Source organism: Saccopteryx bilineata, chromosome 1, assembly GCF_036850765.1.
Source record: "Saccopteryx bilineata isolate mSacBil1 chromosome 1, mSacBil1_pri_phased_curated, whole genome shotgun sequence".
NCBI lineage: Eukaryota > Metazoa > Chordata > Mammalia > Chiroptera > Emballonuridae > Saccopteryx > Saccopteryx bilineata.
In genome coordinates, this window is record NC_089490.1 from 288082978 (window position 1) to 288227156 (window position 144179).

Genomic DNA, 144179 nt, shown 5'->3' on the forward strand with positions numbered 1-144179 from the left:
CAGCCAGGGCAACACATTTTTCATATGCAACAATTCCTTCTTTTAATGACAGAAACAGAGAGATGGACAAGTAGGGACAGATAGTCAGGAAAGGAGAGAGATGAGAAGCATCAATCATCACTGTGGCACCTTAGTTGTTCAGAGATTGCTTTCTCATATGTGCCTTGACTGGGGGCTACAGTAGAGTGAGTGACCCATTGCTCAAGCCAGTGACATTAGGCTCAAGCTGATGAGCCTTGCTCAAACCAGATAAGCCCACGCTCAAGCTGGAGACCTTGGGGTTCCAAAACTTAGTCATCCTCCGCATCACAGTCTGACAGTTGATCCACTGTGCCACCTCCTGGTCAGGCTCATACGAAACAATGCTGTAAAAATATGGCACTATATTACTCAAGTGACTTCACATATGTCATTTTCACTATCTAGATTACTTCAGCATGATTTGGGCAGTTTGGTTTTGTAAACTTTTTCTTAAATTTAAACTCAAACATCAATCACCTTTTTATGAGTTCTTCCTTGACATCACCCTCTTTTTAGGATTCACTAAGTATATTTAGCTTTTACATCACCTATTCTACTTGTCTAAATTGTGTCCTTTTATCTGATAAATTTTTTTTTCTTTTTATTTTTTTATTATTATTATTTTTTAATAAATTTTTATTAATGGTAATGGGATGACATTAATAAATCAGGGTACATATATTCAAAAAAAACATGTCTAGGTTATTTTGTCATCAAATTATGTTGCAAACCCCTCGCCCAAAGTCAGATTGTCCTCCGTCACCCTCTATCTAGTTCTCTGTGCCCCTCCCCCTCCCCCTAACTCTCTCCCTCCCTCCCTCCCATGTCCTCCCTCCCCCCCCACCCTTGGTAACCACCACACTCTTGTCCATGTCTCTTAGTCTCATTTTTATGTTCCACCAAGGTATGGAATCATGTAGTTCTTGTTTTTTTCTGATTTACTTATTTCACTCCTTATAATGTTATCAAGATCCCACCATTTTGCTGTAAATGATCTGATGTCATCATTTCTTATGGCTGAGTAGTATTCCATAGTGTATATGTGCCACATCTTCTTTATCCAGTCTTCTATTGAAGGGCTTTTTGGTTGTTTCCATGTCTTGGCCACTGTGAACAGTGCTGCAATGAACATGGGGCTACATGTGTCTTCACGTATCAATGTTTCTGAGGTTTTGGGGTATATACCCAGTAGAGGGATTGCTGGGTCATAAGGTAGTTCTATTTGCAGTTTTTTGAGGAACCACCATACTTTCCTCCATAATGGTTGTACTACTTTACACTCCCACCAACAGTGAATGAGGGTTCCTTTTTCTCCACAGCCTCTCCAACATTTGCTATTACCCGTCTTGTTGATAATAGCTAATCTAACAGGAGTGAGGTGGTATCTCATTGTAGTTTTGATTTGCATTTCTCTAATAACTAATGAAGATGAGCATCTTTTCATATATCTGTTGGCCATTTGTATCTCTTCCTGGGAGAAGTGTCTGTTCATGTCCTCTTCCCATTTTTTTATTGGATTGCTTGTTTGTTTGTTGTTGAGTTTTATGAGTTCTTTGTAAATTTTGGATATTAGGCCCTTATCTGAGCTGTCGTTTGAAAATATCAGTTCCCATATAGTTGGCTGTCTGTTTATTTTGATATCAGTTTCTCTTGCTGAGCAAAAACTTTTAATTCTGATGTAGTCCCATTCATTTATCTTTGTCTTCACTTCTCTTGCCATTGGAGTCAAGTTCATAAAATGTTCTTTAAAACCCAGGTCCATGATTTTAGTACCTATGTCTTCTTCTATGTACTTTATTGTTTCAGGTCTTATATTTAGGTCTTTGATCCATTTTGAATTAATTTTAGTACACGGGGACAGGCTGTAGTCGAGTTTCATTCTTTTGCATGTGGCTTTCCAGTTTTCCCAACACCATTTGTTGAAGAGGCTTTCTTTTCTCCATTGTGTGTTGTTGGCCCCTTTATCAAAGATTATTTGACCATATATATGTGGTTTTATTTCTGGGCTTTCTATTCTGTTCCATTGGTCTGAGTGTCTATTTTTCTGCCAATACCATGCTGTTTTGATTATCGTGGCCCTATAATATAGTTTAAAGTCAGGTATTGTAATGCCCCCAGCTTCATTCCTTTTCCTTAGGATTGTTTTGGCTATTCGGGGTTTTTTATAGTTCCATATAAATCTGATGATTTTTTGTTCCATTTCTTTAAAAAATCTCATAGGGATTTTGATGGGAATTGCATTAAATTTGTATATTGCTTTGGGTAATATGGCCATTTTGATTATATTTATTCTTCCTATCCAAGAACAAGGAATATTTTTCCATCTCATTGTATCTTTTTCGATTTCCCTTAACAATGCTTTGTAATTTTCATTATATAGGTCCTTTGCGTTCTTTGTTATGTTTATTCCTAGGTATTTTATTTTTTTTGTTGCAATCGTGAAGGGGATTATTTTTTTGAGTTCGTTTTCTAATATTTCATTGTTGGCATAGAGAAAGGCTATGGACTTTTGTATGTTAATTTTGTATCCTGCGACCTTACTGTATTGGTTTATTGTTTCTAATAATCTTTTTGTGGAGTCCTTCGGGTTTTCGATGTATACGATCATATCATCAGCAAAAAGTGATAGCTTTACTTCTTCTTTTCCGATATGGATGCCTTTTATTTCTTTGTCTTGTCTGATTTCTCTGGCCAGAACTTCTAGCACCACGTTGAATAAGAGTGGAGAGAGTGGACAACCTTGTCTTGTTCCTGATTTAAGGTAGAAAGTCCTCAGTTTTATGCCGTTTAATAGGATGTTGGCTGATGGTTTATCATATATGGCCTTTATCATGTTGAGATATTTTCCTTCTATACCCATTTTGTTGAGAGTCTTAAACATAAAATTGTGTTGTATTTTATCAAAAGCCTTTTCTGCATCTATTGATAAGATCATGTGGTTTTTGTTCTTTGTTTTGTTGATATGGTGTATTACATTAACCGTTTTGCGTATGTTGAACCATCCTTGAGATTCTGGGATGAATCCCACTTGATCATGATGTATTATTTTTTTAATATGTTGTTGTATTCGGTTTGCCAGTATTTTGTTTAGTATTTTAGCATCTGTATTCATTAGAGATATTAGTCTGTAGTTTTCTTTCTTTGTGCCATCCTTGCCAGGTTTTGGTATGAGGGTTATGTTGGCCTCATAAAATGTGTTTGGAAGTATTGCTTCTTCTTCAATTTTTTGGAAGACTTTGAGTAGAATAGGAACCAAGTCTTCTTTGAATGTTTGATGGAATTCACTAGTATAACCGTCTGGGCCTGGACTTTTATTTTTGGGGAGATTTTTAATAGTTTTTTTCTATTTCCTCCCTGCTGATTGGTCTGTTTAGGCTTTCTGCTTCTTCATGACTCAGTCTAGGAAGGTTGTATTGTTCTAGGAATTTATCCATTTCTTCTAGATTGTTGTATTTGGTGGCATATAATTTTTCATAGTATTCTACAATAATTCTTTGTATATCTATGATGTCTGTGGTGATCTCTCCTCTTTCATTTTGGATTTTATTTATTTGAGTCCTTTGTCTTTTTTCCTTGGTGAGTCTTGCCAAGGGTTGTCAATTTTGTTGATCTTTTCAAAGAACCAGCTCCTTGTTTTATTGATTTTTTCTATAGTTTTTCTGTTCTCTATTTCATTTATTTCTGCTCTGATTTTTATTATCTCCTTTCTTCGGCTGGTTTTGGGTTGTCTTTGTTCCTCTTTTTCTAGTTCCTTAAGGTGTGAAGTTAAGTGGTTTACTTCGGCTCTCTCTTGTTTGTTCATATAGGCCTGAAGTGATATGAACTTTCCTCTTATTACTGCTTTTGCTGCATCCCAGAGATTCTGATATGTCGTATTTTCATTTTCATTTGTCTGTATATATCTTTTGATTTCTGCGCTTATTTCTTCTTTGACCCATTCATTTTTTAGAAGTATGTTGTTTAGTTTCCACATTTTTGTGGGTTTTTCCCCCTCTTTTTTGCAGTTGAATTCTAGTTTCAAGGCTTTATGATCAGAAAATATGCTTGGTACAATTTCAATTTTTCTAAATTTGCTGATATTGTCTTTGTGGCCCAACATATGGTCAATTCTTGAGAATGTTCCATGTACACTAGAGAAAAATGTATACTCTGTCGCTTTGGGATGAAGTGTCCTGTAGATGTCTATCATATCCAGGTGTTCTAGTATTTCGTTTAAGGCCACTATATCTTTATTGATTCTCTGTTTGGATGACCGATCTAGAGCCGTCAGCGGTGTATTGAGGTCTCCAAGTATGATTGTATTTTTGTTAGTTTTTGTTTTAAGGTCAATAAGTAGCTGTCTTATATATTTTGGTGCTCCTTGGTTTGGTGCATATATATTAAGGATTGTTATGTCTTCTTGATTCAACTTTCCCTTAATCATTATGAAATGACCATTTTTGTCTCTGAGTACTTTTTCTGTCTTGTAGTCAGCAGTATTCGATATGAGTATTGCTACGCCTGCTTTTTTTTGGGTGTTGTTTGCTTGGAGTATTGTTTTCCAGCCTTTCACTTTGAATTTGTTTTTATCCTTGTTGCTTAGATGTGTTTCTTGTAGGCAGCATATAGTTGGATTTTCTTTTTTAATCCATTCTGCTACTCTGTGTCTTTTTATTGGTAAGTTTAATCCATTTACATTTAGTGTAATTATTGACACTTGTGGGTTCCCTACTGCCATTTTATAAATTGCTTTCTGTTAGTTTTGTATCTAGTTTGATTCTTCTCTTTTGTTTTTCTATCATTTGTTTTTGTTTGTTTGTGTTCCATACTTCTTTCCTCTGTTGCTACCTTTTTTAAGTCAAGTGTTTTTGTGGTGGTTTTTTTAAGGGTGGTTACCATTAAGTAATGAAAAGGGTACCTACCATATTCATTGTAGTACCCTATCTTATAAGTATTTCTGCACTTCATCATCCTTTGCTACTGTTAATCTCCATCCTCTCCCCCCTTTTTTCCTTTGTTGTCACAGTTTAAGTTTGGTTTTATTGTGTTCTTGGTGGAGCTGTTACTTGTGGTGTTGTTTTCTTTTGTTCTTTGAATCTGGTTGGAAAACCCCCCTTAGTATTTCCTGAAATGGGGGCTTTCTGTTGATAAATTCTCTCATCTTTTCTGTATTTGTGAATGTTTTTATATCTCCTTCATACTTGAAGGATAGCTTTGATGGGTATAGTATTCTTGGCTGAAAGTTCCTCTCTTTCAGGGCTTTAAATATTGGGGTCCACTCTCTTCTAGCTTGTAGAGTTTCTACTGAGAAATCTGATGATAATCTAATAGGTCTTCCTTTATATGTTGTACTCTTCTTTTCCCTGGCTGCCTTGAGAATTTTTTCTTTGTCATTGGTTTGTGTCATCTTTCTTATGATGTGCCTTGGAGTGGGTTTGTTGAGGTTAAGAAAACTTGGTGTTCTGTTTGCTTCTTGAATTTGAGGCTTTAGTTCCTTCCACAGGCTTGGGAAGTTCTCGTCTATTATTTGTTTGAGTATATTCTCCATTCCATTTTCTTTCTCTTCTCCCTCTGATATACCTATTATTCTTATGTTATTCTTTCTGATGGAGTCAGACAATTCCTGTAGGGCTTTCTCATTTTTTATTATTTTTGAGTCTCTTTCTTCTTCTCTCTGTTGTGCCTCAAGTTGTTTGTCTTCTATTTCACTAATCCTATCTTCAATCTGGGCTGTTCTGTTAGCTAAGCTTGTTACCTCGTTTTTCAGCTCGTGAATTGAGTTTTTCATTTCTGTTTGATTTGTTTTTATAGTTTCAATTTCCTTGGTAATATATTCTTTGTGTTCATTGAGTTGTTTTCTGATTTCCCTATATTGCCTTTCTGTGTTTTCTTGTATATCTCTGAGTATTTTTAAGATTTCTAATTTAAATTCTCTGTCATTTAGCTCCAAGGCTTCCAATATGTTAAGTCTTTTCTCCATAGATTTTTCCACATCTATTTGTGTTACCTCTCTTTCTTTTGTATCCATAATATTCGATTTCCTCTTTCTTATCGGCATCTGAGGGTGGTCTTATTGATAGCACGCAGGCGCACTCCCTCGCGGCTTGAATGAGCGTCGCTGCGGTAGCTTACTCCACACCCTCATCTCTCAGATTCAAGTGATAACAGTCCTTTTGCTTTCAGTTTGTGTGAAACTCCGGAATGCTCCGAGGATAAATTTTTCTGTTTCTAGTTGATAAATTTGTTGTGATTTAGGGGAGAGCTGTCGGACGCGCTTCTCACGGCGCCATTTTCGTCTTATCTGATAAAATTTTATAACTGAAACCATGTATCTCTGTGTCAGCATTACCTAGAAAAGCAAAATATGTTCTTACTAACAGAAAATATTTGTGCATAAAAAAATGGGAGCAAAATAAACGTGGTTTACTTTGGGGTGCTGCTGTTTGAGTAGTGTTTTATTTTATAATAAATAACCAGGAGCAGTTGATTAAATAACAAAGATACAAGTATCCTTCCACATAAGACAGGGCTACATCATGGTAAACCCATCATAAATTGCAAATATTACAAATTGAAAATTTATTGAATACAACTAATTTAACAAATATCATAGCTTAGACTAGAATAAACATGTTCAGTACACTTACATGAGCCTAGAGATGGGTATAGTCCTTTAACAATAAATACAGGGTTGAAAATTGGCCATTTACCCAAGTGATCACATGAGTCATCATATGGCTGATGCCAGCTTATCTCAAAAGATGCTTTGCTTGGCATCAGGAGAGAGTATCATATTGCATATTGCTAGCCCTAGTAAAAGATCAAAATTCAAAATATGTAGTATAGTTTCTACTAAACATGTATGTTGAAATATCACAAGTTGAATGATCATAAATTGGGCATTCTGTGCATACAAAATAAATTTAAACTTCAGTTAGGAGTCTTTCTCTAAGATAACGATGATAGATAGATGATAGATAGATAGATAGATAGATAGATAGATAGATAGATAGATAGATGATAGATAGATGATAGGTAGATAGATAGGAAGGTAGGTAGCTACATAGATACAGAGGTAGATAGATAGATATAGAGGATAAATATAGATATGCATGTGTGCACATCTTTGCTATTTTTTGTGGGAATAGGGTTGTAAAATAAACCTATTTATTATCATTTGTAAAATATTTCTTAAATATAAAATCAAGCAACATGAACTTATTTTTTCAGTGTTTAATTTCCTTGGATTAAAAAATATTATTGTTTTCCTCAGATCCTGTTAAAAATGAGCTCATGCAGTCATATAGACAAAACTTGCAACATATTTTTTTAATCCTGGAAAATAGATATGGACTTTGGAATATATTATTGCCTCACTTCAGATGAAGAAGTAGAATTTCTGGCAGATAAATACATTTCAGTCCAAAAAAAAAAAAAGCAGTAGTGAGTTTAACAGATGGCAAGTTGCTCACATATGGAAAAATATGGAACTATACAAATATCTGGAAAAAATGTTAATATATTGCTTTTAATTCTTTAGAGAGAAAGATAAGATTCAAGTAACAATTCATTTTTTATTTGCCAATTTGTAATTATAAAACTCTAGTAATTTATTTCTAGTTTTCTTTATCTAAGCAGTTTTACCTGAAGCTTTAGAGAACTCTATGAAGAATATATGATTATGGGTATTTTACTTACTTTCACAAGAACAGAAGGAAATTTTTAAGTTTTTGGTTTGTTTGTTTTTTACCCTAAAGAATTAACTCTTTTCTGTAAATGACATATGGTAGAGAATCTTTTTGAAAATAAATGCTCTTTTTATGCTGAACAAGTTTTTTTTTAATCTAAATTTATGACATGTCAAAACTCTGTCGTAAAAATACAGAAAAGCCAATTAAAGTAATATAAGATTCAGTAATAAAAGATGTAAACAATTTCATAGTTCTCCCATTCATTTTAAGTAGAAATTTGAGAGAAGATATTTGAAATGCACTGACAGAATACATACACATACATCCACAGATACATGACTAACTGAGAGAAGTGACCACAACAACAACTATTTTATTGAAGTTCAGAAGTTAATTTTTTTTGAAGATTTTTATTGGAGGCTCATAATAAGTATAAGTAATATTATCTCTGCTGAACATTTTAATCGGCAGTACACAAAATCCCTAGACTATATCGATTTATATTGCCTAATTTTCAGAACTAAAACACAGAAGTCATCTGTGTCAACATGATTTAAAAATTTATTTCAGAAAATTGTTTTTAGAAAGGTAGGTCTGGAAGCCAATAAATAACTTCATTGTTTGCTTCAGGAAGTTCTTGCAAACCAATTTGTGTGTGTAAACAACTCTTTTCTCAGACAATAGATTGCTCATCTGGGCAGAGCATTGTTTATTAAATAGTAGTTTACTTATAAAGACTCATTTCAAAGCTCTCAACTCACAGTGTTCCTCAGTTCTATGTGAAAAACTTGACCTATTCTATTCAGTTACTGGTCTTAAAAGGCCCACCTTAACCATTTCAATAGTGTACAAGTTTATATCAACTTACTACATATTCTTCAAAAGCACCACCAGTTGAGGTGGTGTTTCCTATTTTAGGCATTCTTCTGTTTCATTTAGCTTTGATTAATCAATGTTTTAGTTGGTCTTTGGGGAGTCAATACAAAAACCAACTGTGGAGTTTCCACAAGAACCAACCAACACCTATTACCATTATGTGTCAAAATCATGAGGCCCCTTGAATCACCTGCTTGGGAGACTCCATGATCATAGTGATAAAATAAGTTTTCTGATGGATCTGAAATAAAATTTCTATTCACAAGGTCCTCAAATTTTATGTTTATTTTTATACTTAAAAATAATAGCTGCTTTTGAGGAATCTTTTGATCATTTGATCATATTTGATTCTTGACAACAACATGCCTTGACAACAACAATAGTACTTCTATTGTTGATTTTCTTCATGTATTTTCTCATTGTATTTTATATGCTTATAAAATAAAATTTAACAGAAAAAGAATAGGCTTAAGTCCAAGAAATTTGTCTCTCAATATCAACCTAAAGACTGGTGAGATCGGAAGATCTTGAAATCAACATCTTCACAGAATGCAGTTTATTTTGAGTCACCTATCAGAATTTCACTGGAAATTTCTTATTTTTGTTATGTTTTGCCTGGGAAGATTTATTTTTAAAAGAGACCTCAAAAACAAACATTTTTTTATTTGAAATTTCAGATTTATTAGGTTTTAATTAAAGAGATCCAAACAATGGTTTAATGTCCCAAGATAAATTTCAAAAGTAACTTCTGCAACCATCCATCACCAGTACTCTTGGTTCATTTTAGTTTAGATCCACAAATCCTATAGACCGACTGGTTTTATATATGTTCACACAATAATTCTGTTCCATGTGCTTATAATTCTAAAGGATATAGTTTATCTTTTTTATATATAATTTATTAAACATCATTTAAAACTACAGTAACCTCTTTGGAAATGTTTGATAAATTTCTTAGAATAATAATGGGACAAAAAAGCATCAAACTCCAATGTCCTGAAAATTTTTACTTTTTTTTTTTTTTTTAAACCAAGCTCTGGTCAGTTTTATTAAAGAAAAATTTTGCATGATTTACTTTTCAACTCTCTGTTCTGGCATGCTTCTAATGATATCAATAATAGCCAAGTTGCATACTCTATAGTACTTTCCACACGCTGTGCCCAATTCAATATTATTGCCACTGTAGTGATGGACACAAGTCTTGGCCAATATGGCATAGCATTCTATTTCAGATTTCCTCAAGGCTGGAAAATTATTGGCAAGGATGATCAGTTTCACTTTGCCTTGTCTGATCATCTTCAGAGTCTGCTTGTATCCCAGCATGTACTTCCCACTTTTTTATAACAAGTTGAAGCCTAGAGTTGATGGACTCCAGCGACGTTTTTGTCTTCTTTGCAGCTACCGTCTTTCTGCCTTAGGTGTAGGACAGCCCCCAAACTAGAGCAGCCACCAATATCAAATTTTTTTTAATTCATTTTAGAAAGGAGAGAGAAAGGGAGAGAGAGAGAGAGAGAGAGAGAGAGAGAGAAGGTGAGGAGGAGCTGGAAGCATCAACTCCCATATGTGCCTTGACCAGGCAATCCCAGGGTTTCAAACCGGCGACCTCAGCATTTCCAGGTCGACGCATTGAAATTAACAAAGGCCACCACAGGTCAGGCCAAGATCAAATTTTTACTTGTGACATGGAATCTCTCAAAATAAATTCAGATTCCAAAATTGTTTTTTGGGTTTTTTTTTAATTTTTTTTCTGAAGCTGGAAATGGGGAGAGACAGTCAGACAGACTCCCGCATGCGCCCAACCGGGATCCACCCAGCTCGCCCACCAGGGGGCGATGCTCTGCCCCTCCGGGGCGTCGCTCTGTTGCGACCAGAGCCACTCCAGCGCCTGGGGCAGAGGCCAAGGAGCCATCCCCAGCGCCCGGGCCATCTTTGCTTCAATGGAGCCTCGGCTGCCGGAGGGGAAGAGAGAGACAGAGAGGAAGAAGAGGGGGAGGGATGGAGAAGCAGATGGGCACTTCTCCTGTGTGCCCCGGCTGGGAATTGAACTTGGGACTTCTGCACGCCAGGCCGATGCTCTACCACTGAGCCAACCGGCCAGGGCCCAAAATTGTTTTTTTATCATCATCATCATCTATGACATGACAAAAGGAAAATGCAGTAAAAATTCCAAAACTTGCTCAATTTTACTTCCCGTTCTTCCAAAATCTTGACTTGACATGTCTGGGCCTTATATCACAATTCTTGTCTCCTTTCATATTATTTAACATTCTTTCTGGTATTTTTCTTTTCAAAAATATCAAAAACTTGATTATGTCCTAAAATTAAAAAATTTTATTATAGAGAAAGACCATTGTCGTTACATTTTAGCCTTGGTATTGACCTTAGCTAAGATTTATTTTCCAGAACTATACAAAACTTAGATAAGATGTTCAGAAATACATAAAAGAATTTAAAATTGTTCTAAAAAATATAAAGCAGAGGTTCACAGATCTACATGAAATAGTTTATATAAAATAACACAAAAACAAAGAAACAAAAAGAAACATAAGATACCTTGACTTGCATAACAAAAGAGGTGAATTTAGAAATCTGTATTTATTGTGGAAATCTACTGTTTTATATATAAATATATATTATTTATATATAAGTATTTATGTATAATATGTATTAGACATTAATCCAGTTTTAGAAATAAATAAAAGGTTTTTCTACTGGAAATATTTTTGTTAGATCCTAAAACACATTTACAGAAAATTTAGAAATGAATCCTTATACAAATGTGATCTCACTGTTCTGTGTACTTTTTATGAATAACCTTAGACAATGAAAAAGAAATTAAATATGCAATTAAAACTGGAATGGGAACTAGCCATATTGCCATATCTCAACTTGCTTTGAAGTATTTTAAAACTTCTTCTTTTTTTTTTTTTGTATTTTTCTGAAGCTGGAAACGGGGAAAGACAGACAGACTCCCGCATGCGCCCGACCGAGATCCACCCGGCACGCCCACGAGGGGCAACACTCTGTCCACCAGGGGGCGTTGTTCTGCCGCGACCAGAGCCACTCTAGCGCCTGGGGCAGAGGCCAAGGAGCCATCCCCAGCACCTGGGCCATCTTTGCTCCAATGGAGCCTTGGCTGCAGGAGAGGAAGAGAGGGACAGAGAGGAAGGAGGGGGGTGGAGAAGCAAATGGGCGCTTCTCCTATGTGCCCTGGCAGGGAATCCTACCCGGGGCCTCCGCACGCCAGGCCGACGCTCTACCGCTGAGCCAACCGGCCAGGGTTAAAACTTCTTTAAAAAAAAGAATCAACAGTATAAAACCAAGTATAGACTGATAGTTCTGCAAAGCCTCTGATTAATGAGAGTGTTACAGGAGAGCATTAAAAATGAAATTTATCATTTTATCCTAAAGTCATAAAGGTTAATTTTTTTTTCTGAATATTAAATAACTTTGCAAATGTTTAATTGATGAAGTTGCTATAATATTAATCTTAAACTCTTCTATTCTTATAGATTTCATCCTTGGAATCAACAAATTACTTAGATGGTGGATGTCTCCAATAATTTTCAATCATTCTTGATGTCTGACACAATGAGTTACAGCCTCAGATCTTTTACCAACATTTCTTTCTTCTTTTGTGACATTATATCCACTGATTTAGTAGTGAAAAATATGCATTGTAAATAAAATTGCTAGATTGAATGTTATTTTTCAAATCTTGAAGTATCTATTCTTTCTTCCCCATTCATAATTAATTCTGAGCTAATATGAACCTTGACTAAATAGAGGCTAAATTGAAGACATCCACAAGGTGCCAGACTCTCTTAACCCAGAACTCCAACTGGGTTAGCTATACCCTTCAAAATTGCACAGAAGCTTTGGAAACCAGAGGCTGATGAAGGTTTAAAATTTAGAGTTGGAAACTTAATAGCGAAAATATTAAGCATACCTTTTACCAGTCAACTTCTGGTTAATAACTCCAAAGCATGAGAACAAAGACTTGTTTAGGATATCAAAGCTGAAATGAAAAGTTAGTTTCCATGACCTGTATTACTGAGTCCCAGGACTATGGTATTTTCTTTGTCATATTAAAAAGTGTAGATCTGGGTTCTGCTTTCTTTAGTGAGCAGTAGATAAAACAGTTCACCAGCAGCATGATAATGATGATTCTGTTTTTGAGATCTCTGTATTTAGTGACAATTAAATAATTTTGCCACAGAATTTAAATAAATTGCTTGATATTATCAATTAAAACATTTTATAATATCTATGTACCAACAATTCTGTTATGGAACATTATTTTGCAATGTGGTATTACATGTTAATCAATTTAATTATTTAATATTACAGATAAATTCACAGATTTAAATGTTCACAAATATTTGTACTGTGTTTTGCTAGACACATAGATAACAGTTGTCAACTTTATTTGCATTCTATTAGGCCTTGAGAATGCAATTTCAATGAATAATGAAAAATGAATAGAAATAATGTATTCTACACTCAAGCTTAGTATCAAAATTCTCCACACACAATCTTTTGACCATTATATAAAATTCTGACAGATTAGAATGGCCAATTTGAAGTACAAAGCACCATGTTGTAGATGTAAAAAGCTTAATATCCTAGATCCTTGGATGAAGACATGATGAGGTATCCCTTGCCTATTTAAAGACACACCATACTGCTGTTGTGTATACGGTATTATATGTTGACGGGTCTAGTTGACAAAGCAATTAACATTATTTCAAGTATTGATAATACAGAACTCAGTAGCTTGAATAAGCCTTGTCATAACAAACCCTAAAATATTTTCACTAAATCAGCATTACATTATCTAGTAAACTAACCTCAGGATTGAAAGATAGAATATTATTACAGTCACTTAAAATATATATTTGTTAAAACTGTCATTTGAAATTAATTGGACTTCAACCAAGTGCCACTAGATTGTCACATTTGGAAAAGCCAGAAGGTGAATATGCATCTGTTTGTACTTCAGTTACAAGAAAGGAATTAGCTTAGGCAAAAATGAGGCACATTTTATTTTTTTATTCTATTTATTTTGTGTGTGTGTGTGTGTGACCTTCACCCAAAGTCAGATCATTTTCTGTCACCGTATATTTGTTCCTTTTTATTCCTCTCTCCCAACCACCTCACCCTGGTAACGACTTTACTTTTATCTATATCCATAAGTCTATTTTATTATGGGTGGAACATATAGTACATAGTTTTTTCTGATTTACTTATTTTACTTAGTATAATGTTCTCAAGGTCCATCCATGCTGTCATAAATGGCAATATGTCATCACTCATCATGGTGAGTAGTATTCCACTGTATATATGTACCACATTTTCTTATCCAATCCTCTGTGAAGGGACACTTTGGTTTTTTCATGTCTTGGCTGCTGTTAATAATGCTCGGATGAACATGGGGGGTATATGAGTCTTTGTGAATTAATATTGTTAAGTTTTTCAAGTAGATACCAAGTAGGGGGATTCTTGGTTCTAGTCCTACATTTCTGAGGAACCAACAAACTGTGTTTCATCACAGCTGTACCAGTTTACATTTCCACCAGCTTGAATGAGCATTCCTTTTTTTCCATAACCTCTCCAACACTTGTTCTTATCTGTTTTAATAACAGCCATTCTAACAAACGTGAGGTGATATTTCATTGTAGTTTTGATTTACATTGCTCTAATAGCTAGCAAAGACGAGTATCTTTTTAACATATCTATTTATTGTTTGTATGTTTTTTGTTTTGTATTTTTCTGAAGTGAGAAGCATGGAGGCAGAGAGACAGATTCCCAACTACACCCAACTGGGATTCACCTGGCATGCCCACTAGGGAGTGATGCTCTGTCCATCTAGGGCATTGCTCCATTGCCACCAGAGCCATTCTAGCATCTGAGGTGGAGACCATGGAGCCATTCTCAGCACCCAGGCCAACTTTGCTCCAATGAAACCTTGGCTGCAGAAGGGGGAGAGAGAAACAGAGAGGAAGGAGAGGGGAAAGGGTGAAGAAGCAGATGGGCACTTCTGTGTGCCTTGGCTGGGAATTGAATCTATGACTTCCACATACCAGGCCGATGCTCTACTGCTGAGCCAACTGGCCAGGATGTTTGTATGTCTTCATGAGAGAACTGTCTGTTTAGGTCCTTTCCATTTTTGAATCGGATGGTTTGCTTGTTTCTTGAGCTTTGTGAGTTCTTTATGTATTTTGAATATTAATCCCTGTCCTGTTGTTGTTTGTGAATATCAATTCTCATTTGGTTGGAAAAGAGGCACATTTTAAAACAGGAAAAAAAGATAAACAGTTGAGTTTTCAACATTAGCACTATTGGTGTTTTTTGCCACATAAGTGTTGTTGGGTGCTATCCTTTGCATAGTAGGGTGTTTCACAATATCTCTGGCCACTTCAGTATATATGATTAGTTTTCCTCTCCAATCATTATAACCAAAAATGTGATAAGTATTCTATGGGAAGAAAAACATCGTTCTTGATGGAAAATTACTGGTGAGAACCCCCCAAAAGAAGACATCTACTGAGAAGGACTCCTGGTGAGCAACTCATCTACACAGTGGTCTCTCACACAAACTATATTTCAAGGATAAGCTTATGCTGAACTCACACCTCTGCATTGAACTGCCTGAATGCACTGTGTTTCTGCCATCTAAGCCAGACTTATAAAGGAGTTTCTGGAATCTTATTTCAACCAATAGAACTGAGGCTTTCTCTATTTAATTGGAGCTGCAACCAAATCGCTATTCTGACCAATGAGGACAGTGCCTTTTGGAACAATAATACTGTGATTAGGAATCCTCATTTGTATGAATACAGATAAATCTAATACCAGTGATGGGATTTTTGTCTATATAAGCCAGCACCCCTCTGGTTCTGAGAGAGCAGACCAGTGCAGGTTGGAGCTAACTGGCACAGAATGAAACAGACCACCAGACCAGAGCAAAACTGCCTATCCAGAGAGGTGTCTGGCCCCAAATCACTTGGCCCCAAGGCTACCACATGGCCATGTGGTTTTCACAGTTGTGCTATATCACAAACGAGTTGTTTTGCACTAAATTTCGATCTTCACTGCACCCTAAGCAGGGGATCCCTTTTGGCATGAATTGCACCAATGACCACCAGCTGACTCTGGTATAGTGAAAGTCTGGAAAAGTGGGACCACACAGGTCAGAAAGCTGAATGTTTCCAGATTATGTTGAAAAACATTATTTTAGAATTTAAACTCTACTGTATTCTTAAACAAAGAAGTTCAAGCCTGAAACAACTGATTGGAAAAGGTTTTTCTTTTCCTTTCTCAAGCCTACTATGACAAATAACCTAAATGTTGTCACCACTAAGATGAGAGAAGCTGATGTGTCCTAGAGAAGGGAAAAACAAGGAAATGAAATAGACTTGTCTAGGAAAGTTTTCTGGTTTGGTTATTGTCCACAAAATTAACTAGGAATGACTAGCTAAAAAATGTTTTCCAGATAATTAATTATCCAAGGTAGCATACTTTTATTATAAAAAATTCATTTTAAAACTTAAAATACCCTCAAGCATTACAAATTTCACACATCAGAAGTCATACAGAGAAAAGCCCTCATTTTTCACATATTAAGATGGTGGCATAGAAGATAACGGAAAACTAGTAGAACATCTAGGAAGGTAAATCTATAAGTCTCAAGGATAATGGATAATAATGTTACTTTGGAATAACATATTCATGGCTTTATCAAAAATTTTTTTCTTCTACTCTGAAAGATTTTGTCAGAGCTATTCAGACTCTGTTTTCTGAATGGAAGTTCCATCACTGAAATTGGATATAGATTGTACAGAAAATGTCTTTTGACTTCATAACATACTAGACCTTGACAAACCATACCCAAGCTTAATGGAATGGATGGCACATCATAATAAATACTGGATGAAGTAATCACCTGGATGAAATTTAATATTGTTCCTCTTGAAGAGGAAGTCAATATGCAGAAAGAAGTATAAAAATGTATGTTTCATGACTAGTTCTCTTTTTTCTTCTGGAATGGTGATATATCAGGGTAATCTTGCAAACTACAAGTTGGTAATAATGAGACCTGTCTTAACATTATATATAGTGTTTGAAGAAGAAATGTTTTGTTAGTCAAAAATACTTACCTTGAAGTTTTATGTAAGCAAGAAATCACCCTCTGTTTAGTTTAAGTCACTCATTATAATTTCTAGATCTGTTTCACAAAAAAAGGCATTATAATACAATAAACCATCTAGTTATTTATATTAATTTTGACTACATTTTAGAAATAGTAATAGGTATTTGGTGTTTTTGTTTACTATGCACATGATACTGCAACAAGTACTTAATATATTATCTTATTTGATTCTGAAATAATCTTTTAATGTGGGTTGTAAGAAAAAGAATTGAGAAAACTTAAAACATTTCTATAAGAAACTATATTATTATTTTTCTTCTCTAGTTGCATAATAAATTTTCCATATTTAGTTAAAAATCTTAATATGAATTAAGCCACAAACAGTAATTGTTGAGTGATTCAATATTTACTCAGCATCACCTCTCTCAATTTGAAATTAATTCATCTATTCAAAAAATGCCTATAGTGATTAAGACTATGGTGAGAAGAGTAATGGCCCCAAGATACTCATGTTCTAAGGTCTGTGACAAAGATACTTTACAGTGCAAAAGGGACATGGAGGTGTGATTATGTTAAGGACATAGAGATAAAGGATTATCTTGGGTGTTTTTTATGAAAAAAAAAACCTAATCATATAAGTTAGAAATACAGAATCTTCTCTGACTAGAATAAGAGGAAAATATGACTCAGAAAAACTGTCAAAAATTCAACATTTGGTGGCTTTGAGGACTAGAGGGAGAAGACCATGATCCAAGGACTGAAACCAGAAGATATAAAAGACAACAAAATGAATTCTTCTCTAGAACTTCTAGAACAGAACATTGCACTAGTCACACCCGATCATATCCTAGTGCACCAATTTTCAACTTTTTTCATTTCATGCCACACATAAACTAATTACTAGAACTCTGTAGAACACCAAAAAATTTATTATATTTTTGGCCAATATGACAAAAAATAAGTATAATTTTAATTCATTCACACCACATGGTTACTGTTGTGTTGACTGTTGTCATCTTTTTATTTGATAATATAAAAGAGAGAGGTCAGTGTTCTTGACTAAATAGGTAATGTATGCTCTAAAATTACTGTGGCACACAGTTGGTCTGACCTAGTGAGACCACTTAAAACATGAGTGTTTTAAACACCAGTCTTGTACTAATTCGTTACATCAACAATAACAAAAAATAAAGAGTGTCTTGATAGTGAAGAAAAAAATATAGGCATGAGAGTAGAATTTTTCTTCACAGAACTTACAATAGGAAAAAATAAAAGTATTAAATACACAATGTCTTACAAATTCTTAAACTTTAATTATAGCTGGTATTATGGAAAAAAATGGGAATTCTGCACATTTCATATTCATAGAGAACATGAATTTAACTTTTTCTTACAAGGCAGGAAATGCTTATTATTGTGTATTATTTTGTTGTAAACAACATAGTTATATAAAGTCAAAAGTGAAAGGTTGCTCTAAAGAATTGAGACATTGAAAAACAATGGAAGTCAAGATGGCTTTAGGTATTAACTTTAAACTGAAAATAAATATATTGATTTATAAGTAGTCTGACCTTTAGTAATAATTATTTTTAAACTTTTTAATGTAATTTTTTAAAATCACAAATGTTCTCTAAAATTACTAAACTAATAAATGCCCATCCTGATTCAAGAGCTGAAGTAAAATAGACTTTAAATTATTTGGTCACAAACTGTATCTAAATTGAAATTAATTTAAACATCACCATGTTCTCCTGCCATCTTTTACACAATCATGGGGAGACTTAATTTTCTTTCAGTGTCATGGAACACAGCATGGGATTAAGTTGAAGAAGTTGCAAACTGAATGAATGATGATGAGTTTTAAGAAAAAAATCATCGCTTAGTAAAGAAAGTTACTCTTATTTTATACTTTCTTGGCAGCTGAAATAATATCCAGAACACTTGTCTGTTCTTTCCCAGATTAGCATATGTTTGATTGTGTCAGCTGAGTTGTTAAAGTGATTTTCTCTCTGAAGTGTCAGGTACATTCATCTCCCATTTCATTTTTCCAAGTACATTTCAGAGTGGCAAAGACTCTTAACCGTAAGTGAAAAGAATGTCTGTGTTGTTTGATTTTCTGTGCGATTACTGTTTGTGATTGTTCTTTTCCCAAGATGACATGCAATTTTCCAGCACAGATCAGATTATTTTTTTTAAAAATTACATTCTCAGGCTTTGCAGAAACAGAGGCCCATCTTTGAAATGTAAACTTTAATTTCTGGAGAAAAAAAACCCATCAAATTCTCACATACCAATAAGGAAAGTAGCTATATATTGTTATTTTTCAGAGTGAGACTGCTCTCCAAGTGGTTAATTTTGATGCATAATAAAAACAATATTTTATTCCTTCTATTACAATGAGCAGAATATAATAGACTGTGTGTGTGTGTGTGTGTGTGTGTGTGAGTAAAATGGGATATACTATTACAACCAAGGAAAGAACTCAGTTGACCAAATATATATATTTATATTATTGAGTTTTTTTAATTAAAAAATAAGACATCCAGTTATTGCTAGCTGTTTCACTGAACACACACAGACACAAAGAAATGCACTCCACAAATTAAGATATGTGATTTTGTATTGTAAAGAAAAAATGCTCACTAAAAGTTACTTGTTGCCATGATATTGATTAGTATATGAGCAAGTTCCCTATTTAGCATAATATAAAATGAAGTTATGCATGTAGCATTCTGCTAAAATATACATTCAATGAGTATATGTTTTTATTTAATATTTTCTATGCATGTTAGCATCTGTAGTCTTGTATGTGCTCAAAAGTGTCTGTTAATTATAGTGTAGATTTTAAAGTAATAAGCGCTGTCCAATGTATACACCACAATCATAACCTTGTAAAAGATTACTTTAGTATTATTTTGTATTTTTACCAATGTAACTTTCTCAAATGTTATCAGAGAGCTTGCTCTTAAAGCACAACAAAGGTTATTAGAGCACTATAAAAAGGAAATATGACACCTAATAGATTCTTTGCAGTATCTCAAGAGGGAGAACTCAGAGCAGAATTTTTCGTGGTTGTAGAGTAAAGTTCAGGTGTGTTAAGTGAACATTGAAATATAATTAAGATTGAAATTCATCAAAATTTAGAATATAATAGTGCAGGATTGGTGGTCACAGCAAGGTGATAATCATAAAGCAAGTTTTGTTAAATAAACTATTGTCAAATAGGTTAAGTATTTGCCCCAGTGAGTAACTTTATTGCTGTAGCTAAATTGTCTTCAATAATTTCCTGAGGCAAACAGTAAATTTATTTAATATTTGATACTTTTTTCTTTCTTGAAAAAAGCTTACAGGAAATAAATTTTAAAGACTAGGTTATATTGGTATAGGTTATTTCACATCTCATATCCCCCCTTGTTATTCTTTTTTACCCTTAGTTGGAGAGAGACCATTATTATCTGAGGATATGATCATTCCAGATACATAATACTAATTGAAGAGACATATTATATAATAATTTTCTGTTGGGAATTATTCTAACTATCCTTAGCTCTTCTTTACATGTATCTCTCCAGACAGTTATATGAGGTTCTCTCCACATGATGGTAGGCTTCTCAAAGAGTGAGTGACCCAAGTGTCAAAATGAAAACCACCATGCTATTTATGGTTTAGCCTCAGATGTCATACACTGTCACCTCCACCATACTTAATAAGTCACTTGAGCCAGTCTTAGTTTAATGTGGGAAGAGATTACATAAGTGCATAAATACCAAAAGGTGAAGATGATTAGAGATGTATGTGGTGGTTGACGACCACAAAAGAATTTTCCAAATTATCTAATAATATGATTATATATCTGTGCCTATGTCTTCTTAGTATAATTAAAGGTCTCATAAAATTCTCTAAATATCCATCATTCTTCCCCTAAATAGTCACTGTACCCTCTGGAAAGGACAATATTAGAGTCTAGATGTCACAGCAAAGCTTTTCAGAATTCCTTGTGTGTGGTTAAGATTTCAAATCTTGACTAGAGAGAGTGACATCAGAGAAATGGCATCATGAGGAGTGTTACTGATAAATCTCCCCCAAAATTTAACAAGATCTTCAACCAGAGACAGAAAAATCTATCCTTGGAGCCTCCAGAAGTTCCACACTAAACGCGAAGGTATGATCGAGCGAAAAATTGACTAAATATATAATCAACCCCAAAGAAAATAAGGAGGAAAAAACACTCTACCTTCCTCACTAACCTAAGTATGGCTGCTTTCACTTGGAACTGAGAGTATAGGAACTAAGGTGGGCATAGGGTGTGAATAGAACCAGACTGTGGCACAAACGTCCGAACCAGGCTGTGGCATGGACATCCAAGCCAAGGAAAAACTGTGCTTGTGACAACCCAGTCAACACAAGCTAATGCTTGGGCCAAATCCAGACAAAGAAAGGCACTTGGGACAGCCATCCGCCCCGATCTCCTGGTCGGCACGAGTACATAGTGGGCGAGAGATTCCTCCTGACCTAGAGCCCCAGGAGTGGGCGTCCGTGTTACCGGACAGAAGGGCAGGGTCAGAGGCCTTTGTGTGGGCTGAAAGTGGAATCTCAGGGTCGTTCCTGCACCCTGAAAAGCAGTGCACGGGGAGTGAACAGGAGCGAAATATTCTATACTAGAACTTTTCCGTGTGAGTGGGACGCCTCACTCAGAGTGAGAGGCTGCTGGCCTGATCTCCTGTTCGGCGAGCACAGAGAGTGGGTGAGAGATTCCACCAGGACTGGGCACCCGTGTTTCCAGACAGAGGGGCAGAGTCAGAGGTCTTTGTGTGGGCTGAAGCCCGGCCTGATTATGCTAGGGGCTCTGACTGATTGAGCCTTACCCAGAGCCCTGTGCTGAGTGGGAATAGAGTGGGGATTTGCCAGCTCTTTGAGCCTCTTACTCTCCAGGCAGAGGCAGCAGCAACCCCATAGCTGGATCATCAGGCTACTAATTCAGGAAGGAAAGACCAGGAGATAGGTTCTGGGAACATGGACTCTCTCATTGGCAGAGCCTGCCAATGCTAATGAGCATCGACTGCCAATGAGACTGAAGCCCAATATATGACATCGCCATAGAGACTTATTAACTGCAAACTTCTACCTAAACATGCCACAGGGGCAGAACTCGGGGTACAGAGTCACCAACCAGGAAGCGGGAGAGAAAAGAAAAAGCAAGAAGATAACCTCAAAATCAAGAATAATCCACAGACTTTATAACCTATCCCATTTTATTATATTTGTTCGTTTGTTTCTCTTATCTTCTTGTCTTGATTATTTTCTTCCTCTTCCAATTTATTCATTTAATTCTCTGCTGGTCTTACTCTCTCCTCTCCTTGAACTACACTACCCATAAGTGTTACATCTCCCTTTATCTTTTATTTCTTCTTCCTTTCTCTCTATGAGGGTTGCACTCCAAAACCCTTAACTCTCTCTCTCTCTCTCTCTTCTTCTTTTTGTGTTTTCCTCTTTCTTTTTTTTTCTCCCTCTATATTAGTTTCTTCTTTTCTTCTTTACTTTTCCTCTCATTCAATCCTCAATCATGAACAGATTATTTTATCTGGGACTCAAATTTTTCTTTGTGGCACTTTGGGTTTTCTTAACTCACTAGCAGTGCTCCCAACCCTGGCTCTCCATTTTATCTAGTTCTTGCTCCACTAAATACAATAGTAATTTTTTCATTTTTTCCCCTTTTGCCTGTTTTCCTCTTATTCCTCTCATCATATCTCTTAGTCAACCATCACTTAAAAGCAAATCATTTTATTCTTGACACAATTTTTTCCTTTTTAGCATTTTGTGGGTCCATACCTCCTTTTATACCCCTTTATCACTTCTCTCCAACACAGGCCCTTCATTATAGGCAGTTTTTCTTCTATTTAGCACAATATAATTCACATTTCACCACAAGATTTTCCCAAGAAGGAAGGAAGAGGAGAAGAGAGGAAAAGAAAGGGGGAGGGAAATTTTTTAAAATTCTTTTTTATTTTTATCTTTTTAACTTTTTATTCTTTATTAATTCTCATTAATATTATCAACAAAACCACACTCAGATGCGTTTAAAAAAAAGGAAATCAAATATCATGGATACAAAAGACAGAGAGGTAGCACAGATAGATGAGGAAAAAATTTATGAAGAAAAAATTTAATATATTGGAAACCTTAGAGCTAAATTTCAAAGAATTTAAAATAGAAATCGTAAAAATACTCAGAGATATACAAGAAAACACAGAAAGGCAATTTAGGGAGCTTAGAAAACAACTCAATGAACACAAAGAATATATTACCAAGGAAACTGAAACTATAAAACCAAATCAAACAGAGATGAAAAACTCAATTCATGAGCTGAAAAATGAGGTAATAAGCTTAGCTAATTGAACAGGCCAGATAGAAGGTAGGATTAGTGAAACAGAAGACAAGCAACTTGAGGCACAACAAAGAGAAGAAAAGAGACTCAAAAATTATTAAAAATGAGGAAGCACTACAGGAATTGTCTTACTCCATCAAAAAGATTAACATAAGAATAATAGATATATCAGAGGGAGAAGAGAAAGAAAATGAAATGGATAACGTATTCAAACAAATAATGGATGAGAACTTCCCAAGCCTGTAGAAAGAACTAAAACCTCAAATTCAAGAAGCAAACAGAACTCTGAGTTTTCTTAACCCCAACAAACCTACTCCAAGGCACATCATAATGAAATTGGCACAAACCAATGACAAGAAAAAAAATTCTCAAGGCAGCCAGGGAAAAGAAGAATACAACATGTAAAGGAAGGCCCATTAGATTATCATCAGATTTTTCAACAGAAACTCTACAAGCTAGAAGAGAGTGGACCCCAATATCTAACGTCCTGAAAGAGAGGAACTCTCAGACAAAAACACTACACCCATCAAAGCTATCCTTCAAATATGAAGGAGAAATAAAAACATTCACAGATATAGAAAAGATGAGGGAATTTATCCTCAGAAAACCCCCACTCCAGGAATTACTAAAGGGGATTTTCCAACGAGATAAAAAGAACAAAACAAAACAAAACCACAAGTAAAAGCTCCATCAAGAACACAATAAAACCAAATTTACACTGTGACAACAACAAAAAGAAGGGAGAGGACGGAGATGAACAGTAGCAAAGGACAATGGAATGCAAAAGTACTCACAAGATAGTGCACTACAATGAAAAGGTAGGAACCCTTTTCATTACTTAATGGTAACCACCATTGAAAAAACTACCACAGAAGCTCATGATTTAAAAAAGATAGCAACAGAGGAAAGATGTATGGAATACAACCAAACAAAAACAAAAGATAGAAAACAAAAGAGAAGAATCAAACAAGACACAAAACTAACAGAAAGTAATGTATAAAATGGCAATAGGGAACTCACAAGTGTCAATAATTATACTAAATGTAAATGGATTAAACTCATCAATAAAAAGGCGCAGAGTAGCAGAATAGATTAAAAAGAAAATCGAACTGTATGCTGCCTACAAGAAACTCATCTAAGCAACAAGGATAAAAACAAATTCAAAGTGAAAGGCTGGAAAACAATACTCCAAGCAAATAACATCCAAAAAAAAGCAGGCGTCGCAATACTTATATCTGATAATGCTGATTACAAGACAGCAAAAGTACTCAGAGACAAAAATGGTCATTTCATAATGATTAAGGGGATGCTGAATTAAGAAGACATAGCAATTCTTAATATATATGCACCAAACCAAGGAGCACCAAAATATATAAGACAGCTACTTATTGACCTTAAAACAAAAACTGACAAAAATACAATCATACTTTGAGACCTCAGTACACCGCTGACAGCTCTAGATTGGTCATCCAAACAGAATCAATAAAGATATATTGGCCTTAAACAAAACACTAGAGCACCTGGATATGATAGACATCTACAGGACATTTATTTTATCCCAAAGTGACAGAGTACACATTTTTCTCCAGTGTACATGGATCATTCTCAAGAATTGACCATATGTTGGGCCACAAAAACAACATCAGCAAATTCAGAAAAATCGAAGTTGTAACATGCATATTTTCTGATCATAAAGTCTTGAAACTAGAATTCAACTGCAAAAAAGAGGAAAAAAATCCCAGAAAAATGTGGAAACTAAACAACATACTTCTAAAAAATGAATGGGTCAAAGAAGAAATAAGTGCAGAGATCAAAAGATATATACAGACAAATGAAAATGACAATACAACATATTAGAATCTATGGGATGCAGCAAAAGCAGTGATAAGAGGGAAGTTCATATCACTTCAAACCTATATGAACAAACAAGAGAGAGCCCAAGTAAACCACTTAACTTCACACCTTAAGGAACTAAAAAAAGAAGAACAAAGACAACCCAAAACCAGCCAAAGAAAGGAGAAAATAAAAATCAGAACAGAAATAAATGAAATAGAGAACAGAAAAACTATAGAAAAAATTAATAGAACAAGGAGCTGGTTCTTTGAAAAGATCAACAAAATTGACAAACCCTTGGCAAGACTTACAAAGGAAAAAAGAGAAAGGACTCATATAAACAAAATCCAAAATGAAAGAGGAGAATCACCATGGACATCATAGATATACAAAGAATTATTATACAATACTATGAAAAACTTTATGTCACTAAATTCAACAATCTAGAAGAAATGGATAAATTCCTAGAACAATACAACCTTCCTAGACTGAGTCAAGAAGAAGCAGAAAGCCAAAACACACCAATTAGTAGGGAAGAAATAGAAAAAACTATTAAAAACCTCCCCCCAAATAAAAGTCCAGGCCCAGACAGTTATACTAGAGAATTCTATCAAACATTCAAAGACTTGGTTCCTATTCTACTCAAAGTCTTCCAAAAAAATTGAAGAAGAAGCAATACTTCCAAACACAATTTATGTTGCCAACATAACCCTCATACCGAAACTGGGCAAGGGCAGCACAAAAAAAGAAAACTACAGACCAATATCTCTAATGAATACAGATGCTAAAATACTAAACAAAATACTAGCAAATTGAATACAACAACATATTAAAAAAATAATACATCATGGTCAAGTGGGATCATCCCAGAATCTCAAGGATGGTTCAACATACGTAAAACGGTTAACATAATACACCATATCAACAAAATAAAGAACAAAAACCACATGATTATATCAATAGATGCAGAAAAGGCATTCGATGAAATACAACACAATTTTATGTTTAAGACTCTCAAAAAAAATGGGTATAGAAGGAAAATATCTCAACATGATAAAGGCCATATATGATAAACCATCAGTTAACATCATATTAAATGGCACAAAACTGAAGGCTTTCCCCCTTAAATCAGGAACAAGACAGGGTTGTCCACTCTCTCCACTCTTATTTAATGTGGTGCTAGAGGTTCTAGCCGGAGCAATCAGACAAGACAAAGAAATAAAAGGCATCCATATCAAAAAAAAAGTAGTAACGGTATCACTTTTTGCAGATGATATGATCCTCTACATTGAAAACCGCAAAGAATCTACAAAAAGACTACTAGAAACAATAAGCCAATACAGTAAGGTCGCAGCATACAAAATTTACATACAAAAGTCCATAGCCTTTCTATATGCCAACAATGAAACATTTGAGAACGAACTCAAAAAAATAATCCCCTTCACGATTGCAACAAAAAAAATAAAATACCTAGGAATAAACATAACAAAGAATATAAAGGACTTAGATAATGAAAACTACATACCATTGTTAAGGGAAATCGAAAAAGATACAATGAGATGGAAGAATATTCCTTGCTCTTAGATAGGAAGAATAAATATAATCAAAATGGCCATATTACCCAAAGCAATATACAAATGTAATGCAATTCTCATCAAAATTCAAATGACATTTTTTAAAGAAATGGAACAAAAAATCATCAGATTTTTATGGAACTATTAAAAACCCTGAATAGCCAAACCAATCCTAAAGAAAAAGAACGAAGCTGGGGGCATTACAATACCTGACTTCAAACTATATTATAGAGCCACGACAATCAAAACAGCATGGTATTGGCAGAAAAATAGACACACCATGGAACAGAATAGAAAGTTCAGAAATAAAACCACATATATATGGTCAAATAATTTTTGAAAAAGGGGCCAACAACACACAATGGAGAAAAGAAAGCGTCTTCAACAAATGGTGCTGGGAAAACTGGAAAGCCACATGCAAAAAAATGAAACTCGACTACAGTTTGTCCCCTTGTACTAAAATTAATTCAAAATGGATCAAAGACCTAAATATAAGACCTGAAACAATAAAGCACATAGAAGAAGACATAGGTTCTAAACTCATGGACATTGGTTGTAAAAAGCATTTTATAAATTTGACTCCAAAGTCAAGGGAAGTGAAGGCAAAAATAATAATAATGAAATGAAATAAATGAAAAAGACTACATCAGACTAAGAAGTTTTTGTTCAGCAAGAGAAACTGACAACAAAATAAACAGATACAAACTAAAGGGGAAATGATATTTTCAAACAACAGCTCAGATAAGGGCCTAATATCCAAAATATACAAAGAACTCATAAAGCTCAACAACAAACAAACAAACAATCCAATAAAAAAAAATGGGAAGAAGACATGAACAGACACTTCTCCCAGGAAGAAATACAAATGGCCAACAGGTATATGAAAAGATGCTCATCTTCATTAGTTATTAGAGAAATGCAAATCAAAACGGCAATGAGATACCACCTCACACCTGTTATATTAGCTATTATTAACAAGACAGTTACTAGCAAATATTGGAGAGGCTGTGGAGAAAAAGGAACCCTCATTCACTGTTGGTGGGAATGTAAAGTAGTATAACCATTATTGAAGAAATTATGGTGGTTCTTCAAAAAACTGAAAATAGAACTACCTTCTGACCCAGCAATCCCTCTACTGGGTATATACCTCCAAAATTCAGAAACATTGATACGTAAACACATGCAGCCCCATGTTCATTGCAGCATTGTTCACAGTGGCCAAGACATGGAAACAACCAAAAAGCCCTTCAATAGAAGACTGGATAAAGAAGATGTGGCACATATACACTATGGAATACTACTCAGCCATAAGAAATGATGACATTGGATCATTTACAACAAAATGATGGGATCTTGATAACATTATACAGAATGAAATAAGTAAATCAGAAAAAAAACAGAAACTGTATTATTCCATACGTAGGTGGTACATAAAAATGAGACTAAGAGACATTGATAAGAGTGTGGTGGTTACGGTGGGGGGAGGAGTGAGCGGAAAAGGGGGAAAAGGAGGGGCAGAAAAAAAACTAGATAGAAGGTGACGGAGGACAATCTGACTTTGGGTGATGGGTATGCAACATAATTGATTGACAAGATAACCAGGAAATGTTTTCTTTGAACATATGTACCCTGATTTATTGATGTCACCCTAGTAAAATTAGTAAAAAAAAAAAAAAAACAATTAAAAAAATGGGACTATATCAAACTAAAAAGCTTTTGCAAAGCTAAAGACAATAAGAACAGAACAAAAAGACAAACTACACAATGGCCTAATATATTTGACAATATGTCTGATAAGGGGTTAATAACCAAAATTTATAAAGAACTTGTAAAACTCAATACCAGGAAGACAAACAATCCAATAAAAAAATGGGCGAAAGAAATGAATAGACACTTCGCCAAAGAGGACAAACGGATGGCCAATAGCCAGATGGAAAAATGCTCAACATCACTAATGATTAGAGAAAATGCAAAATAAAACCACAATGAGATATCACCTCACACCAGTCAGAATGGCGCTCATCAACAAAACAACACAGAATAAGTGCTGGTGAGGATGTGGAGAAAGGGAACCCTCCTGCACTGCTGGTGGGAATGCAGACTGGTGCAGCCACTGTGGAAAACAGTATGGAGATTCCTCAAAAAATTAAAAATCGAACTGTCTTTTGACCCAGCTATACCACTTTTAGAAATATACTCCAAGAACATCATAGCACTGTTTGAAAAGAAGAAATGCACCCCAATGTTTATGGCAGCATTGTTCACAATAGCAAAGATCTGGAAACAGCCCAAGTGACCATCAGTGGACACAAGTGGATTAAAAAGCTTTGGTACATATATACTATGGAATACTACTCAGCCATAAGAAATGATGACATCAGATCATTTACAACAATATGGATGTACCTTGATAACATTATACTGAGTGAAATAAGTAAATCAGAAAAAACTAAGAACTATATGATTCCATACATAGGTGGGACATAAAAATGAGACTCAGAGACATGGAAAAGTGTGTGAGGGTTACGGGGAGGGGAGGAGGAGAGGGAGGTCTTGGTGGAGGAGAGGGGCACAAAGAAAACCAGTTAGAAGGTGTCGGAAGACAATTGGACTTTGGGTGATGGGAATGCAGCATAATCAAATGTCAAAATAACCTAGAGATGTTTTCTCTGAACATATGTACCCTGATTTATCAATGTCAGCCCATTAAAATTAATTTAAAAATAAATAAAAATAAATCATGTTGACTGAAGTTGTCATAACATCAGGAGGAAAGAGCCCATTAGGAAAACCTGAGCTTTTGGGGGATCAGCTGACTTTATGAAACCCTATGGTTTCATGCTGATTTTATAACCTTTCCAAGAACTCTATCATATTGAATGTAACCTCACTTGAACCTCGCAATCCAGTGAATCAAGGAGCAGGAGTATAACTTCAATTTACTAAAGAAATGAGACACGGAGAAGGTAAAAGACTTGGCTAAATGAACATAATTTAGGAATAAGACCTTGGGTCTTCTGGACTAGACTAGGGGTCTCTCTACTGATTACTTCTTTTAAACTGGCTTGAATTTATTTGCAGCTTCCATTATTAAAAATAAAATAAGACTGATTGTTGTGATGTGATGTTTTCTTTATTTACCCCTGGAACTTTGTACTGGAATGGTATATCAAAACATATTTAATTTTTTGTTTTTCTCTACTTCTCCCACAATTATTAAAAGTTTCTCAAAAGGTCAAAAAAAATATTGACTAGACACTCAGGTTTTTCTCCTTCAAAATATCAAGTTATTTAGTAACATTGTGTTTGGACTTTTTGTTGATTTATTTTTGAATGATATCTTGAACCATCATGAAACATGTATTTGTTTACCAAATATATTACTTTCTATGGTGAGTGCAAAAGTTGGCACACATTTAGTGGCTTAAAAGAACCATGTCTAAGGTATTAGCAAGATTGCATTGCTTCTTTAGACTCCATGGGAGAACCCATGTTGTTGCCTTTCCCAGCTTCTGGATGCCAACTGCATTTTATGGCTCATGATTCCTGTGTTAGTCAGCTTGGGCTGCTATATCAAAACATTATTACTGGATGACGTAAACAACAGACATTTATTTTCACAGTTCTGAAACCTTTGAAGTCGAAGATCAAGTTGTTGACAGAGTCACTTCCTGAAGAGAGTTTTTTCCTGGCCTTTACACAGCTAACTTCTCACTTTCTGCCCCATGGCTTTTTATCAATGTGTACTTATGAAGGGAGAAAGATATCTCATTTGTGTATTCCTCTACTTAAAGAGATGCTAATTCCATTATAAGGGCACAGTTTTTTTTTTGTTTTGTTTTGTTTTTTGTATTTTTCTGAAGCTGGAAACGGGGAGAGACAGTCAGACAGACTCCGGCATGCGCTCGACTGGGATCCACCTGGCACGCCCACCAGGGGCTACGCTCTGCCCACCAGGGGGCGATGCTCTGCCCCTCCGGGGGTCGCTCTGCCGTGACCAGAACCACTCTAGCGCCTGGGGCAGAGGCCAAGGAGCCATCCCCAGCACCCGGGCCATCTTTGCTCCAATGGAGCCTTGGCTGCAGGAGGGGAAGAGAGAGACAGAGAGGAAGGAGGGGGGTGGAGAAGCAAATGGGCGCTTCTCCTATGTGCCCTGGCCAGGAATCGAACCGGGTCCCCTGCACGCCAGGCCGACGCTCTACCGCTGAGCCAACCAGCCAGGGCCAGGGCACAGTTTTCATGATATCATCTAAACTGATCACTTCCCAAAGACCACAGAACCAAATACCATCATATTGGAAGGTAGAGCTTCAACATATGAATTTAGGAGGGACACAAACATTCTTTCCAGTTAGTCACCTTTCTGCCTTTTCAAAGCTATCAATAATGAGTCAAGTCTTTCTCACATTATGTGCCTCTGGTCTCCTTTTCTCACTTCCTCTTATACTTGAAAAAAGCCTTTGGACATTCCAAAATCTTGGATCATCTTCTTATTTCAAGGTCCTCACCCTTAATCACATCTATAAAGTCTCTTCTGCCATGTAAGCTAACATACTCATTAGTCCTGGTGATTTAGATCTGAACATCTCTGAGAGCTCATTCTTTTTACCTGCCACACTAATATGGTTAGTTTCTGTCAAGTTTTCTTTTAATAGTCAGTGCCATTTTGTGCTAATCAGGTAAGGAGATACATAAAGAAGAGACCTTATCACTCAGAAGACTGGTAGATCTGATAGTAGCTTAAAGTATAATAAAATTTTTTAAAAGCCTGAAAATATGAGCAATATACTAAATATATGCCATTTTATTTATTCTTTTTTCAATACTTATCTTTCTGAAATTTTAGTGACAAGGCTTCCTTCTATAAGTGACCCGTGATTATTTTGCTATTGTTGGCATAAGCTTCCCTTCTTAGCTGTGACATTATTAGGATTTTAGATTTTTAGTTGGCTAATACTCTGCTGTCTGCAAAATAAATTATCAACAAGAAATTAAGTCCAAATATTGATAAGCCTAAATATTTTATTTTAAGAGGTAAGTTTTAAAAGAAATTAGTTGGTACCTAAAGAAAAATGTGTGTAAACCCAGCATTGCTTCAAAGATATGTTTTAGTCAAATTATGAACAAATAAAAGCCACTATTGAACTTCTCTAAGGAGTAAGTGAGGTTGACAAGAGCAATATTAAGAATCACAGGTTTATATGTAACATGATTAAGTGTAATGTTAAAGCATAAAAAGATAACCAAAAAAGATCTTTATGAAAATAATCAAAGCATACAAATTAAGTATGACAAACTGAATCTTTTTTTTTTTTTTTGAGCCATGATTGGTAGGTTTTTACTTCACACGAATTAATTTCTTTTATCTGGTGGTCTCTAATGGAGGCGATCTTATCCCAAAGACTATTGCCTTTCTTTTTTTTTTTTTTTAATTTTATTTATTCATTTTTAGAGAGGAGAGAGACAGAGAGGGAGAAAGGAGAGAGAGACAGAGAGAGAGAAGGGGGGAGGAACTGGAAGCATTAACTCCCATATGTGCCTTGACTAGGCAAGCCCAGGGTTTCGAACCGGCGACCTCAGCATTTCCAGGTCAACGCTTTATCCACTGCACTACCACAGGTCAGGCCGACTATTGCCTTTCAAAGAATCCTAAGACTTCTCATTTTTTTTTGGTTCTAGTTAGAGAAGCCTTCCAATGACTAAAAATGACCTATGCCTCTTTATTTCACATATAAAAATTTAAGGATCAATCTCTTAAAGATTTCTGCATTGCTAGCAGCAAAACTGCCTGATACTTACCTTCCACTGGAATCTTTATTCTCAGATCTCTTTCAGAAGACCAGGTAGGTAGATTTGAGAAACAACTCTTCAAGCATGATTGGAGAGAGTATTAAGGAAAGTCTTCATCTATTGATGATAAGAATGGGTGTTATGAGTCCCTTACAACATTGACTTAAATATAGATTTTAGAATCAGAAGTAATATTAGTAATATTCCTAGACACTGGTGTTGCCTTCTGCTAACTCATAAACCACAGCTGAACCATAGAAGTGAGAAATTCCTCAGACTCTTTAAGATCAGATGTCTTTGTAAACTTCACCAGTTTTAGTGTCAGAACTCAATCTGTTCTTTTAACCTTTACTGATAGTTAAAGTTGACGTGAACAGTGATATCTGATTAAATAAATTTTTGCAAAATTATTATATAAAAATTCTAGTAAAATGGTTTTCTCTGTTACTCAAGAGATAGGTTTGAATTTCTCAGGCTGGAAGGAAAATTTCTTCCATGCCAAGAAGCAAATAATGATAAACTCATATTCAAAATCCATTCCCAGCATTAGTTGCATGAAACCTTTTCAATCTTTTGCAAAGAAGAATTTATAGTTTTAACCTAATGATGGTTGAAACAAGCAATAAATATACACTTACAAACTTTAGCAAAACTTCTGCAAAACTTTTGATTGAACATAATGGTCAACTTTCCATACTGTGCTAATAAAGCTAAACAGCTCTAACTTAAGTTTTGTGTTAATTCACATCAGTAGAACACAAGAGTGTGAAATTCTCTCTTGAGTTTCATTAAAATTTAGAAGAATGGAGTTATGATGTCCTTGAGGGGAAAAAACATATTACAGAGGATCTTGACAAACTCCAGGTCCATTAACACCATCAACATTGATTGTTTCAACTAGATGAAAGAATTAAAACCTAGAAACAAAAGAATTTTGTACACAATTTTATATCAGCCTTATTCTTGAACATAAGTATATTTCTTGTAAACATAAAACTACATCTTGATTTTAAAAGGTTTATATTAATATATTTTATTTATAACAAAACCTAGAAATATGAACTTTTCTTTGATTTATAAGTTTAGCAAATAAATGAACCCTTTAATATTTTTGAGCTGATTACCATTCAGAGCATACTGAGAAAAAAGTTATTGCTATTATCTTTTCTTAAGGTGAATTAACAACACTGTGTTATTTATTATTTTTAGGTTTTTCTTTAATATCTCAATCATCTTAGTATCATTTAATTTAATAATTGGAAAAACCAGTATTACCAAATGATTGTCATTATCAAAAGTTAGTATCTCTGATAATGACTGTACTTTGACTCAGGATGAATTAGAATCAGCACAGAAAATAGCTCTAGAACTTTTTATTCTTCTGAACATGTTCTGTGTTAATAGTACTGTTTTTTCTCAGTCTTTCAGAGAGGTTCTCCTCTTGAGCATGAAATCAGGGGAGCTGAGAACATGACCCGGATCATTTTTTTAAGAGAGAAAGATAGAGAGAAAGAAGGAGGGAAGGACAGACAGGAACAGACATACAGGAAGGGAGAGAGATGAGAAACATCAACTTATGGTTGCAGCATTTTAGTTGATCATGGATTGCTTTCTCATATGTACCTTGATGACGGCAGGGGTTACTTTAGCTGGGCCAGTGACCCCTTGCTCAAGCCAGTGACCTTGGACTTAAACCAGCAACCTTTGGCTTCAAGCCAGCAACCTCTGAGCTCAAGCCAGCAACCACGTGGTCATGTCCCAAGTTCATGACAGTGACCCCCCTACTGGTGAGTCCGAGCTTAAGTCCTCAACCTTGGGGTTTCAATCTTGGGTCCTCAGTGTGCAAGGCCAATGCTCTATCTACTGTGCCAGTACTTGGTCAGACAAGCCAGGTCATTTTTGAAAGCACTCTTATACTTCTAATTGCCAAGTTCTGCCATTAATTTAAATAATAAATGATGGAAAAGATTTTAGAATCCAGTGCGATATGATAAGTCATAAAACTGAAGCATTGTCCCTCAGGACTAAAGACTATGAAAATCATATTATTAAAATACTAGCTTTGAAACTATCTTTCTGAATGATTTTTTTTCTACTCTTTATTTATTTATTTATTTTTTTTTTTACAGAGGCAGAGATAGACAGGGACAGACAGACAGGAACGGAGAGAGACGAGAAGCATCAATCATTCGTTTTTCGTTGCGCGTTGCGACTTCCTAGTTGTTCATTGATTGCTTTCTCACACGTGCCCTGACCGTGGGCCTTCAGCAGACCGAGCAACCCCTTGCTGGAACCAGCGACCTTGAATCCAAGCTGGTGAGCCTTTTTGCTCAAGCCAGATGAACCCGCGCTCAAGCTGGCGACCTCGGGGTCTCAAACCTGGGTCCTTCCGCATCCCAGTCCGACGCTCTATCCACTGCGCCACCACCCGGTCAGGCTCTTTCTGAATGATTTTAACCTTTGAAATAAGTGTTTGGCTTTACAAGATAAACAACAGCCTTTTCTCTTCATGGTTCTTCAATTGTGTTTATGTAAAGTACTTTCTTAAGAGAACACACACTATCTGAATGCTGCTACATGTAACATTGACCCACAGTCTTGAGAATGAAAAACAGTCAATAAATCATTCAGAGATGTGAGTCATTTGATGGAACTTTAAAAATGTTCTTTATCTTATGCACAAAATGTATTTTAATATAAAATATTTTTTTTCATTTAAACCTATATATCAACCTGAATATTGGAATATGAAATACAGCTATTGATTTGGCAACAACCCTGTCAATACAAACTTACTGCAATAAGCATTTATAGGACAGTTTTGGTATTTAAGCAAAGCAAGTTGTTTTTCTCAAAGCCATGCTTAGTCCTGATTTGTATAGAGAGGACTTTATGAAAATGCATAAATAGAAACTGCCTGGATTTATTCCATCTTGGTATTATTGATTTAGAAGAAAGTGTTAAATACAGTGTGTCCATAAAGTCATGGTGCACTTTTGACTGGTCACAGGAAAGCAAAAAAAGATAGAACTGTGAAATCTGCACCAAATAAAAAGAAAACTCTCCCAGTTTCTGTAGGATGATGTGGCAGCATGTGCGCATGCGCAGATGATGCTGTAACACTGTGTATACAGCGGAGCAGCCCCCTGCCATGGCAGTCGAGATGTGGATGGTACAGAGGAAAGTTCAGTGTGCTCTGTGGCTTGCTAAATTCGAATCCGTGACCAAAGTGCAACGTGAATATCGGCGCATTTATAACGAAGCGCCACCACATAGGAATAACATTACTCAGTGGGATAAAAAGTTGAAGGAAACCGGCAGTTTGGTGGAGAAATCCCATTCTGGTAGGCCATCAGTCAGTGATGAGTCCATAGAGGCTATACAGGATAGCTACCTAAGGAGACCTAAAAAAATCTGTGTGAGCCCACATCAAACTGTACTGAATAGGTATGAAACTAGGAGAGTTTTCCTTTTATTTGGTGCAGATTTCACATTTCTATCGTCTTTTGTTGCTTTCCCCTGACCGGTCAAAAGTGCCTCATGACTTTACGGACACACTGTATATTAAGAAGTACATGATTCAGGTTTTATGACTTTTAAAAGGCAAACTTTGTGATGGACACAATTTCACTTCAAGGAGGTATTTTTGTCTCAGCTACTGGGAGCAATATCATAGGACAGTCTTCAGTTGCCAACTCAACCTAGACTGGCCTCAGTCATAACACTTATCTGACCCATTTGGGTGCACATGGTATCCAAACACTAACGGAGACAGGTCTATAAAAGCCCAACCATTTTGACCCAAACTGGGAAAATCTGTAAAAACCCTTCACCTCCAGAAAAACACATCACTCACAATCTTTCTCTCCCTATACTGAGGCTACAGCTGGTGTTCACATAGGTGCTAATTTAACATGTGTCAAATACCAAATCCTCAGAGTCTCCAACAAACACTTTAATAGTGTAAAAAATAGAGGCAGCCTTGTAAATTTTGTTTCTGGGAAATATTTCAGAAACTCTCATGAAGGTAATATATAACTTTATTGATTGATTAAGTGGATTTCTGAAGAGAGGAAAACGATAATGTAAAATGAAAGGGTGTATGAGATACTGCCTAATCAATAGTTTCCCTATATTTAGCAAACACTTAAGTTGCATGTGCAGTAGGCTCCTTTTCTAGAATACAGTATTTCAGTGCTATATATGTTTGTGTGTGTGTTTATTGAAATCATAGATTGTACTAGATCTCATATATGTAGAGAGTCCAAAGAGTATGTCTGGAACTGGTTGGAACAGTAGGTTACAATGGACATAAGAAGTCCATTTCTTTGTCCTTTGATCAGTGACATGATTGCATCAGTTGGACATCTTCAAAATCTAAAATATACTTTTACTTTTCACATTCTTTTTAAATTATTTATGAGAAAATAATAACTCTACTTATTACCTTAGATACAAAGAACCTATAACCTATATTGACTTAAACTTATTGTATCTTTGTGAAGTCATTTAAAAATTAAATTGCGACGGAAGGGAATGAACACATATAACCTGCAGCCTTAGTTTGTGGATCTGGTTAACTTCAGCACTGTTGCTCCATTGGAAGCAGGTAGAACTAAATTATTCAATTAGAACATTTCTCAGTCCAACAAAACTGAAAGTGACTTTTGTCATTAAGCCCCCTTCTTTAAGCGCGGGCCAGTCTTTCATTGATCTTAACATTTATAACTAACACACTATTTAGATTTTCTTCCTCTCTGTCTACACAAATATAAGTAAAGTTCCATGAGGGGAGATTTCATGTCAGTTAATTTATTCTTGTTCATAAGTATGTCTTTTGTGTCTATAACCATTCAACTACTCAAATATTACACTCTTGCAAAGAGAAGCCAAAATGTTAACCTGAGTGGAGGGAACACATGTCTATATCTGGTCCTGATTATATTTTTTATGATACTTTTTCTACCAAAACGATGGCTTAACATTAGGAAAGACAATTTAAAGTAATTTTGTGTTCTTTCTATTGAATTTTACAAATAGTGATAGTAATTTTGACGCATTTTAATCCAACACTGGACATGTAAATGCTGGTATTTACAAATATGTAGCATGTAAGTGTAGGGAGAAGAGTAATGGAATTCTATATCTTTTTCTCTATAATATAATTTAGTACATAGATGTTTTTACTCATGATTCCCCAAGTAAAATTTTTCATTGAGCATTTTAAAAACTTTGGATATAAGAAAGATAATTTAATATTTTACACTGAGACAAGAGGTGACTTCATTTTGATTTTCATTAAAGTTTATAGCCTAATAAAAGAAAATAAACATATATCTAGAGATAATCATGGATAATAAACATATAATTACCAATATCAGTTGATATTACAACAACTGTAGCACAAAAAGGAATAAAAAGAACTGTCAGCATTATGTAAGTGCATCTTCTCTTTAAGAATGTATTATAGTGAAAGTGTTCAAAATAATTCATAAATTCAGAGCTTATACACTCTGCAATTATCTTTAAAATGTATTCAAAAATATTTCTGTGTGCAAAGTATTTTTATAATGATCTTGTTTAAATGAAAGTATTTAGAATAATACTTTGCAGAACACAATTATTTTCCTCTCTAGAACATACATAATAAAATGTAATTATTTGTGTTTTTCATAAATATGATTTTTATTGGTGCTACTTGATCCTGCATAATGAGAGAATTTTTTTCTTAAGGTAAACATAGTATAGTAATTCTTCTTTAGGAGAGTGTTGTTTCAGTTGTAGGTGAACCAAGCTTTTTCTTTCTTCTATTTTAAGTTCTTAGTCTAACAATTTAAGTGACATAAAACAGAGTAATAGGAGAAAAATAAATTATGTATATATGGGGTTCCATAAAAATATGATGCTTTTGGACAATCAGGTAATTGAGGCTTAGATACCACTTTGAACTAAGGAGAAGGGGGTAGGGGTCTGGCCTGTGACAGAAAAGAAGACAATTCACAGGAAGAATGGTAAACCAATGCTTGCCATGCCTTATAGATAAGACATCTAATATAAAATGGTGTCTCTGGTACAGGTTCTCTCTCAGTTCTTTCTGGTAATTAAGAAGAGAAAAGCTTTCCCTGAGTCTGCTGGGCCCAAGATTGTCTTCAATTCCAAATCATCCGTGTGCCAAAGTGGCATTATCTAGGGTGTTATACTCTGCTCCTCTACACAGTTCAAGCAAAAAGGATCTAAGAAGGTCATGTGGCAGGGCAGCAAATTATCTCAATCCCTTATGAAACCAGAAAAATTGATGGCATTTGTGCTGCCTGTCACTTCCCAGCCAAATAAGTAGAGACAAGGTTTGAATCTTTATGGGTGCTTTACTCATATGGCCAGTGATCTGAAATGATGGCAGATTATGTATAATACTTTAAAATCCATTTTAACATCGAATTTCAAGACAATCTTTTTTTATAATGAGGAGAAAAGTTTTGGTCAGGGGTTTAGAATTCAGGGGAAAATGCTAATTAGATAAAAGTTGTATTCCCGAGATTTTTCTGTCTTGCTAATAATTTTTTATTTGTATCACGGTCAGTGGGGATTCTGTTCCTGGAGCACAAAGGCTTCGCTTGCAGATACCTGGGGCACAAAAGGTGGATTGCTGCAACCATTGATTCAGGTAGGCCTGATCGTGTATTCCAGTCCTGGAACAAAGCTTTTTACATGCGTTCATCATTTAGCTTATTTACTATAGCAATTAAAGCTAAAATTGTTACAAGAACCAGCTGAGGTTCCTGTAATCTGTTATCCTTCTTTTCCAATTTTATAAGAGAAAGGGATCAAGTAGGTATAAAAATGTCCTTAATTCAAATTGCAGCAACTTGTAAAGGCAGGGGACTCCAGTGCAAAAGAACTACTTAACACTGTCTTGGTGCTGGTGATTTTTATAGGGTTCAGGGGCTATTAATAGTGGTACAAGGGGCAAAAAGGTCCCTGCAGCTTTTATTACAGTGTGTGTGTGGGGGGGTTCGGTTGCAGGAATATCTCCTACGCTAGTTCTTCTGATGTAACACAGGCCTTAATTGGTCCTATCTAGTAAATTTTCTTTTTTTTTTTTTCTTTTTTTTTTAAATTATTTATTTATTTATTTATTTTTTTATTATTTATTCATTTTAGAGAGGAGAGGGAGAGACAGACAGAGAGAGAGAGAGAGAAGGGGGGAGAAGCTGGAAGCATCAACTCCCATATGTGCTTTGACCAGGCAAGCCCAGGGTTTCGAACCGGCAACCTCAGCATTTCCAGGTCGATGCTTTATCCACTGCACCACCACAGGTCAGCATCTAGTAAATTTTCAAGGTTGCTGCAGGCAGGTATCTCCCAAGAATAGTCAGTACCTGAATCTTTTGGGACAATCTGCCTCTGGGAATTGTCTACGAAAAGACTCCCTGTTTTCTGAGGATACAAAATAAAGATTTATGATTGGTGAACTAAGTTTCTAATTAATTTATAAGCCTTAATGTTTCACAGTAAATCCTGAGGCTAGATTTTTACAAACAACTATTTAAAAACCCCTAATTGCCAGGTCCCTCTCCATATGCTTTCCCTGTGACATTCCTGCATTTCTATAAGAACCATGATCACTCTCCCAAAATGGCCTCCTAGCTCCACCTTTTAAAACTTTTTGGTGCAAAAGCCCTCCTCCAACATACATTAACATAACCAGTTCCTTCCCAAGCAAGAAGGCAATCAGCCACCCCACATGGGCAGCAGCCATCTTTAACAGGGTGAACAAAATATATCTTATCTGCTCAGCAATAGTCTTATTCTTAGTTTAAAAAGAGAAAAAAAAGGAAAGAAAAAAAATAAAATCCCAAGTTTACCTGAGTAAAATGACACATTTCTCATTCTTCCTTTTGTCTGGGTACAACTATGCTAACACAAGTTATGTGCCGTTTCTGAGCTGGTTCATTAAATAACATTTAAAAAATATCTTTCTACACTTTTTGTTGCTAGCCTGGAATGCAGATCTGATGGCTGGAAGTGTGAGATTTAAGATGGAAATCAAGTGCTAAAGTTACAGAAAGTTTAACATAATCACTTAAGTTCCTGATGGAATAAAGCTTACATATGAGTAATAGACTGTCAGTTTGCAAACTTCTTAAATATAAAAGATTTTTTAAAAAGCCTAAATTTTAAAATTTCTGTAGTTGGACTTCCAAATGCTATTTTTAGTTGACAGATATGTCTAAAAATAAAAGTTATAGAAATTTACTGATCAATGGAATAATCATAATTTATTAGAATAGTACTTTAAAAAGCTAATCCATGATAGCTTGGCAATCTAATCATGAAAACACTTCTAAAGCAAACTATTATGACAGACTGTGTCTACATAATACCTCATTCTTATTGGCAAGAATACTATTTACACAAACACAAAGATCTTAAAAAAGTTTTGTATGTATAAATGAGCAGTGTCTGATAACAGTGATTGAAGATGACTGCATCATCAATTTTTCCTTTTATTATAGGTATCTAAAAATGTTTGTGATTACATTTTACAAATACACATTACTTTAATGAAGCTTTATTATCCCCAATGCATTTGTTAGTTTGATTAACAAAGCAGACCATAATTAAAATAGCAATGCACTACCTCTGCAGGAGAGCTTTTGGAATAGTAGTCTATTTAATTCTGTCTCTTACTGCATAGACATCTCTAAGCATTTTCTAAGCAGTTCATTGATAGTGATTTTATGTTCTGTCTTTTTTGACTGCTTCTAAACTCTTAAAGTTATTTTATTTATAACTAATTACATAATTTTTGAATCAATTGGCCTGGTAGGATTCCTGAAATGGTTGTCAGCTCTCAGAAGGTAGAAGCCTGATAGCTTCCTCTGCGAAGTGAATGTCCCTGAAATTATAGTGCATTGACAATTTCAGTATTTCTAAGGACCTTTTCAATAAGAAAAGCATCACATAATGATGGTTTTAAGAGAGAGATTAATAACACGTGCTTAGTGTGACATTTATTTGCAATCGATATTATTGAATTTAAAGATAAAAAATAGGTGGTCGATACACCATACTGATTAAAGATAATTTATATTTTATTTTACATAGATGCTTTCAATAATATTGAAAGACATGCCACTTGGAAAAAGTCATAACAATACATAGTTAATTTATTTAAAAATGATAAAACATCAATAAAATATCAGTTATACATTTAAAAATATTTTTAAATGGTAACACATCTTCCTAAAATTATTTCTGTCATTATTTTTTGTTTTTCTTTTGTAAAATATTAAAACAAAAATTTTAATGGATATTTAAAATAATTCAGTAATTTTTTTTTTTTTAATAAATTTTTATTAATGGTAATGGGATGACATTAATAAATCAGGGTACATATATTCAAAGAAAACATGTCTAGGTTATTTTGTCATCAAATTATGTTGCACACCCCTCGCCCAAAGTCAGATTGTCCTCCGTCACCCTCTATCTAGTTCTCTGTGCCCCTCCCCCTCCCCCTAACTCTCTCCCTCCCTCCCTCCCATGTCCTCCCTCCCCCCCCACCCTTGGTAACCACCACACTCTTGTCCATGTCTCTTAGTCTCATTTTTATGTTCCACCAATGTATGGAATCATGTAGTTCTTGTTTTTTTCTGATTTGCTTATTTCACTCCTTATAATGTTATCAAGATCCCACCATTTTGCTGTAAATGATCTGATGTCATCATTTCTTATGGCTGAGTAGTATTCCATAGTGTATATGTGCCACATCTTCTTTATCCAGTCTTCTATTGAAGGGCTTTTTGGTTGTTTCCATGTCTTGGCCACTGTGAACAGTGCTGCAATGAACATGGGGCTACATGTGTCTTCACGTATCAATGTTTCTGAGGTTTTGGGGTATATACCCAGTAGAGGGATTGCTGGGTCATAAGGTAGTTCTATTTGCAGTTTTTTGAGGAACCACCATACTTTCCTCCATAATGGTTGTACTACTTTACACTCCCACCAACAGTGAATGAGGGTTCCTTTTTCTCCACAGCCTCTCCAACATTTGCTATTACCCGTCTTGTTGATAATAGCTAATCTAACAGGAGTGAGGTGGTATCTCATTGTAGTTTTGATTTGCATTTCTCTAATAACTAATGAAGCTGAGCATCTTTTCATATATCTGTTGGCCATTTGTATCTCTTCCTGGGAGAAGTGTCTGTTCATGTCCTCTTCCCATTTTTTTATTGGATTGTTTGTTTGTTTGTTGTTGAGTTTTATGAGTTCTTTGTAAATTTTGGATATTAGGCCCTTATCTGAGCTGTCGTTTGAAAATATCAGTTCCCATATAGTTGGCTGTCTGTTTATTTTGATATCAGTTTCTCTTGCTGAGCAAAAACTTTTAATTCTGATGTAGTCCCATTCATTTATCTTTGCCTTCACTTCTCTTGCCTTTGGAGTCAAGTTCATAAAATGTTCTTTAAAACCCAGGTCCATGATTTTAGTACCTATGTCTTCTTCTATGTACTTTATTGTTTCAGGTCTTATATTTAGGTCTTTGATCCATTTTGAATTAATTTTAGTACACGGGGACAGGCTGTAGTCGAGTTTCATTCTTTTGCATGTGGCTTTCCAGTTTTCCCAACACCATTTGTTGAAGAGGCTTTCTTTTCTCCATTGTGTGTTGTTGGCCCCTTTATCAAAGATTATTTGACCATATATATGTGGTTTTATTTCTGGGCTTTCTATTCTGTTCCATTGGTCTGAGTGTCTATTTTTCTGCCAATACCATGCTGTTTTGATTATCGTGGCCCTATAATATAGTTTAAAGTCAGGTATTGTAATGCCCCCAGCTTCATTCTTTTTCCTTAGGATTGTTTTGGCTATTCGGGGTTTTTTATAGTTCCATATAAATCTGATGATTTTTTGTTCCATTTCTTTAAAAAATCTCATAGGGATTTTGATGGGAATTGCATTAAATTTGTATATTGCTTTGGGTAATATGGCCATTTTGATTATATTTATTCTTCCTATCCAGGAACAAGGAATATTTTTCCATCTCATTGTATCTTTTTCGATTTCCCTTAACAATGCTTTGTAATTTTCATTATATAGGTCCTTTACGTTCTTTGTTATGTTTATTCCTAGGTATTTTATTTTTTTTGTTGCAATCGTGAAGGGGATTATTTTTTTGAGTTCGTTTTCTAATATTTCATTGTTGGCATATAGAAAGGCTATGGACTTTTGTATGTTAATTTTGTATCCTGCGACCTTACTGTATTGGTTTATTGTTTCTAAGAATCTTTTTGTGGAGTCCTTCGGGTTTTCGATGTATAGGATCATATCATCAGCAAAAAGTGATAGCTTTACTTCTTCTTTTCCGATATGGATGCCTTTTATTTCTTTGTCTTGTCTGATTGCTCTGGCCAGAACTTCTAGCACCACGTTGAATAAGAGTGGAGAGAGTGGACAACCCTGTCTTGTTCCTGATTTAAGGTAGAAAGTCCTCAGTTTTATGCCATTTAATAGGATGTTGGCTGATGGTTTATCATATATGGCCTTTATCATGTTGAGATATTTTCCTTCTATACCCATTTTGTTGAGAGTCTTAAACATAAAATTGTGTTGTATTTTATCAAAAGCCTTTTCTGCATCTATTGATAAGATCATGTGGTTTTTGTTCTTTGTTTTGTTGATATGGTGTATTACATTAACCGTTTTGCGTATGTTGAACCATCCTTGAGATTCTGGGATGAATCCCACTTGATCATGATGTATTATTTTTTTAATATGTTGTTGTATTCGGTTTGCCAGTATTTTGTTTAGTATTTTAGCATCTGTATTCATTAGAGATATTGGTCTGTAGTTTTCTTTCTTTGTGCCATCCTTGCCAGGTTTTGGTATGAGGGTTATGTTGGCTTCATAAAATGTGTTTGGAAGTATTGCTTCTTCTTCAATTTTTTGGAAGACTTTGAGTAGAATAGGAACCAAGTCTTCTTTGAATGTTTGATAGAATTCACTAGTATAACCGTCTGGGCCTGGACTTTTATTTTTGGGGAGGTTTTTAATAGTTTTTTCTATTTCCTCCCTGCTGATTGGTCTGTTTAGGCTTTCTGCTTCTTCATGACTCAGTCTAGGAAGGTTGTATTGTTCTAGGAATTTATCCATTTCTTCTAGATTGTTGTATTTGGTGGCATATAATTTTTCATAGTATTCTACAATAATTCTTTGTATTTCTATGATGTCTGTGGTGATCTCTCCTCTTTCATTTTGGATTTTATTTATTTGAGTCCTGTGTCTTTTTTCCTTGGTGAGTCTTGCTAAGGGTTTGTCAATTTTGTTGATCTTTTCAAAGAACCAGCTCCTTGTTTTATTGATTTTTTCTATAGTTTTTCTGTTCTCTATTTCATTTATTTCTGCTCTGATTTTTATTATCTCCTTTCTTCGGCTGGTTTTGGGTTGTCTTTGTTCTTCTTTTTCTAGTTCCTTAAGGTGTGAAGTTAAGTGGTTTACTTCGGCTCTCTCTTGTTTGTTCATATAGGCCTGAAGTGATATGAACTTTCCTCTTATTACTGCTTTTGCTGCGTCCCAGAGATTCTGATATGTCGTATTTTCATTTTCATTTGTCTGTATATATCTTTTGATTTCTGCACTTATTTCTTCTTTGACCCATTCATTTTTTAGAAGTATGTTGTTTAGTTTCCACATTTTTGTGGGTTTTTCCCCCTCTTTTTTGCAGTTGAATTCTAGTTTCAAGGCTTTATGATCAGAAAATATGCTTGGTACAATTTCAATTTTTCTAAATTTGCTGATATTGTCTTTGTGGCCCAACATATGGTCAATTCTTGAGAATGTTCCATGTACACTAGAGAAAAATGTATACTCTGTCGCTTTGGGATGAAGTGTCCTGTAGATGTCTATCATATCCAGGTGTTCTAGTATTTCGTTTAAGGCCACTATATCTTTATTGATTCTCTGTTTGGATGACCGATCTAGAGCCGTCAGCGGTGTATTGAGGTCTCCAAGTATGATTGTATTTTTGTTAGTTTTTGTTTTAAGGTCAATAAGTAGCTGTCTTATATATTTTGGTGCTCCTTGGTTTGGTGCATATATATTAAGGATTGTTATGTCTTCTTGATTCAACTTCCCCTTAATCATTATGAAATGACCATTTTTGTCTCTGAGTACTTTTTCTGTCTTGTAGTCAGCATTATTAGATATGAGTATTGCTACACCTGCTTTTTTTTGGGTGTTGTTTGCTTGGAGTATTGTTTTCCAGCCATTCACTTTGAATTTGTTTTTATCCTTGTTGCTTAGATGTGTTTCTTGTAGGCAGCATATAGTTGGATTTTCTTTTTTAATCCATTCTGCTATTCTGTGTCTTTTTATTGGTAAGTTTAATCCATTTACATTTAGTGTAATTATTGATACTTGTGGGTTCCCTACTGCCATTTTATAAATTGCTTTCTGTTAGTTTTGTATCTAGTTTGATTCTTCTCTTTTGTTTTTCTATCATTTGTTTTTGTTTGTTTGTGTTCCATACTTCTTTCCTCTGTTGCTACCTTTTTTAAGTCAAGTGTTTTTGTGGTGGTTTTTTTAAGGGTGGTTACCATTAAGTAATGAAAAGGGTACCTACCATATTCATTGTAGTACCCTATCTTATAAGTATTTCTGCACTTCATCATCCTTTGCTACTGTTAATCTCCATCCTCTCCCCCCTTTTTTTCCTTTGTTGTCACAGTTTAAGTTTGGTTTTATTGTGTTCTTGGTGGAGCTGTTACTTGTGGTGTTGTTTTCTTTTGTTCTTTGAATCTGGTTGGAAAACCCCCCTTAGTATTTCCTGGAGTGGGGGCTTTCTGTTGATAAATTCTCTCATCTTTTCTGTATTTGTGAATGTTTTTATATCTCCTTCATACTTGAAGGATAGCTTTGATGGGTATAGTATTCTTGGCTGAAAGTTCCTCTCTTTCAGGGCTTTAAATATTGGGGTCCACTCTCTTCTAGCTTGTAGAGTTTCTGCTGAGAAATCTGATGATAATCTAATAGGCCTTCCTTTATATGTTGTACTCTTCTTTTCCCTGGCTGCCTTGAGAATTTTTTCTTTGTCATTGGTTTGTGTCATCTTTATTATGATGTGCCTTGGAGTGGGTTTGTTGGGGTTAAGAAAACTTGGTGTTCTGTTTGCTTCTTGAATTTGAGGCTTTAGTTCCTTCCACAGGCTTGGGAAGTTCTTGTCTATTATTTGTTTGAGTATATTCTCCATTCCATTTTCTTTCTCTTCTCCCTCTGATATACCTATTATTCTTATGTTATTCTTTCTGATGGAGTCAGACAATTCCTGTAGGGCTTTCTCATTTTTTATTATTTTTGAGTCTCTTTCTTCTTCTCTCTGTTGTGCCTCAAGTTGCTTGTCTTCTATTTCACTAATCCTATCTTCAATCTGGGCTGTTCTGTTAGCTAAGCTTGTTACCTCGTTTTTCAGCTCGTGAATTGAGTTTTTCATTTCTGTTTGATTTGTTTTTATAGTTTCAATTTCCTTGGTAATATATTCTTTGTGTTCATTGAGTTGTTTTCTGAGCTCCCTATATTGCCTTTCTGTGTTTTCTTGTATATCTCTGAGTATTTTTAACATTTCTATTTTAAATTCTCTGTCATTTAGCTCCAAGGCTTCCAATATGTTAAGTCTTTTCTCCATAGATTTTTCCACATCTATTTGTGTTACCTCTCTTTCTTTTGTATTCATAATATTCAATTTCCTCTTTCTTATCGGCATCTGAGGGTAGTCTTATTGATAGCACGCAGGCGCACTCCCTGGCGGCTTGAATGAGCGTCGCTGTGGTAGCTTCCTCCACACCCTCGTCTCTCAGATTCAAGTGATAACAGTCCTTTTGCTTTCAGTTTGTGTGGAACTCCGGAATGCTCCGAGGATAAATTTTTCTGTTTCTAGTTGATAAATTTGTTGTGATTTAGGGGAGAGCTGTCGGACACGCTTCTCACGGCGCCATTTCCGTGACGTCACTACAATTCAGTAATTTTAAGACCACTTTTCTTCTCTAAATTTATTTGTTAAGATTGTAACTCTGTTTATTTTACATCTAGATAACTAACTTCTATATCCAAATTTACATATTCATGATTTACCTTGGCTTTCAACTGATTGTACTTTTTATTACGTTTTTCAATGCCTTACTTCTTAATTACAAATTACATGTTGCCAAAGTTATTATTAACTTTGATTTTAAATGTTAAAGGATTCTATAAGGCTTATAAAAAAAGCAAAAATTTTTACCTTAACTCTGTATTAATAAATCTTCACATCTAAACCATATTCAATCTTAATAGAGATAGTACATCTTACAGTTTTGAATAATATTCTGCTAGTAACTGCCTGCTGATCCACTCTATAGGGTTTTGCTTAAACAAATTGGGATGATCAATCTCTCCTTCATGATATAACCCAATTGCAGCATATAAACCTCAATGAGAAGATTTATCATGGAGGATGTACTCAGTAACTTATTATTCATCTTTTTTTTATCCAGGTACTTTATATGGTACTGGAAATGCAGACTAATGTCAATACATATTTGTGTAATAAGTAAATAAAATATAAAAATAACTTTAGTCATTTTATTATTTATTCCCTGTGGTTGATTTTTGAAATATAAAATTACTCTTAGAATATACATAATACCAAACCTTAAAAAAAAGAAAAAGTAAAATCCAAAAGTGTCAATATATTTTATTTTAAATATAGGCAAAATTGACAGGGCACAATGATAGTTATGCATTGAAAGCAACTTGTTTTGTTCTTAAACTTGATTATTTCAATACTTCCTAAGGATTAGCTATGTTGCACCTCTGGAGTAGGGATTAAAAATCCCATAGCCATGGCAGTGTCTGAGATGAGACACTGCCATGCACCCATTAAGTAAGTGTGACAATAATATTGTTGCTTGAAGATGTTCATAAACCTTCAAAATTCTTGAAAATAAGTTCCTGAACATAATAAAGGCAAATTATTTATTCCTGCTTCTACTTCTCCTTTCTTTCCTAGGCAGTTAATCCTTTAAGTACCAGAAATCTCCTTACAGAAGTAAAATAGGAGAGTAAAGTTTATTGTTCAGTCTAAAGTTCTGCTGGCAATGAAGATTATGTACAGAGCCAAAATAGTTGTTCAAGAATTTGATCTGTTGGGCCTGACCAGGAGGTGGCGCAGTGGATAGTGTCAGACTGGGATGCCGAGGACCCAGGTTCGAGATCCCAAGGTCGCCAGTTTGAGCGCAGGCTCATCTGGTTTGAGCAAATCTCACCAGCTTGGACCCAAGGTCGTTGACTTGAGCAAGGGATTACTCAGTCTGCTAAAGGCCCATGGTCAAGGCACATATGAGAAAGCAAGCAATGAACAACTAAGGTGTCACAACAAAAAACGGATAATTGATGCTTCTCATCTCTCTCTGTTCCTGTCTGTTTGTCCCAATCTAACCCCCTCTCTGTCTCTGTAAAAAAAAAAAAAAAAAAAGAATTGGATCTGTTGGAACAACATTTTATTTAACTAGTAAGAAAAGTTGCATTCTGTGTCCAGAAGTAATTTTCTTCCTTTCTCATCTACTATCTACCTATATATCTGTCCATACATACATACATACATCTATCCATCTTCTGATTTTAGTTTTAATCTAGGTTTATTCAAAAAATTTGAAAGAAAACATTTATATGGAATCTCATTATATTTTCTATAAATATAGTTAAAATATATTTTAATTTTAAATCTATTAGAATCACCATGTTCAAATAAACTCTAAGCCTGACCTGTGGTGACACAATGGATAAGGAACACTGAGATTGCCAGTTTGAGACTCTGGGTTTACCTGGTCAAGACACATACGGAAGTTGATGCTTCCTGTTCCTCCCCCCTTCTCTCTTCTCTCTTTCTCTCTCTGCTCTCTAAAATGAATAATTAAATAAAAATAAATACACCCTGAAAGTATTTATTGGCTCTCATTAAAATACACTGGGGAACAATTTTATTTTCATTTTCTGTTGCATGAGGTTTTAGAGCTATTTCTATATATGCCTGTATTGCTGATTCCAAATCTGAAATTCATTTATTGGCACATGCTCTAGTTTTTATGCAATTTTAATTTCTTTTTGTTACAGTTAATGGCATGCATTGGTTTTTAAATTGGAGTTAAAGGGCAAAGACTCTTGGATTGAACATAACCACAAAGCAATTAATGTTTTACAAACATCACTTTCACATAATTGTAGTTGTTTTTAAATATAAAAAATTATTATCTGATAAAAAACACCCTCTTATTTTGTTTTAAGATTGAATCATGGCTTCTTCGAGTAGGCATAAATGTAAGAATAGTCCTGACACCTTCTGTTATATATGTGGCTGTTACACAATTCAAAGTCAAAGGCGCAATATTTCATCATTTGTGACACGTGCATATATTGCCTATTTTCAAGTTCCCCTTGGCGATCAAGACAAGAATTGGGCTCCTCATACTGTGTGTCATAATTATAAGAAAATGTTTCATGACTTGACAAAAGAAAAATGCAAAGGAATGCCTTTTGGTATTCCCATGGTTTGGCGTGAACCTAAGGACCACAGCAGTAACTGTTATTTCTGTCTGATCCATACAAAGGGCATCGGCAAGAAAAAACAGCATATGATTGCATATCCTAATATTCCTTCAACAATACGACCTATCCCACACTCTGAGACACTCCTGACTCCAGATTTCAATAGTTTTGTTTCTTCTAAGGACAAAGAAAGTGAGCATGGTGATCAAGTGTATTTTGATAAGATGCATGAGGAAATGGTTGTAGAATCTGAAGGGTTTTTTTCTGATGCCAAGCAGTCAATAACCCCTCAGCAGTTTAGCCAACCTGAATTGAATGACTTAGTAAAAGATTTGGGCCTATCAAAGAAAGCAGCTGAGTTATTAGCCTCCAGGCTTTAAGAAAAGAATATACTTCACCAGTCAGCTAAATTGTTCCATTTCAGGAAGCATGAAAAAATTTTTCTGGACTTTTTTTCCGAAGACAAACACTTTGTTTACTGTCATGGTATCAGTAGTCTTCTCAGCCAGCTAGGTGTTACCACTTACAGTTCAAAAGAATGGCGGCTGTTTCTTGACAGCTCTAAACAGAGTCTGAAATGTGTTCTCCTACACAATGCTAATGTTTATGCAGTGGTTCCAATTGGTTATTCAACTCATCTGTGAGAAGATTATAATGACATGAAAATTGTCCTTGACTTTCTGAAGTATGGGGAACATAACTGGATCATTTGTGTGGATCTTAAATTTCCTGCTAGCACAACAGAGAGGTTTCAAGAAGTATCCTTGCTTTCTGTGTTTGTGGGACAGCTGAGCTGGGGAGAAGGACACTGGACACAGAAGGAGTGGCCGAAACCTGCAGCTCTGGAAGTAGGGATGCAAAATATCGTGAATGAACCTGTAGTTAATCAAGACAGGATCATTTTCCCCCCACTTCACATCAGATTTGGCTTAATGAAGCAGTTTGTTCAGGCTTTGAATAGAGAAAGTGAATGCTTTCAACAAATTATTTCTGATTCTCCTGCCTTGTCTTTCGAGAAGATAAAATCAGGTGCATTTAATGGACTTCAAATTCGATTCCTCATACATGATGAAGAATTTGCCAGGAAGATGAATAAGGAGGAGAAAGCAGCATGGCAGTCCTTTGTGGCAGTTACAAAGAACTTCTCTGGCAACAAAATAGCAGAAAACTATGAACTTCTGTTTAAAGGATGCTTTTGGCTTTTCGAGACATTGGACGTAACATGAGTGTTAAGATTCACTTCCTAAACAGTCACCTTATAAGTTTCCTGAAAGTCTTGGAGCTGTTAGTGATGAGCAGACTACTGCTGGAGCATCAAACGAGATTGTCCTCAACAAGTACAAAAACAGAAGAGCTACAAATGCAAATTTTTTCCTGAATAGAATTTACATAAGTTTTGCACAAGTTTTATGATTAAAATAAGTGTTTAAATATATTCTATTTCAAAGTTGTAGACCAATTCTGATGCAATCATATATTTTAGTGTATTAGTGAATTTACTGCATTATATAAAGTATTAAATTTTCACAAAGATGATGCCCAAGAAGACATTCTACTTCATTATGTTAAATTAAATGTTGAAAATTTTACAATAAGATAAAAAACCTAAAATCTTGAATTGCAAAAAAACTGTTGCTTACACAGAAAAACTAATGTCAGATTTGAGATAGCACACTCGAATTAGGTAAGAACAAGTGTTTTTGTGGATGCAACAAAAATTTTGTTCCCCAGTTATATTATCCCTATCATTGATCAAACATACAAGATTGAAGCATTGCATAGTTACATTTTGTCACAATATTAATGTTTAAAACTATACAAAGCAGTATACAAATTTTCATACATACTCATAATAATTACAAAATATAAATACACATATATTGATAAAATATTTGAATTAAACATAATTTTTCACTGTGTGAGTAGCTTTATGTCCTAATATAATGTACAAATATACTAAATATATTTTGAACTATGATTAATGGAGAATGCTTAGAAGTTTTAATAGATTTCTATTGACTGATCCATGGTATGACCTAGTTAATTATTTTAAGCATCAATAACTTGTATATATCTAATATATCAAATCTATTACATAGTATTTTGATTTCACCACTGGCTTCTGCAAAGAGCAAATTATCCACGAAAAAAAATCAGATATATTTTTAATCATATGCTATCTTTATTTTAGTTCATAAAATTTGATTGTGCTTCATTTTAAAAAATTAGATTATTTTAAGATAAAATCTCAAATCTCTTTCTGATTCACTGCCCCAAAAAATGGCAAGTAAACTAATATCTAAGCCAAAACTTTCAAAGATAAAATGCTGAACCAAACCTGATTAGAATTCTCATTCAACGGGAAAGGATGGGAAGGAGCAGAGCAACCGGAAGCGTGGCATGTGGCACTCCACTGCATTCCAAATATTCACCTGAAAACGATTGGGTGTCTTAGCACAGTAGGGTAGATGTAACATGAGAAGAGGTCAAACTACAGAAAAATAATTATCATTATAGAAAATTATATTTCTACCTTGATGTATTATTCTAGGTAACTTTAACTTCATGCTTAAGAAGACTTTAAAGATTTGGCTTAAAAGAAGAAAACTAATATATATGTTTTGTAATATAAAATGTGCATAAGCACCAGTAAAATTTGATGGATAATACATTCATTTTATACATAGCAAAAGTACCTCTTTATACATTTTAATCAAAAGATTTCAGGAGATTGCTCTTGGATATTTCGGTTCCTTTAATTGTATTATAAATTCAGCCCACATATTCATTTCTGGAATTGAAGCCATGGCTAGATAGTAAAGTTGGCCAGATGGCTTTTACATGTTGCATTGTAAAAACACAGACTTTGAAACTAGATTTATTTGTGATCAAGCTGATTTCTGCTCATTATTAAAGACCAGATCACAGTTGTTAAACTTTTTTAAGGGTTTATATTCTTATCTTTATCACATGAAGAATAATAACTCATTATCAAGTTGCTAAGTAATAAAGATATAATTAAATAATATATCTAAAACATTTAGTACAGTGCCAGACATGTAGTAGGGACAAAAAATGTCCTATCATTTTTATCACTTGTAACGGATTATATTTCTTCACTATGATTTGTAACAATGGTATGGTTTTGTATTTACTAACATACAGATGTAACAATTTTTTTTTTGTACTCACCAGGCACTATTCTGGTACTAGAACTGTTCCAAAAAAGAAGGTCCAAACTCCCAGGAAATACCTCCCCCAAATTGTAAGGAACTATGATTTTCTTCAGAAGTGTCAGTTTAGTAACAGATTTGTACAAGGAGAAAAAGGAAGACTAAGAAATATTAAAATCAATTCATTCTTCTGTATATTCATACTGTCATTGTAGTTTAACTTTTAATCTAATATCAGATTGCATGCAGGAGTCTCTATCTAATTACTCTAGCAGATGTGCTTTAGAAAATGCAAAAATAAAATGTGAAGATTCATATTGGCAGATTTACTACTGGGATCAAGTACTTTATTAAATAAAATGTTTTGTTTTAAAATTTGTTTTGTTTAAAATTCTTAGCCTAGCACAATTTGATAGAGTATCTAGAATATCAGAGCATTTATAGTAGAGTCTTATTTTAATCTTGGTATATTTCTTATACCATGTAATTTTATTGCATTGAGCATGTCTCTCCATAAAACTATAAATATGATCAGAAGAGACTCAAAGTAAATTATGTTTAAGCAATCCTCAATTCATTCTGAAGTGACATTGACGTGAAAAATGACTTAGTGCGGTTTATAAATCTTATTCTGTTAGCTATTGCTAAAGATAGTCTAAAAGTTTTTTTTTCTCAGAATATGAAGTTCAAAACAAAGTTCTTTTATTAGTAATGTTATTCAAAATATTATTTTTCCATTAAATGTATAAATATAAAATTATTAAGTTATTTTCTACATTATCTTCCATCTCTAAACTTATTTTATTTCTAAATAAATTTCATTACTTTAAATATGTAAATTAGTTAGTTGAATTTTATCTAAATTTTTAGTTCCTAGATAAATAAGAATAAAGCAAGGACATTTGAGACTACTGCTAAACTATGTGATCCGGCACAGATGTGAGATACTCATAATAAATGCAATTTTTCTTTTCTATTTTTTTGTTTGTTTAGCAAGAGAGAGGGACAGAGAGAGACAGAAAGAAATGGAGAGAAATGAGAAACATCAACTTGTTAAGTTACCTTAGTTGCTCATAGATTGCTTTCTCATATGTGCTTTGACTGACTCCAGCTGAACCAGCAACCTTGGATTCAAGCTGGTGACCTTGGGCTCTAACTACTGACCATGGGGATCCGACGTTTAAGCTGTGACCCGATGCTTAAACTAGTGAGTCAGAGCTCCAATCGGTGACTTCAGGGTTTTGAAACGGAGTCTTAAACATCCCAGACTGACACTCTATCTGCTGCACCACTGCCTGGCCAGGCAGATGCACTTTCTCTAATTCAGCTTCTCATAAAAAGAACCATTTGCAATCACACAGTGATGCTTTAATGTACAAGAAGATGCACAGGTAAGAACACATTCCTGAAATCATTGAGAACATGAAGAGATATAACATAAATAACAGAAACACATAATAAAATTTTAAGTTCAGATGTTCTCCTTAAATTTGAATAATATGTAATTTAAATTTTAGAAGTACCTCATGATTTCTATTTAATTATGTTGTTCTATTGGATTATTTGTTTGATAAAGATATTAAACAGAATCTTTAAATCTAAAATAGTATTTTTGAAACAAAAAACAGCAATGGTATTCAGGCTAAAGTTATAGCCTGAAGAAAATATTATTGGCATCAGTTATTCTGTTGTTACTCAGTAAAGATTAAAATTCTTGTTTTTACCTTTTGAGAAACTAAATAGATATCATTTTTAAAACATTAAGAAACATTCACTGCTCCCATATTTTCCCTTTCTTCTCCAGGGATTAGTTACTATAAAATTACAAAATAAAGGGATATAAGAGAAAATAAGTATGTCTTACTTATATTTGAATAAAATTTAGAAAAAAATTATAGAAAGTTAATTTTGAATTAAAATAATCATAATATAGTGAGTGCATTAGGAAACGATTAAAAAGTATGACACAAGTGTAATATAGTCATTTAATTTTTTAAAAAAATTCAGTGAGTGGAGGGGTGGCAGAGACAGACTCCCACATGTGCTCTGACTGGGATCCACCTGGCAAGCTCACTAGGGGGTGATACTCTGCCCATCTTGGGTGTTACTTTGTTCCTCAGCAATCGAACTCTTTTCAGCACTTGAGGCTGAGGTCATGATACTATATTGTTCAATATATTGTAATCAGAATAACAATAGAGAGGTATCAAAAATGTTTTCTGGAAAAAAAAATGAAGTTACAAAAGAGCCATATTCTCATCTACAAGGTAAGATACTCATGAGCATATGGGGATGTAGGTGGTTAAATAAAGTAAGCTGGAGTTTTTAAGATAGATACGGCCTGGAGATACACATTTTGGAGTATCTGAATATAAATGGGATTTAAAACCATTGGAAAGAATGCATTCTCCTAGTAAGAAAGTTTAGCATAAGAAGACATAAGATTAAATGCATAAAAAATTTAAATTTCATTAATAGTTGTAAGAAGAGGAGGAGATAGTGCTAGAGACTGAAAATAGGTAGTCAAAGAGAGAAGTACCAGTAGAATGTAATAGACAGCAAGGAATTGGACTTTGGACTGCCTCGAGAGAAAAACTCAGTAATAAGCAGAGGGTATGACCATGTGGAGGTATTCAGCTCAGATTAGGTTTGGTTGCTTATCATGTTCAAATGAAAATTGTTCTCAGGGAATAATAAGACTGAGAAGCAACATTAGCGGAAGAGCATAATGCTTAGACAAAAATATTTAGGAAATGAAGAGTAAGTGTTTAAAGATGATGATCTCTCCTCAATGCACAATCTGTTTCTTTTTATTATTTTAAAAATTTTCAGATTTAAAAGTAATAGTCATCACTTTTCTAAGTTGTTTTATTATCGTTATATAGGGGAATGTACTCAGTTTTAGAGGCCCTGAATAAGAACATGGAACAGAGACACAGTTCAGTGACCTGAGCCAAAGGTCATTGACAAGAGTACTGCACACAGACAAAAGTACTGAACATAGCACACAATAGAAACAGAATTAGCAATTCTGATCCATCAATAGGCAGGGTAAGTATTTCAAAAGTGAGCTATTTCCCTTGCCATTTGTCTGCTCTAAATAAATTTCCTTTCCTGACTTTCTCATTCTTGTTCTTGCTTCAATTTGTGTGATCAATAGATACCCTTAGGGACTGGGGGTCGGCGTTCTCATGAAACCTGTATAGAGGATGGAGAGACAGCCTCCCCTAGGACCCTCGGTGCACTCCGTCTGGTTTCCGAGTAGTTATCATCTCCATGACACTCAGTATTCAAGCTACAGTTAATAATTTAGGTTATGACTGTTAAAAAAAATTGCTATAATTACTGGAAATATTAATCCAATAGCCTGAAAGTTTGAACTTACTTTCCTATCCATCCTGACTATCATCAGTGAAAAGAAAGAGTCTGTTCAATAACTACTTAAGGGGAATGGTTTTTTTTTTCACATTTACATACACACAACTATATGATTAACTTGATGAGGGAACCAAACAAACAAACAAAACCCCATCAATATATAATATAAAAAGCAAAACTCGTAGTGATATAGAAAAATGCACACCTTTACAATTTTGGACATTTGTGCTGTTATAGTCTCTTAATTTATTTTTTTATACAGCAGTCTCTTAGAATTAAACCATTATCTAAATAAAGTATTATAAAGTAATATATGACTAGATTTAAAAACATGATTAATTTATTTAAAATTGATCCACTTCAATAGTGTCAGAGAGCTGCAGACTGAAGTGATTTCTTCTAGAACAACACCTGACCATTGCCTGAGATCATCTCTCCCAGTCACAAGTCAATAGTGCTCTTTCATTCATCAGTGATCATAAAGCTTTTCAATAATTCTAATTTTAAAGAACGATTACAACAAATATATAGTCATTGATTGCTTAAAGGTTGCAGCTAAAATGAACACAAAGGCAATTTTCTTTTTAATGAATGAGACTTTTTGAAAGTCAAGCATTTTTCCTCTTATCAAACTGTATGCATTATGGTTATGTGTCTGTTATGTGTGGGTGTACACACTGTGTGTGTGCGTGTGTGTGTGTGTGTGGCTTTAGCAATAAACTCCTGGTTTGTTCCACAGCTCTGAAATGATTCTGCTTAACTGAAAATTCAGTTTAACTAAAAAGTAGTTATTATTTTAGTTTAAAATGGGTGTAAGATAGTTTAATGATCTGTGGTGATATTAAATATATGTTCATAAATTCTGTGGTATTCCTCACATCAAGTAGTGAAAATTAACACTCCTCCCTTTGAGTTTGAGATGAGCTAAGTGACTCAATTCTAAAAGAAAATACCACAGATGGATTGAAAGGTAACTTCCAAAGTAAGATTATAAATAACTAGAAATTTAGCCTTGCATGCATTCTCTTCCTCCTCACAGGTTGAAGTACTTTCTCCTTTTCCTTCTTCCTTTCTCTTCTTCCTTCTTTCCCCTCTTCCTTTCTACTCCCGCCCCCCCTTCCTCTGTCCATAGCTCCTGCCCTCTCCCTCTGCCTCCCTCCTTTCTCTCCAATCATTGTCTCTGAGCCCAGCCATCACGTGAGGCATCCCAGTGCATATTATTAGCGATGCCCTGTGGAGAAAAGAATGTCTAAACGAAGAGAAGCACTTGCAAAGAGCAGAGGCCTCCTAGGTCACAGTGAGCATCAACTCCTGGATTCTTGCAAGTAGACTCTCCAGCAAGACTCAAGCCTTCAGAGTATGCAACCTGAACTGAGAAATTGTACCTTTGACTCACGAGGGCTTTGAGTCAGAACCACCAACCTAATTAATTTCATTTTTCGTGACTTTTATAAAACTATGAAATACATATTTGTTGTTTTGAACAACTAAATGGGGTAATTTCTTTTATGGCAATAAACAATACATGATTATAAAAAAAATTTTAACTCAAAGAAAATGTCATTGCAATATAATTTATCATTGGTTGACTGTGAAAGCTCTACTAAAGTGATTTTTCATCATCTTCTTTGACTCGAGAGATACTCTGGGAGGAATGAGTCTCTACAGAGAACTGTTAGAAGCTTCAATGATCAGTGATTATTACTCCAAAATATGCCTTTACATTTCACTCTTTGAGTCCTGAATATACCAAGTATATGAATAGGTATACTCTACTTAGGACATTACATTATCTTCATAAATATTCTAAAAAGCTCTAAAATATGGAAGATAGAATTAATTTGCATGATTTTGAAAGATATTAACTCAACATTTTTATTTCATTTTTTCCTAGCAAGAGAGAGAGAGAGAGAGAGAGAGAGAGAGAAAGAAGTGGAGACAGGGATATACAGACAGGAAGGGAGAAAGATGAAAAGCAGCAACTTGTAATTGTGGCACTTTAGCTCTTTATTTATTACTTTCTTATATGTGCCTTGACTGGGAGGCTCCAGCTGGTCCAGTGACCCCGTGCTCAAGCCAGCAACCTTGTACTTAAGCCGGCAATGATGGAGTTACGTCTATGACCCCATGCTCAAGCCAGCGAATCTGCGTTCAACTGGTGAGCCCTTGCCCAAGCCAGTGACCACAGGGTTTTAGCCTGGGTTCTCAGCATCCCAGGTTGACACTCCCACCACTGCACCACCACTTGATCAGGCAACATTTTTATTTTTAAAAATTATGTCAATTATGTCTGCTTTATTCCTTTTTTATTTTTTAAATTTAAGTTTTAAAATTTTTTATTAATTTTAATTTATTGTACTTACATGGATCCAAGTGCCCCACTGAATATAACTCCCTCACACACACCCCAGTGTCCCTATTTACATGACTTTGCCCTCCCCAACTCCCAGCCCACTTCCCTCTGGGATTTGCTGTTCTGTTATCTGTATCTCGGTGTTATGTATATATAGTTTCACTAATCCCTTCACCTTCTCTGATCCCAACCCCTCATCTCCCTTCCCTCTGACAGCAGTCCCTCTGCTCCCTGTGACTCTGCCTCTGACTCTATTCTGTTCCTCAGTTCACTTTGTTCATTAGATTTCACATATAAGTGAGATAATATGATGTTTGTCTTTCTTATCATGTTTCTAAAAGCTTGCTGTTCAGATACTTAAAAATGGGAGAATACATGTTATAGTGTCAGTTTCTTGCATAAAGTTAAAGGAAGCAAATAATTTTTGGATAAAGATACTGAAGTGAGGAGATGATACAATTACTTTTCTTCCTTATAGATAAAAAACTTAAAGTGGGAGAAAAGAAATCAACAAACAAGCAATATGGAAAACAAAGTTTATGTTTTCTTTCTCTTCTAGGATGTATTGGAGGAACTAATCATAAATATTTCCCTAAAACTGCACAGAACAGAATTATTTATATCATGAGGTTAGATAACTTAGCCCTAGTTTAAAAGAGGCTAGGAAAGTAGGTTTTAGTTAATTGACTTTATCCAAGGGACAAAATAAACCTCTCTTAGCTCTACAACAAGAGATATTTCTACAACTTAGACCATGGTGCTCTGCAGAAGTTGGGTTTGTATCCTCCTGCAGAAGTTGGAAGATATGGGCACTACTTTCCTTGATATTTACATTTCAATTAGAGGGTTCCCAGGTGTTTGAGAAAGACATTCCTAGGTCTTTACACTGGCAGGAGGCTTATTTAGCCTTTAAAAATGTTTGCTTATGTCTTAAAGAGACAAAAAGACAACTCATAATTATACAATTTTTTTTTTTTTTTGCATTTTTCTGAAGCTGGAAACAGGGAGAGACAGACAGACTCTCGCATGCGCCCGACCGGGATCCACCCGGCACGCCCACCATGGGGCGACGATCTGCCCACCAGGGAGCGATGCTCTGCCCATCCTGGGCGTCGCCATGTTGCGACCAGAGCCACTCTAGCGCCTGAGGCAGAGGCCACAGAGCCATCCCCAGCGCCCAGGCCATCTTTGCTCCAATGGAGCCTTGGCTGTGGGAGGGGAAGAGAGAGACAGAGAGGAAGGCACGGCGGAGGGGTGGAGAAGCAAATGGGCGCTTCTCCTGTGTGCCCTGGCCGGGAATCGAACCCGGGTCCTCCGCACACTAGGCCGACGCTCTACCGCTGAGCCAACCGGCCAGGGCCTATACATTTTCTAAAGTGAATGCTCTAAGAAAAGGGAGAGAAAATTAGCCTCTTGATTTTAGTATGTATTTGCCCTTACAGTGTGTATATTCTGCACTCACTAAATAAATGAGCAGCCAAAAATTATATTTTTGACTTCTGTCCAACATCTATTTTACCAGGAACATGTAAATAGCCTGAGTCCACTCAGTTATGGCCCTTCTATAGCAGACACCCTGGACCTTAATGCTGCTCCTCATTTTCTGTCAGCACTTTAGCCCACAGGTCTTTGCAGGATTCCTCCCCCTCCCCTCCCATGGCCAATATTTTGCTCCTGGCTTCAGGGCCTTCTCTCTTAGAGCTGGAGTCCATTTCAACCTCATTCAAGCAAACTTAGAAGCAGGTAAGTTATGACCTCCAGAAATAGCCCTCGGTGAGATGCTGGAACTGAGAGGTAAGTGTTTCAACCTTCATCTTTCAAACACAATTTATAGTGTCCGTAACTCAGCTGTTTTGGGAAGTTTTTGGTGGAATTGAGTTTCTATTTCCCGCAACAAGTCCCAATAACACAACTTATAATGGCTTTGCATATTTTCCTCTCTCATTTCTGCCAGTTCCTTTCTTTAAGCACAACCTTAAAAGAGCCTTCTGTTTTGAAGCCTCAAATGCATACATTGGCCCCAAATAGAGAATCTAGTAAGATCTTTGCATCTCACATTTAGAGGTCTATAACATTGATAACATCTGCAAAGTCCCTTTTGTCATTAAGGCAACATATTCACAGGTTATGGAAATTAGAGATAAATATCATTGAGAGACTATTATTATAATTATAATACTCACAGGTAGTAACTACATTTTTCTGGCTGTTTCCTGTGAATAGCAAAAGTGATGCATAGAGTAGGGTTTCATAATATTTGTTGTTTTAAAGATGAATAAAGAAGGCAATAACATTTAATTTTTCTAAGACACAAAAGGAATAAAACAAGGTACTTGTAGAAGATTTTAAATGGATTAAGAAACAACTCATCAGTCAAGAAGTTGTAAGCACCTGAAACTTACACAAAAGAAATAGTAAAAGGTCCTAGGTCTAAATAATCAAAATATTTTCTTAACTACCCAGATATTAACAATTGACTTAGCTACAGGCTATCCACAAAAATATATCATTACCATGATAGGAGCTAAAACATCACCTAGAGCTTTTGATTAAGAGATTTAGAAACCTGACCACATTATACAATCTAAAGTTCCTCATATCTAATCAAATTTTCTATAAGGAATATCTTTAAAATACAGAAAAGTGTATTTGGAAAGAAAAAATGGGCAGTGATGGAAGTGGAATTTAGAAAAACTATTGTTTCAAAACATTCAGTTATTCTGAAACATTTTCAGTCCCTACTATGTGTCAGGTTTTTCTGTTTGTTTGTTTGTTTTGTATTTTTCTGAAGTTGGAAACGGGGAGTCAGTCAGACAGACTTCCACATGCACCCGACTGGGATTCACCCGGCATGCCCACCAGGGGGCGATGCTCTGCCCATCCGGGGCGTCGCTCTGTTGCAACCAGAGCCACTCTAGCACCTGAGGCAGAGGCCACAGAGCCATCCTCAGCGCCTGGGCCAACTTTGCTCTAATGGAGCCTTGGCTGCAGGAGGGGAAGAGAGAGACAGAGAGGAAGAAGAAGAGGAGGGGTGGAGAAGCAGATGGGTGCTTCTCCTGTGTGTCCTGGCTGGGAATCAAACCCGGGACTCCCGCACACCAGGCCAATGCTCTACCACTGAGCCAAACCGGCCAAGGCCCAGTTTTTGAAATATATTGTAAGTGGTGGTATTTTTTCATTCTTTTGTTCAAGTTATCTCTTAGGGTTTCCTGTTATTTGAACAACCTGGTCCCCAAATCATTTAGTTTTACCTTCAAAAGTGTTTCAATTAAATAAATATACAATGAATGAAGGGAATGCAATTTTTATAATTTTTATGTGTTTCAACTTTAGAAATTGAGAAATGTGAGAATAAGTTTGTCATCAGAGAATAGATTCAGAAAGTAATCATCACGGAATCACAGTGCCACTTCCGTTCCCTCCACTAACCCCTGTAGTAAGTTCAGGACTTAGTATTGACCCCCCCCCTTCCCCAATGCCGGCTCTGCCACCACTGTGTTTTTTGATTTCTAATAAACCTTAATAATATTCTCAATCTTGTCTTGTAAACTTCCCTTTGCTTGTGTATTTCCAGAGTCAGATTGGTTTTGAGAAAGTGCTTTAATTTGTGAGCAAATGTTTGTTTTGGCATCTGCAGCCACCCTGAGAGTCACAGAACACCAGAGCACTTTTACTGTCCTGACAGTGACAATCCTGCCTCCATTAATGAGAGAGAAAACGCTATTTCTGCTAAAGGTCCCCAGATTAACTCCTCCCCCGTTGGAGCTGTGACCTTTGGATAATGAATGTGTCACTAACATAAATATTTCACCAGCTTTTAAAACAATATTTTTTGTCAAAGCTTGAAACTAGCTGTTTCATGTAATATATGACATGGATTTATAATATTAAAATATGACAAGTGAGAATGGTGAAAAATAATAAACTTTAAGGAGACTGAGCTTTCAAACCTGGAAACTCATGCCCATCAGGAAACTGCAATTGAACAGTTTAAATCTCATAAATCAGAGCTTTAAAACCTTGCAGTTGGCAGAATGACATCATAAACTTTTAAAACTATAGATTATCAAATTCACCCAAATGTTTAAGAACAGTAATCAGGAATTTTCATGTTTAACATTTTACCCTACATGGGTCCACTGATAGGTAATAAAGAGAAGTGATTAAGAGGTTGGTCTCCACAGTCAGAATATAAGCACTTAAATCCCCATTCCACCTTTTACTAACCATCCAATATTGATAATTTCCTTAAATTATAAGCATCATTTCCCATAGCTGTAGAATGTAAGAAATAATTGTACCTATTGCATGGGATTAAATATGGTAATACATACACAATAGCATATTGTCAGTCCTCACAAACATTATCTGTTGTCATTATTGTTCATTGCCTGCAGAATTAAAATAAAGTAAACCAATCTCTTCAAAACACACCATCTGTACATAGGCAAGTTAGTTCCAAGTAGTTGTTTTCTAAATATTAAGTTAGCTGTCTCTAAATATTTTAAGAAGTCTTTATGCAGTGTCTAGTGGATCCTCAACAGGAACATGCTTATCTTGTAGTATGGTTTAAGGGTGACAATAATTTCTGGGACTCATAAAAATCTACAGTGTAAAACAAATATTCTACAGAATATATGACAAAGTGAACTCTTGTTCTTTTGTAAATTAACGGTTTAAAAAAATGTCAGCCTTTAGTCTGATTTACCTACTGACATTAGACAGTCTTCACAACTCAGTATGAGGCATAAGGAAAAGAAAAACTCGCACTCCCCTCACAAGAAGAGGTCATACTTGTGATAAAAATTCCTATTAAAGTACTGGGTCTGAGGCTGTGTGATTCATGTTATTTGATCAGCTAGAGGAGAAAGGTCAAACACAATCAGAAGCCCATGTAGGGAGAATGTCGGCATGATGTTTTGTAACAGAGAAGGGAGTTAGCAGTTACAGAGCCCATGTTCTGGGCACTTTAGATCTTCTAAGCTACTAAATAACAAAGCATAATAGCCTGAGGCTCTCCACTACCAAATTATACTCCAATTTGTAGAGCACAGGCCAAGATCTGGCAATAAGATAAAACCCAGGGGGTTCAAATCAAATAATAAAGTCAAAACCTTTATGAACAGAAGTACAATAGAGGTAGTGCTGTCTTCCCATTCAGTGTTGTTCAAAATGCATTGTTTTTACTCACTCTCAGATGGGGAGAATATTGAACAAATAAGCTACTAATATCTGACAAAATTAAGAATTTAATGAGAATTAGGTACCAGATTATCTGACACTCTATGAGGTGATACATCTTAGCCTCAAATAAATGCAAGTTGGGCCTGACAAGGAGGTGATTCAGTGGACTGGGACACAGAGAACCCAGGTTCAAAACCCTAAGGTCACTGGCTTGAGTGCAGGCTCATCCAGCTTAAGCACAGGCTCACCAGTTTGAGTGCAGGGTGACTGGTTTGAGCATGGGATCATAGACATGACCCCAAGATCGATGACTTGAGCCCAAGGTCACTGGCTTGAGCAAGGGGTCACTTGATCTGCTAGAACCCCCCAGTCAAGGCACATATGAGAAAACAATGAACAACTAAAGTGCCACAATGAAAAATCGATGCTTCTCATCTCTCTCCCTTCCTGTCTGTCCCATCTGTCCTTCTTTCTGTTGCTCTCTCTGTCTCTGTCGCAAAATAAATAAATAAATAATAAATAAATAAATACAAGTTAGAAAGTATATCTGAGTCAACAATAAAAATAATGGCTTCTCAGTGTGGACCAGAAGAGCAGGGATTGATGGTATTTAGGGAAGTATGTGTCTGCACTGTGTTAGGTACTGACCTAAATTATCTGTTTGATCTATGGCCATCATCTCTGAGAGGTGGTGAATAAGAGTTTGTGTCAGCAATTGAAGAGAATTAGTAGACCATGCAGGTTGAAAAGTTGGCCAAGGTGAGTGAGCTGCTCTGGCTCAGTGTGAGTGTCTTCACGGGCAAGTGCCCCATGTGCATGAGGCCAGTGACCGCAGTGGTTTCAATTATGCTCCCCTCACAGGTTGAAACCCCAATCCTCACTGTGATGGTTTTTGGACATGGGGCCTTTGGGAGCAAATAAAGCTCAGACCAGCTCATGAAGATGAGGTCCTCATGATAGAATTAGTGTGTGTTTTAGAAAAGACACCAAAGAACTTGATCTCTCTGATAATTAGCAGGCCAGGAAGTAGGTTGTCACCAGAATCTGACCATGCTGACTCCTTGGACTCTTTAGCCTCCAAAACACTGAGAAATCAATTTCTATTGTTTAGTACACATAGTCTATGTTATTTATTATTCCACCCTGAGCAAGCCAAGACCAAGACAAAATGATCCTATGTGAAATAAAGAAGGGAACAGCTCCAAGACCATACTGGGCTTCAAAATGGAGGTCACTACAATGCGTGCGAGTCATTCCCATAATGTCTTACAATTTAGTCTTTAACATGTGTAGCGTTTTGGGCAATGGGCAGCAAAATTAAATGATGTCTAAAAGGGAATCATTAGAATTCTTGTATTTTCAATTATAAGCACAATTGGTATTTCTCTTCTGTGAATAGCTTATTCATACCAGTTCCAATTTTTCTAATAACTTATTGGGTTTTTAAAAAATCTTTGTGTGTTCTTTTTATAGTTTGTAATCTAATAAGAGTTAATTAAATAAGGTTAAAGCAAGATCTAACATATGATTAAGTTATGTTGTAGTAGAAAAAAATAAAACCAAAAATAAACATGTTTATATAAAATTCATGATGTAGATTCATGGTGAGTTAGCTTCTTTGTTTCAGTCACTCCTGAGATCCACTGCCTGGAACTGCTCTCTGTTCAGGACATATCTGTACTGCAGGGCAAAGAAAAAAGAAAGGAAACAAATGGAGAATTGGCTTTTAAAGCTCTGACCCAGAAGTAACATTGTTGCACATGTCACTTTGATTCAGATTTCATTGATCAAAGAAAATCAATGACCACACAAGTTCTGAGCTGGCAGTAGCCAAGTAAAATCATTCTTGTCTCATGTCTGGCAAAAGAAATGAAATGGTTACTATATAGAACAGTATAAATATAATCATAGTTACTTGGCAAATATATTTTTCCACCTTTTGCTTTATCACTTTTGTTGGGGTAAGTTCTGGAAAACAGATTTTAATAATAAAATCATCAAATTTATTCAAGTTTCTTGTTAGGTCTTTCTTGAATGTTTTTTAAAAAATATTTTTCAACAGGACACTTTTAACTTATCTGGGATCATTTTGCTAGTCATTAATACTATACCTAATTTTTCACTTACATAATATTTTTATTGAAATATATTTTATATACAACATGTGTAAATTTAAAATGTACACCATATTGATTTGATACATTTATATGTTGCCATTGATACATTTATATGATAGCCATTGAAGCATTAGCTACACCTCTAACATATCACATAGTTATCATGTCTTTATTTTAGTTTTGTTCTTTCTCTTTCTGTTACTTCTCCTGGGTTTCCCTTTGTTTTCCTACTTCTCTGTTTCCCACTCTCTTTCTCCTTTTCCTTTCTTCCATCCTCATCTTGCAACTTATGCTTACTGATCACCCCTGACTGTCTATTCATCCCGTACAAAGACAAAAACTTAGGCACCTACCTTCGATCTGTCAAGACACTGACCTTCAAATAAACATTTGCAGCATGATGTGAAGTGTCCTATTAAATTTACACACTTCATTTATTGTTTTTATCCATTAGCTTTCCTTTGACTACGAAGGTTTGTGATTTCAGCTTTGTAAATTTTAATGACATAGCATTTATATCTAGAAATGGATAGAACATTTATTCTAAGCCATGTGCTTCACTTTATTATTAAACCTAAACTAAAGCATTTTTTTCCTTGAATTTCTTCCATCTTAAAAAAATATTAGGGTGAATTTATATCTTTATTATAAACAACCCATAAAACACAAATAAAAGCTTGCTATAGTAGGCAATAAATATGTCAAAGTACATTTGGCTTCATTTTATGATGAAACGCCACCTTCCCATTAAAAACCAAATCCTGTATTTCAAAAGGTTAAATAGGATGCTATTTAAATAGAATTCTGGCAGGTTATATTTGGAATGCAGAGTATGGTCAATACAAGACCAATCTTTGGCCTTGTTGAATTGTATTTAAAGAGAACATGGACACATTTTCAGTCACTTTCAGTTTCTAAACTGCTGTGCCATTGTAATCTGTGATTTTACTTAGAACTCTTTCATAAAAAAATGGCTTTTAAAAAGACACGGTGATAATGAATTCTACACAGGCATTAAAAATGAAGTTATATGGTATATTGGCATGGAAAATTATAAATTAAAAATATGTTTTGTAATAGTAACTCTAGTATAAATAATATACATACACTCCTCAGTTTGCAGAGGAAAAAATTACAGTAAAAGAAATATTCAATTTCATTGGTAGAACTAAAACAACATACAACCTGTATCATACTCTTTTAAACTCTCTTAATACGTTATAAAACATTTCATAGAAGCAACTATGTCCATCCCTGAAATAGTGACTCATCTTCCATGCTAATAAATATTTATAATTTTAAGTGCAAAAGAAAATTTATTTACATATAAGTCTACAAATAATTATTTTTGAGTACTAATATCATGATGTATTTCTTACTATTTTATTTATTTTCTATAATGATTTTATATATTGTTTTTTAAAGAAAAGCATTGTTATATATATAACCAATTCAAAATTTTAAGGCATATAAAAATCAGCATGACTGACAATAAAAAGGTACACTTTTTAGTTTCCTGAATTTAGCAAAAGACCTACCACATGCTCAAATTCTAACCCTATTAAGAGGCAAAAAAAAAAAAAAGTCTAGATACAATCAGTCATTTCTTTTCATTTATTTATTTATTGTTATTACTACTAGTAGTAGTATTTTTCTAAAGTGAGAAGCAGGGAGGCGGAGAGACAGACTCCCACATGTGCCTGACTGCGATTCACTTGGAAAATCAACTAGGGTTCGATGCTCTGCCTATCTGGGGCATTGCTCCATTGCAACCAGAGCCATTCTAACACCTGATGCGGAGGCCATGGAGCCATTCTCAGTGCCCAGAGCCAACTTTGTTCTAATAGAGCCTTTATTGTGGGAGGGAGAGAGATAGAAAGGAGAGGAGGAAGGAAGGAGAAGCAGATGGGTGCTTTTCCTGTGTGCCCTGACTAGGAATTGAACCTGGGACTTCCACATGCCAGGCTGACACTCGACAACTGAGCCAACCTGCCAGGGTCATCAATCATTTATTTTTTAAGTAAAGTGTTTAAATGTTGGATTACACTGGGGAACAAAATTTTTGTTGCATCCACAAAAACACTTGTTTGTACCTAATTCGAGTGTGCTGATCTCAAATCTGACATTAGTTTTTCTCTGTAAGCTACAGTTTTTTTGCAATTAAAGATCTTAGGTTTTCATCTTATTATAAACTTTTCAACATTTAGTTTAACATAATGAACTAGAATGTCTTCTTCGACATCATCTTTGTGAAAATATAATAATTTATATAATGCAGTTAATACACTAATACACTAAAAGATGATTGCATCAGAATTTGTCTACAATTTCAAAATAGAACATATTAAAACATTTACTTTAATCATAAAATTTGCTCAAAATTTATTTAAATTCTATTCAGGCAAAAATTTGCATTTGTAGCTCTTGCGTTTGTGTACTTGTTGAGGACAATCTTGTTGGATGCTCCAGCAGTAGTCTGCTCATTACTAACAGCTCCAAGATTTTCAGTAAACTTATCAAGGTGACTATTCAGGAAGTGAATTTTAATGCTCATGTTACATCCAGTGTTGCGGAAAGCCAATAGTATCCTTTAAACCAGAACTTCATAGTTTTCTGCTTTTTTGTTGTCAAGGAAGTTCTTTGTAACTGCCACAAAAGACGGCCATGCTATTTTCTCCTCCTTATTTATCTCCCTGGAAAATACTTTATCATGTATGAGGGTTTGAATTTGAGGTCCATTGAATACACCTGCTTTTATCTTCTCAAAAGACAAGGCAGGAAAAGCAGACATAATATGTTGAAAGCATTCACTTTTTCTTTATTCAAAGCCTGAACAAACTGCTTCATTAAGCCAAGTCTGATGTGAAGTGGGGGGGGGGGTGATCCTGTCTCAATTAACTACAGGTTCATTCACAAGATTTTGCATCCCTACTTCCAGAGCTTCAAGTTTCGGCCACTCCTTCTGTGTCCAGTGTTTCTCCCGAGCTCGGATGTCACACAAACACAGAAAGCAAGGATACTTCGTGAAATCTTTTTGTTACCCTAGCAGGAAATTTACCATTTTAAGATACACACAAATGATCCAGTTATGCTCCTCATACTTCAGAAAGTCGAGGACAATTTTTATGTCATTCTTACTAAGTCATTCAATTTGGGTTGGCTAAACTACTGAGGGGTTAATGACTGCTTGGCATCAGAAGAAGACCCCTCAGATTCTACAGCTATTTCCTCATGCATCTTATCAAAATACACTTGAGCACCATGTTCACTTTACTCGTCCTTAGAAGAAATAAAACCATTGGAAACTGGAACCAGGAGTGTCTCAGAGTATAGGATAGGTCATATTGCTAAAGGAATATTAGGATATGCGATCATATGCCATTTTTTCTTGCCAATGCCCTTTGTATGGATCAGACAGAAATAACAGTCACTGCTGTGGTCCTTAAGTTCATGCCAAATCATGGGAATACCGAAAGGTATCCCTTTGCATTTTCCTTTTGTCCAATCACAAGGTATTTCCTCACAAATCCTGATATGTCCTGATATGACACACAGGAGCCCAATTCTTGTCTTGATCTCCAAGGAGAACTTGAAAATAGGCAATATTTGCACGTGTCACAAATGATGAAATATTGTGCCTTTGACGTTGAAGTGTGTAACAGCTACATATATATCAGAAGGTTTCTAGACTATTCTTACATTTATGCCTACTCAAAGAAGCCATGATTCAATCTTAAAACAAAATAAGAGGGTGTTTTTATCAGATAATAATTTTTTACATTTAAAAACAACTACAATTATGTAAAAGTGATGTTTGTAAAACATTAATTGCTTTGTGGTTATGTTCAATCCAAGAGTCATTGCCCTTTAACTCCAATTTTAAAACCAATGCATGCTATTAACTGTAACAAAAAGAAATTAAAATTGCATAAAAACTAGAGCATGCACCAATAAATGAATTTCAGATTTGAAATCATATATGCAGAGATATTTAGAAGTAGTTCTAAAACCACATGCAACAGAAAATGAAAAAAAATTTTGTTCTTCAGTGATTCACTTAATTCACTAATTCTGCTATTTGACATTACATAAGTCTACTATTCTAAAGCATATCTTGTTATGAAAATTTAAATTATTCAGGTCTTTGATATTAATAAAAAATAATTGTTAAATTCTGTTTCATGCAGATGAAGGAGTCAGAAACATATTACTAAAGACAAAAATATCATAAAGTATAATAAATGTTATAATTGATTAATATTAAGGGAACATAAAAGCAAGACCTAATTAGTTTAGTGGTGTAGGAGGGTCTCTCATGAAAATATATTTTAAACCAAAATCTAAAATTTATAAAGGATTTAATGTGAATGAAAGAGAAGAGGAATAATTTAGAAAGAAAACTGAAACTATGATATTAGCCCTGAAAAAAAAAAAACTACAAGAAGTGGAAAATATTCTTTTCATCAGCGCATGTACATATGAAACCCACTGGCTAAAACAGAAGGCTAAAGGAAAATCCTGAAAAGAAAATATATACTATTCTCTCATTAATTTTATGCATTTAATATTCAATAATTTATATGTACCATATGCCTTTACGAAGTGGTGTAATAGCACTATTGTTGATAGTAAATAATATTATATTACGTTTCTCTTGCCATCAAATCTGTACTTTATGCTTCTAACTCTAAAGGGTTTCTTGTGTGTGTGCGTCTGTTTGTATGTCTATGGTATAAGTGAGAGGACTTATTTCTTCACTTCTTATTTCTTAAGGTCCTTATTGTGTGAATAAATGTTTCTTACCAGAAAAGGTATATTAGCTGTACCTAGTATGTGCTTTATTTCTTTATATATGTAACAAGGTAAAATAGTGTTCAGTTCAAGGCAAAGTGATACTAATTTTAATTCTGTTTCTAATTGGGCACAATTATTTGAATGTAACCAAAAATATATATACTTACTACCATCTATTAATTCCTGTTAATTGACAAAGTATAGACCAATAGAAACTATGTGTGTTTGTGGGGGCTTCAGGACAGAGGTGGTATTGGGGGAAAGCTAACCATTCACCATTAATCCTGCATTCCCTGGAAAAAGTGTAAGTTAGTCTTAGTTTTGTGCTCACCTGAAATCACAACTGCTGGATGCAGTTATTTCCAAAGAGGGAAACAGAGAAGGGGTGTAATATTTGTAAAAAGTTAATCTATGAATGATAGAGCAAACATGAATCATCCATTTCACTTTCTGAACAAACCTTTATTTTCATTGTCAAAGAACCCTACAAATCCAAAGAAATGAGACTATATGTTGATAAGAAGAGCACTACTTGACTGGACAAAAAAAATAGTATGTTGCTAATTGTTTTAAAATTCACAGGGTACTTTTACAATGTAGAATGTATTAACTCTTTAAAACACTAGGGATGCATTTAATATACTGAAGAACTTAATTTAATAGGACCCTTGGAACCTGAAAGTAACAAACCCAGTGGGAGAATCTGGCTCATTAAGTTCAGTGATGCTGTACCCTAAGGTATTAAATCTTAAATGAACTCACAACCTAATAAATTATCCTAGCTGTCAAGTGAAATATAATTTGTGAAAAATTTATTACCCATGATTATCATGTATTAAACATAAGGTTTAAAATCTTAACCAATGTTATACTGCTAGTTGGATAATTATTCTAGATTGCAAGAAGTCATTAATGCATTCTGACATCAAGTTGGCCATGGCAGAGCTTTTATTTCTAATGAATATCATCTCAGGCTTTGATAGCTCATCTTTCTCTTGTCATTCAGAGTACTAAACCCATCTCAAATCATGTTACATATATTCTTGTGCTTTGATTTCTAAATCCATTCATTCATCTCTTCCTGAATGCCCATATACAGTGTGTCCGTAATGTCATGGTGCACTTTTGACTGGTCACAGGAAAGCAACAAAAGACGATAGAAATGTGAAATCTGCACCAAATAAAAGGAAAACCCTCCCATTTTCTGTAGGATGATATGGCAGCATGTGTGCATACGAGGATGATAATGTAACACCGTGTATACAGCGGAGCAGCCCACAGCCGTGCCAGTCGAGATGTGGACGGTACAGAGGAAAGTTCTGTGTGCTCTGTGGCTTGCTAAATTCAAATCCGTGACCAAAGTGCGATGTGAATATCGGTGCGTTTATAACGAAGCGCCACCACATAGGAATAACATTACTCGGTGGGATAAGCAGTTGAAGGAAACCAGCAGTTTGGTGGAGAAACCCTGTTCTGGTAGGCCATCAGTCAGTGACGAGTCTGTAGAGGCTATATGGGATAGCTACCTAAGGAGCCCTAAAAAATCTGTGCGTGAGCCCACATCGAACTGCACTGAATAGATATAGAACTGGGAGAGTTTTCCTTTTATTTGGTGCAGATTTCACATTTCTATCATCTTTTGTTGCTTTCCTTTGACCGGTCAAAAGTGCACCATGACTTTACGGACACACTGTATTTCTCATGCTTGATTCAATGTCCTCAGTGTCCTTTTGGAGGTGATCACAAATAGTACATTTTCTGTAGGAATATGTTGTGACCACAAATAACCTCTAAATTCAGCTTTGTGGTTTATGTCTGCCTTTCATTGTAGCTAAACAATTTAAGGAAACATTATGTTTTTAGTTTTGGTGCTGTGAAAGCAGACCTTACCTATATCTTCATTCTTTTTTTTTTTCTTTGCAAAAGATGTCAAAACTCACAAAAAATTCACTCTAATTCTGTGGCCTTATTGTCAATTCAATGGCCTGACGGAATTCATCAAACAATTATTCTTCCTAGTGAAATTTGTACTTTATCAAAACAAAAGTTGATAAACATTTATTCTACAGTACTCTATAATACTGTAGTAAATGTAATTCACATCTTGGAGTAGCAAATCAGAAAGCAGGGAACCATATTCATATTCAAACACCCATAACTAAAAATTTTTGAAAACTTTTATCATCTGTTCATGGTGCAATTTTTAACAATCCCCATATAATTGTTTAAATCTATTTAAACTATTAAAACATAATTTCTGAAATGATTAAGGCTGTTTGTAAAATTTATTGTGGAGAAACATTAAGCCGTTCTTTAGGGAAAATGTGAAACAGCACTTACATCATAAATGATAAATGCATAAACATATAGTAGTTATACAATTACACAAAGAATTATACAGTTTAGACAGTATATACATATGTTATAAAAAGGTTTTTTTTTAGTTCTATAATTTATGTTAATGATAAACATATTCAATATGTACTTTAAGTTCCAACTATGTGTACTATATTTATAGCAATGAAGAAGCAGACAGCCTTTCTTGGGATTCTTACAATTCATTATAAATATTTACATTTTAGGAGGCAATAAATTTCATGAAAACAAACAAACAAAAACATGGTTAAGGATTAGGAAGTGTAATAGTATGTGGAAAGAGAGCTTTTTAAACAGGGGGAAAATCACATGGAATGGCCCAGGAATGGGAATGTCCTCAGAACATTCAAGAATATCAAGGACTGACATTTAGGAGCAAGACAAGTAAGACAGTCTGAGGAGACAGGACCTAAGTGAGATGTGGTTGGGTGGGGTTAGAGGAGCCTTAAGTGGGGCTTGTTAAGGAGTTGAGCTTTTTATTCAGAGTGAAATGTGAAACCATGTAAAGATACACGACAAGTGCTAACATCTAGTTTACCATTTTTGAAGACTGAACTGTAGAAAATACACAAACAGGAGGGGAAAGCAAATGTGATCCATTTGGTGGTTGTTTCAATAATCTTTGTCAACAATTTTTTTACATGATTATAAGACACAGGAAAGCAGGGTTTTGGTATGTTTTCTACTGCTGTATCCACAACAGAAAAGTGTCAGAGATGTAGGCACTCAATAACCATTTGATACAGAATGAATAGTAAATTGGATGAAGGCTACAATGCATGGTGAGATGATGAAGTTCAGAATTAGGTTTGCAGGTGGAGGTAACAGATTAACTGATAGAATCTTCATAGGTTGTGATACGAAACTGATAAATCTTTTGGCTTATCTGAAACAATGTAGTTGCCATTTACTGAGATAGGAAAAAAATGTGGAAAATTAGTTTAAGAGAAATGGGTGTTGGAACTAATACATTTTAAATGTTTATGAGTTTTACAGACTCTTTTTTTTCAACTAGGAAGTCAGATATACAAAAATGAATACATGTGAGATTCTATTTTTTTAATGGATTACAACAATTTTACATTGACCTCAGTTTTTATGATGACTTTTGGATTTTATTTTCCATAGTAATCTAACAAAAAGTGATGATTAAAACCTGTTTAAATGCCACATATGGTTTCGTTATAACGTTTTATCATCAGTATTCACTGGAAGCCTCAAGCAGTTTATGAATGGTTTTTGAGAGAAAAGCACATTTTTTTTGAACACCAAGGGATAAAAGCCTAGAAGATATATGTACAGACTAGGCCCTGATGACAGTTTATGATCAAGAAAGCCTATATTTTGAAGAATAAACTAATTGTTTCATATATTATTTTATTTTTCAACTATAGTTTACATCCAACACTACTTTGTGTTGGTTTCAGGTGTATAGCATAATGTTTAGGCAATATATATATATTATATATATATATATAATATATATATAATTTACAAAGTGGACCTTCTATATTTCAAGTATCAACTGGTACCCTATATAGTTATTACAATATTATTAACTACATTCCCTATGCTGTTTTTTATATCCCTATGACTATTTTGTGACTACCAACCAGTACTCCTTAATCCTTTCACTTTTTTTAGTGATCTCCCAAACTCCCTTCCCTCAAAAATGTTTTAAGAGTGATCAAACTTTCTCAAACTTTTAGCATAATAGAGCAAGTGTGTGACTGAAGAACAATGCTTTAGTCAAACTACTACTTAATTTATTTTTGATGATTCATTTCAAAAGTCCCATAACATAAAATCCAAGCAATTAGAATTTATTAAACTTTAGTTAATCATCCAATATGTATAACAATATTCTACAAAAATGTTGGTTAGCTCTGTATACTGGAGACCTTTAATTATTGTATGTACTTATGAAGAAGATCTCCCTTATGCAAGGTCTAAAGAAATCCTGGTGAGAGGTGGGAGGGCTGTTACTAATCCCATCCTAACATACCAAAAACTTCTGCTGTTGACTGTATTTTAATGGAAGCATGGTATCTGGCAGTATTTAAGATCCAAAACTATTTCAATGATATAGAACAACTAGTATAAGTAAATCTCTATTTAGTAAAATGTTAGCTTCCCATATCAAGATAAATGCCTCAATGCAGATAACACCTAAATTCTCCAATCTAGAAAAATATACTGGTGAGTACCCTGATTTACAGTTTTATTGCTTCTCCTTTACATATTTGTTTTCAAAATAAATGTAAATTACTAGGAAACATAAACTATAAAGGAAAAGAATGGGAAAGACTTCCAGAATTGTTTGATTATGACCTCCGTTAACAATTTAATATATTACTTCTGTATATAAATACTACATCCATTTAACCATGCTTAATATTAAGGTCACCAATCATCCTCCTTTAGGAAGGACAGTAATTCTTCTGTAAGTTCCATCCTCTCTCGAGAAGTGTCCTCCTACATATCCTCCTTTTTGATATTGGAACACTACTCTGTAAATGTCCATATTCGATCAATGCATAGTCAATCCATTGCGTGTGATGTGACGTATAGGTATCTAAATGAGTACTTTTTTCTTACAATTATTATTAAAAATTAATAGACATGTAAGCATAATTACAATATAAAGTATTATAAATGTTTTTATTGTGCATTTTTCATATTATAGTGTATTATTGTTGTAATGAATAAAATGTTTCTTTTATTTATGATAGTATTTTCTTCAATTTATTTTTGTCCTCCTTTTCATGGTAAAAAAGTTGGTCACCTTATTAATATACCTTAAGGTCATTATAATTAGCACTACTTATGATATTTGACATTTGGAATGATTTTTAAAGTCACACATATAAAATGGCTCTATAAATGTTTGTTTCCTGCTCTCTTTTTTAAAGCAACACAGGTATTTGTAACTGTCTTTATTTGCAAAGACTACTATAAAATAAAACTAAATTTATAGGATAGATTCTGCCTAAAACAGCATGTTATTATAGAATAATAATTTATTCTATATTAACAACAATTAAAATTACCTTTCTAGTTTAACTATATTCTTATATTAACAATGTTATCTATTTTAGAATTCATTGTAGATTTTCATAAATATTTTAAAAACTTGAATTAATAATTTAATACTCGTTTGTGATGATAATTTCATAAAATGTTAGAGACATGTAGTATGTTTTTCACTGGATTTGTCTAATGCATTTTAAAAACTAACATTTGCCTATTTAAGAACAATGGATTAGATGTCATATGAAGAACCATCCAAAATCCAGAAAAACATTAATAATAAGGAGCAGTTTGTTAGCTAATAGTAATCTATTCATTTTCTCTGCTTAGCATATAAATGATATAAAATAGATTAAAATGATTAGTATAAATTGATTAGATCTCTATGTAGTATTAGTGGTACTTGGCTAGGCTGTATATTAGCATCTATTACACAAAACTGTTTCATAAAATTTAAATATTTATTTAAAGTCATTTTAGTTGAATTTTTGAACTCCATTTATATTTTAGTTGTTTCAAATAATACTAAGAGCAAAAGTAAAATGTCATCTGAGATATTCATTAAGCAAGTTATACTTATAGGTATTTTATATAATCTAATTAAAAACATATTTGAAATGCGCATCCTTAATACAAATCCCTAAACCTCAGAAAGACAGTAAACCGCATAACTAACTATTGTGCTATGAAATACATCGCTGTTTGTGATTTTTTAAACTTAAATAACTATTAATAATAAAAACTTTAAATATAGACATCTTTGTGCAGATTTTCTGAGGATGTAAGTTTTCCACACCTTTGGGTAACTACCAAATCAAATAGTAAGAGTATGTTTAGCTTTATAAAATTAACAACTCTCTTCCAAAGTGCCTGTACCATTTTGTATTTTCCACAGTAAGAGATGAGAGTTCCTGTTCCTCTGCGTTCTTGTCAGCATTTCATGTTGTCAGTGTCCTGGATTTTGGCCATTGTCATAGGTGTATAGTGGTAATCTCACTATTGTTTTAATTTGCATTTCTCTGATAACATGTAATGTGGAACATATTTGCATATGTGTATTTGTAACCTGCATATCTTCTTTGATGAAGTGTTTATTAAAAACTTTTTGACCCATTTTTTATATGTTGTTTTCTTATTGTTGAGTTTTAAGAGGTCTTTTTATATTTTAGACAGCCATATATTAACTGATGCATCTTTTGCAAATACTTTCTTTTAGACTATGGCTTGTCTACTCAAATTCTTGACATGTCTTTCCAGAGCAGTTTTGTTTTATTGTTAAATTTTGATTAAGTTCAACATCAATTATTTTTCATGGATCATTTATTTGTTGCTGTACCTAAATAAAAAGACATTGCCATACTCATGATTATCTAGGTTTTCCCTCATGTTGTCTTCTGGAATATTTAAAGTTTGCATTTTACATATAGGTATATGGCAGTTTTTAGTTAATTTTTGGAAAGGATGTAATGTCTGTGGCAAGGTTCATTTGTTTGTATATGGTATCCAGTTTTCTCAGCACCGTTTGTTGTAGAGATGATCTTTGCTCCATTGTACTGACTTTGCTCCTTTGTCAACAAATAGGTGACTATATTTATGCAGGTTTATTTCTGAGTTAATTTGTTTGCACTGATCTATTTGTCTATTCTTTTGTCAATACCACACTGTCTTGATTACTGTAGTTTTATAGTAAGCCTTTAATTTGGGCAGTAGAAATTCTCAATTTGTTCTTCAATATTCTGTTTGCTGTTCTGGGTCATTATTCCTCCATATAATCTTTAAAATTAGTTGGTTGTTATCCATAAAATAATTTGCTGAGATAGTTCACTTTTTTAAAAAAAAATTAACTCTATAGATTTCTTCTCCTATCTTCTTTGAAGAATTTGGAATATATGACTTGTAGATTTTTCTATAGGTTTGATTTTTTTTTGTTTTTTTTTTTTGTTTTTGTTTTTGAGTGCATAGTCATGGGAAAATCCAATATACTGTATTGCTCTGCCCTCAATATTTCCTGCTTTTGACAGCTGGAGTTAAAGTCCTGATCTGAATTATGTTCAATTTATTTGGTAAAACTATACATATAGTGTTGTGTTATTTTATTAGAAAAGAAATCATATCTACTTTTCCTTTTCTTTTTATTTTTTGGTATATTATAAAAGTTAATACTTACTGATTGCATTAACTTGTTCATTAAGGACTTCAAAATGTTGCCATTCAAAATACATTTTCTTTCTAATTATGAGTTAAATAATTGTTTTTTTAATATGAATACTGGCACTTAAAAAATTCTTCTCCTTTGGCTCAGTTGGTAAGAGTGTCATCCTAGCTTGATACACCAAGGTTATGGGTTTATCTCTATTCAGGGCATGTACAAGAATCAACAAATGAATCCATAAATAAGTAGAAAAACAAATTGATGTCTCTTTCTCTCTCTCATCTTATCTCTGTCTCTAAAAATCAATCAATAAAAATTTTAAAAGATTATTTAAGCAAATATTTTTATTACTTTTGTTATAGTGCCTAATTGCTGGTTATTGCAAGGGTAAATTCTAACTGAAGATTTATTACCACTGTCCATGTATTTAATTGAAAAACTCTAACCTCCTTAAGAGCAGTTTGTTTTTGTCTCCACAGTGGCTATAAAGTTGGTTTGCACAAAGGGTTAGTAATCTTTTTATAAATGAATGAATGAATCATGGCATTTTTTATGTATCAGTAGAAATTTCTGAATGAGAGAGCAAAAAGCCAGATAATATTAAAACTGTATTCACAAGATGGAATACTAGTTAAATGGGTCTATGAGAAACCAAACCAAAAAAAAAATCATTTTTTTTTTCTAATTGAAAGTTTAAAAGTCTATGGGAAAGCATTGTCTTATGAATTTAGCTAAAGTATTCTTTTCAGGCAGAAATAATTTCAATTTGGCATGCTCAGTAATGTTTTATTTATCTGCCCCAGTAGAGTCCTTTGATCAAAACTTGAAGTGTGTAATTTCCTCAACAGCTCTATCTGCTGTGCTGCTCCCCAAAAGGTCAACACAGTGACACTGCAGACCCCGGACATATACTCGTGACTATTACCATAAACATCTCACTTGCAGTTGAAGGAGGTAATTAAAAAGTTTTTATGATGAAGATGTGCATGTTTGAAAATGAGGTCTGAGACTGCACTGCTGAAGGATTCATGAATTAAATCTGCCTGCTGAGCTGCAGCAAAGGTGACAGCATCTGCAGTTTACAACAGTGTTTTTAATTTAGACATGTTGTGTGTGGCCAGAAACAACAGTCATTTCCTTTCTACAAGCCTTATTACTTATAAATCATGACAGCAGCCTAGCTGCACTAATTTGATGGGATGAGTAGATAACAATATCAAAACCACTTAATATTTAAAATATCCTTATTCCCAAAGAAGCAAAAGTAAATGAAATAGAATTTTCTATGTTTTCACATATAGAAAATATATAGTGAAGTTCAAATATTTTGGAAGAAATATATTGATGCTGCAATTGGTTTTCAGTGATATCCGAAACATAGAAGTGATGTTTAAAAGGTAGAAGGATGACAAAAATGACTAGACAAACAGATACAGTACAATGTTGATGCTAGTATCAAGGTGGTAGGTTGAGATGTTCCCTGTGAAATTCTAGGCAATTTTCTGTATGTTTGAAAAATAGCCTAATAAAGTGTTGGAAAATCTAGGCTGAAGTAGATAAATACAATTTTAAGAGATATATAAAAAGAATACAAAGATGTGTTTTACTGTTGCCAACTATCCTTTGAAATCTGAAAGCAATTTTGGCTAAATTGCCAATATGTTCTCTTTATGCTGCTAAGTATTTGTAAATTGGAACACCAATGCATGTGAGTAATGCTCTGAAAACTGCTCTTTGTAGTGGTAACCAATTCTACCACAGATAGATAGTTGAATGCCTCAGGTAGCATGATTGACCCACTTATTAAACGATCTTCCATGTTAACGACTCAATACCAGTCTAGTCTATTGTATGCTAATAAATCCAATGGCAATTAATATTAAAACTGCTTTTGAGAATTAGTGGGTTACTACAAGTTACCAAGGGCCATAAGCTGTCTTGCATTTTGCTTTTGCATGTTCACTCTTTTGTAATAGATCTGATTAGTCTCTATTAGAGAATATAGCTACAGGCTTTTCAACAAATTCTAGTCAGTGTAACATAGTGAAAGGTATGAATCAAATATCTGGAGATAGTATGAATTTCCATTAACAGACATTACATGAAAACTACTGCCATGTTACGTTGTTTAGGACTAAGAAATACTGAATAATTGTGCTCTGGAAGCCCAGAGATCTGTACAAACACATGCTTCAGGCAAGCTCGACACTTTTATTAAGACAAAGTGATGATTTGAAAAGATAGTGTCTGCCACGTTTTTCAGAAAACAATGTGAAGCTTGCAGAATTTGAAGCAATATGGTGTAATATTTAAGCACACGCATCTTGGGTCAGAAAGCCCAGACTTAGAGCCTGCCAATGTAGCTCAGGGGCTCCATGGCCGTGGGAAGGCCCTGTAGTACTAAACCTCAGTTTTCTCATCTACAGAACTGAGATAATAGTATTTTTATATGTCTTTGGTTTCTTATAATTTTGTCAGATAAAATTATACACATTTACTTAATATTTAACCAAGACAGTTATTGTCCTGGAAATGATTTACATGAACTACAGAAGTGAATATTTTAAGTAGCAAATATGCATCTTATATGTTTGCAATTATTTTGTGATACTATATTCAAATATAGTATCAGTAGGCAGTAAACTGTACTATAATTTCACAAATTATCATTTACTAAAGCACTGGTATTGATACAATTTTTCTTAATCTTAAATTATTCCTAAGGATATTTTTAATGAGTAATGATTATTTTATTATTATTTTATTAACCAAAATACAATAAATACTAGGAAAATATTTTTAAATACAAATAATTTAAATTATAATTAATTAAAGTACACATTGACATCTGGTAATATTAATAAGTAAATTTTTTTTGGTAAGATGAAGTGTGTCTATTTAATCACCAATGTTAATGTTAAATTTTCTTAAAATACATGTAGACAGTAAAGAGTAATATTTTTAAAGTTTTATATATATATATATATATATATATATATATATATATATATTTTTTTTTTTTTTTTTTTTTTTTTTTTTTTTTTTTGGTATTTTTCCGAAGCTGGAAACAGGGAGGCAGTCAGACAGACTCCTGCATGCGCCTGACCGGGATCCACCCGGCATGTCCACCAGGGGGCGATGCTCTGCCCCTCCAGGGCATCGCTCTGTTGCATCTAGAGCCACTCTAGCGCCTGAGGCAGAGGCCACAGAGCCATCCCCAGCGCCCGGGCCATCTTTGCTCCAATGGAGCCTTGGCTGCAGGAGGGGAAGAGAGAGACCGAGAGGAAGGAGAGGGGGAGGGGTGGAGAAGCAGATGGGCGCTTCTCCTGTGTGCCCTGGCCGGGAATCGAACCCGGGATTCCTGCATGCCAGGCCGACGCTCTACCACTGAGCCAACCAGCCAGGGCCATAAAGTTTTTTTGAGTTATTAATATTTCCAACAAATTCAGTTTCTTCAACTTCATATTAAAGATACATTTTAAACATGAACCTAGGTAATATATATCCTCGTGATTATTGAATTTTTATCTTCTCTAAGTTTTATATTTTAGTCCATTGGCCCACTTTTCCCAGTTGATAGCAAAAGCTTTAACAATTTCAAATCATATCTTTAAAAATGTTTACCTCAAATATATGTTGACATTCATCTATCTGTATCTATCTTTCTATATAAATATATATTATTATATTATGTATTATTATATAAAATATATTAACATTTGAGGTGTTATAAGATCATCAAAGGATTGTTATTAGGTCTTAAAATGTAAGAAAATACACTCTTTGAATTTTGGGAAATGAATGATCAAATCACAACATGAATTTTGCATTGTAATATAGATTAAATTGCAATTTAAACAATGTAAAAGTGTGCAATTTTCAATGTGTGCAATTGCTGGACAATGTCTTTGACCATGCTAATAGAAAACCAATCAAGTGTTAGAATTTACCATCGGCATGAATTGCACCAGATATGTCATCTATGCCACTGAGCTAAACAGATTTTGTTTTGATAAGATATAATGTACAATATACAACCAACTTGTAAATATATATTATTTTCTGGTTACATTTTATTTTAAATAAGTTGGAAAATATTTATTTTCCCAGAAACATCATGCAGAACTCTGTTTTATTTTGTTTATTTAGGCTAAATCAGTTTAAAGTTGCTGTTATTGCATGTTTATCTCACGGCTGGGCTTTTAAACAACTGATCTCTGAAGTTTCACATGGCTAATATGTTTATCTTTTGGTGTGTCTTTTATTCCTGTAACATTGAATGGGGTTGTTCTGCCTAAATTTATAACAACCCTCTATTATGCTTTTGAGGTCTTTTTTCAAAACTTTTATAATCTTTTAAAAATGTGATGTGAGCATTCCACAATATGCTAGGCTGGTCCAACTTTGATAAAAATGTTGTATTTTTATTTTAAAGTATGCTCACTGCCATACTTTATTACACATGCAATAGAGATTAGTCGTCAAAGTGGGGTGGGGAGGAGGTAGGAGAGGTTAAAGCAAGGATAAGTGGTGATGGAAGGTGACTTGACTTGCAGTGCTGACCACACAATACAATATACAATTTATGCATCATAGAATTGTACACTTGAAACCTATATAATTTTATCATCCAAGATTACCCCAATAAATTCAATCCAAAATTTAAAATTTTCTATGTATAAAAAGAGATTTGCCAGCATAAATATGATAATCAACTTAACAATGAAAACTATTCAGTTTTATTAACTTTACAGTTGTATCACAACCAAATTCATTGACAGAATCTTTAATATTTGTTAAGGAACTCCAATGTTACAGAATATTATGTGGCATTTTAACATCTTCAAGAAGTAGTTATTGTATAGAAACCACCATCTGAGTTAGGATTGTAAGATTTAACAAATGAAAACACAGATTTCCCTATATTAAACCACAAGTCATTGTTTGGAATAGCAGGTCTCATGCAATATTTAGAATATATTTATATTAAAAAACATTTGTTGTTTATCAGAAATTCAAATTTAACTGAGCATCATATACTTTATCTGTCCAACTTCATCTGAGAAATGATGTTGAATGATTTGAATCTTTTAATTTTTTATATTAGCTTCCTTTTTCTCCAAACCGGTAGGAGATATATCTTTAAATTATATAGATAGGCTTTCTAATCTGTATTAATATTTATGTCTCTATCTGTCTGTTATTTATCAATTCTATGGATTTCTATAAGTATATGACATATGTGTCCACCATTTCAGTGTCATAGAGAATAGTTTCACTGCCCTAAAAGTTCCCTGTGCTTCTGCTATTTATCCCACCTTCCTTCCCTTCAGAACTCCTAGCAACCAATAATCATTGTACTGTCTCATCCAGAAAGTCATATACTTGGATTCATAAAGAATATAGCTTTTTCAGGTTGATTTTCACTTAGCAATATGCAATTAACATTTTTCTACCTTTATTCATGGCTTCAGCACTGTTGTCTTTTTTTTTCCTGAGTAATATTCCATTGCATGAATTACTTAAATTTATTTCTTCATTCAACTATTGAAAGAAATTTTGATTGCTCCCAGGTTTTGAAAATCATAAATAAAGTTGCTATAAATATTTGTGTGCAGTGTTTTGTGTAACATAAATTGTAAAATCGTATACTAATACTATAGACCATAGGTACAGACCATTATGTTAAGGGTATGTTTAGTTTTATAAAAAATTGGTGAATTATCTATCAAAGTAATTATATCATTTTCCAATCAGAAATAAGGACTAAATCTTAGATTTATTTCAAACATTTAATGAGAACAAAAGACCACAATAACTTGAGATTTTACAAACCTATATAATATTTTGGTAACTCACTTTCTTGAACATGTAAAAAATCTTTAGTTTTTATACATGGCATTAATCTGCAACCTATTAAGATATGTGAATCCATAATGTTTGCTAACCACATGTTGAATGTAGCATTGTTCATTTTAAAGTAATTTTAATGTTTCTAAATGTAGACATCCTTTAGCTCTTTAAATATTATATAAAATAAAGTATTTTTAAAACAAAGAATTTCAGAAAATTTAGCAAGTTTATATTATAACTCTAACAGAAGCTGCTTAGAGTTTACAAAAGGTAATTTTAAGAGCACAGGCCAGTCACCATTTGTAAAGAAACCAGCTTGTGATGTGGCCACATTCCAATAAATCAATTCATATGACTTCCCCTCACTTTCTTTTACACTACTTTGGAACTTGTTCTTTTTTCTTCTCTTTTCTTTCAAACAGGTTCTATTACATCAAAATTGCAAGTTCTGGGAATCTTTGGGTAAGAAAGTTGAGTCCATAAAATTGGTAATTTTCAGCCATGCAATCTTTGGACATATAAGGGGAGGAAAATATTTCATTTTATTTTTAGTTCTAGCTGTATAAATAACACAATTGCTCTTCTCTGCTTTTCCCGATGGTGAAATCTTACAGTGTCATCAAACTTTGCAAAGTTTGAAACTTCAATAGACTCACAAAAAATGCGAAAATACATTCCATCAGTTCGGCAGCAAACTTTGTTTTATTTTTTACTCTTTATTTCTAACTGTACAGATTCTGGTTGATGTTTTATGATAACTTTCAAGGACTGCATAGGTGAAAATTTGGAGCATAATACCTGCATGATTTCATAGTACTTTTGATATATAAAGTGATATTGGACTTCAGAACTCATTAATCAACATATATTAATTAAATATCCAATATGTATTATTAACAGACTTATTGAATGAATGAATAATTTTAAATCTTTAATGGACAAAACAGCAAATTAAGTAAATGACAGTTATCTTTTATAAACCACTATTAATAATTTTTAATTATGTATACTTATATAAAATTATATTTTGAATGCTTTTACCTAATTTTGTTGTAATCAAGCCTCACAATTCATAAAGATATATGGTATAAGAGGCATAGAAGGAAAATTACATTTTAAAAAATATTTTCTTCTCTGACCAGATTTAAATTGAATTCACTGAAACTGATAAGTTTCAAGGCACTGCTGGCTATTAGAATTGGTTTATGTAAAGGCAATATATATTTTTTAAATTATCTTTAGAGTGAACATTTATGAACCTGCTATAGAAATTTTTCTAATTGATTTTTTCCTCTCTACACCACTTATAAAGACATCCTATACTTAATATGAGATGATATATTGTATGACTACACATAATCTGGTAGGTCAAAAATTGTTCCTTACTCATTATATCAGAATAATTTTAGATGTTAATAGAAAACAGCAAGTTCCCACCTCAAATGGTACCCCAAAAAGAGAATTATTCTTTTTTTTTTTTTTTTTTTTTTACAGTGTGGGATAGACAGGGACAGACAGACAGGAACGGAGAGATGAGAAGTATCAACCATTAGTTTTTCGTTGCGCGTTGCAACACCTTAGTTGTTCATTGATTGTTTTTTCATATGTGCCTTGACCATAGGCCTTCAGCAGACTGAGTAACCCCTTGCTTGAGCCAGTGACCTTGGGTCCAAGCTGGTGAGCTTTTGCTCAAACCAGATGAGCCCGCACTCAAGCTGGCAACCTCGAGGTCTCACACCTGAATCTTCTGCATCCCAGTCCGACCACTGCCTGGTCAAATTTTTTAAGTTTGAGATTTTATTTCTATTAACCCAATTTAACTTCATCAGATATGGCTCCCAAATACTGTCAATAGGCCCTTGGGGCAGAGATGTCAAATTGAATATAATGTATATAAATCTAGAGCACCAAAGAACTGTGTATGGTAGGTATAGTTTTGGACACATTTGAATACTTTAGACTTTATTGTCAGTTGGTTTCATCTATATTGTGCAAATATCCAGGGAGAGATATCTTAGTGTGAAAAGAGATTAATTTCAAGATTAAATTCTAGTAAATACCCACTTGTACAAGCAGACACAGGGAGAAAAATTAGAAACTTAGAAGAAAAACAGTGAAGTCAGAAAATTTAAGGGAGCAGAAAGCTCTCAAGAAGAAATAGTTAATTTCTAAAGAATGCAGACATTTTGGTTAGTAAAAGATTTGTTTAATTGGATCTGGCAAATAATAACTAATATTTTCCAGAGTACTTGCAATAGTGTGTTATCCTATAACTTTATAACTCCACATTTAGAGAAGAAGGAGGCTGAAAAAAGTACTTCCTTATGGTCATAGTTTTCTCCATGATTTGCGAAGAAGCTTTTTTTAAAGCTGGGTATGAAGAGAAAGCTGGAGAGGGAGGGAGATTCATGCCAAATGTCTGGATTAGCCACAAGGGCCTCAAAAAGAAGCTTATCAAGGATTTGACAACATTTAACCACTATATCTAAATTTGGAAACTACTTTGTATTACATATAGATTGTTTGTTTTTGTATCTCGAATACTCATTGTGAGACTGTTCCTTATATCTGAAATTAAATTTTACTTATTTCGAACTCTTGAATGCTATCTACAAATGTATATTTGTTTTTCTCCAAAAACCTTTCTGATTTCCTCCCATTAAGATTAGATACCACCTTCCTTTGAACTATAGTAACAGTAATTTCTATGTTATTTTTGGCTCTGTTTATACCCTTGAAAAACTTCAAGTAGAAACACAATTGGATTTTTCTCCCCATGCTCTAGGTGTTGAAAGCAACCACATCTTGCTTATGTATAGATATGTGTATATATATATACTTATTTTATATTTATTTATACTATATATATAAATTTTTCATTTTTTAACAATGCCATGCGGTACTTGGATATATATTGCTTAAAATTTTAATACATATAAAATATACTGAAAAAATATAATTCTACAACTTTTACAGTTTATTTAATTGACAAATTGGTAGGACAGAATACAAATCCTATGATTTAGAAGGACTCCTTAATTGACTTGTGCAAAATGTAAGTAGAGGTCACAAGAAGAAAACTAAATGGCTTTGTGTTGGTTGATTAAATATGTAAAGTAAGTGGAAGGTCAGGTTCAGTACCTGAGGAGAAAGACAAATGCATTTATCTAGTACACATTTCAAGTTGTAGAACGGCTGGAGTGTTCTCAGGAATGATGACATCTAATATGTCCATAAAGGTGTTCCCTACTCTATATGGCATGGCTGTCTGGATACTTTCTACAGAATCTTAAGTAAAAGTCTGTAAAACACAGCCTTCTGCAATATTTCAGAAATTTAGAATTGACAGGGCAGTAAAGGTAAAAGAAGTCATCACAGCACATACCTCCACTGGGCACACATAAGATTATCAGGAAAAGGGAATATAGTTCTGAGTCCAAAAAAACAAGCAGCAACTCAGCAGCCCACACCCATGGACCAGCAGAGACAAACACGTGGGAGACAGGCTGAGGAACACAGCAGCCACACACACCACACACACACAGCTTATTATAAATTCAAAGTGTTCTTAAAAGAAGTGGCAAAATATAGGTTATACAAGAGCAAAGAGTGATATTAACAGGCCCTTTAGAAGCCATATATACATACATTGCCACACTTAGTGGCTTAAAACAACAAAAGTTTATTACCTTATAGTTGTCGCAGTCAGAAGTCTGACTAGTTCTCACTGGTTAAAATAAGAATGTGGGCAAGGATGTAGTTCTTTCTGGAGGATTGGTTTTCTTGCCTGGAACATTCATTCCTCTAATTATTTACAAATGAATGGGTGCTAAATTCTGAAACAGAACATACATACCTTTGTATGTCCAAAGAAATTTAAACTTATTTTTAATTAGTAGTAGATGCATAATATTACATTTATTTTACTGTTGGGGACATAAAATTTCACTTGTATTTCTCTATAATGCATACATTTTTTTATTGAAAACTTTGGATGATATTTTTAATTATCCTATAAAAAACAACCTCTTTTTATCTTATTTTCCATGAGAGATCCACTAAGCTTATACTGGGTTCATGAGTAGCCAGCTACTGACAAGCATCCTCAGTGAGCATGTAATTGGTCAAAATTATTATAAACTATAAACTAAAGTGGATCCATAGCTGTAGTTACATACACTTTATTAAAGCAATCAACCCACTGTCTCTAACACGTGGTTGAATTCAGTGTTACCATATGAACTTTAAATTTTGCAATTTCTCATAAGATACCAATATATTTCTTCTTGTTGGTCTCCACTCTGCTAGTCATGGGAGATATTTGGGTTGGGTAAATTTATCAATTAAATCTTGAGAATTAGCAGCAACCTACTTGAAACACAGGATTTAAATTGTAAATGAAAAGACCAACTATATGCTTCTAAATATTTATATAATTTGACTCATTTTTCCAACACTGTAGATGCCTATAAATGTGTGGGTTCTAGCATCTTAACCAACTATGGACCTGTACAAGATGACTGTAGTTTTGTTGCCATCTTTTATAGTCCTTTAGGGTTCTGTCTATTGTTAAATGTATGCATTTTTAAATTGAATTTCAAAGATACTGGACAGAAGTTCTTCTTCCAAGCACTCCAAGCACAATCTATTGATACACACCTTGAACTGTGTTTGAGGTTTGGCTGCTTATATAAAGTTTTAGGCCTTCTGAGAGTATCAACAAATATTTATTTAATACAAAGTTTTCCAGAGACTTCATGAGAATCTACATTGGAAACAAAGGTGTCCATTTTTATAATTTTGTCAAGTGAGCCTACGAAATGTTGTTTACAGAAATTTGGGTTTATCATTCTAATTATTGAGAAGCCAATCACCTGAATAATAGAGCAATCCATTAGCCACAGTCCAGGGCTATATGTATCAATAAATATTATTAAGGAGTACTTTAGAATATGTATACATGTTATAAAACTATTTTTAATTCTACCAGCCAGCCCTGAAAAGAAAGATTCATCATCTCCTAAAATCTGGGGAGCACTGCTAGCAAAGCAGTCCATAAACTTGACAACGCAAGGTTTTTAGATTATCACAAGGTAGTGATCGACCCATGACCCCTGCTGATGTTGTACTGGGAGACTAGCCAATGCCAGAAGGAGTGATGCCAGGCAGTGAACCTACATTGTCTATTCTGGTGTGTGTTGTGTCCAGTAATTTCGGAGTTCTCATTTTCTGATCAGCCGTTCTCTTCAACCTAACCTCTTTGCCTACTGTAACATCTCTGCTTAAACATTACCTTGTCAACGCAGCTATACTACAAAGCAAAGTCTCTTTCTTATGACTCCCTAATTAATGACTCTGCTTAATTTTTCTGTATAACATGTAACATCTGACACATAATAATTTTTTTAAATGTGTTGTCTGTCTTCAATTAGAATATACAGTAATTTCAAGGATATTGTTTTAATTGTTCATGATTTTGGTCTTAGTTTCTAGAACAGCACTTGGAATATAGCAAGTGTTTCATATCTTTAGAATGAGGAAATAAATAAGGCCAGAAGATAAGAGACATGCTTAGGCTTTAAGGTGCCACATGTTCAAGACTCAGATTTATTTTGACATATTTTATTAATATGATGAGGTGAAAAAATCCTACTAAATGTGAAATTTCCAGAAATAAATAAGATTTTTCTAAGTATTATTTTTGGTGCTTGAAATAGGAGATTGAAAAATAAATGGTTTTAACTGATATTGAGCATATTTATAACAGATTACTGGGGCTCTAGCTTCAAACTTATTTTCCACTTAATATCTCATTTTTTTTCTGCAATAAAAATCAATAAAGACAGAGCTCCAAATACAATTATTTCACAATTACTTTCAGCTAATATGGCATCAATATAATGAGTAGCTCTAGCATTTGAATTAGGTTTAAGCCACCTGTTTAAAGTCCACCTTATTGAATTATGATATCATGCCAGTTAATTTAAATACCCAGGTGGTTGGGAAAACAGTAAATCACACTTATGGCCCTACAAGAAAAAAGCAAATTGCTTTTGATAACCAGCATTAGCAGTGACTCATAAGATCACATAAGCCAAATCAATGACTGCATAGCAATCAAGAGTAATTAACAATCATCTCTCGATGTAGAAATATGGTTAGCCACATTTCTCTTCTAATTGCAGCAACCTTTTTTAAATCTATAAATAATTCTAATTATAATCTATAAATAATGGCCAATAGTCATCTGATTTTTGTACCAGACAAATAGAATTTTGAGTTAATTGGAATAGTGTTGCCATTGGATATAACCTACCACTCTAATTTTTATATTAAAAGTAAAACTTTACTTATCTTTCCTAAAATATGGGAAATATGATTTCAATTTATAATTTTCCTGTAGCAAGAAGACTTTGGGAACTGCCATTTTGATATGCAAAAAAGTCTTCCCTGTTTTTCTTTATATTTTCAAGCAAGAACTTCTTTTTTCCCCCTAGAAATCACAATAAACCAACCCCAGTATTCTTTTATAGATTAGGGAAAGCCTCTGCAGAAAATCACCTGGGTTCTCTATGTCCTAAAATTCTGCTTTAAATTCTTTTTTCTTAGTATTCCTGATTGCTAATAGAATCCCTGTTTTTTAAAACTTCTCCACTTTTTTGAATACTAGTGTTTGTCAAAAACATTTTAATTTGATTCCACAGCTAAGTGAGATCATATGATATTTGTCTTTCTCTGCCTGGCTTGAATCTAATGAACAAAGTGAACTGAGGAACAGAATAGAGACAGAGGCAGGGTCACAGGGAGCAGAGGGACAGATGTCAGAGGGAAAGGGGGATGAGGGGATGAGATCAGAGAAGGTGAAGGGATTAGTGAAATTATATATACATAACACATAGATGCAGAAAACAGGACAGCAAAGCCCAGAGGGAAGGGGGGCAATGAGGGACAAGAAGGTGAGGTGAGGGAGTTATATTGAGCGGGACACTTGAATTCATGTTAACATGATAAATTAAATGAATAAAAAATAAAAAATAAAACATTTGAATTTAAACATAGAATTTAAAATCTCCACAGAGAGATTTTTGTAAATCAGCTATATTGAGAAGTAGACACAGGAATAAATCCAAGGAGGAGTGTTGTTGTCATTGCAGGTCTTGAAATGTAGAGTGTGGGGGAGGGGTGTAAAGCCAGTGGCCGCAGCCACCATCACAGCAGCCTGGCCCATGCAGGTTCGCATTGGATTCGGACAGTCGGTAAAGAAACAATGGAGCCAAAAACTGATGGGCCATCATCTTTAATCTTAGTTTGCACCCAGCGAGCAAGTAAAAACATACACTGGGCTCCAAAACCCACTTATTCAGTGCTCACAAAGCTATTGACTTATCCAAGTTTCTTAGAATCAAAGATTTCTAGTTCACCAGACTTATTCACCTCAGTTCCCCATCTCCTTCCTTCTCCCTGCATAAACTCTGCACAAACTGGCTTCTCACTCAGTACTCTACCATCTTGGCTGCTTCTCCTGGCCTCCTCCATGTGGCCTTTCTCTGCTCTGCTCTCTAATGCTAATCTCAGGAACCAAGAGAGAGCAAGCTCCCAGTCTGCCTCACTTTATAGTGTAGAAACCAAAACCTTTAATCCAATATACAAACAAGGAAGTCTCTAATACAAAGTTACTTATTTGAGGCATGATGGGATTGTACCACCCCACATCAAAAAGGGTGGGAAAGGCTTAGTCCTAAAACCGAGCCCCAGGCTGCCCACAGCCTACCCCCAACACACATTAATATCACCTGGGCGACAGCTTCCATGTGGGCAGCGCCATCTTTAACAAAGTGAGCATAATATATTTTATCTGCCCAACAGTGTGTGTGCTTTGCTGTTGTTGACAGGCAAGGAATGACTTTGTGCTAGTTTCCTAGGGCTGCAGCAACAAGGTGTCATAAACTAGGTAACTTAAAACAACAAGAAATATATTGTGTCACAGTTGGGAGACTGGAAGTTTGAAATCATGGTGTCAACAGGGCCATACTTCTTCTGAAAACAGAATCCTTCCCTGCCTTTTACTGACTTCTGATTGTTTGCCACCAATCGTTTATGTTCTTCAGTTTGTAGAGATACATCATCCCAATCCTCAGTCTTCACAAGACCCTCTTGTGTTTCTAGCTTCATATGACCATCTTCTTTCAAGGATGACAGTGTTACAGGATTAAGAGTCCACCCTACTGCAGTCTATGATCTCTTTAATTTAACTATGTCTAAAATGAATGACCTTATTTACAAATTATGTCACAGTCTGAAGTATTAGAAAGTAGAACTTCAATATATCTTTTTTTTGAAGGATATAATTCAACCCATAAAAAAGTATTTTCTTTATTTCCCTCAATCTGGTCTCTTGTTTTTAGAAGAGACACTGGTCAGTGTGTCTCTGGCTGCCATTACGAGAAACTCCAGTACAGCGATTGCTGCAAGTGGAAAGATCACGTGTGCTAGTCAAGACCTTGAACTCCTGGAGTTCCAGAATTAATGTCCCCTGAGCAGACACTTGTTTCCATCAGGAGCGGGTAATTGTGACATTGGCTGAGCAAAATCTTCATTACCCAAATCCAAAAACTTTTTCAAGTTTTAACTCCTATTCTGTTAAAAGCTTGCCAGTAAAATAGAGTAAATTCAAAATAACAAATTTATTTTAATTTCAATGAAAAGAATATTTTCTTGATATTTAATTACACTGGGGAACAAATTTTTTTTTTCATTTTCTATTGCATGAGGTTTTAGAACTGTTTTTATATATTTCTGCATCGCTGATTCCAAATCTAAAATCTGTTTTTTGGTACATGCTCTAGTTTTTATGCAATTTTAATTTCTTTTTGTTACAGTTAATGGCATGCATTGATTTTTAAATTGGAGTTAAAGGGCAACGACTCTTGTATTGAACATAACCACAAGGCAATTAATGTTTTACAAACATCACTTTTACATAACTGTAGTTGTATTTAAATGTAAAAAAATTATTATCTGATTAAAACACCTCTTATTTTGTTTTAAGATTGAATCATGGCTTCTTCAAGTAGGCATAAACGTAATAATAGTCCTGACACCTTCTGTTATATATGTGGCTGTTACAAACTTTAACATCAATATTTCATCATTTGTGACACGTGCCTATATTGCCTATTTTCAAGTTCCCCTTGGCAATCAAGACAAGAATTGGACTCCTCATATAGTGTGTCATAATTGTGAAGAAATGCTTTCTGACTAGACAAAAGGGAAAAATGCAAAGAAATGCCTTTTGGTATTCCCATGGTTTGGCGTGGACCTAAGGACCACAGCAGTGACTGTTAGTTCTGTCTGATTCATACCAAGGACATCGGCAAGAAAAACAACATATGATCACATATCCTAATATTCCTTCAGCAATATAATCTATTCCACACTCTGAGACACTCCAGGTTCCAATTTTCAATGGTTTCATTGCCTCTAAGGACGAAGAAAGTGAACATGGTGATGAAGTATATTTTGATAAGATGCATGAGGAAATGGTTGTAGAATCTGAAGGGTCTTCTGATGTCAAGCAGTCATTAACGCCCCAGCAGTTAAGCCAACCCAAATTGAATGACTTAGTAAGAATTTGGGCCTATCAAAGGAAGCAGCTGAGTTATTAGACTCCAGGCTTCAAGAAAAGAATGTACTGCTCAGCTAAAGTATCCCATTACAGGAAGCATGAACAAGTTTTTGTGGACTTTTCTTCCGAAGGCAAACACTTTGTTTACTGTCATGATATCAGTAGTCTTCTCAGCCAGCTAGGTGTTACCACTTACAGTCCAACAGAATGGCGGCTATTTCTTGACAGCTCTAAACAAAGTTTAAAACATGTTCTTATACATAACAGTAATGTTTATGCAGCAGTTCCAATTGGTTATTCAATTCATCTTTGAGAAGATTATAAAGACATAAAAATTGTCCTCGACTTTATGAAGTATGAGGAACATAACTGGATCATTTGTGTGGATCTTAAAATGGTAAATTTCCTGCTAGCACAACAGAAAGGTTTCATGAAGTATCCTTGCTTTTTGTGTTTGTGGGACGGCTGAGCTGGGGAGAAATACTGGACACAGAGGAAGTGGCCAAAACCTGAAGTTCTGGAAGTAGGGATGAAAAATATTGTGAATGAACCTGTAGTTAATCAAGACAGGATCATTTTCCCCCCACTTCACATCAGATTTGGCTTAATGAAGCAGTTTGTTCAGGCTTTGAATAGAGAAAGTGAATGCTTTCAACGAATTATTTCTGATTCTCCTGCCTTGTCTTTCGAGAAGATAAAATCAGGTGCATTTAATGGACTTTAAATTCGATTCCTCATATGTGATGAAGAATTTGCCAGGAAGATGAATAAGGAGGAGAAAGCAGCATGGCAGTCTTTTGTGGCAGTTACAAAGAACTTCTCTGGCAACAAAATAGCAGAAAATTATGAACTTTTTTTTTTTTTTTTTTTTTTGTATTTTTCTGAACTGGAGAGACAGTCAGACAGACTCCCACATGCGCCCGACCGGGATCCACCCTGCACGCCCACCAGGGGCGACGCTCTGCCCACCAGGGGGCGATGCTCTGCCCCTCTGGGGCGTCGCTCTGCCGCAACCAGAGCCACTCTAGCGCCTGGGGCAGAGGCCAAGGAACCATCCCCAGCGACCGGGCCATCTTTGCTCCAATGGAGCCTTGGCTGCGGGAGAAGAGAGAGACAGAGAGGAAGGGGGGGTGGAGAAGCAAATGGGCGCCTCTCTTATGTGCCCTGGCCGGAAATCGAACCCGGTCCCCCACACACCAGGCCAACGCTCTACCGCTGAGCCAACCAGCCAGGGCTATGAACTTCTGTTTAAAGGATGCTTTTGGCTTTCCGTGACATTGGATGTAACATGAGTGTTAAGATTCACTTCCTGAACAGTCACTTTATAAGTTTCCTGAAAGTCTTGGAGCTGTTAGTGATGAGCAGACTACTGCTGGATCATCAAACGAGATTGTCCTCAACAAGTACACAAACGTAAGAGCTACAAATGCAAATTTTTTCCTGAATAAGTTTTGCACAAATTTTATGATTAAAATAAGTGTTTCAATATGTTCTATTTTGAAATTTTAGACAAATTCTGATGCAATAATATCTTTTAGTATATTAGTGTATTTACTGAATTATAGAAATTATTCTATTTTCACAAAGATGATGCCCAAGAAGACATTCTACTTTATTATGTTAAACTAAATTTTGAAAAGTTTACAATAAGATGAAAACCTAAAATCTTGAATTGCAAAAAATTGTAGCTTACAGAGAAAAACTAATGTCAGATTTCAGATCAGCACACTCGAAGTAGATAAGAACAATTGCTTTTGTGGATGCAACAAAAATTTTGTTCCTCAGTGTTATCTGATCAAATTGAAATCTTTAAAAATGTAGTTTTTTCTTCACTAACATCCTGGTCATTTATCTTAAACTTGTTCTACAGGTAGAATATTGTTCACAAATTGGAGCATTAGAATCTACTTGTTTTGCTAGCTATTATTACCATTCTTGGATATCTGAACTCTTAAATAGTTATATTGCTATGATGAAGGCATCTTCATCAAGGATCCTCCAAACTGTCTGCTTTAGCACTGATTCATCTCATCTGTGTATCTGGTTTTCTTTTTCAATCTTTAGGTTAGCATGACACCTGTCATATCTGCAAGAAACTAGACATGTATTTTAATTAACTACTGCTGTTACAGGTGAGTAATAGAAATTGCTGCAAGATACTGATGCATTTATCTAAGATGCTTAAGTAATGTCTGCTTAAGAAAAAAGTTTCTTGAGGAATAAAGAAAAATGTGTGTCTGAACTGTGAGAAGTATGCCGGATTTTCCTGGCTCACTCACATATCTAGGAAATAGGAAAACACAAGTTTAAGCATAATTTTTAAGCTACTGTTTTAGTCAATTGTTTCTACTTAACAAACTAACATAAAATATTAACTTATTTTTCATGATTCTGTGAATTTTGGGGGCATTTCTGGTCTCACTTGGAGTGTCTTACAAAGCTGCATTCAACTGAAAGATTGTGTGAGAAATGGTTTTTCATTCTCCAAAACACTCTCCATGAAGTCTTTAATCATTCAGTAGTCCAACCTGGCTTATATACCTCATGACTATGGGGTTCGAAAATAGTAAATCTCCCCCACCACATTTTCTCTTTCCAAACAAGACACAGGCTGGTCTAAAATCAAGAGGAATATAAATAGACTCATCTTTAATGTGAGGAGTGGTATGTGCATACATATTGAAAGTAATTGCTAGCAGTCATACTTGGAGACAATTTACCATGGTGTCAAATACTTGTGATTCAATATTATTACTAATTATATTTCTTACTTTCAATAAATTGTGATAGTCTACTTTATTGAAAAAAAGGTTTAGGGAAGACAAGATGGCGCTGGACTAGGTGGACATACCAACATCTACCTCCCAGAACCAAAGTGGATTACAAACTAATTTTAAGAATTATCATCTGGAAAAACCAATTTTGGATTAAACTAAGAGGACTCTTCAACCAAGGAACACTGAAAAAGCCACACCGAGACTGGTAGGAAAAGCTGAAACATGGAGAGGGTGCCCAGCTCCCTGGAGCTACAGCAGCTGGGAGAGACTCGCGTGGCAGGAAATGAGTTTAGCAGAGAGGGGAGGGTCCTGAGCCCCAGGAACAAAGCCCCAGCCTGCAGTCCCAGAGCCCAGAAGAGATGTAAGGACAGTATTTAGCTAGAAACAAGTCAGAATATTGTTTGTGAGAGAGTCTGATTTCTCAGACACAGGATTCTTCTTAAAGGGACCGCGCAGAACACCTCTCTCACAACCACTCACCCAGGGCTCTGGAGGATGGGGAGAGAGGAGAATACTAGAGTAACAAGGAGAGAGTGTAATCTAGGAGGCACAGGGAGAAACATTTTGGGAGATAGCCACCCTAACCCCTGGGACGAGTCACTCCCCAAATCTGAAGTGAATATTTTCCCCAGAAACAGCAATACCAGGAAAGGGAAGCAGGACACCAGCCAAACAAGCTCCCCCCTCGGCAATCAGAGCAGAGTTGCTTAGAAGGAGGGAACTTTCGGGTCTACAGTAGTGAGTGTTAGGGTCTGAGCTGCAGTCTCGTCAGAGGGCGGGCGGCAGCGAGAGACAGAAGCGCGGTTCTGTTGGCAGGGGCGGAAGCTGGCTGGCCACCACTGGGCTCAGGTGTGAGCTCAGTCTTGCCCGGTTGGGGAGGAGGGGGCGTACAAAAGCGGTCAAGCCCAGCTGCTGGCAGCCTGTAATCCAGCCTGTGGGAGGAAGGCAGGGACCCCAGAAAGGGGGGAGACCAGCCTCTGAGCAAGGGCACAGAAGCACAGCCTTGCCCTGCCTGTGCAACCCAGGCTTGTGGTCTGACTTGGGAGCCGGCTCCTCCTGCAAGGGTGGAGCCAAAAGCCCAGAACAGGTGGAGTTCCGCTACTGAGCTGAGCATGGGCATGCAGTCCTACCCAGCCAGTAGAGCCAAGACTAGCAGCCATTTCACGAGTGGGCTCCTCCTGCAAGGAGGGGGGGGGCAAAAACCCAGAAACAGGCGGAGACCCGCAGTTGAGCAAAGGTGCTCACCAGTGCCCTCAAGACTGAGTGTAACGTCATCCACGGGGGTGGGGCAAAGGCCAAGGCCACCAAGGCTTGTGCACCTGAGCACGTGATCACAGCCACTCCCGTGAGGAGAAAATGTGGAGGCAGAGAAATGCAACACAAATGAACCAAGAGAAATCCCCTGAAAAGGACCTAAACGAATCAGATATAACCAAATTACCAGATGCAGAGTTTAAAATAACGATTGTTAGGATGCTCAAAGATATTAGAACAATAGTAGATGGTTATTATAAACACCTAAATAAAGAGATAGCAAATATAAAAAAGGACATTGAAATAATAAAAAAGAATCAGTCAGAAATGACAAATATAATATCTGAAATAAAGAATACAATGGAAGGAATTAAAAGCAGATGGATGAAGCAGAAAATCAAATCAGGGAGTAAAAGGACATGATAAATAAAGGCATGGAGCAGAGCAGAAAAAAGAAAAGAGACTCAAAAAGTCTGAGGAAACTCTTAGAGAGCTCTGTGACAACATGAAGAGAAATAACATCCACATCATAGGGTTCCTGAAGAAGATGAGAAAGAACAAGGAATAGAGACTTTGTTCAAACATATCATAGCTGAAAACTTCCCTCAATTAAGGCAGGAAAACATCTCACATGTTCAGGAAGCACAGAGAACTCCATTAAGGAGAAACCCAAAGAAATCAACACCAAGACACATAACTAAAATACCAAAGCTAAGTGATAAAGAGAAAATATTAAAAGCTGCTAGAGAAAAAAAGACTATCACCTACAAAGGAGGCCCCTTAAGGATGACTTCTGACTTCTCAACAGAAACACTTGAGGCCAGAAGGGAATGGCAAGAAATATTCAAAGTAATGAAGAACAAGAGCCTACAACCAAGACTACTTTATCCATCAAGGCTATCATTTAAAATTGAAGGAGAAATAAAAAGCTTTACAGACAAAAAAAAAAAAAAACTCAATGAATTTATTTCAACCAAACCAAGGCTGCAAGAAATGCTAAGGGACCTGTTGTAAACAGATCAAAGGAGAAAAAGAATATAAAAAAGAGGAATACAGTTTTAAAGAATAAAATGGCAATAAACAATTACATATCAATAATAACCTTAAATGTAAATGGGTTAAATTATTCGATCAAAAGACATAGGGTAGCTGCTTGGATAAGAAAACAAGACACATACATATGCTGTCTACAAGAGACACACCTTAAATCAAAAGATGCACACAGACTGAAGATAAAAGGATGAAAAAAAATATTTCACGCAAATAGAAATGAAAAAAAAAAGCTGGGGTAGCAATACTTAGACAAAATGGACTTTAAAAACAAAGACCATAGTTAGAGATAAAGAAAGTCACTACATAATGATAAAGGGAGCAATCCAAAAGGAAGATATAACCATTATAAATATCTACACATATAATATAGGAGCACCTAAATATATAAAGCAGACTTTGATGGACTTAAATGGTGAGATCAACAGCAATACTATAATAGTAGGAGATTTCAATACCCCATTAATATCATTAGATACATCCTCAAGAAAGAAAATTAACAAAGAAACAGGAGACTTAAAATACATATTAGATCAACTTGATTTAATAGATATCTTCAGAACCTTTCACCCTAAAACAGCAGAATATACATTCTTTTCAAGCTCTCATGGTACATTCTCGAGAACAGACCACATGTTAGGGAACAAAAATGGTCTCAACAAATTTAAGAAGATTGAAATCATATCGAGCACTTTCTCCGATCACAATGGCATTAAACTAGAAATCAACCACAACAGAAAAACTGAAAAACATTCAAACACTTGGAAACTAAATAGCATGTTATTAAATAACAAATGGGTTAACAATGAGATCAAAGAAGAAATTAAAAAATTCCTAGAAACAAACGATAATGAGCATACATCAATTCAAAATTTATGGGACACAGCAAAAGCAGTCCTGAGAGGGAGGTTTATAGCATTACAGGCATACCTCAAGAAGCTAAAAAAAGCTCAAATAAACAACTTGACCCTACATCTAAAAGAACTAGAAAAAGAAGAGCAAGTAAAGCCCAGAGCTGGTAGAAGGAAGGAAATAATAAAGATCAGAGCAGAAATAAATGACATAGAGCAGTGGTTCTCAACCTTTTTAATGCTGTGATGCCACAATACAGTTCCTCATGTTGCAGTGACCCCAAACCAAAAAATAATTTTGGTGGCTACTTTATAACTGTAATTTTGCTACAGTTATGATTCGGAATGTAAATACCTGATATGCATTATGTATTTTCCAATGGCTTTAGGCGACCCTGCCGGGGTCACGACCCACAGGTTGAGAACCGCTGACATAGAGGCTAAAGAAACAATACAGAAGATCAATGAAACCAGGAGATGGTTATTTGAAAAGGTAAACAAGATTGATGAACCTTTAACCAGACTCACCAAGAAAAAAAGAGAGAGGACTCAAATAAATAAAATTAGAAACAGGAGTGTAGAAATAACAACTGACACAACAGAAATACAAAATACTGTAAGAAAATACTATGAAGAACTATATGCCAAAAAACTAGACAACCTAGATGAAATAGACAAATTCCTTAAAACATATAATCTTCCAAAAATCAATCTGGAAGAATCAGAAAACCTCAACAGTCCAATTACAACAAATGAGATTGAAACAGCTATCAAAAAACTCCCAAAAAAGAAAAGTCCTGGGCCTGATGGCTTCAAAGTGAATTCTACCAAATATTTAAAGAAGAAATAACTCCTATCCTTCTCAAGCTATTTCAAAAAATTCAAGAGAAGGAAGATTTCCAAACTCCTTTCATGAGGCGAGCATAATTCTGATTCCAAAACAAGGCAAAGACAACACAAAAAAAGAAAATTATAGGCCAATATCCCTGATGAATTTAGATGCAAAAATCCTCAACAAAATATTAGGAAACCAGATCCAGCAATATATGAAAAAAATCATACACCAGGATCAAGTGGGATTTATTCTTGGGAGGCAAAGCTGGTACAATATTTGCAAATTAATCAATGTGATTCATCACATAAACAAAAGGAAGAAGAAAAACTACATGATAATTTCAATAGATGCAGAAAAAGCATTTGATAAAATCCAGCACCCATTCATGATCAAAACTCTCAGCAGAGTGGAAATACAGGGAACATACCTCAACATGATAAAGGCCATCTATGACAAACCCACAGCCAATATAATAAATACTCAATGGGCAAAAATTAAAAGCAATCCCCTTAAGATCAGGAACAAGGTAGGGTGCCCCCTTTCACCATTCTTATTCAACATAGTTCTAGAAGTCCTACCCACAGCAATCAGACAAGAAAAAGAAATAAAAGGCATCCAAATTGGAAAAAAAGAAGTAAAACTATCATTATTTGTAGATGATATGATATTGTATATAGAAAACCCTGAAGTTTCAGTCAAAAAACTACTAGACCTGATAAATGAATTCGGCAAGGTGGCAGGATATAAAATGAATACTCAGAAATCAGAGGCATTTTTATACACTAACAATGAACTGTCAGAAAGAGAAATCAAGGAATCAATCCCCTTTACAATTGCAAGCAAAAAAAATAAAGTACCTAGGAATAAATTTAACCAGGGAATTTAAAGACTTGTACTCGGAAAATTATAAAACATTTATAAAGGAAATCAGGGAAGATACGAACAAGTGGAGGCATATACCGTGCTCATGGTTAGGAAGAATAAACATCATTAAAATGTCTATATTACCCAAAGAAGTTTATAAATTCAATGCAATACCAATTAAAATACCAATGACTTACTTCAAAGATATAGAACACATATTCCAAAAATTTATATGGAACCAAAAGAGAACACGAATAGCCTCAGCAATCTTGAAAAGGAAGAATAAAGCAGGAGGTATCACACTTTCTGATATCAAGTTATATTATAAGGCCATTGTACTCAAAACAGCATGGTACTGGCATAAGAACAGGCACATAGATCAATGGGACAGAACAGAGAACTCAGAAATAAACCCACAGCTCTATGGACAACTGATATTTGACAAAGGAGGTAAGACAATACAATGGAGTAAAGACAGCCTCTTCAACAAATGGTGTTGGGAAAATTGGACAGCTACCTGCAAAAAAATGAAACTAGACCACCAACTTACACCACTCACAAAAATAAACTCAAAATGGATAAAAGACTTAAATGTAAGCCATGAAACCATAAGCATCTTAGAAGAAAACATAGGCAGTAAGATCTCTGACATCTCTCGCAGCAATATATTTGCTGATTTGTCTCCACAGGCAAGTGAAATAAAAGACAGGATAAACAAATGGGACTTTATCAGATTAAAAAACTTCTGCACAGCTAAAGACAATAAGAACAGAATAAAAAGACAAACTACACAATGGGAGAATATATTTGACAATGCGTCTGATAAAGGGTTAATAACCAATATTTATAAAGAACTTGTAAAACTTAATACCAGAAAGACAAACAATCCAATCCAAAAATGGGCAAAAGAAATGAATAGACACTTCTCCAAAGAGGACACACAGATGGCCAATAGGCATATTAAAAAATGTGCAACATCACTAATGATTAGAGAAATGCAAATTAAAACCACAATGAGATATCACCTCACACCAGTCAGAATGGCGCTCATCAATAAAACAACACGAAATAAGTGCTGGCAAGGATGTGGAGAAAAGGGAACCCTCCTGCACTGCTGGTGGGAATGCAGACTGGTGTAGCCACTGTGGAAAGCAGTAAGGAGATTCCTCAAAAAATTAAAAATCTAACTGCCTTTTGACCCAGCTACACCACTGTTAGGAATATACCCCAAGAACACCATAGCACTGTTTGAAAAGAAGAAATGCACCCCCATGTTTATGGCAGCATTGTTCACAATAGCGAAGATCTGAAAACAGCCCAAGTGTCCATCAGAGGACGAGTGGATTAAAAAGCTTTGGTATATATATATACTATGGAATACTACTCAGCCATAAGAAATGATGACATCGTATCTTTTACAACAACATGGATGGGCCTTGATAACATTATACTGAGCGAAATAAGTAAATCAGAAAGAACTAAGAACTATATGATTCCATACATAGGTGGGACATAAAAATGAGACTCAGAGACATGGACAACAGTGTTGGGGTTACAGGGTGGGGGGAGGAGAGAGAGGGGGTTGGGGGAGGGGAAGGGCACAAAGAAAAGCAGTTAGAAGGTGACAGAAGACAATTTTATCAATGTCACCCCATCAAAATCAATCCAAAAAAAAAAAAAAAGAATTTGTCTCAGGGCTAATTCAGACAGTTAGAAGAATAGTATAAGGATGCTAATTCTGCTTCTCAGGCCACATCCTGCAAAAGGGGCCCCAAGCAAATTGGTGATTTGGTTCCTCTGATTTTGCCAATTGGATTTTTTTAAAAATATAGGTCAGGAACGCCCTGAAATGGAACTAACAATACATGAGCATAAATTTAAAGGACTTTTAGATACTGGAGCTGATGTATCTGTTATGGTTAAGCTACATTGGCCTCTTTCCTGGCCCACTCATGCAGCAGCCACAGAATTACAAAGTATAGGGCAGAGTAAATCCTCTCAACAAAGTTCTAGTTCTCTACATTGGGAAGATTAAGAAGGTCATTCTGGATTTTTTAAGCCTTATGTGCTCCATGGATGGCCAATTCATTTGTGAGGTAGAGATGTTTTGAAAAATATGAGAGTGTTGCTTGTCAGTCCTAATGGCTTAGTCAGTACTCAGATGCTTGATCGGGGATTTTTGCCTGCCAAGGTTCTAGGGAAAGAACAGCAAGGAATTCTCACCCCCATAGAAGTGGCACCCAATACCAGAAGGTGTGGATTAGGATATCAAAATTTAGCATAGGGGTCTTGGTAGCTCCTGCTACCTCAATAATGCATTGTGCAGACCCAATTACTTGGAAATCAGATAATCCTATATGGGTAGACCAATGGCCCCTTTCTCAGGATAAACTTAGGGCAGCTGCTCAATTGGTACAAGAGCAGCTACAGCTTAGGCACATTGAACCATCTAATAGCCCATGGAACACACTCCCATATTTTGATCTTGTTGCCTCCAGGATTATCAAGGGGCATAGGCAACCCTTACAGCTTATAGGTTTTGAGCCTCAAAATTATTGTTGTTCCTTTTTTCAAAGGATCAACAACAATGGCTCTGGGAAACTTCCACTAAATGGCAAATCGCTCTTGCAAATCAATGGATAAATTTATACTGAAACTATCAACTTAAAATCAGCTCAAAGTCTAGAATTATATGCCATTATCAGGGCTCTTCAGCATTTGCCATATTCCCCCTTTAATCTATATACAGACAGCAAATATTTACTTATGCTGTTTCCACTATAAAGACTGCTGTCTTAGGGACAAAGGCTGATGAACTATTTCAGCAGTTCCTCCTTCTTCAAATACTTGTATGTCAACATATAGCTCCATGTTCCATAGGACATGCTGAAGCTCACTCCATGCTCCCTGGAGCTTTAGCACAAGGGAATGCCCTTTTTTTTTGTCTTTTCTTTTTTTTTCTTTTTTCTTTTCTTTCTTTTTTTTTTTTCCCCTGAAGTTGGTAATGGGGAGGCAGTCAGACAGACTCCCGCATGTGCCCAACCGGGATCCACCTGCATGCCTACCAGAAGGGAAAGCTCTGCCCATCTGGGGTGTTGCTCTGTTGCAACCAGAGCCATTCTAGTGCCTGAGTCAGAGGCCACGGGGCCATCCTTAGTGCCCAGGGTGGCTTTGCTCTGGTAGAGCCTTGGCTGCGGGAGGGGAAGAGAGAGACAGAGAGTAAAGACAGGGGGCGGGGTGGAGAGGCAGATGGGCACTTCTTCTGTGTGCTCTAGCCAAAAATCGAACCTGGGAATCCTGCACACCAGGCTGATGCTCTACCACTGAGCCAACCAGCCAGGGCCTAGGAATGCCCTTGTTGATCAAGCTACCCAAAAGAAAATTATTTGGAACAACCATGACAGATCCAGCAATTCAGTCTCATACTATCCATCACCAGAACACTGCAGCCCTGTGTATACAGTTTCAACTTTCTTGGAAGCAGCACAGCAGATTGGGAAATCCTGTCCAAGGGGTCCTATACTATAATCTGCCCCTTCATTTGGAGTTAATCTTCAAGGACCCTACCAGGACAACTTTGGCAAATGGATGTTACTCATATACCTTCATTTGGCAAGCAGTCCTATATCCACGTTACAGTGGATACATATTCTGGATTTATAGTAACCTCTGTCAGAACAGGAGAGGCTGCTAAGCATGTTATAGCTCATTGTCTGTATGCATTGTTCTATTATTGGATTTCCTAAACTGGTTAAACTGAAAATGCTTTTGCATATGGAGCAAAAGCATTTCTGTATTTTGTCATTCTTATAATCTTTAAAGTTAAAGTATTATTAAAGTGTACCCAGCAAATATTTTAAGGTCAATTAAAAAAATTTAAAAGGGGTAGTCATATCCTGGAATGCCTATGAGTCTACTATATCATGCTTTTTACTTAAAAAAAAATTAAATTTCTAGAGGAAAGAAGTATGGAACACAAACAAACAAAAACAAATGATAGAAAAACAAAAGAGAAGAATCAAACTAGATACAAAACTAACAGAAAGCAATTTATAAAATGGCAGTAGGGAACCCACAAGTGTCAATAATTACACTAAATGTAAATGGATTAAATTTACCAATAAAAAGACACAGAGTAGCAGAATGGATTAAAAAAGAAAATCCAACTATATGCTGCCTACAAGAAACACATCTAAGCAACAAGGATAAAAACAAATTCAAAGTGAAAGGCTGGAAAACAATACTCCAAGCAAACAACACCCAAAAAAAAGCAGGCGTAGCAATACTCATATCTAATAATGCTGACTACAAGACAGAAAAAGTACTCAGAGACAAAAATGGTCATTTCATAATGATTAAGGGGAAGTTGAATCAAGAAGACATAACAATCCTTAATATATATGCACCAAACCAAGGAGCACCAAAATATATAAGACAGCTACTTATTGACCTTAAAACAAAAACTAACAAAAATACAATCATACTTGGAGACCTCAATACACCGCTGACGGCACTAGATCGGTCATCCAAACAGAGAATCAATAAAGATATAGTGGCCTTAAACGAAATACTAGAACACCTGGATATGATAGACATCTACAGGACACTTCATCCCAAAGCGACAGAGTATACATTTTTCTCTAGTGTACATGGAACATTCTCAAGAATTGACCATATGTTGGGCCACAAAGACAATATCAGCAAATTTAGAAAAATTGAAATTGTACCAAGCATATTTTCTGATCATAAAGCCTTGAAACTAGAATTCAACTGCAAAAAAGAGGGGGAAAAACCCACAAAAATGTGGAAACTAAACAACATACTTCTAAAAAATGAATGGGTCAAAGAAGAAATAAGCGCAGAAATCAAAAGATATATACAGACAAATGAAAATGAAAATACGACATATCAGAATCTCTGGGATGCAGCAAAAGCAGTAATAAGAGGAAAGTTCATATCACTTCAGGCCTATATGAACAAACAAGAGAGAGCCGAAGTAAACCACTTAACTTCACACCTTAAGGAACTAGAAAAAGAAGAACAAAGACAACCCAAAACCAGCCGAAGAAAGGAGATAATAAAAATCAGAGCAGAAATAAATGAAATAGAGAACAGAAAAACTATAGAAAAAATCAATAAAACAAGGAGCGGGTTCTTTGAAAAGATCAACAAAATTGACAAACCCTTGGCAAGACTCACCAAGGAAAAAAGACACAGGACTCAAATAAATAAAATCCAAAATGAAAGAGGAGAGATCACCACAGACATCATAGATATACAAAGAATTATTGTAGAATACTATGAAAAATTATATGCCGCCAAATACAACAATCTAGAAGAAATGGATAAATTCCTAGAACAATACAACCTTCCTAGACTGAGTCATGAAGAAGCAGAAAGCCTAAACAGACCAATCAGCAGGGAGGAAATAGAAAAAACTATTAAAAATCTCCCCAAAAATAAAAGTCCAGGCCCAGATGGTTATACTAGTGAATTCTATCAAACATTCAAAGAAGACTTGGTTCCTATTCTACTCAAAGTCTTCCAAAAAATTGAAGAAGAAGCAATACTTCCAAACACATTTTATGAGGCCAACATAACCCTCATACCAAAACCTGGCAAGGATGGCACAAAGAAAGAAAACTACAGACCAATATCTCTAATGAATACAGATGCTAAAATACTAAACAAAATACTGGCAAACCGAATACAACAACATATTAAAAAAATAATACATCATGATCAAGTGGGATTCATCCCAGAATCTCAAGGATGGTTCAACATACGCAAAACGGTTAACGTAATACACCATATCAACAAAACAAAGAACAAAAACCACATGATCTTATCAATAGATGCAGAAAAGGCTTTTGATAAAATACAACACAATTTTATGTTTAAGACTCTCAACAAAATGGGTATAGAAGGAAAATACCTCAACATGATAAAGGCCATATATGATAAACCATCAGCCAACATCCTATTAAATGGCATAAAACTGAGGACTTTCTACCTTAAATCAGGAACAAGACAGGGTTGTCCACTCTCTCCACTCTTATTCAACGTGGTGCTAGAAGTTCTGGCCAGAGCAATCAGACAAGACAAAGAAATAAAAGGCATCCATATCGGAAAAGAAGAAGTAAAGCTATCACTTTTTGCTGATGATATGATCCTATACATCGAAAACCCGAAGGACTCCACAAAAAGATTATTAGAAACAATAAACCAATACAGTAAGGTCGCAGGATACAAAATTAACATACAAAAGTCCATAGCCTTTCTATATGCCAACAATGAAATATTAGAAAACGAACTCAAAAAAATAATCCCCTTCACGATTGCAACAAAAAAAATAAAATACCTAGGAATAAACATAACAAAGAACGTAAAGGACCTATATAATGAAAATTACAAAGCATTGTTAAGGGAAATCGAAAAAGATACAATGAGATGGAAAAATATTCCTTGTTCTTGGATAGGAAGAATAAATATAATCAAAATGGCCATATTACCCAAAGCAATATACAAATTTAATGCAATTCCCATCAAAATCCCTATGAGATTTTTTAAAGAAATGGAACAAAAAATCATCAGATTTATATGGAACTATAAAAAACCCCAAATAGCCAAAACAATCCTAAGGAAAAAGAATGAAGCTGAGGGCATTACAATACCTGACTTTAAACTATATTATAGGGCCACGATAATCAAAACAACATGGTATTGGCAAAAAAATAGACACTCAGACCAGTGGAACAGAATAGAAAGCCCAGAAATAAAACCACATATATATGGTCAAATAATCTTTGATAAAGGGGCCAACAACACACAATGGAGAAAAGAAAGCCTCTTCAACAAATGGTGTTGGGAAAACTGGAAAGCCACATGAAAAAGAATGAAACTCGACTACAGCCTGTCCCCGTGTACTAAAATTAATTCAAAATGGATCAAAGACCTAAATATAAGACCTGAAACAATAAAGTACATAGAAGAAGACATAGGTACTAAAATCATGGACCTGGGTTTTAAAGAACATTTTATGAACTTGACTCCAATGGCAAGAGAAGTGAAGGCAAAGATAAATGAATGGGACTACATCAGAATTAAAAGTTTTTGCTCAGCAAGAGAAACTGATATCAAAATAAACAGACAGCCAACTATATGGGAACTGATATTTTCAAACGACAGCTCAGATAAGGGCCTAATATCCAAAATTTACAAAGAACTCATAAAACTCAACAACAAACAATCCAATAAAAAAATGAGAAGAGGACATGAACAGACACTTCTCCCAGGAAGAGATACAAATGGCCAACAGATATATGAAAAGATGCTCAGCTTCATTAGTTATTAGAGAAATGCAAATCAAAACTACAATGAGATACCACCTCACTCCTGTTAGATTAGCTATTATCAACAAGACGGGTAATAGCAAATGTTGGAGAGGCTGTGGAGAAAAAGGAACCCTCATTCACTGTTGGTGGGAGTGTAAAGTAGTACAACCATTATGGAGGAAAGTATGGTGGTTCCTCAAAAAACTGCAAATAGAACTACCTTATGACCCAGCAATCCCTCTACTGGGTATATACCCCAAAACCTCAGAAACATTGATACGTGAAGACACATGTAGCCCCATGTTCATTGCAGCACTGTTCACAGTGGCCAAGACATGGAAACAACCAAAAAGCCCTTCAATAGAAGACTGGATAAAGAAGATGTGGCACATATACACTATGGAATACTACTCAGCCATAAGAAATGATGACATCAGATCATTTACAGCAAAATGGTGGGATCTTGATAATATTATAAGGAGTGAAATAAGTAAATCAGAAAAAAACAAGAACTACATGATTCCATACATTGGTGGAACATAAAATTGAGACTAAGAGACATGGACAAGAGTGTGGTGGTTACCAAGGGTGGGGGGGGGGAGGGAGGACATGGGAGGGAGGGAGGGAGAGAGTTAGGGGGAGGGGGAGGGGCACAGAGAACTAGATAGAGGGTGACGGAGGACAATCTGACTTTGGGCGAGGGGTTTGCAACATAATTTGATGACAAAATAACCTAGACATGTTTTCTTTGAATATATGTACCCTGATTTATTAATGTCATCCCATTACCATTAATAAAAATTTATTAAAAAAAAATTAAATTTCTTTTGAATGGTGATGAACAGGAGATGCCAATTTTTTTTCACCTGCAAACTACTACCTTCTTTATTTGATCCAGCTAATAACACTGTTTTGTCTTTTTCCAAATAGCTCCAGATATATGGAAAAGATTTATATAGGCGGATGGGTATCCTCAAACCCCTCAGTGAGATCTTTTGAGCATGGCTTTTAAGATACCTAGAGGCAGAAAAAGCCCAATAGAGATCATGGGAACTACCAGATTTTAGGATACACCCTTAAAGGCTCCAACACCCCAAAGGGGTCTCATAGGATGCCATCTGGGTCCTGCTTTAATAGTGGAAAGGAAGTTCATTGAGCTAAAGCCTGCCAGACTTACATGCCTCTGCTGTGAGGAAACAGGGACATTGGAAGGTAGGCTTCCCACTCGCTCCTCTAAGGGAGGGTTCAGTCTTTTCCAGCCCTGCTCCAGCCACCTATGACCTAACCTTGCACAGAATGCTGGGGTTTGCCACTGAAGGCTGAAGGTGCCCAGGGCCGTCGGCCCCATCTATGACACTGTGGACGAGCCTAGGGTATTTCTTCCAAGAAGCAGGTAAACTGATCTCATTTGCACAAGGGCCACTTAACTATGTTTTGCCCGAATAGTCAGGTTTTTTATTCTTCCCTCAAAGATCTCTGTTGTGGGTGTTGATAGTCCTATTTTCTGCTGCTTTGTTTAATATATAGTGTTTCCTTTATTCCTCCTACCTCAATGCCCCACTCATATTTCAGGCTGGGACCTACTCCTAATTTAGTGCTCTCTTTCCTCCTTTTGCCAACTTCTATTATGAATTTACTTTTGCCACCCAGCTTAGCATATCCCAAGGTTCTCTTTACCACGCCACAGTCGCAGAGCTCCAAGGAAAAGCAACCTGGTCTCATGTCTCCAGGCAGAGGAGAACAGAAGCTCCATCTCCACACATGCTGCAGATGGCTTTTCCAGTCTACCTGAATTATTACCAGCTAGAAGTAGCAGTCACTGGGACTTGGACTTGAGCTGCAAAGTATATAATTGTGACAACAATTCCAGTTCCATGCGGACTTTTTCTGGATGTGGACTTTTCCTGGACTCCTACTCCTTGTGACAGCTCCTAACAGACTAAACTGGGGTTGGGTTGCATTTTTCAGGGATTTGGCATGGTTGTGGGGCCAACTTGGACTTGGTGAACATGTTAAGGACACTACTCTTTTATGGATTCTTACTGTATTGGCCAAGAGTTTGCTTAAAGGCTTTAATCACTGTAAAAAAAAAAAAATAGAAGACTAGATAAAGAAGATGTGGCACATATACACCATGATATACTATTCAGCCATAAGAAATGATGACATCGGATCACTTACAACAAAATGGTGGGATCTTGATAACATTATATGGAGTGAAATAAATAAATCAGAAAAAAACAAGAACTGCAGGATTCCATACATTGGTGGGACATAAAAACGAGACTAAGAGACATGGACAAAGGTGTGGTGGTTACGCGGTGCAGGGGGAGGGAAGGAGGGAGAAAAAAAAAGAAAAAAAAGAAAAAAAAAGAGAGAGAACTGAAATAAATCAAATCAGAAATAAAATAGGAGCAGTAACAACTGACTCCACAGAAATACAAAGGATTGTAAGAAAATATTATAAACAACCATAAACCAACAAATTAAACAACCTGAACAAAATGAATAAATTTCTAGAAACATACAATCTTTCAAAATTGAATCAAAAAGAATCAGAGAATCTAAATAGACAAATTATACCTAATGAAATTGAAGCAGTAATCAGAAAACTCCAAACAAACAAAAGTGTGGACTGGATGGCTGTGCTGGTAAATTTTACCAAAAGAATTAACACCTATCTTTCTCAAACTATTTCAAAGAATTCAATAGAAGAGAAGACTCCTAAATTTATTTTATCAGGCCAGCATTATCTTAATCCCAAAACCAAGGAAGGACAGTACAAAGAAAGAAAATCATAAGCCAATATCCCTGATGGACATAGATGTTAAAATCCTCAACAAAATATTAGCAAATTAGACCCAGCCATACATTAAAAAGGTCATACACCATGATCAAGTGGCATTTATTCCAGGAATGCAAGGTTGGTACAATATTCACAAATCAATAAACATAATATGCCCCATAAAAAAATTAAGGGTAAAAACCACATGATCATTTCTATAGATGCAGGAAAAGCATTTGATAAAATCCAGCACCCACTTAGGATACAGTTCTCAACAAAGTGGGAATAGAGGGAACATACATCAATGTAATAAAGGCCATGTACCACAGACCCACAGCCAACACAATACTCAACAGGCAAAAACTACAAGCATTTCCCTTAAGATCAGAACAAGTAGAGATGTCTGCTTTCATCAATCTTATTCAACTTAGTACTGGAAGGCCTAGCTGAACAATTATACAAGAAGAAGAAGTAAAAGGCATTCAAAATGGAAAGGAAGAAGTAAAACTGTTATTATCTGCAGATGACACGATACTCTATGGAAAACCCTAATAAACTACTCGAACTAATAAATGAACTCAGTAATGTAGCAGGATATAAAATAAATATCCAGAAAACAATTGTATATTTATATACTAATAATGAACTATCAGAAAAGAAAACTATGAAAACAATCCCATTTATAAGACATCACCCTCCCCAAAAAAAGAAATACCTAGAATAAATGTCATCAATGATGTAAAATATCTGTACTCAGAAAATCATAAGACACTGAAGAAAGAACTCGAAGAAGATACAAATAAGTAAAAGAATATATAGTGTTTATGGATATGGATAATTAACACCATTAAGATGTTCATACTATCCAAAGCAATGTATAGATTCAATGTTGTTCCAATCAAGATATCAATAGTGTATTTTACAGAACTAGAACAAATATTCTGAGAATTTATATGAAACCACAAAAGGCCTTAAATAGCCACAGCAATCTTGAGGAAAAAATAAGAAGTTTGAAGGAAAAATGTTACCTGATATCAAACCATACTATGATCCATAGTAATCAAAATATCATGATAGTAGCATAAAAACAGACATATAGTTCAATGGAACAAAAAAGAGATCTCAGAAATATTCCCATGCCTTTATGGTCACTTAATATTCAACAAAAGAGATAAAAACATACAATGGGATAAAGATGATCTATTCAATAAATGGTGTCAAGAAAAACTGATATATGCCTGCACAGAATGAAACTAGACCACCCTTTTCCACCATACATATGAATAAACAAAAAAGTGATTCAAGACTTAAATGTTAGACTTGAAATCATAAATATCCTAGAAGAAAATATAGGCAATAAAATCTCAGACATTTTTTCTAGCAATATTTTTCTGATATGTCTCCTCAGGCAAGGAAACAACAGAAAAAATAAATGGGATTTCATCAAACTAAAAAAATTTGGCACAACAAAGAAAAGACAACCTACTGAATAGGAGAACATGTTCGCTGAACATCTGATAAAAGCTTAACATCCAAAATATAAAAGAAACTTACAAAACTCAACACCAGGAAGACAAAAAATCCAATTAAAAAATAGGCAAAGGACCTAAATAGACACTTCTCCAAAGAGGACATACAGATGGCCAATAGACATATGAAAAGATGCTCAATGTCTTTAATCATCAGAGAAATGCAAATTAAAACCATAATAAGATATCACCTCACACCTGTCAGAACAGCTATCATCAATCAATAAATCAACAGAAAAGTCTTGGCAAGGATGGAGAGAAAGCAGAACCTTCATAGATTGTTGGTGGGAATGCAGATCATCACAACCATTGTGGAAAACAGTATTTATTTAACTCAAATAATTAAAAATAGAACAGCTTTATGACTCAGAAATTCTATCTCTGGGAATAAAGCTGAAAAAGGCTGAAACCCTAATTTAAAACAATATGTGAATCCCTAAATTCATTGCAGGGTTATTTACAACAGCCGAGACGTGGGAGCAGCCAAAGAGTTCATCAGTAGATGAGTAGATCATAAAGCTGTGGTCCATTTCACAATGGAATCCTTCTCAGCTGTAAAAAGGAAGGAAATCTCGCCTTTTGTGACAGGATGAGTAGGCCTGGAAATTATTATGCTAATTGAAATAAGCCAGTCAGAGAAAGACCAGTACCATATAATTTTACTGATATGTAGATCTAATAAAATAACAAACAAAATAGAAACAGATTCATAGATATGGAGAACTGACTGGCAGCTATCAGAGGGGGAGGAGTTTGGGAGCTGGGTCAAAAAGGTGAGAGGTTTAAGCAAAGAAAAAATAAACCCACAGACACAGACAACAGTCTGGGGATTATAAGAGAAAAACGGGGGTGGGAGAGGTACAAGAGGGGTAAAGGAGTGGTAAATGGTGACAGAAGGAGACTTGACTTGGAGTGGTGAACACACAATACAGTATACAGATGATGATAGAATTGTACACCTAAAACCTATATAATTCTATAAACCAATGTGACCTTAATAAATTAAATTAAAATTTTAAAAGAAAGAAAAAAAAGAAAAAGAAAAAAGTTTTAATCAGAAAAAAGAAGATAATTTGCACAGAAAGAGTTTTAAAGAAAAAGTGGAACTATAACAGGGTACTAAAATAATGAGGAGTTGTTTAGTAAGAAACAAACTCTAGAAAATATTTAGATTATCTAGATCTGAATTAAGGTAGCAAGGAAAAATGATCCTCCACCTAAGGAAGCCGGAAATGATGATAGCTTCAAAAGAAAAATATATTCTGTTTTTTACAATTTCTACTGAGGCAAAAATTATGGACAGTGATGACATGTAATTGTAACATTTTCTTTGTTCAAGTCACTGAAAAATATTTTTCTATTAAAAGCTAGCGATATGAAAATTGCAAATGAGATTCGGTTAGCTCACTGGAAAGTCCGAGAAAAGGGGGGCCTTGGAGAAAGGGGTCCTCCCACTGCTCCGGTTTCATATCTCATAAAAACCCTGCTAGTTTAAGAGAAATTTCACACTCAGGAAAGAAAAGGTATGCTGTGCTCCTGAGAGAGCCTGCAGCGGGTCTTTTGTCTTGAGGCTTTTTATCTTCCTTTTGTGTGGCAAGGAACGTTAGGGGAGATTTCAGGGAAGGATCTCAGCAGAATATTCATCAGTTTTTCAGAGGGGTGTGTGTGTGTGTGTGTGTGTGTGTGTGTGTGTGTGTGTGTAAATAAAATAGCGGTGTACCAAAATGAGTGCATAGAGGGACCAGGGTCATTTTCTGGTCATCTTTGCCTCTATATTGGATTTGTTTGGTTCTAATTAAGTTTTTTTTTGTTGTTGTTATTTATTTTTCTGACTTCATCTGTCCTTGAGTTTGGTGGTCCTAATGGCACTAAGTGGGCCTCTGTTATCGATCTCACTGACCAGAGTGATTTAAGCTATTTACTCTTTGGTTAGGGAGGAGAGGTGTAAACCATTTGTTCTCAAACACCTTTTGATAAGAAAGATTAGAAATTGCAATTTACAAGCTGGCTGTAAATTGTTTGAATTGTTTGGCCCCACTCTCTAGCCATCTGTTTCAGTTTCCTTTATCCCTGTTGTCAAAAATTCTCCAAACATCTAACTATCCTACATAAAAAGATGGAATCCAAGTGGCAGAATCAACATTTATTATGTCAGGCATGAACGATGCAGTTCAGGGGACACTTACATTAAACAATTAAAGAAAAGCCAGAATGTTAAATTTGGCTATTCTTGCAGAGAAACATTTAGGAAAATAAAGAAGCAATTATCAGTGAGTTAAGTTTCAGACTTCTTTTGCTCACTGTTTTTGAATTCATATAATGAATGAACAGCATTGTTAAGAACACTTTAAAGTACCTTAGGATAGGACTGGCATCTGGCCAGGAAATTCTGCAAACGCAATTCTAAGGGGAATAAAAAAGAAATACAGAAACGTAAAGGAGAAGTTGCATCTTGCATTCCCTTTGTCTCTTTTGTATAGTTCCAGAATACTTTCACAATTCAGTTTCTGCAGCAATGGAACTCAAATTCTGAATTTTCTCTTTAAAGAGCACACACTACTAAGCTAACAGAGAATGACCTCCAGTGGCTGGTGTTCAATGAATAGAACAGACCATAAATTATATTGTCCCAGATCTGACAACCCCCAAAGAATTACACTGTTATAGAACTGTCAGTTAATATGTTCATTTCAAAGACGTCTCTTATTTCCCAAATAAGGTAATTTAATTTTGATAATATTATTTCATAGACCTCTTCTTGGAATTACTTTGTATCTCGCTAAGTATACTTTTTGAGAATAAGTACATGCAGTCTTAGACTTGAACACAGAGCAACACTCTGTGTTGGTGATGAGGCAGGAGATAAGAGAAAGCTCTGCGACACCAGAGTGCAGACGTCTGTAGACAAAGGGCCACTTCAGTGAAGTAAAAGAGCCAAGTGAGGGAATTCTACGAGTCAAAGCTGAATGATCTAGTGATGCAAGGAATACAGGAAAAGCTCTATCCTGAACATAATACATTTTGTATGAGTTTGAAGAGCCCAGTTAATGGAGAACGGATCCTTGAAAACCGTTTGCAGTTTTGCTCCTGACATGGAAAGGTTTGGTGGTGGGGGTTAGACAAAGAAGCTAGTATTTTAAATAATTAGAAATTTTCTAGTTCTTACATACATACTATCTGATCACCAAATAGTTCTGTTCCCTGCAAGACTGTGTTTCTGCCATGAAGCCAGGCATCTCTGGAGCATGTTATCTCATCTGGACAACACACTATTGCAGAGACAAAAAGACTAAGCTGGGAAGCACAGGATCTGGACGTGGTCAACATTAGCTTATCAAAAAATGTCAACTTTGCCCTGGCCGGTTGGCTCAGTGGTAGAGCGTCGGCCTGGCATGCAGGAGTCCCGGGTTCGATTCCCGGCCAGGGCACACAGGAGAAGCACCCATCTGCTTCTCCACCCCTCCCCCTCTCCTTCCTCTCTGTCTCTCTCCTCCCCTCCGCAGCCAAGGCTCCATTGGAGCAAAGTTGGCCCGAACGCTGAGGATGGCTCTGTGGCCTCTGCCTCAGGCGCTAGAATGGCTCTGGTTGCAACAGAGCGATGCCCCTGATGGGCAGAGCATCGCCCCCTGGTGGGCGTGACGGGTGGATCCCAGTCGGGCGCATGCGGGAATCTGTCTGACTGCCTCCCCGTTTCCAACTTCAGAAAAATACAAAAATAAAAAATTGTCAACTTCGTGATTATAAATAGCATTGTGAGGAAAATATCCACAGTCCTTACGCAGTGGCAGCCAAGCATGACTAAGTGTTTTACCTGAGGACGAAGATGCAGGGTGTATGGATGAACACATCATATTCAAACTGGGAATGCAAGTTCCAAAAATTGCTGGGGGGAGAAAAGAAAAAGACAAGCAGGATAAATTTTTCATTACTATATGGATTAGCGCTAGAAATAGAAAAAGAAGACAGGCCACCACTACCACCACAGAGATACAGCAAAAATCCAAAGCAACAAGTATGTAGGGAAGGGGAAAAATCCATTCTTTGACATGCGAAATAACAGCAAGAGTGTTGAAAGGGAAATAACAAACAAAGAAACAAATCAATAAACTCACTTTAGATTACAAATGATAAACCCAGTGATTAGCATAAATTTTAAACAGTAACCTTTTGAGATTCTCAAGGCAATTCAGAAGGTAAAAGAGAAAAGGAATCCGGAGTAGTTTCCAGATGTCACCTGCCCGGAAGTTTCCCACACCGGGAGTGGGGAAGCAGAGTGAAATACCCAAAATTATTCTTTCTCTCCAAGTCAAAATTATTCTATCTCTCCAAGCTTCAAGGGCAAGTACTCTTTTCTAATGCTAAATTGCAAGACTTAACATAGTCTGTAAACTAAATTGGCCTTTCCAACTTCTTACCTGTCCTTTTGCTAGTCTAGACTCTCCAACTGTCCAACCGTTGCTGTTTCTGCAGACTCACTTATCCAGGCTGAAGACGACAACTGCGACAAGGGCGGAAAGGAAAGGAGAGAGACTGAATCCCCACACAGCTCATTTGATAGATTATCAACTTTCCTATTGTCCACAGGACATTCTTGGGGAGGAGGATGGAGAGATTCAAGTAAACAGTAAGATTCAGAAAAAGTCTTTACTGATAAGAATGAGGAGAAGGAAAGGCCTCTATGACAAATGCATAAAGTTGAGTCAACTGCTATAAATTTTTTTAAAGAGATAATTTGTATTATTCTGCACAAAATTTTTTTAATGGTCTAACTTGGATATTAAGAGTTATACAATTTGTATATGCTCATTTCACTGCAGCCTTTTATGAAAATAAAGTAATATATATTTTATTTAAAAGTGAGACATTAAAGTTTGACTCCCTGATGCTAAGTCCACCATTAACAAGTTATGAGTCCTTAGGAAAGGGTGAATATTTATACTATACTGTATGCTAACTACGTCATTTGTTTATTGTGGGACTAAAATTGTGAATACAAGATTTTTTGGAAAATATGCATCTAATTTTGTTCACCCCTGTATACTTTGTACATTGCAATAATAGTTGCTTACAATTATTGTTATTTTATTTAGCTGTTATTATCATATAGCAATAGGAAACACTTTAAAATACATTTGTAAAACAAGAAAAAATATAAATAAAGAGTGCATCTTCATGAAACATGAAATTCAACTTTCTTGACAGCTAATATCCTAAAATCTTATGATTAACTTAACTAAGTGGTTTTCATTAATATTTTAATATATTTCTCTGATTTTTTTCTGTAAATATCAGCAATGTAACTACTCTTATTCCAAAATATATTAGTTATTAGTGAATGGAAAAGTGATCCCTTTTTAAAATGTAAAATATTTTTTCTCATTGCTATTTTCAATCTTTGTTTCTAGAAATGCAAAGTATAATTCTAATTAAATCTTAGCAAATATTTAATAAAGTCTGCATTTACTTGAGTTCCTGACATTTAGATGAGGTTTTTTTTTTAGGAAAAAAAATGCTTCTTCACTTTAAACAAGTCACTAAAAATGCTATTAAGATTTATACTCTTTGTATAAAGTAATCACAAAAATTCAAAGTGAATTAAATTGAGAAAATAAGACAGGAATTTCTCCTACATATTGATATTTAATTTCAATTTAACAAAGTGGATTTTGAAATAGCACTTATTTCCACACATGTCACACAGACAAATTTATGCTTTGTTGATACTATGACATCTCTGTTACTGTTTAAAGATACTTTGTAAACATCAGAATTGAAAAACAATGGTTTTTACAGATACCAATGTAAATCTTAAAGGTAAATTGATGGATTTGGTTGAACAGTAGATGCATAAACCATGAGGTTTCAATTACAATTTACTTATCACAATATTTGGAAATACCATTTTGAACATGCTATCCTAGCTAAACGATGAAATCTGCTCTATTTTTGTTCTGAAGTAGAAGGTAAACCAGGCTATATATATTCATTTGCTGATGAACATGAAACTGATTTTATGAATGATGTGTTGCTCACAAATTGGGTACAGATTGTCATTAATGAAAATAAATAAATGTGGGAGTCTGGAGCACTGCAGAGGTGGTTTTTCTTTCTCTTTTTAATTTAGCACACTTTCTGGTAAATATACACCTGCAAAAAGTCTTACTATGCAAATTTATGCAAACATAAAATGAATTATTTGAAATGCCAATGTGCTGGGACTTCTCACAAGGTTATAAAAAGGACATAAGTTTGGTACATATATTATTGCTTCCAAGATTTTCATAAAAAAAAATATTGACTTTACTTTAATTGCATTAATTTTGGATTCCCATCCCACAAATTAGTGCTACAAATAATTATGTCAAATATTCCCAATCATTCCCAATTCCTTCATTATGACCTGGGATATTCATGTCCAAAAAAAAAAAAATCAAGAAAACAGAAATTCCATGTTGGTATTTCAACCTGATAATGGGGATATTTTGTCCTTCATAGTACCACCAAATAATTTAAATTTCTTCTTTCAAAGAAATAATATTCCTCTTGGGCATATAAACAAGCTACCAAGGGCCAACAGCTAAATCCTTAAAAACCAGGTTATTACCGTGTTTTAGTGTGCTCCAAAGAAAATCAAGGGTAGCAAGTATTTTTATTCTTTCTTTTAGCCTATTGATTGCATATTCTATTGAACAAGTTCCTTACATAAAAACCTTAGCAAATCTGTCTTGTTAAATTTCTCAGTCAAAACTTGGAGTTTCTCTCCAAGAAAATCAGGCATGTAAATATGGGTTATGGACAGTAAGATAATTTGAATTATAAACATAATGTTAAGCAAAAAAGGTTCATCATCAGCTCAAGTACTAACCGAGTTTGTTTCAAGCAAGCTTGTTTGATTCAAACCTTATTTGCTTTAAGAAACATATTAACCAGTTAATAAACTTCCTTCTTTACATGTGAATTTTCTTGTATGAGTAGGTTCTACAAATTATTCATATATGCAGGTTCTGTTTTGTTTTGTTTATTAGTTGACATAGCATGAAATCACTACTAGCATTAAACCAATGTCCAGCATTACTTTTTAACACATGCATTTTTAAGCTATTTTATATTTCTGCCCTCAATTTCATTTTGTATAGTATTTGTTTTTCTAACTGAATGGTTATCTTTGTCAAAATTGGAAAAGGCATAAAAGAAAATAATAGATGTAAACTTTGATGCATATGTAGATGAAAAATCATAAATACAAAAATCTTTAGCAAAATATTAACTAATAGTTACCAGAAACATGTAAAGGATTTAAATATTATGTCCAGGTTGTGCTTTCCTTGGAATGCAATATTAGTTTAATATTGGAACATCAGTAATGCAATTGTCTATCATGCTCGAGGTCCTATCATATGCATTAGAACACAAAAAGTAAAAAAAAGAAAGTACAGTAAATGTGATATAAAATAAAATTTTTATTTAAAGTGACTGAATATGTAGAAAATCTTACGAGATCTACAAAAATAATATTATTAAATAAAGATTACATGGGTTTCTGAAAAACATTATAGATAAAATACCTTATTTCCCAATTTGCATTTTATTCTTATTGTACATAACACTTCTCCAATAATATTTAATATAATGAGTAGCTTAATAATTTTAAAATTATCTTTAGACAAATATATTTTACATACACTTTTGATAAAGATTTTATTTTATGTTTCTGAACTCTCTGACTCAATAACTCCTTGTATCTTTCAAAGTCACAAGAATTTTGTTTTCTTCCTGAAGTTCTGTAATTTTGACATTTACATTTTTATTTAGAAATTATTTTCAATAATTTTGCATAGACTTCAAGTTCAGTTCTAAGGTTCATTTTTTCCCCATATCCAGTTGTCCTAGTACTAATTATTGAAAGATTTTCCTTTACTCTGTCAAATTTCTTGGCATTTTTTTTACAGAAAGTCAAATGATCAAATACTTATAGACCTATTCTTGAACTATCTATTCTGTTCTATTTACTTCTATGGCTGTTCTAACACTAACACTTTTCTATCATTTTATTGTAACTTTTTAATAAGTTTTACAATCAAAAAGAGAATGCCTCTAATTCTGTTTTTCCTATTCAAGTGTTTTGGTGCTCCCAACGCCTTCACATTTCAGTATAAGTTTTAAAAATAAGTTTGGCAATCTACAAAATAGTTTTCCGAGAATATGGACCAGATTTCACTATATCTATAGATCTATAACAAGAAAGTCTTGTCTTTCTTACATTCAATTAATATGGCATATGATTCCATTTTTAGAATTTTTTAAGTTCTTATAAGACTGTGTTGGATTTTTCAGTTTTTTGTTTGTTTCTATTTTTCCAAAGTTGGAAACGGGGAGGCAGTCAGACAGACTCCCGCATGCGCCTGACCGGGATCCACCCGGCACACCCACCAGGGGCGATGCTCTGCCCATCTGGGGCGTTGCTCTGTTGCAACCAGAGCCATTCTAGTGCCTGAGGCAGAGGCCATGGAGCCATCCTCAGCGCCCAGGCTAACTTTGCTCCAATGGAGCCTTGGCTGCGGGAGGGGAAGAGAGAGACAGAGAGGAAGGAGAGGAGGAGGGGTGGAGAAGCAGATGGGCACTTCTCCTGTGTGCCCTGGCCGGGAATTGAACCCGGGACTCCTGCATGCCAGGCTGACGCTCTACCACTGAGCCAACCGGCCAGGGCCTGGATTTTTCAGTTTTGAAGTACAAACATATTACGTTTATTGAACCTCTTAAATGTTTATGTGTTTGATGATGTTATTTACTACATTTTGTTTCATTTTCTTATTGTTTTTATAATAGAATATATATTTTATATTTTGATAATGTTTTCTGGAAATCCATATGATCTTCATTTAATAATATTATTTTTATAGATCTCTTAGGGTTTTCTACATACTCAGTCACATTAAATAAAAATCTTATTTTCCATTATGTTTACTCTATATGTTTGTTTTACTTTTTGTGTTCTAATGCACATGATAGGAGCTCTAGCATAATAGACAATTACATTACTGATTTTCTAATATTAAACTAATATTGCATTCCAAGGTAAACACAACTTGGTCCTAATATTTAAATCCCTTACATGTTTCTGGTTACTATTAGCTAATATTTTGCTTAAGATTTTTGTTTCTCTGATTTTTCTTCTACATATGCATCAAGGTTGGCATCTATTGTTTTCTTTTACTCCTTTTCAAATTTTGATATCATGGTAGTACTTGACTCATTTAATGAGGCAAACTATTTACTCTGTTTTATTTTAAATAAAATATTGTTTATATTATTAATTTTTAAATACTTTGTTAAATTTACCAATGCATCTTATAGACTTAGAGTTTTCTTTATGAAAAATTGTTTTAATTGATAACTGTGTCCATTATTTGAAGTAGAACTATTTTGGCTTTTTATTTTTTCTTTAATCAGTTTTGATCATTTGTGTCTTTTAAAATATTGACATTTTAACTTATGTATTTAGGTTTTGGTAGCATGAAGTTGTCTAGTGATACTTACTTAATATCCACTGCTTTTAAGATTTATTGTAAAGTCAAATATTTCATTATATTTGCTTACAGTTTACTTAATTCTAATTAAATGTAATAACTTGCTTATAATAATAATGTTTGGTGTTATTGATTTTCTTTATTGTTGGTTTATATTGCTTTTCAGGAACATCAGCTCTAATACTATTCTTCCTTTTATTTATAATGTAAGTTTTTCTTTTTCTAATTTCTATGGTAAAAGTTGATATGATTCAATTTTCAATTTCTTTTCTTTTGTTCATTATTATAATTTACCATTGTAAATTTTCTTCTAACTCTATATGTTTTTGAATTCAAAATTCTCAAAAATTTTATTTAGATACAGCTAAAATTTTTAAAAATTTTTTCTGTTCATTAGATTAAAAATTGAAATGAAGGCTTTAGCCAGTAAAATAATGGAAGTTTGGGAGGAAGGAAAAGAAGAGAAAGAAAGAAAGAAAGAAAGAAAGAAAGAAAGAAAGAAAGAAAGAAAGAAAGAAAGAAAGACTTGAAAAATAGAACATAAAACTGTGGCAATTCACAAATACACAATTGCATATGTAAAACCTCCAGAATAATCTAAGCTATCAGTATAATTAAGTGGCTATCTAAAGTGCCAACTAAAACTCAATATATAAGGTGAATTTTGAAAAGTTTCTGAATTCAGCTCGACTACATAAATAATTGAGAAGTCATCACTATCATTACAAAAACAGGAAAAAATATATACTGAAAAACAAATTTTCATGGTTCCTCAGAGAACTAATAATTCAGAGCACACTAACTACCCTGAAATCTGGGTCCAGATGCATCTTGAGAAATACAGCAGCTGATTCCTGCTTATTACATTAAAAAGAGGAGAAGAATTTGACAAAAAAGTAGATAAAATAAATGTTTTATTTTTCATTTTTAGCTGATCTAAGTGATAACAGTTAAAGTAATCTTATTAGCAATATATTGGGTAATTAAAGCAGCTAGATAAATAAATAATAACAATGTCATTTAGTACCAGAAAGAGAATTTATACATACTTATTATAAGGAGTCTGCACTACAAAGGAAGTGGTATTTTTAAGAAGCAGTTGTGTAAAATGTCAGTTGAAAAATGTGTATTGTCAAAAAGGAAAACTTTTATTTATTTTTAAAAAGTATAATTAAAAGGTTAGTAGAGGAGATAAATGGAATCCTATGACAACTTCACTTAAAACCAGAGAGTGCTATAAACAAGGGGACAAATAAAAAATAAAGATCAAGTTCAATGAACAGAAAACAATTATTAACATGGTAGATAGATATTAACATAAATATATTGATAAGCACTTTAAATGAGTTATCTAAATACACAAAGTAAAAGACAGAGGTTTTATTATTTCTGTTCATTAAAGTTTGTTAAGGATTCTTTTATGAATCAAAATGTGGTGTATCTTGTACATATATTTTATGAGCTCATCAAATTGTTAAAAACTTAAAAATTACCACTAGAATGATTATAATTAAAAAAGACTCATAATACCAGTGTTTAACAAGAGAAGAACAAATTTTATACACTTATAATTAAACTAACAATTAGTATAACTACATTTGGAAAGAATTTAAAATTTTCTACACAACTAGAATATAAACATTCCTATCACTCAACAATTTTACTCCTTGGAATATAACTAACATATACATATATGATTCTTATGTCAAAATATTTTATTAGAATGTTTATATGCACATTAGCCATAATATGTAAATAATATCCATAATCTATCATTAATACAATGAAGATTTTGTGTTATAGTTTCCATAACTTATTATACATTTGTGAAACTAGATAAAATATATAGCTGCATAATTTTACATCATTCAATCTTAGAAACATAATTCTGAGAAAATTATGCAAGGCATAAAAGAATACATGCTGCACATGAGACTTGAATTTAATGGCTTTAAAAGTCAGGATAGTCATTTTAGTTTTTGACTTGGGAGAGAAACTAGTGATCAGGAAAAACAAAAGAGGGTTTTGGAATACCGATGATATTCTATTTCTTGACATGGGCATAGTAGTTACCAGGGTGTGTTCGTTTAGTGTTGTGCATTTGATACCTGTGACTTTTAAATGTATGTTGCATTAAAAAAGTACTTTTTGTCCTATAATTGTCTACATATGTAATTTGATTCATGTCATGATTATCCCAGATAGCTTTGAGGAGTACAATGAGGGTTTACTGAGCATGGCTGACATGAATTCTTATTCTGACACTTACTAATGGCATCTTCTCCCAGAAGTATTACAGTTCTCTATATCTTATTTTTTCATCTCTAATATGCAATAACTTAAAGTTTCTTTTGTATTCAAAGTCTCATATCATGTGTCTAAAAATCTTTAATCCAACTTCTTATTAAAATTTTCACTTTTTATTACATTCCTAAAAAATAATATATAGATTGCTTTAAAAGTACATTTTAAAATCATTAATCATAATGTATATAAAGAAAACCACCAAGAATCAAGTCACTGGGAAGTATTAGGATTCAATATTATCCCAAGGCCATGCCGTTGGTTCAATCATTAAAAGATTTAGACTATGAAAACTCATGTACTTTATCAAGTGATCTGAACATTCACAAAACAGTATCAGGTAAGCTGTAAAGACAGTTGCCTGAGTGGGCATGATAATATGATGATGACTTAACAAGGCAACTATATTCTTGTGCAGCTAACCCAGCTTCTCCTTGTACTCAGCAGATAATTAATACATTTTAATATTTAAAAATATTCATTATTATGGTGACTCGTTGCAGTTGATTATTTATGATCGCCAACGTTTTTATCCATCATCTCTAAATGACAGGCATGGCTTAGTTTAGCCAACAAAATACTCTACTTTCAAGATTTTGACTTGTGATTAATCCAATTATCTCCTCAGCTATAAGCAGAAAAGATTGTATTGGATGGTTTTGTTTCCTACAGCAAAGTAATTTTCTGCATGAGCAGCAATAATGTAATGTGGGAGATTCTAATAAGAAGCAATTATTTTAAAAATTAAACCTTAAACAGAATGCAGATTGTAATAATACAGCAGAGATGTGCACAACGTTATGAGTCACTTTAAGAACTGTTAACCCTGCAGTGTGCTCTAGTGTGAAACAATCCAATAAAGGAAACATAACTGAAACAGAAAAGATTTCTATGTCTTCTAGAAATGTATAGATAATACTGAAACTGACAAGGGAATTCTCCCTTTTTATGGTACTCTATAATTTAATGACCTACTTTTGCTTTCATGTTTGAAATTAATAGCTTTTTTTTTTTTTTTTGTATTTTTCTGAAGCTGGAAATGGTGAGAGACAGTCAGACAGACTCCCGCATGCGCCCGACCGGGATCCACCAGGCACGCCCACCAGGGGCGACGCTCTGCCCACCAGGGGGCGATGTTCTGCCCCTCCGGGGCGTCGCTGTGCCGCGACCAGAGCCACTCTAGCGCCTGGGGCAGAGGCCAAGGAGCCATCCCCAGCGCCCAGGCCATCTTTTGCTCCAATGGAGCCTTGGTAATAGCTTTTTTTTAAGATGAGGAATTGTTTATGAAAAATGCACGTGATAATGTTTTTCTTATCAAAGGAAATGTTAATATTTGAAGTTAGAAAATGATCAAGGATAAAAAGTGAGCTTCAGCAAAATTGAATCACTGAGTGTGCTATGGAAAACTAGAACCTGGCCCTCACTGCCATGCTGTATAATTTGAGATGATCAATGCTGGTGTCTGAAGGATCTCTGGGATCTAGTGGCCTCCTCCTCTCTGTTTCCAAACGTCTCACACTGAAGACAAAAAGCCGTCACCACAGGGAGGTGATGTGTATTCATCTTTGTTAGTTAGTCTTCTTTTGAAAGTAGATTTTATATTTAATTATATTTAAGGTGAGATTTTGAAAAAAAGAAACAAACATAACATAAAAGGTTGAGAGATAGGAAGACCACAAAGAGTACTTGGACAGAGAGGAAACCTTATCCATTTACACATGAACTTTTTCACATGTCCAATGGTTGTTTAGTTTATTCCTCTATTTCCTTATCCCACAAAGTCTTCCCTCCTTTTAGTGCCTTCAGTGAATGCTTCAAAAGAGTTAAAATAAGTGAAAGTGAAGTGCTGTCATTTTTAAATGCTTCCATTTTAACTTGTAAATAAACATATTTCATCAATATCTTAACCCCTCAGATTATTTTCCAGTTGAAGAATCCCTTAGTAAGAATAAAAAGTTAGCATTTTTCATTTTGTATAATGTTGTGAGTCTTCTGCTAAGTATTTTATATAAAAAGCCACAGTCATGTCTAACCAGTTGCTACGTTCCATTTACACTCAACTCCTCCTTAGCTGGGTTTCTCTTTCCCATAGCACTGTAGACCCTTCTGTCCATTCCTCAAAAATTAAAATGTTCTAAATAGATCAATGAAGAGTCATGTTAAGTTATTTTAAAAACCACTGATTATATAAACTGGCAAAGCCATCACTAAACACATTTGATTTTAACGTCTACTTCATGTTATTGGTAATTTAGTAGAAACAGACAGTTCTGAAGGATCATGGTTTATAAACACAACAGTCATGTTTGTTTTGTACTAAAAGCGATGAGCCTCATGACTTTGATTAAATTTAGCTTTGAATTCTAGCTCTAGAAATCATAACTCTGTATACCCATGTCCTCCATAGACCTAGCCTTTCTCCTGGATAACCAGTAACTTCCAAGGATGCAACAGGCAGTAATCCAGAACTGACTAATGTTCATAAGGTCTGGACCACTCGCAGACTAAAGATAACATATGACTTAAGTTATGTTTCAGCTTCTGAGCTTCAAGGTGGAAAAACCTCTGTCTGCATTTTCATGAAACTAGTCAAAGGGGCATGAGAACGGACCTCAGAGCTGTCCTTAATACCTGAAAAAAAATAATTTGTTACTTTATCACACCTCCACCCAATCAGTTTCCAACAGGACCTTGATTTACCTAAACCATGGTGTTTTGTGATTTTGCCCTGTATAGTTTGTAATGGATGTATAATTTGCATAGGATGATGTCAGGGAGTTAGGTCTTTCAGAGTTTAGCTCTCTGCAGTTCAGATTGGCCAATAATATATGAAAATATTTCCTTTCTATACTGTAGACTCCTGCTTGTGCGTTTCTTTGGGTCAGTGAGTACAGGCAGATGGACTCAAATACTAGGGTTTGATAACACTACCTCAACTTTATGATCATGGAAATAATCAAAGTTATCATTAGTCTTAGTGACAAGAGAATCACTAGAAAGTTGCTTTTGAATTAATCTTACATTTTATAGGTCACTGAGGTGTAGTGGAAGTCATATAGAGCTCAAATACAGGAGTAATCTATTTTCTTCCCCACCCCAATAAAATAATTTTATCCTATAAAACAATTACAAAGGGAAATGAAGATCTGAGTCCTACCTCAACACAGAGTTTCAGAATTTAACTCTTTACAACATCAGTGAGCTTTGGATTTCCTCAGATATATTTTGCAATTAAGCTATGTTTTTCCAGTGTTTGAAAAATAAATTTATGCCAAGTGACCATATGAAGAAAGGAAAAATGGTAAAGTTGGAAATAAAAATAAACACAAAGATATAGGAAAAGTGGATAGAGCATCGGAGTGGGATGCAGAGGACCCAGGTTTGTAACCTGAGGTCGCCAGCTTGAACGTGGGCTCATCTGATTTGAGCATGGGCTCACCAGCTTGAGTCCAAGGTCGCTGGCTTGAGTAAGGGGTCACTTGGTCTGCGATAACCTCCCGGTCAAGGCACATATGAGAAAGCAATCAATGAACAACAAAGGTGCGGCAACAAAGAATTGATGCTTCTCATCTCTCTCTCTCTTCCTGTCTGTCTGTCCCTATCTGTCCCTCTCTCTGGCTCTCTCTGTCTCTGTCACAAAAATAATAAAAATAAAAAATAATAAAATAATAAAAAGAAAGAAAAAGAAGAAGGACAAACAATAACAGAAGAGGGAGGGAAAGAAAAAAGAACCTTCAAATTTTCTCTACTAGTCTCTAGGACTGGATTGGGTGGTTTGATGTTAAAAATAAACAAGCAAATACAACCGTGTTTAGGTAGCTTTATTATAGACTTAATATATCCTGTTATTTAAAGTACCAGAAAATATAAAGCATATTAGATGTTGGTAAGTACAATAAATTTAGCTTTTTAAATGAATATGATACAATGATTGAAAGGAGATTTCTTATTTATAATTAGGTAAAATTGTTGTCTGTTCCTAAATTTTCCATTATTTTGAAACTTCATTTTTTAAAAAAACTGAAACTTATTATAGTTTTTATTTTATAAAAAAACTACACATCTTTTTATATACTGAAAAACCATTTGTTTCTTTTTCTAACGTCCTCATATTCATCATTTATTCTTTTTTTTCAAAAATATGTACATGTTTATATGTATTAAGAAAAGTTGCTCACTTTTTCTATGATTTAATTCTGATGTAAAATATTATTTTGCATACTATCAATTGCACTCTGATGTTATTATAAATGACTGTTTCTCGCAAAAGTGTTCCTTTCCAGCTTCCCAGAAAGGCCGACCTTAACCTCAGTTCTTCCCACCAGGTTCCCTGTACATGATTTATACTTGATGCCAGTAAATTCCTTGGTCCTTTAACTTCTCTATATTTTTTGTTAAACATTAATTCTTGTGGAAGAATTATAATACTTTTTTCTTATATTTTTAAAATCCTAGACTGATTTTCCTTAGCCAGGACATTTGGAAAAAAAAAACAACACATAAATTTTCCTAGAAATGGCAGGAAGGAATTCTCTCATGGAAATATTACATGAAATTCTAAGAAATTTTATGCTTTTTAATAGTAACAAAACTTTTTAAGATACTTTTTAGAGACAGCATGTTAGGTGTACTATGAATTACAGTTACCTCTAAATCACAGGTAAAAAAAATGTCCTGAAAGGTAGGCAGGCATGTGAATACATCATGTAATATAGTAACACAGAATCTGTTATATGTATAGTTTGGTTGCATATACAATATTTGATTGTTTTACTGAGACAAAATTTGGCATTATCTTTTTGTAGTTTGAAAAATACACTAAAGAACCACAGGAAAATATCAGTTTGCATATCAGTGTAATTGAATTTTAGTCTTTACAAGTTGAGTAAAAATAACTAAATTGTATAGTAAACATAATATTTTTTCCTTTACAATTGAAAATTAAAATCTCACAGACGAATTTATCATCACATCAGAAAAAATCTAGTCAAATAATTTGTTTTACATTTATTCATACAAAACTATTTTTCAATTCATGTTATAACTACCCTTAATTTCTGCTTACTGATTCAGACCACTTAATATTCTTTATATATTTGAGGTCATAAAAAAGAAGACACACTGAGTATAAATTTACGAAAAAAATAAATTAAAAAAGACAAAATCAGAGGATCATAACCTATTTATAGCTTCCTAATATCACAAAAGCTAATCTTATTAATTGTTAAAAATTATTTTAAAATCCAGCACATTTAACAATGATATATTCCATGCAGAGACTACATGCTGTCTCCTTATGAGTTTTTTCCTTCATTTAGCATTTTTACTATCTAATGACATCAAGACCAACTGCTCTGAGTAGAGGTGCAGTATTTAACTAAAGGGAATAAAACTGAACTACTATATGACAACGCATCCTGAGAAATTTGTTACAGGGCTGTGGACATCCATTTTTTGAATCTACTGACATGCATTTTTTAATTGTCTGCACTGCTGTTTAGAATAATGCAACATTATGGCTATAGTTTTATTTCAGACTATTAAGATGAGAGCCACAATAGGCATGGTAGAAAAGAAGTGGGAAGCAGCCAGGTTCATGGTCAACTTGATTGCCTACATGTGAATCTCACTGTCAGTGTAAATAAAATAGAAATTCTACACGTTAAGCCATTCTTTTTATGATTCTGTTATTCACAGCCACATTACCCACACAAATATGGTACCAAGAATGTGACTCTGGAAGAAACAGTACCTAAACTATAAACTTGGTTTATGATATTAGCAGGATGGTGAAAAATAGAAAAAAAAATATATATATGCATATATATATATATTACAGGCTGAAAAGTTAGTGAATCTTGTCAGGTTTTAGTGAATATGTCATCTGCTTTACTTAAATAACAAATCACAAATTAACATGGAGTATGATATTAGAGAAAATGAGATTGTTTTTTAAAATTAACATATATTAACTTTTTTTTGTTTTCAACAAATTTTTGTTGTTTAAGCTTCTTAGTCTGTGGTATTTTTTATGGTAGCATTAGCAAATTATTATATATCTTTTGATGCCTTAAAGTTTGTAATTTTTATAAAGTTCAATTTATGGATTTTTTTCTTTTATTGCTGATCTGTTGGTGTTATATATAAGGATCATAGTAGCCAAATAAAGAGTCCTGGAAATTTAACATTATGCTTTCTTCAATACTTTTTATGCTTTCAGTGACCATATTCTATTCATTGACCTATTTTCAGTTAATTTTATATATAGTGTTAGGTAGGAGTCCAGTTTCATTCTTTTGCATGTGAATATACAATTGCTGCAATACCAATTATTGAAGAAACCATTCTTCCAACATTAAGTGGTGTTGTCACACTTGTCAGATGAATAATACCATAGATATATGGTTTTTTTTCTGGATTCATTCCATTGGCTATATGTCTATACTTATGCCAGTATCACACTGATCTGGTCACTGTGGTTTTGTGGTCATCTTTGATATAGGGGCATATGAGTCATCCAACTTTATTTTCAACATCATTTTGGTTATTACGGCCTTTTGTAATTCTGTATTAAATTGAAGACTAAAATTGTGTTTGGGTTCATATTGAATGTGTAGAAAATTTTTGATAATATTGCTCTCTTCACAATACTAAATTGTTTAATCCATTAAAACATGATTTTTTTACCAATTGATTTAGATACTCTAACTTTTTAGCAGTATTTTGGTTTTTTTTATATACAACTCTTTACCCTTGCTAAAATTTATTCTAAATGTGTAATTTCTTGGATGACAGTATAAATAAAAATTTTCTTAATTCCTTCTCAAATTGTAAAGAAAGAACATGATCTTCTAATTTGCAACATTCATTTATTACTTGTAGTGACTTTTAGTGGATTCTTTAGAATATTCTATGTATTGGATCATTCCATCTATAATACAGTTTACTTCTTCCTTTTTAAGTTGAATGTTTTTCTCATACTTAGAAAGTTTATTTTTTTCTGTTTTCACTACGTAAAATGTTATAATGACCACATTCCCTTTCTTATTCTCAACTTTGAAGTTTAAAAATCAAATAACTTTTTATTTTTGTCTCCAGTAACTTGATTTCTGTCTGATGTTAATCTCAAGCATTGTTCTGAGTCTGAATTGCATGTTTCTAAGGTACCGTTGTGCTTACATCTAATTAGAGAAACCAAAATACATCTCTCTCTTAAACACTCACTCCATTATTCACTCATCCTTCTTTCACCGGGTATCTATTCCCCAACAAGACAGCACTTCTGGAATTAATGAACTGATTCATGCAAAGTAAACCAAGCTGCTAAAGTATCTAATACCAGTAATCATAATAATTCCAAGACATATTTTAAAAATAAGAAAATCCAAGATGATATTAGAGTGTGTTACATAAGAAAATAGGTTGTTGTTGGATGGGTTTCAGATGAGAGGTTAAAATACTTTCCCACATTCAATAATAAGAAAATGAGTCCTCGTGACTGTTGAGTCAGCATTGGCACTGGTTATCTTGGTACTACTCCCTGTCCGAGTCAGCAGAGCTGACCTCGGCTAAGTAGGTACTTCATGTTTCTAGGCCAAAATGTGAAGAGCTTACATTTCAAGTAGGCTCAGGATTAAAATTTCTACTTCACACCTGACTAGGCTGTGGCACATTGGACTGGGATGCGGAGGACCCAGGTTCGAGACCCCGAGGTCGCCAGCTTGAGTACGGGGTCACCAGGTTTGAGCAAGGCTCACCAGCTTGAGCCCAAGGTCGCTGGCTTGAGCAGGGGGTCAATTGATCTGCTGTAGCCTCCCTGGTCAAGGCACATATGAGAAATCAATCAATGAATAACTAAGGAATTGCAATGGAGAATTGATGTCCCTCTCTCTGACTCTTTCTGTCTCTGCCACAAAAAAACAAAAACAAAAAACAACAACAAAAAAAATACTTCTACTTCACGAGGTGGGTAGACACAGCAAGAAAAAAGAAAAATGAGAAAACAAGCTTCATTTTCAGCTTAGAAGCTGGTAAAAGTTGTCAGGAGAGACTTCACTAATAACAGACTTAGTGAAATAGCTTAACCTCACTGTCTAATAAAGAACCAATAGGTATAGGTGACTATTTTAAGTTATATTAAGTAAAATTAAAAATAAATTAAGATCTCAATTTCTGAGATATATTACCTACACTTCAAGTGCTGAATAATTACATGTGGATCATGACTACCATGCCAGATTGCACAGATGTAAAACATTTCATTTTATTTAGGAAAAAATGGAAAGTTTAATTAGACAGGACTGAGCTAGTCTAATAAGAGAAGAGGAGCAGAAGAAAGATAAGAGTATGTCTAGTCTAGACTTTATGAAACAGCATTTTCTGCAGAAGAATTAAAAAATATTTTTCATTAATAAAACATAAATTATAAGGTCATAAGTAAAGGAAGATATAATTGGATTTTTAGCCAAAGGCAAGATTATGGCCTTTTTTGTCATTCTAAGTAACTTTGAATTTATAATCTAGGCAAGGTCATATTTCTACAATGTTCCTGCAAGCAGGAAACAATGAGATATTAATTATGGCTGAACCAAAAAAAGAAAAAAGAAAAAGACAAAGGAAAGAACAGTTTCCACAAATATGGAAAAAATTTGCTGCAAATATAACTTTTTACTGAATGACCATTCACATGAACATACTACATATTCTAGAATTGTAATCTAAAAGTTATTTAAATGTATTAGATAACATTTAAACAATAAGTTTTTCAAAATGTTAGATTTTCTCCCTTTACTCAACAAATAGTATACTTTAGTCCAATATAAACACTGCAGTTGTAAATGGTAAATTCTAAAGGATTCTCTGCCAAAGAGTATTGGTCAGCCATCTACTCAAGAAAAATCACTTATCATTTGTATGAAGAATAGATTTTAAAATATTATATTGAGAAGCAAACAGTTTCTACAGTTTATTTTAAATAATTCATACAAATGTGACTAAATATTTAATTAGAATAGGAATAATGTAGAGAAATAAAGGGCTTAAATGTAAGACAATATTAGAAAATCAAAGTGTAGATTATGACTTATTGAATATGTGCATAACGAAGGAGAGCCTACCATGATTCCCTTTTTTGACACTGGATGATAGTCATACAACTTCTTGAAATGCAACATTATAAAAATATAATAAATTATTATGGGAAAATATAGCCTTTAATTTTTTTTAATAATTTTATTTTTTTAATGGGGTGACATCAATAAATCAGGATACATATATTCAAAGATAACAAGTCCAGGGTATCTTGTCGTTCAATTATGTTCCATACCCACCACCCCAAGTCAGATTGTCCTCTGTCACCTTCTATCTTGTTTTCTTTGTGCCCCTCCCCCTCCCCCTTTCCCTCTCCCATTCTCCCCTCCTCCCCATAACCACCACACTCTTATCAATGTCTCTTAGTTTCACTATTATGTCCCACCTACGTATGGAATAATACAGTTCCTGTTTTTTTCTGATTTACTTATTTCGCTTCGTATCATGTTATCAAGATCCCACCATTTTGCTGTAAATGTTCCAATGTCATCATTTCTTATGGCTGAGTAGTATTCCATAGTGTATATGTGCCACATCTTCTTTATCCAGTCATCTATTGATGGGCTTTTTGGTTGTTTCCATGTCCTGGCCACTGTGAACAATGCTGCAATAAACATGGGGCTGCATGTGTCTTTACGTATCAATGTTTCTGAGTTTTGGGGATATATACCCAGTAGAGGGATTGCTGGGTCATAAGGTAGTTCTATTTTCAGTTTTTTGAGGAACCACCATACTTTCTTCCATAATGGTTGTACTACTTTACATTCCCACCAACAGTGTATGAGGGTTCCTTTTTCTCCACAGCCTCTCTAACATTTGCTATTACCTGTCTTGCTAATAACAGCTAATCGAACAGGTGTGAGGTGGTATCTCATTGCCGTTTTGATTTGCATTTCTCTAATAGCTAAAGAAGATGAGCATCTTTTCATATATCTGTTGGCCATTTGTATTTCTTCTTGGGAGAAGTGTCTGTTCATATCCTCTTCCCATTTTTTTATTGGATTGTTTGTTTGTTTGTTGTTGAGTTTTATGAGTTCTTTGTATATTTTGGATATTAGGCCCTTATCTGAGCTGTTGTTTGAAAATATCATTTCCCATTTAGTTGGCTTTCTGTTTATTTTGTTATCAGTTTCTCTTGCTGAGCAAAAACTTCTTAGTCTGATGTAGTCCCATTCATTAATTTTTGCCTTCACTTCTCTTGCCTGTGGAGTCAAATTCATAAAATGCTCTTTAAAACCCAGGTCCATGAGTTGAGTACCTATGTGTTCTTCTATGTACTTAATTGTTTCAGGTCTTATGTTTAGATCTTTGATCCATTTTGAGTTAATTTTTGTACAGGGGGAGAGACTGTAGTCCAGTTTCATTCTTTTGCATGTGGCTTTCCAGTTTTCCCAGCACCATTTATTGGAGAGGCTTTCTTTTCTCCATTGTGTGTTGTTGGCCCCTTTATCAAAAATTATTTGACTATATATATGTGGTTTTATTTCTGGACTTTCTATTCTGTTCCATTGGTCTGAGTGTCTATTTTTCTGCCAATACCATATAGCCTTTAATTTTTAAAGTTATATATATCCTAATAGAACTAGGTACTGATATTCATTGTTTACCATTATTTTACTCCCCTAAACTGACACAAATAAGGTGTTTCCTCACACTTTTATTATTATTGCTACATTACTATTATGCAAGACATTAATACTTGCCAAATAAGAATAAAAGTTTGAAGCAATAGAAGTACTTTGCATCATAGCAGTGCAGAATATTTAAAATAATATATTTGAATTTTATTGGTTATCTGTCTGGCAACAGTTTCTTACTAGTAATTCTTCAAACTAAGTTGCATTGCCTAATGTTCTCCTTCCATTTCCTTTTTACTTCCACTTTTCCAAATTCCTGTCAGTTGAGAACCTGGAGAGTATTATGTCAAGTGAAATAAACCAGTCAGGGAATGATAAGTACCATATGATTTTACTCATCTGTGGAATCTAATGAATAACGTGAAGTAACCAGCAAAATAAATACAGACTCATAGAGAGTAGGCTCAAAGCTGTGAGGTGGGTTTAGGGGAGAGGAAGAGATTAAGCCAAAAAACAAAAATGAGACAAAAGACTCATGGTCACAGACAGCAGTGTGGTGATTGTCATGGTCAGGGGAATTGGAAGGACGTATAAACAAGATAAAGGGTGATGGAAGAAAATTTGATTTGGGGTGAACACACAATACAGTGTACAGATGATGTTTCATGGAATTTGTGCCCCTGACTTGTATAAATTTGCCAACTAGTGTGACCTTAATAAATTCAATTTAAAGAAAAAGAAATAAATAAGTAAAATTTGAAAGCCTAAATATTTTATTCATTTTTGTAGATGTCTCACTGTTCTTCCAAAATAGTTAATTAAAACTATTAAATATTTTAAAAATTATAATAAAAATTCATTATGAAAATAGTTTAGTTTTTTTCATTAGTTTTATCAGCTTCCAGCTACGGTCTCAAAATTTTATGTTTTATTCCCAAAAAAGATTTATCCAGGTAGTTTGTTAACCACAGATCATTCCCTACTGATTATAAAAAGAAAAATAATTGACTTTTTCTCCCTCTAACAATATGTTTTTCTTAGATATTGTGTTAGTACTTTGTCCTTTTTTGACTTATACAATTTTTTCAATAATAAGCCTTTTTCAGTTTATCAGAGACATTTTAGATCAGTTCTGACATGTCAGTTTATCATGCAGGTAAAACATCACGTCTCCCGCTATCCAGTGGGCTCTGAATGAAAGCTGTATTAGAACTTTTGGAAATAATCACCTGTCATCGCCCTGTTGGTATTATAACTCACAGATTTTCTAGCTCTAATTAAGTTTGTTTTCTTAAGAGAATAGAACTACAGGTATTTGTTTTGTCCTTAATGGTCCAACTGATTATATTTCCATCAAATCTGAATTTGTTTGGATATAATAGGAGTTTCCTCAGCTGGCAATTTTTTTCCCACAAATTACTAAATATATACACTGTTGTGACTCCTGCAACCAATGCATATTAGACCACTTGATTTATTTGTAGCTATAATTTGCCTATTTATGTTTGCTGATAATTTAAGACATTTATTTCCTTAAAGAGAATTTAAGATTTTTTTTAAATACTAATTTACTAAAAATGAATTTCTTTCTTCCTTTTTCTTATTTGCCCATATTATTTGGATGGCAATTAAATGTATAGAAATATGCTTTTATAAAGTCTAGATTTCTTTAGGCTTATTAAGTAATAAATTACAATTAACATGATTTGAAATACCTATGATTTTTGTTTCATTATCTCATTGTAAAATACACCACACTATACTCCAGGGGTCCCCAAACTTTTTACACAGGGGGCTAGTGCACTGTCCCTCAGACTGTTGGAGGGCTGGACTATAAAAACAAACAAACTATGAACAAATCCCCATGCACACTGCACATATCTTATTTTAAAGTAAAAAACCAAAACAGGAACAAATACAATATTTAAAATAAAGAACAAGTAAATTTAAATCAACAAACTGACCAGTATTTCAATGGGAACTATGCTCCTCTCACTGACCACCAATGAAAGAGGTGCCCCTTCCGGAAGTGTTGCAAGGGCCAGATAAATGGCCACAGGGGTCCACATGTGGCCCGCGGGCTGTAGTTTGGGGACCCCTGCTATACTCTCATAGTAGCATATGCTTTTTTTATACAGATACAGATTTACCTTCCTTTAAGGCAATCATTTGTTTAATTTTTGCTACAAACATTTTATATACAATATATCTTATATATGTCTTGATGCTAATTTCTGAAACCTATAAATGATCCTATATATGGCAAAGGAAACTTTGCTGCTGTGATTAAATAAATGTTCTTGAGATAAAGATTTAATCCTGGGTAACTCAAGAGGACCTGACAAAATCATAACAACCTTGGTAAACAGGACAGAAAAAAATTAGTGGAGATGATATGAAGTAGAGACTACATTTTGAAGAGCAAAGAAGGACCCACAAAGCAAAGAACACAGGTGGCCATGAAGAGTGGAAAATGAGTAAATCTCTCTCACTTGCATGTTTATATCACAGTATCCCAGAGAGTGAGTGAACAATGAACTTCTTCAGATGTACCTCTTCTAAAGGATGTTAGGCCTATGGTAATTGATACTGTCAAGATATTAAGAAACGCATAATGGTTATCAAAGAACAATTAACTAACTTTGTTATGCTTTAGTAGAAAAAAATCAAAATTTAATCGCAAGTTTATAAACATATGATGTTAATGAACAAATGGAAAGTTCTATAATTCTTAAACTGAGAATATTTCAGTAGATTAAAAATGTTATAGGGCAATTAAAGTCTCTGCTAAAGAGAAAGTGTACTACACAAGTGAAACTTACTATTCTAAACATGGTAAATCTAGAGATGTCAGTAATATACACATAGAATTTTATATAATTAATTCATAATATTTAAGAAAAATTAGACAGTGATCAATGTGCCCCTAAAGAACAAGATTGTTCCAGGTATGTAATTAAATAGAATAGAAAAGTTCCCTTGCTATCACCATAAGAGGAAGATATGAAGATGAATTGGCCACTGTCTATTCTTTATTCCTCTTTTCAACAATCAGATGAGACCTTAGACATGGAACAGAATAGAAACCACAAACACCAGTGCTCTCATATATGCATAATGTGATTTATAAAAACTTTCTTCAAATAACAGTGAAAGGAATTAGCATAGAGGTAATCACAAACAGAATCATTTTAAAGCAATTACAAAGACAGGAAGCCTACAACCAAGAATGAATTGGTTCATCAATAACACAAACAATACAATGTAAAGAAGAAATGTACAAATAACAAGACAGAATGGGCTTATTTAACAAAACTAGGGAACGTACCTAGGAATATTTTGTTTTCTCTGAAAGAACATTTATTTAATGTGCATAGAAACTAGGATAATTTTCATGATGAAGTCCTATGTAAGAAAGGACATTCAAATATAATAAATTATGCTTCTTCTAAAGCTAAAATATGATATGCCATTACAATTTTTTTGGATAATAAAGTGAATATGAACTGTATTCTTTTTTATTTGATGGATTCTTATGTAAAAGCACCAATTTTAATGTATTATCAGAAATTATAGTAATTGTATTACAGTGAGAAAAATATTATATTTATTCATTTAAAATATGCAATTACAAAACTTTTTAAATATTAAAGTGAATGCTATAAAAATTAAAAGGTAAAAAATCCCTTCTATTTCATATTTGGTTACAAATGCAAGAATTAAAAATATTTTGTGTCAATTTAGAAACAAACATCTGTTTTTCTTCTGTATATCATATTTAATGTATTTTTTATAATCATAGATCTTGATGAGTATTCACTATTTTATAAGTGTACATATTTTTCAGTAAACTTGTTCATTTTTTAGACCTCTAGGCATGTTTGCTTTCTCCAAAAAATGTTCTTAAAATGCATTTATATAGGACTTGAGAGCTGGTATAACTTATACATTCCAGGTAGCGTACACAAAAAGTGAGGAAACACATCTTTACATAAAATTGACCAGTTGCCCTAAATTTTTCTGTAGTTATTAGTCCTATAACTTGTAGCTACGTCTGTAAAATTGGAGATGTAAGTGTGTGTCTGCGGGGAAAAAGGATGTGCTGTAATACTTTCTGATATGGCAAATTACCCTAGGTCATGTCATAAACACTGAGGCTATATGAGGGAAAGGTCAAGAGGAAAAAGACAGAGGAGAAAAATAAAACTATGAGACCTATGCAAAGAAAAAAATATATCTATATATGTATATATAGAAAGAGACACTAACTGCAATGTCCTGTGCACATATCAAAAGATTTTACAAAGCCCTGGTCAAGTAGCTCAGTTAGTTAGAACATCATTCAAATATGTCGATGTTGTGGGTTTGATGTAAGAATGAACCAATGTCAGCATGAATAAGAGGAACAACAAATGGATTTCCCTCTCTCTCTCTTTCTCTTTTTCTAAAAATCATTCAATAAATTTAAAAAATTACAACATGCAGAGAATATGTCAAATATATCTACTTAACTGACTTCTGTCATTAAGAACTGGTGTTCGTGCTATAAAAAAGGGAATTTATTTTCTCCACAAAAATATGAAAAAGTTGGTTTTTACTATGAATTGTATCCTTGAATTATATTTTCTAAGTTTTCATTTCTCCCAATAAAATCTCACTTCTCATTCTATATCTGGTTTCCCATTTCTACATTGATAATCCACTTATCTAAACAATACTGTGTAATTCATTATTTTCTTAAAGTTTTCTCTTCTTCCATTTCTTTTCTCAAAAATGCATAAAGCCACACAATTATCAAATACTTTCACTGTTCCTTTTCTGTCATCCCCAGTAAGTAACTACATTATCTGTGAGTTACACCTTGAGCTTACATTCCTCCATGTGAAGCGCCAATATGTAAAGTCCCAGCCACTTTGCTTCTTACTTGGGTCATCACTGACCTAGAATTGAATGGATCTCTGATTCTAGGATTATCCTGACCCAGTAACACTTTCCAACCTCCTGATAGTGTTTTTCAACACTGCAGCTATGACTAGGTCACCTTCCTGCTCACTATCTTCCAATGACTTTCAACCACTTTCAAACAATGTTTGCACTGGAGAAAGATATTAAAACAAAATATTTTTGTTCTAGCTAATATCAAGATTCTACATGATTTAAGAATCCTTTAGCTTTAGGAAAATGGCAGAATTTCACAGATAATTGCAGGTCTTTGATGTTGTGAACTAAAAAAGTCCAAGTGAGGCATCCTCCGTCTTCCCAACCCTCAGTCAGATGAGCCCAGAGACACTGCTGCAAGTAACATCGCTTAGGTCACCCAGGGAGAACCCTAGGTTCAGTTTAAACTTGTATTGGTTGGTGATGGCGGGACTGGGAAAACTACATTCGTGAAATGCTACCTGACTGATGAATTTGAGAAGGATGTAGCCACCTTGGGCATTGAGGTCCAACCCTCAGGGTTTCATATCAACAGAGGACATATGAAGTTGAACGCGTGGGACACAGCAGGCCAGGAGGAGTTCCGCCGATTGAGAGACAACTATTAAATCAAAGCCCAGTGTGCCATTATAATGTTTGATGTAATTTAGAGAGATACTTTCAAGAATGTGCCTAACTGGCATAGAGATCCCGTACGAATCTGTGGAAACATCCCCGTCGTGTTGTGTGGCAGTAAAGTTTACAATAAGGACTGGAAAGTTAAGGCTAAATCAATTGTCTTCCACAGAAAGAAATATCTTCAGTACTACAACATTTCTGCCAACAAAAATTGCAACTTTAAAAAGCCTTTCCTCTGGCCTGCTAGAACAGTAATTGGAGAACCTGACTTAGAGTTTGTTGCCATGCTTGCTTCTGCCCCACCAGAGGAGGGCACGGACCTGGCTTTGGCAACACAGTATGAGCTTAATGTGGAGGTTGCTCAGACCACCGCTCTCCCGGGTGAGGATGACGACCTGTGAGCAAGGGAAGTTGAAGCTCGGTGTCAGGGTCTTGTTTTACAGGCAACTGTTCTGTGATGCCAGAGGTGCAGTGTGTTTGCCACTTTATTATCTAGCTAGACAGAACCTATGCTTGAGCTTTGGGATGCTGAAAGAGATGAATGGGCTTCGAAGTGAATGTGGCAGTTAAAAAATACCTTCATTTTTTTTTGGACCTGCATATTTAACTGTTTTGGAACACAGTTGTTTCCTTATTGAGTTTCAATGAGTAGACTGCTGCATTCGCATCGCAAAGTTCCATGGTGAAACCTCATTTGTTATTGTCATTCCCATTCCTTTGCTTTAGAATAAGAATAAAATATGTCAAATATCTAAAAATAAAATAAAAGACCAGGTGAGAAAATAAGCTAAAACCAGGAAAGAAAATTTCTCAGAATTCCTAAAGTGAAATTTTTATATGTTAGGATCCAAACCTGGTAGTCTCAGATTAGAAAGTTGTTTGTTTAGTTTTTTCTTTTGTTTTGTTTTGTGTTTTTCATTGCTGTTTTAGTCCATAAAGCAATTGAAAAAGTACAGGGCTTTGAAGAGTGATCTACTGAAAGAGATAAATGGCTATCATTTAATAACTAAAGGATGATGGGAGAAAAAAATATGGCAAATGTTTAAATATGAATTCTGTCTTTATTCTTAGATATAGCAAAGGGTGAGGTAGAAATGCAATTGTTTATAAGACTAGAAGGCTAATGTTTCTATTTTTCCCCTGCAATACAGAAAGACTGTTCTCAGAGAATTCTACCGTTACTCAAACAATGATTATAGTGTGATATCTGAGTGTAGCAAGATTGATGCTGAGGAAAGTACTTACATACGTGCACTTGGGGTCATTCTCCTGTTTCTTCTCAGACAGCACAAACAGATAGGTCACCAAAACCTTCCTATATGCCTCAGTGAGTCTAAAATAGCAGAGCTGGGGATCTGGATGGAAGAATCAAGTAAAGGAGTCCACTGTGGACCTGAAATGGCAAAGGAGAGCCACTACTAGGCCGAACAAGCACAGTTGCACTCACAGAAGTATAAGCAGTTAAACACAATAAGATACCAAAATTGTGTATGAGAATCCAATGCAGAGTCACCTAGCCAGATCAAAAAGATGTACAAACTCTCTCCCTCTCACTCTCTCCCTTCCTCTCTCTACAATAAATAAATTTAAAAAGAAAAAAGAAACTCATTCAAAAATAGTTATATGTTATCTTTACAATATAATGTCTAAAACATATTTTTTACTTTTCTAGCACAAATGCTATACTGGAATCAGCTAGTTCACAGAAAATGAGAATTGTGGAACCGTTCCAGTGTAATCTTAGTTCAGCAATATTATCCCTCCATTTGGCCTACTGTGTCAGAATTACTAACTCTCAGGGCATGGTGATAGATCTGGATTTGTTTGTTTTTTATCATTTCAGAAAATATGGCCTAATATATAGAACCATCTGCTAACACGAAAGAAGTTCTTTGTTAAACCTGAATATAATGTTTGCTTATTGAGTATTATTCAAAGCATGACTCTTGTTAAATAAAAAGTCATTTATAACTGTATGTTTCAAATACAAACTGTATAGAAAATCTCTAGCACTAAGTAGGAAAGCAACAGGTTCTTACTACATATAATATTTGTTCAATATATGTGTCTTTTTAAAAATTCAAGCCAGGTTGGTGTTCCATCAGTGGTTATATGTATACAATTTTCTCCTAAAATATAGATTTTATTGAAGAAGTCATTTACTGTGGAGATGGTATATGTTCCTGATATATCTTTCTTTTAGTGCCGCATAAAAAAAGTAGCTCTTCATTTATTTCATTACTGAAGAAGAATCCAGAAAATACTTTAAGCTTATTTATCTTAGAAATATTTGTGCTCTCACCTGCTGTAGAGCAAAACTCCCACATGGACTAATTTGTCCTAATTCTCTTCCTTTTAAAGTTACAGCAATATTTTCAATTACCTTTAAAGTAGTATTTATTGAAAAGAGAATTGCATTTTTCTTTATTGCCATACAGTGTTATAGATATTTTTGCTTTTCACCATGGGAGAAAGATCAAGTGCTTCCCCATGATATATGATGTTTTGGATTTTGCTGTTTATAAAGTGTTAAGCATGAAGTCTAAATCTTTTATTTTATTGCCATTTAGCTAACCAGTAAACCACTGTGGATAAAAAGGTTTTCAGTATCATTCTTCAACCCTTTCTGAAGCATTAGCAAGCTTTTTATATTTTTTGTAAATTTTTAAATGTGTAAATAACTACACTGTTTCCATCTTTTTAAGCCTTTACTCAAATCTTTGGTGTCTTTTTAAGCTGTTAATTTTAATTCTTTGAATCAAAGGATACAGGATTTAAAGTAATCTGACTCTCTATTTGCAATTCCTTTAACTTCTTGCCAAGTCCCCTCTGTATCAGCCATTTTGGCCAAGTTGTTTTGCAATGTGTACCTTGATCTTATCTTTGAGCAATTGTACTTCCTTCTGCCTGGAACACTATTCCTCTGCCCCTAA

The 144179-nt window shown here is 34.6% G+C and overlaps 2 pseudogenes; one reads left to right on the plus strand and one right to left on the minus strand.

The window, feature by feature from the left end:
• Positions 1-9638: 9638 nt before the first annotated feature.
• Positions 9639-66405, minus strand: LOC136319516 (large ribosomal subunit protein eL30 pseudogene; annotated as a pseudogene).
• Positions 66406-141260: 74855 nt separating this feature from the next.
• LOC136320427 (GTP-binding nuclear protein Ran-like) lies at positions 141261-141647 on the plus strand (annotated as a pseudogene).
• Positions 141648-144179: the final 2532 nt, after the last annotated feature.